The 144,179-nt window shown below is 46.1% G+C and overlaps 1 protein-coding gene, 1 long non-coding RNA gene and 1 pseudogene across 2 annotated transcripts; 1 reads left to right on the forward strand and 2 right to left on the reverse strand.

Moving 5' to 3' along the window:
- Positions 1-23,497: 23,497 nt before the first annotated feature.
- On the reverse strand, positions 23,498-25,004 carry Gm38494. Its single transcript, XR_382518.4, has 3 exons — positions 24,611-25,004; positions 23,946-24,149; positions 23,498-23,744 (listed from the first exon to the last, which is right to left on the reverse strand). It is a non-coding gene; the product is annotated as a predicted gene, 38494 (long non-coding RNA).
- On the forward strand, positions 24,716-24,907 carry Gm3131 (predicted gene 3131; annotated as a pseudogene).
- On the reverse strand, positions 31,834-89,404 carry Slc28a3 (solute carrier family 28 (sodium-coupled nucleoside transporter), member 3). The gene is made up of 18 exons (NM_022317.3): positions 89,224-89,404; positions 66,709-66,798; positions 61,141-61,226; positions 59,042-59,133; positions 56,932-57,121; positions 55,252-55,396; positions 52,768-52,881; positions 51,971-52,048; positions 51,084-51,164; positions 49,972-50,052; positions 47,804-47,929; positions 44,752-44,882; positions 42,544-42,712; positions 41,542-41,739; positions 37,736-37,817; positions 37,080-37,178; positions 36,736-36,847; positions 31,834-34,343 (listed from the first exon to the last, which is right to left on the reverse strand). The coding sequence occupies exons 1-18, from the start codon at positions 89,332-89,334 to the stop codon at positions 34,217-34,219; spliced, it is 2,112 nt and encodes a 703-aa protein (NP_071712.3). The 5' UTR covers positions 89,335-89,404; the 3' UTR covers positions 31,834-34,216.
- Between the last annotated feature and the right edge of the window lie 54,775 nt (positions 89,405-144,179).

Genomic DNA, 144,179 nt, shown 5'->3' on the forward strand with positions numbered 1-144,179 from the left:
TGCCCATGCACGGGGGAGCATCCTTAACAGGTAGAGTGCAGTAATTGAAAGCATCTATGTATAGAGGTGAATTTTGAAGGTCATGGTTGTCACCGTGTTCTCCCTAGGCTCTTTCCCTCCACCAACCTACCACAGATTATCTTATAATTTTTATATGTGTTTTATCAACATGTGTGTGTGAGGGTGTCGGATCCCCTGGAATTGGAGTTGCAGATGGTTGTGACCTATCATGTGGGTGATGGGAATTGGAATGGTGATTGGTCCTCTGGAAGAGCAGCCAATGCTTTTAACCACTGAGCCATCTCTCCAGCCCATGCTTATCTTTCGCCTATGGGCTTCTGCACCATTACACTGACCAGCTATTTCTCCACTTGGAGCACAGAGAACAGTATGTGTTTAGAAGATAAAAGAGAGGATTTGTCAGTTCGTTACCTGGTAGTTTGTGGTTATGAGCACATATCTACTCTGAAAGTGTTATTCAAATACTGACTGATGTGTGTTGGCTGGGAAATGAAGCACATGGTTTATAAACTTGGCAGGTTTGAATGCCAAGGTATAATGAGCGTGACTAAGTCAGGATTTAAAAAACGATCCTGGGTCTTGAATGTTTTTTTTTTTTTTTAAAGTTTGTGTGTGTGTCGGGGGTAGGGGTGGGGGGGAGATGTTGCCTCTGAACTTACCGGCACTTGTAGTTTTCCTATGCCTTTGGGGTCTTGTTTGTGTGTGTGTGTGTGTGTGTAGCTTCCAACAGTCTCTGAGAAGTTTCTGAGGGATGACATTGGTCTGATTAGTTGACATGGCTAACACCCCACTGCCCATAGTGATTTCCTTGTCTTGCAGAGTGTGTGGACGGGGAGGGAGCATCTCCCAGAAGCCAACATCCTCATCAGATTGGTAGAGATCGTCACTATTGGTGTTCCAAGGCAGGGTGGGAGCAGAAGAGGGAACCTTTCAAAGGCAGGGCTGACCACACTGGTAGAAGATAGTTACTTTACTCACACCACTCCCCAGATGTTGTGACAGTTGAGACAAGTCAGGTGAGCATGGGGTCAGTCTATGCCTCTGGTATCACAGCTGGAGACAGAAGTAGTTTGTCCATGATTGCTGGTAAGCAGAGCTTCTGTTTCTGTGACAATCTTGCTAGCATTGGGGACTGCTTTTGAGTTTCGGAAGTCCTAGAGGAAACCGCTATTGTCTCCGAGTGTACAACTCCCAAGAGGGTCTGTCCATCTCCGTCTCTGTGACTCATAAAACATCCCCAACTAGACTCAAAACTGCAAAGGACTTTTCTCTGGTCCGCGGCTGTGTGACTGTCTGCATACTACACCCCCGAGGGCAGCCACAGACTGAGGTATTTATGACTGACCTGCTGCCGTGGGTCCCTCAGGCAGTTTCTAAGCTTGTGTGGTACCCAGAGGTGGGCAGCACACTTAGGAGCTGCCGCACTGACCCTGGCCTCCAAGTGACTGTGACATGGAAAAAATACTAGTGCAAAGTCAGGTGATCCTGGGAGCCTAAGATGTCAGCTGGGCCTCCTCAGATTGGCCCCCTCCACTTGGAATTGGAGGAAACATCACTGGGGAGGTGCCATCAAGAAGGGCGTGGAGAAGCCCGAGGCTTGCTCAGAAAGCACTGGTGAGCTGTGGACCCAGGCAGGATGCATACAGACAAGCGAGAGAGCTGCAAACCCCGGCAAGGGGCTATTTAGGAGGGAGATGGAGAGATGGTGTCAGCGCCAGGGTGAAGGGCAGAGTTAGAAGGAGTAAGACGAAAGAAGCAGGGAGGATTTTCCTAAGGGGGCGGGCCACATGAGCAGTTCCTTAACACCCTGGGCAGGAAAGCTCTGTCGGAGAAGGGAGCCCTCTACCAGAAACCTGAGACCTGCACACGTGCTGCCAACTGATTCGCAATGAAAAGGGGTGGGCTGTGGCAGGGGCCAGGACACCCGGCACGTGCTTTTGATGGACATCTTGGTAAATTCGCCTCTTATCAGCTCTACCCTGCTTCCCAACGTTAAAGTCAGGTGAGAGTCGAGAGTGCACGAGAGGGTGAGGGGTGAGGAGCTCAGCCTCAGAGGGGTTGGGAGCTCTTTGCAGAGGAGAAAGAAGATCAGAGGGCCTGAGTGGGGAGGATCGGGGTTTGTGTCTATGCTGGGCGGCAGTAGACATAAGAGAGATTTAGCCCAGATCTAACCTCAGTCACCACTGCCCTATGGAGTGGGAACCCTGATGAACGTGAGTTTCAGAAAGTTAAAAAAGCTCCATTATTGGGTACGTTTGTGTTGAAATGCACAATATTTCTGATCCTGCACGCACAGTAGTCTTTTCCTGGGAGCTTATGGGCGGTTGTCCTATCTCGGTCTTTCCTTAGTCCTCCCACCCCCACCCCGTGCATGTGTTAATGAGACAAACTTAACAAACAGTGATAAGCTTGCTCTATTCCTCGTTGGCACATTAGTGAAGGGTGAGAAGCACAACACATTCCCAGCCTGAGGGACACAGAGTCTATCCTGTACGACCTAGCGACCTACTGGGAGGGATATGGCTGTTTAACTCCTCAGTGGTACTAAACAGAGAAGAGAGAGATTTAGCAGCCTTTCTTAGTCTCCAGTCACTAATCAAGGTGCTTCCAGTCTGAGACCTGAGTGTTCCATCTCTGCTCTCAGATAGCACAAAACAGAAGACAAAGACTCAGGCACTCGGATGAGGTTGCTCTGTGCTGGTGAGCTAGTCTGGTCTGGTCTGTGCTTTTGTCAACTCGACCTGAGCTAATGCCACCTGGGAAGAGGGGACCATCAACTAATGAACACCTCCATCAGACTGGGCTGTGTGTGTGTGTGTGTGTGTGGAGCTGCCAATAAGCCACATTCCTCCATGGCCTCTGGTTCACTTTCTGGCTGGAGTTTCTCAGTGATGAATTGTGACCTGGACCAATAAGCCGAAATAAACCTCCTCTCAAGGGTCTTCTGCTATCTTTGTTTCACAATTATTTTCCTTATCTAAGTTCTGGGGCAGGAGGTTAGGATCCAGCCATGATGTTGCAAAGAGGAGGGTCCGTCAGGGCCAAGCTCCCTGATGCCCAGCTGACCTTCTGATAGGGAGGCAGGAGAGCAGGATGGTCAGACCTAGGACTCGGAGAAGCATCATAAGTACCTGATGTCCCAACCTTCACATCTCTAGCCCTAGCAGCTCAGTGCTTCCTGCTCTTTTTCCAATTTTAAGATTTTATTTTTAATTATGTGTGTCTGCACGTGTGTACCTGTGTGCAGTGCCCACAGGGGCCAGAAGAGGGTGTACTATCCCCTGAAGCTGGAGTTACAGTTTGTTGTACCCACCACACTTAAGTACTGGAAACTAGCAGTGCATGGTCTTAACCACTGAGCTTTGAGCTTCCCATAAAGAAGTTACTTAGGGGCAATCAGCAACTTACAAGTGCAAATGAGCCTCCCGTTAAAAGACTTGTGATGTTGTAGAACATTTAATAACTCTGTTAGTTAATCTTATGACCTGGCCAGCCCTCAATAATTGAGGCAGCTTCTTATCAATTTATTTAACCAGCTTTAGCATGATTACTAGATGATTACCCCTGTGGTGGTTTGAATATGTGGTCCAGGGAATGGCACTATTAGAAGGTGTGGTAATGTTGAAGTAGGTGTAGCCTTGTTGGAGTAAGTGTGTCATTGTTGGGGAGGGCTTTGAGATCTTATTCTCAAGATCCACCCAATGCGGAAGAGAACCTTCTCCTTCTCGACGCCTCCAGATCAAGATGCAGGACTCTCAGCTCCATCTCCAGCACCATGTCTGCCTGGACATTACCATACTTGCCGCTATGATCATAGTGGACAGAACCTCTGACCTGTAAACCAGCCCCAATTAAATGTTGTCCTTTATAAGAGTTGCTTTGGGCCGAGAGGTAGTGGCACACACCTTTAATCCCAGCACTTGGGAGGCAGAGGCAGGAGGATTTCTGAGTTCGAGGCCAGCCTGGTCTACAAAGTGAGTTCCAGGACAGCCAGGGCTATTCAGAGAAACCCTGTCTCAAAAACAAACAAACAAACCAAAAACAAAAAACAAAAAAGAGTTGCTTTGGTCATAGTGTCTCTTCACAGCAATAAAAGTCTAACTAAGACAACCCCTAAACTATTTTTCTGCCACACTAGCCTGGCATCCAGGGTTTCCCAGGAAGGCAGCAGTGGGTGGCATTGGTGGTTGCAGGGGGGAAAGTTGTTTACTATTTGTAAATTTTCTCTTCCTTTAACTCTTTGCAACTCTAAGGCCAAAAGCCCCAACTTCTGGCGATTAACTCCTGCTGTTAGCAGCAGGGGATTAAGAAAAGAAGGCTTGATTGCTAGGGCTCTTTTCCCTCTGGCTCAGGAGCCCCTCACTGGCCAGGAGTTTGTTAACTCTTTGTGAACCATAGAGAAAAGAGAAGGAAAGAAAGTTAAGTCATGGACAACATGAACACCTGGTGAAGCAGGAATGGCTACACCAAAACTTTATTATTGCTTTCAGCCTTTTATAGCTTTTAGGCAAAAAGCTCTCTGCTAAGAAAGAATTACCTCATAGATAAAATGTTACACAAAAGGGGAGCCACAGAAGTATGTCAATAATAAGTTCAAAGCAGTGTCTCATTCTATAAGCTCATTATAAGTTCAAAGCAACAGTTTCACATGGCCTTGCTTTATCATAGTGCATACCTATGGTTTTATCCTTGGACCTGACCTAGAATGAACGTTTTCCTTGATCACAAATTTGTTCCAAGCTTGCTTTCTATCCTAGTGCAATTAGCCTGTGACATGTGAGGGTTTACAGGGCTCTATTTGTGGCTTTATTCTATAGGAGGCTTGAGATACTTGTAACAGTTTGAGTTCTATAAAAATCATTATCAGACATTGTGAAATCATCAGTTTGTCTATACAGCATTATGATCTGAGAATACATCTTCATGTTGATCTTCAGGAAATCTACCCAACAGGGTGAGGTGATGCCCAGGAATCGTTAGGAGATATAGTAGTGACAGAAGAAAAGATATATCAGCAGCAATCCTGGGATGAAGTCTCTGCTGACCTTGCGTCTCAGAGCTCACCCATCGTAGGACATGCAAACTGGTGGGCCATCTCCAGAAAACCCACTTGCTAGCCTTAGCCTCTCCTAGGTGGCCTCTGTCATTTTCTTCTCCACACTGGCTATTTTCCAGCTCTGATCCCCATGTTACCTGCTGCTTGAGTCTTTCTGCTCCATCAGTCTGGTCCATCTGGTCTGATGGAGACTGCCTACTCTCTCCCCTTCCTTCTTCTTCCCTCTCCCCTCTTTTCCTCTCCATCTCATAGTTCCCATCTGTGACCCCCAGGAACTGAAGCTCCACCTACCCCTATTCTCCCTAGTAATTGGCTGTCAGCTACTTTTTTTTTTTAAGGGTTTCTTTTTTTTTATTATTTTTAAGATTTATTTATGTATTATATGTAAGTACACTGTAGCTGTCTTCAGACACTCCAGAAGAGGGAGTCAGATCTTCTTACAGATGGTTGTGAGCCACCATGTGGTTGCTGGGATTTGAACTCCAGACCTTCGGAAGAGCAGTCGGGTGCTCTTACCCACTGAGCCATCTCACCAGCCCTGTCAGCTACTTTTACTTAACCAGTCAGAGAAGACTGGTGAGCAAAATTCATACATCATTTGGTATACGTGAGAGTGTGCGTGTTGGAACTGCAAGGAGATCTTGGCTCTTGGTGGCCAGTATTTAACATTTGATACATAGTGACACCAGACCAACCCACAACCGACCTGGACACACCCACACCCCCACTCCCCATAAACTGGCATCTGCCATAGAAATTGCATCCTTTCTCTCTCTCTCTCTCCCATCTTGAAACCCTGCTTAAATCCTCTTTAAAGAGTGTAGACAGCAGTGAGATGTAGAAATATATGTATTGTGCATACAGCTAAGATTCAGGTGGCTTTAAATTGAGACAAGCAGGTCTTGATCAGGTGGGTGAGAGGAGTCTCCGTGCTTCATCTGTGTTCTTTTGTGTAGCATTTTGCTTGGGGAAACAGCAGGCTTTATAAATGTTTGATGGATAATCGTCTACAATACAATAGAATTCCACTTTGCAGAGGCAGCAGGGCTGAGGGCAGGGGTGGTAGAAGGAGCTGGATTGAGCTGGGTGGGCCTGGGAAGCTGGGTACCTCACAGGCCTGCTGGTTACATACAGAGCAGAATGGCAGAGGAGCCAGATGCTAGGAGACTCGCCATTCATGTCCAGCTGCTGTAAGTCCCTGATGGGTGGGGGGAGGGGAGGTAATACTGGGGAATAGACACTGGCTTCCCACCAACTCAGGGAAGTGGTTCTCCAAATTCAGAAAGATTGTATTCAAGAGAGGTAATAAAGACCACGGTCACATTCACACCCAAATGCCACTCACACAGGGCCCAGGTACATGGATGGGTGCTCCCTCCTTTGGCAAGAGAGGTCACGTGGTGTTGTGGATAGCCCTGGAGCTAATTATATTTGCTGTTAATTCCATTCTCCTTTGAGAGGCTTCAAACTAGTCAGCACTCAGGTGATTTCCTGTAAACCTGCTTCCCTCCTTAATTTGTAAAGTAAAGGATAGCTGATGATTGGACAGATAAATGGGAAGGTGGAGCAGAAGCTTGGGAGAGAGAAGAAGGTGAAAATGGAAGAGAAAGAGGACACAGAGGAGGAGGAGGAGGAAGAAAAGCAGAGCAGAAGCACATGGCCTGGAGAAACTGCAAGTTCTAAGTGGTCTCATAGCTGTGGAAGATGGTAGTGTAGCAGTGGATCTGCCCAGTCTAGGTGCACAGCATATATTCATATTAATTGTGTTGTGTTTTCATGCTGGGGCATATTTGGGTTGGAGATTTACTGCAACAACCTGGAGTCTTTTGAGAGCTGGCCTGTATAGCATGATGTTCTGGCTGGTTTAGTGTGTTAGCTTGACACAAGCTGGAGTTATCACAGAGAAAGGAGCCTCCCTTGAGGAAATGCCTCCATGAGATCCAACTGTAAGGCATTTTCTCAATTAGTGATCAAGGGTGGTTGGTGCCATCCCTGGGCTGGTAGTCCTGGGTTCTATAAGAAAGCAAGCTGAGCAAGCCAGGGGAAACAAGCCAGTAACATCCTTCCATGGCCTTCGCATCAGCTCCTGCTTCCTGACCTGCTTGAGTTCCAGTCCTGACTTCCTTTGTTGATGAACAGCAATGTGGAAGTGTAAGCTGAGTAAACCCCTTTCTTCCCCAACGTGCTTCTTGGTTTTGTGCAGGAATAGAAACCCTGACTAAGACACCTGCCAATCTCAGAGGCAACAGAAGAGACTGACGGGCAGAGGCTCAGGTCACTCTGCTGGAGAGCAGGTTGTTCGGACACCCTAAAACCAATTCTGGGACTTTTGACCCAAGACATGTTCTCATCCAGGGCTTCAAGAGTCCGTGAGGTTCCTGTGTCTTAATCTGTCTTTCATCAGATTATCATTGATGGTCCCTCCTGCTCGAAGACTACAGCAGTGCTTCTCAACCTTCCTAATGCTGCGACCCTCTAATTCATGTTGTGGTGACCCTGTCCCCCAGCTATAAAATTATTTCATTGCTACCTCATAACGATAGTTTTGCTACTGTCAGTGCCTGTGTTTTCTGATGCTCTTTGGGGGTCGCAATCCACAGGTCGAGATCCACTGCACAGAGACTCTATTCCAGGCCTGGTCCAACTTCCCATTCTCTAGTTCAGCGAGCTCCAGGGATGTTCAAGGGGTCTGAGAGCGCCTTCCTCTATCTCAGGCAGCATCATGGTCCAAAGATACCCAGATTTCAGCAGCTGTTTTCGAAGTCTCGACTGACTTTGGACCATGCTGTTGAATGGTGGTTTGGGGAGTATCAGGAAGTTGTGATCCTGTCCAGGGCACTCGTTGGTGCTGGGTGTCTTTAAGCCACAGATACTGTTCTGAGAGTGGATTTCTTATACCTGTATGTGGGGGTTGGGCTGCAGCCTGTGTTCCTCCTGGCATTTCAGAGCTGTGATTCATGTAACATTTCATTTTGAGAAATGTCATTTTCTTAAAGCCCGTTGTAATGAGGCAGGGTGAGGCTGTTTCCTGTTGTTAAGCTCTCAGAGAGAGTTTAGAGGTCATCCCTGTCAAGTGTTGACAACCTGCAAGCATTTTTGTTGCTGGCATTCAAGTAAATTATAAGTAGGGAGAAAGGGTTCATTCAAGTCACCCCATGGTGTGAAATTCCCAGAGTCCTTTGGGGCAGCTGAGCTGGGCCCAAAAGGCAGAGTGAGAGTGTGTGAGGTCTCCAGGCCTCTGAGCACCAAGGACTGACTTCCATGGCTTCCCTCTTTGTCTTCTCAGAGTTAAACCTCGGAGAGGGCCAGTCCCATTTCTTCCCATTTTATGTTGCCATGTGGTTTCCCCCATCATACTGAGCAGTTTCCAGGCAACAGATTTCCAGTTTTCAGCCTGTTGGTTTTGAGCTACGTTTGAGAAGAGTCCCAGTACAAAAAAATTAGAAGGAATATATTCTTTTGAGATGGGTTATACCGGATTTTACTCACTTATTAAAAACAAACATTCTTATATGACATTGGGCTGTTTCCTTCTGTTCTATGTTTACATATATATATATATATATATATATATATATATATATATATATATATATATATATTTCTTCGTATTTTTAATCATGAGTACAGTGCCTGAACTGGCCAGAGGGATCCCTTGGAGCTGGAGGTGCAGGTGGCTGATGTGGGGGTCCTCTGTAAGAGCAGCACAGCGCAGTTGCCTCTGACCTAGTATGTAAAATCAATTCTCTTTTCAAGGCCTTCCTTTTAAATTAAAATTTCATTTTTTAATCAAAAAAAGTTGAGGGGTTAGAGAGATGGATCAGCAGTTAAAAACTATTATTTTGTTTCTAGGTGACCCAGGTTTGGCTCCCAGCACCCAGTGGCTGCTTACAACTGTTTTTAACTCCAGTTCCAGGGGACCCAGTATCCTCTTCTGACCTCTGCAGGCACTAGGTATATACATAGTATACAAACATACATGCAAGCAAATCACTCACACAGAAAATAAATATAAATAAATCATTTTTAAAAAGTAATTGAATCCAGTTTGAAAATCCAAATATATCACTAAGGTCTTAAATAGCTCATATTAACATTTTCTTATTATAAAAATATAATAATATAATTAATATATAATTTTGTTATAAAAATAAGAGGTCTAAAATTTTTTTAAACTTTATATGTGTTTTATAATCCACACATGACAACTTCTCTTCTGATTTTAAATACAAAAGGCCATAGGCTACGTGCATTTGGTTGTAGTTATTTTGTATAATATAGATATCCTAAATGAAATGGCTTTAATGGTTATATACATTTCAAGTTGTTTTGTTTGTTTGTATTTGAGACAGGGTCTCTCTTTGTAGTTCTGGCTATTTTGTAACTCTCTATGTAGACCAGGCTGGCCTTGAACTCACTGCGATTCTCCTGCCTCTGCCTCCTAAGTAACTGGGATTAAAGTTGTGTGCCACCACACCTGGCCATGTTTTAGGCTTTAAAAAAACATCACCATACTCAATATTTCAAGTCACATCTTGAATTTAAGTAACTTTAAAAAGAGATTTATTATTTTTAACTGTGTGTAGCTGTATGTGCTTGTGAGTGCAGAAGCCCATGGAGGCCCAGGAGGCCAAATCCTCCTGGTGCTGGGAACCAAACCCAGGTCCTCTGGAAGAGCAGCAAGAGTTCTTAACCACTGAGCCATCTCTCTATCCCTGCAGAAGTCGTTAGGGTTTCTGGATTTTTGAAACCTAAAGCAGATTGTCTCTCATGTTATCTGCAGTTGGTGGTTAGCTTCCGAACTTCTTGCTAGTCATCCTTTTCTTGTGCCTAATTGAAAAACTAATAAAACTTTATTTATATTAGTATAACTTAAAGAGTTGGATAATAATTAAAATTCCCACCCAAATCCACTTTCAAAAGGCAAATATTAAAAACATCTGTAAGTTATCCCACTGTTGGCTTGTCCTTTAGCTAAAGAATGCCTTAATAGAGCCGGGCGTGGTGGCGCACGCCTTTAATCCCAGCACTTGGGAGGCAGAGGCAGGCGGATTTCTGAGTTCCAGGCCAGCCTGGTCTACAAAGTGAGTTCCAGGACAGCCAGAGCTACACAGAGAACCCCTGTCTCAAAAAACCAAAAAAAAAAAAAAAAGAATGCCTTAATAGAATTCTTGGCTTGATTTTACACATTTTCAGTTGTCTTCTCATTTATCTTTAAATCCTGATGAGAATATACCTTATTTAATGCTATCTTCCTTCAGACCCCATTACATACAATAACGTCTATTCACAAAATTGACAATCAGTATTTTCATAATTATGCCCTAGTTATAGACAGACATATACACGTGACAATTTAGAAGTCAGGTTCCTCACCTCCTTCAAGCCCAGATTAGACAGCTGTGCTGAACAAACTGGACGGAGCTTGATGCCACCTTCCTAGTCTTCTTTCTTATCTCTTGTCTCCTCCTTATTCTTTAAAATATTTGTCTATTTATTTATTTTTATGTATTTATACATACATGCACATGTATGTCTGTGTACTGTGTGCATATTTGGCATCTGAAGAAGCCAGGAGAAGGTGAGTAGAAGGTGTCAGATTCCCCACAACTAAAGTTGCATACAGTTGAGAGCCACCATGTGGGTGCTAGGAACCGAACCTGAGTCCTCTGGAAGGGCAGCCAGTACTCTTACTAACTACACAATCTTTCTAGGCCCCCTTTTCTTTATTTTTAGCTTTATCCTGGTTTCCACCAGCCCTTGCTAAGATGTGATCAGAGCACCTGACGTTTCAGGCCCAATTTCACTGGGCAAATGGTGATAATAGCGGTGTTTACTTCCCAGGCCTGTGCAAAGACTAAACCAATGATTTGTATTTGTAAAGCACATCGGGCCAGGTCTGGTCCAGGAAGTGCTATGCACACACAGCTATCACAACTCGTCAGGACATACACACACACACACACACACACACACACACACACACATTACTTTCCCTGAAAGAGGTCGTGGAGTGAGGGTTTTAGAGAGCTGATTTAAAAGACGTATTCTCACCCTTGTCCTGGGTTGACCCTTTGATTAGGAAGCCATCTCGGGTGACGGTGGTTTTCTAACTGAAAATGCACGCAGTCAATGCTCTGTCTTCATTGGTGCTGCTCTGGTAACGTTCTCTTTACCCAGGGGTCACTGTTGCTTCTGGGAGCTGCCGGGGTCATGGTAAGATTCTGTTTGGATTTCTACTTGACTCTTCATATTCGTTGACTACACTGAGGGTCTTCAGTCTGACAGGTACCGTCCATGTCATCGAAATTATTTATAATTTCATCCTCTCCATTTTCCTACCTTTAAAAGATTTATGTTTGTCGTTTTGAATTATGCATAGGTGTGTGAGTGTCCGCATGTGGGTATGAATGCATAGGTGTGTGCGTGTCTGCATGTGGGTATGAATGCAGGCGTCAAAGGAGGCCGGAGGTGTGGGACCCCCTGGAGCTGGAGTTAGATGGTTGTGAGCTCTGACTTTGGTTAGAACCAAACTGAGGTCCCCTGAAGAGCAGCAGGTGCTCACCACTTCTGAGCCATCTCCTCAGCCTGTTTTTCTCTCCAAGCATCTCTCTGTTGGGTGTCTGACTTCATGGCTTGTCTCTCTGAAAGACCCACCTTTGTCCTTTATCTAATTTTCTCTTTTTAGTGCTGTGTGAAACTTTCGAGACTCAATATCTGAATATTTCTGATTGATTTTATTTTATACTTCAGTCTCCTTAGCTCAAGGAGCATTCTCTGGGTGGATGGAGCATCCTGCATGTTCCTTAGACAACCAATGGCTAGCTTTTTTTTTTTTTTTTTTTAAGTTTTTTTTCTTTTTCTTTTTTAAAGATTTATTTATTATTATATATAAGTACACTGTAGCTGTCTTCAGACAGCGCCAGAAGAGGGCATCAGGTCTCATTATGGGTGGTTGTGAGCCACCATGTGGTTGCTGGGATTTGAACTCAGGACCTTCAGAAGAGCAGTCAGTGCTCTTACCCGTTGAGCCATCTCACCAGCCCGGCTAGCTTTTTTATAACATCAAAGATCCATGAGAGATTTGCTCAAGTAGGCAACTGTTTTATCTGTTACTATTCTTGAAAAAAGAGATTTTACTTTTAAGTTGCAATTATGTCAGTATTAAGAATCATATGGCTGGGGCCTTGCAAATACAGAAGTGGATGCTCACAGTCAGCTATTGGATGGATCACAGGGCCCCCAATGGAGGAGCTAGAGAAAGTATCCAAGGAGCTAAAGGGATCTGCAACCCTATAGGTGGAACAACATTATGAACTAACCAGTACCCCGGAGCTCTTGACTCTAGCTGCATATGTATCAAAAGATGGCCTAGCCAGCCATCACTGGAAAGAGAGCCAGCCCTATTGGACTTGCAAACTTTATATGCCCCAGTACAGGGGAACTCCAGGGCCAAAAAGTGGGAGTGGGTGGGTAGGGAAGTGGGGAGGAGGGTATGGGGGACTTTTGGGATAGCATTGGAAATGTAAATGAGGAAAATACCTAATAAAAAAATTAAAAAAAAGAATCATATGTATGTTTTAGCTGGGCATGGTGGTACACACCTTTAATCTCTGCATTTGGGAGGCAGATGCAAGAGGATCTCTGTCTCAACCTTGTCTCAAACAAAACAAAAACACCCCCAAAGCAAAACCAAACAAATAAAAACAACAACAAAAAAACCCAAACCAAGCAACAAACCACTTACACACCTGGGACCCAGAAGAGCAGGTGACCTACTCGGTGGCAGGCAGAGGAGGGGATGGTTAGGTTACCAACCATTCCCCAAGGCTGACTCACAACTGACCTACTTGTACCTCTGCACCTCACTGTTTGCACCTCTACCAACCAGATGCGGCCATGGAGGGCTGGCGCTCACTCTTTAGGGCCCGCCTTCCCTTGGAGCTGCTTGCTGCTTTCTTGAGATCCCAGTACCACTCTGGACACAGTTTCCCAGGAAGGCTGGGTAATGCTACACCCCGCCTAGATAGAGCTGGAAAAGGGATCGCTGACTCCTCCTTGGGTCAGACTTTTAGGGAGGGGTTGAGTTTTCCTCTTGTTCTTAGACTGCTGTAAATACCACAATGAGTCAGAGGTAGCACTCTGGCAGCTAAGGAATCTACCAAGTAATGAGGAAGCAGGATTTATATGTAAGTCTGTTTGGGGGATGCCACTCCTAAAAGGCAGACAGAAACATGCAGCTCACTTTTCTGCCCTCTGTCGAAGCAAGACTCTCTCTTGATTAGGTCATACAGGATGCCCAGGACTCTCAGCAAATACATGTCTGTTAAATTTGTTGATGTATGAGAAGCAGCAAAGAGCAGTGTGTGCCTGTTCCCACTCCATATAAAGGCTGTTGATAATATTAGACATGCACAAAGACCACAAGATGCCCATGATGCTTGCGGAAGGGTGTGTCACTTCCAGAGCAAGCAGAGAAAACCTCCTTCCCTTCCCTCCCCTAACACCTCCCTTCCCTTCCCCTCCCCTCCCCTCTCCTCCTCTCCCTTCCCTAGCCCCTCCCCTCCCCTTCCCTGAAACCTACATGTTATTCACATCTGATTGGATTTCCTGGAGAAGCGGCCATTGCCCCTGAAACAATCTTCTTTCCACATGCTTTCCTAGGTCTTTCGTCTCTGGCATGTGTTGTTTGTCATCCTGATGAGATGATTTGAAAAGTGGAGAGAGATTGCATTTACCAATGCACTGTGCTTCTGTCATGGATGCTGTGAGACCCTGAGAAACATCTCAAGGTGTTAGCCTCTGGTTACTTAGTTGCACGGGGTCCTCTGATGTAGGAGAACAGGTCTGGCTGGGGTGAAGCAGGGTGTTGGAGATGGGACTGTTATCATTGCAAGAAATATTGATGGTTTTCCTTGGTCAGATAAGTCCTAGTCATTAGATGCTGTGGGGAACTTCACCAGAGAATGTTCTAATGATAAAGTGTGTGTGTGTGTGTGTGTGTGTGTGTGTGTGTGTGTGTGTGTGTGTGTTAGCAGCTGGAAAGGTAGGGCTGTTCTCCAAGGGATTAGCTTGTGCAACTGTGGCACATTCTCACTTAGCAGGCTTTTTCTCATAGTTTCTGTGATAATGAATACTGATTGTCAACGTGATAGGAGGGAGACAAACCCCTGGGCACATGTGTGAGAGCGTTACTGGACTAGGTCAGCTGAGGTGGACAACCACCCTGAGTTACCTAGGAAACACTTCTAGTGAGCTGGGGTTCTGGGCTAAATAAGAAGAGGAGAACAACACGAGCCCAGCAGTCCTCTCAGATTTTAGACTGTGGGTCTGATCAGCCGCCTCAGGCTCCCGTCTCACGCTCTTCTGCCATGATGGTCTGTACTCAGTCTAAATAAACCTGTCCTTCTGGAAGCTCTGACAGATGCTCTTGGTTGTCAAGTTGACTAAATCTGGAATGAACTGAAACCCAGTGGCTGAGCACAACTGTGTTTTTCTTAATTTAATCATTTAAGTGAGAAGACCCACTTTTAATCTGGCTCTTTGAAGTGGGGAGACTCGTCTTCTGCCGCAGCCTATCTAAGGACATGGAAGAAGGGAGCTTGCTCTGTCTGTGCTAGCTTGTTCTCGCTCTCTCCAGCAAGTCCATTTCTGCACCGGCATCGGAGCCTACTTCTTCAGGCTCCTGCTGTATACTGAAGATCAGCCAAGACATCCAGACTGAAGGACTACTGGATCCTTGGACTTTCTGTTGGTAGACAGCCATTACTGGATTAGCTGGACCACAGCCTATCACACACACACACACACACACACACACACACATCCCAAGGACCAGATACATTCCTCATGGGACTACCTCAACAAACATAATTTAATAGTTTAGCAGGACAAATGAATCATAACAAGGACACACACACACCTTTTCCATCTTGAGGGATAATTACCATCCATGATGGTAAAGTCTCCAGGTGAAAGCTCCTGTCCATTTTGTCATTTCTGGGGTCCCTGGAGGCAAGGTGTGAGCTCATGTTGGACATCTTATTCTGAGGAATAATGGGTGGAGCTGAGAGCTAGTGGGTGGAGCTGAGAGCTAGTGGGTGGAGCTGAGGGATAGTGGGTGGAGCTGAGGGACAGTGGATGGAGCTGAAGAATAGTTGGTGGAGCTCCAGGCTGGACTGGGCTAGTAGATCCTTACAGGAAGAGATCAGTGGATTTTCCTCCCTCTCATTTGCCAGGGACCAATGGTGCTACACACTTAAGGCAGCTTATGGCTACTCATGAGTCTGCTCAGATTTGGCTCCTCTGTGGTGGTTTGAATATGCTTAGCCCATGGGAAGTGGCACTATTAGGGGGTGTGGCCTCGTTGGAGGAAGTATGTCATTGTGTAGGCAGGCTTTGAGGGCTTCTAGGCTCAAGCTCCACCCAGTATGGAAAAGAGCCTTCTGGTGGCTGCCTGAGGATGGCAGTCTCCTCCTGTCTTCCTTCTGGTCAAGAAGTAGAACTCTTGGCTCCTCCAGCGTGAAGTCTGCTGCATATTGTCATGCTTCCCACCATGATGATAAGGGACAGAACCTCTGAAGCCAGCCCTAATTAAATCTTTGCCTTTGTAAGAGTTGCCTTGGTCATGGTGTCTCTTCACAGCAATAAAACCCTAACTCAGACACCCCCATCCAGGCACATGTCATGCTAACCTGTAAGTTTGCTGAGGGTAGGCCCCCTGAGGAATGTGTCTGGTCCTTGGGTGATGATATCCAAGGATTCGGTGCTACCCATAACAGGTACCTGGACACCATTTGTTAAATAAACAAATGAGCAGACACCGACCAAAATCCATGAGGATTAGCATTCTTGGAGCAGGCTGTGTTGAAGTTCATTCCAAGAACAGTTTACTTGGGATGAATCAAGAATGTGGAAGAAACCCAGAGGCAAGGACCCAGTCCTAGAATCTATGGAACTTTAAAAATAAGATCCCTAAGAAATCAGTCGCTGCCGGGCATGGTGGTGAATGCCTTTAATCCCAGCGCTTGGGAGGCAGAGGCAGGTGGATCTCTGAGTTTGAGGCTAGCTTGGTCTACAGAGTGAGTTCCAGGACAGCCAAGGCTACACAGAGAAACCCTGTCTTGAAAAAAAAAAAAAGAAAGAAAGAAAGAAATCAGTCGCTGAGAGTCTATAGACTCCTGAGATAGGCTCAACCCACTTGGAGCCAGACTCCCTTAAATTAACTGTCTAGAGAGTGAGGGCTGTGTCCTGCAAAGGTTTGGGTGTGTCTGTGGGAGTCTTGACACCCTGTGGAGTGCTGTCAGTCCTTCTGGGAGGTTCACAGGTCAGCTGAGAAGGATGAAATGCCTCCCTGGGGCCTCTTGGTAGCTTTCACAACCGACCAACTACCAACTGGCTGGCCTGCCTCAAAGCCCGAGTTGAGTCCGGGCTCACCCGCTTCCTTATCTCCTTTCTGGCTACTTGCTAACTTGTTCAGTTGAATCCCCAGCCCCATGCACACTCCGCCCACCACCATGTGACTCATCTGGGAAGGAGGAAGGCGCTCACCAGGGTGGAGCTCTGTAGGCACCATGCCCTTGAAGACCCCAAACTAGAGCAAGCCAAGACAGAAAGCTGTAGACCTGAGATGCCCTTGAAGACCCTCAACTCTAAGCTAAATAAGCATCCTTATTTTTTTTTAAATTCTTCTTTTTAAAACTGGTGTATGCTCAGTGTATACACTGCTGGGTTTCCTGAGGACATTTTTGTTTAATTTACTTTGGTAGTTCACTTTGACATGCCCTCTCATCTTACCCTCCTTTTCCGTTTGTCTCTCTTCGAGGATCTTCTTTTGAAGGTTTAGATGTAGAACGGAAAGGGAAGGATGCTGGAGAGACAAAGGGGGCTACTGGATAGGGAGCTGGTGAGTGAAAGGTAAATGGTAGAGGAAATGCCCCTTAGTTCCCTGCTTTTCCCCAGCCAGTCTGCTAACGAGGCTGTCAGACCTCATTGGCTCTCAGGCTATTGCACATTCCAGGCAAGCACTAAGCCCCTGCGCTACATTCCCAGGCCTGGCTGGATCTTTTACACAGAGTTTGTGGACTACTGTGTAGTTAAGGGCTATGTGTCTACCAGCTGTGCAGTAAGTCCCTTCTCTTCTGTTCAGCACTCAGAAGAGCTCTATCACTCCATGTTTCCCATGTGGGGCCTGGGAGGCTTCTTGATTCTCCTCTTTACCTGGTAGGGACAGGGGAAAGCTTTCAGAGGGCAGACAGCATTATGTTTTCTCTGTGCCTTTTTCATTCTGAAGAAGCGAACAATCTAATGTGAACTGTCATGGCTGACAAGATCACTGGATCATACTCTGGTGGCCCGATGGTGTGAATACTCAAAAGGGTCTCATTTGATGTCTCAGTGTCACCTGCAGGGAGTCCTTGTCACAGAGTCCTATGCCACCAGAGTGAGGAAAGATTGAATAGATGGACGGGAAGATGAGACCAAAGCGCTTGGTTGCGGTTTGGTTGGGCTGGCAATTTCCACCTTGCAACTGCAGCTCACACAGGTACTTAGATCAGGCTCCTCCAGGGAGGATCAAGTACATTCCAGTTTCTGAAGGATTTGCATGTGTAAGCCCGGCATTATCACTGTGGCTTGTGAGTATTAAAAGAGAAGGCAGAATCCTGGATCATCTCCCGTGAGGAGCTTTGCAGGATAGAGACTACAAAAGACTACATGATACCCAGGGCTGACTTTCCTAGCTCCGACTTCAGGTTTTATCTCACAGATACGGAATGCAGAGGCCCCTGGATGCTGTGCTGTTCTGACTGACCATGAGACGAGGCACGTCCCTGCGCATTGCCCTGCCTTTGGCTGTTGGGCTCATACTTACCGGTCTGCTTTGTGTTACTTACTTATGCTGTAGATTTTGAATCAGGATACTGGCCTAAACATTCAGAGTCTGGAGAATAATTTGTCAATTTGAAGTTATTTTCTATCCCTATAGAGCAGCCTGCCACCCCTCCTAGTTCAGCAGGCAATTTTAGCCTGACTAATGGGAACGACTAACTGTTCAGCGTCTCCTGATGTAGTCGTGATATGAAGCATAATACAATTTTTCCTGATGTACTCTAGTGAATACATATTATAATTTAATCCTTCAGGTATACTTTCCAGTGTGCAGATAATATGATAATGAGAGAATAAGCTTGATGGCAGAGCCTAGGGAGGCAAGGAGGCAAATAAAAGCCAAGGGCGGGCCTTCAGCTGGACTACTGGCATAGTCTCCTTTAAGGGCTACTGTTGTATGATAAAGGATCGCAGGTTGTATTTATATATTTGTGTATACTCACAAATGCATTTAGATGCATATATACACACATATATGTAGTGTATGCACATGCATAACATAATTATGTGTGCACCCATGTGTGTATCAATAATAATCAGAGGGAAGAAGAGGCTATTGCTTTGAGAATTGGGGCGGGGTGTCATGGAATGAGCTGAAGAGAGGAGACTTGAAAGGGGCCAAAGGGAGGAAATGGAAGTGATGTAATTATATTTTAATGACCATGTATAAAAATAAGGTGATAAATAGGAATGCTGTAGATGGAAGGCAACAGCTTTAAAGAGCACATTGTCCTGGACTGAACGCTGAGTTAGCTAAACTCGAAACTGAGGACAATGAGGAAGATGTGCAAGGTCTCAGCAGAAAATGAGCAGACATGAGAAGAGACGTCATCCCAGACACGGCTGTATGGCTGTGTGTAACCTAGTCATGTAGATAAATATGTACCGAGTAAGAGTGTGGAACCTTCCATGCAGGGATGTCATAGGGAACAAGACATCTTAATTTTTCTGTCTTACCAAAGGTCATTTTTCTTTTCTTTTTCTAAAGATGTATTTATTTATTTTATGTATATGAGTACACTGTAGCTGTCTTCAGACACACCAGAAAAAAAAGGCATTGGATCCCATTACGGATAGTTGTGAGTCACCATATGGTTGCTGGGATTTGAACTCAGGACTTCTGGAAGAGCAGCCAGTGCTCTTAACCACTGAACCATACAGAGGCCATCAGTGGGCAGCAGTGATGAAGGGAAGCCGTGACGCTAGCTCAGACCTGTGCTCACGCACACAGAGGACTGTGAACACGTCTGAGTGCACACCTCAGGAGGAGCCCCATGGAGACCCTGACCCATCAGCCGCACAGCCTCACTTCTTTCAATCTGAGTCCAGACGAGAGGAGTTTGGTGAGTGTTGTAATGGAACTGAATGGGCACCGGACTTCCTCCTGAGGCTGAAAAGGAGGGAGGGAGGCCAAGGATTCTCTGTTCAGGACATGCTGAACGCTCTGGGGAAGAGCTGAACTCGGGATCTTGATAGTGCTGCTGCTATCTGGTAAATCCCTTGGGCTAAGATTATGGAGTAAAGGATAAACAGACTACACATTTTTCCCTGGACACACCCAAACAGCAAATGAAATTTACACCTTGGCATAACTGCCAGAGAGTCCTGTGTTCTAGCCAGTGACTGCTGTACATGGATACATGTTTTTGTTTTTGTTTTGTGGTTTTTCAAGACAGGGTTTCTCTGTGTAGCCCTGGTGTCCTGAAACTCACTCTGTAGATCAGGCTGGCCTCAAACTCAGAAATCCACCTGCCTCTGCCTCCCGAGTGCTGGGATTAAAGGCATATGCCACCACTGCCCGGCACATATATACATGTACACACATGCACACACACATGCAGGAGTGCATGTGCCCACATACACACACACACATATGAGTGAACACACATGCATACAAACACACGCAGACATACACACATGAGTGCACACACATGCACACACATGACTCTGCAGGGAGGCACTTCTACTTGTCTCTTGTATGGTTGGTTGGCATCACATCCTCTGGTATTCAATACTGTTTATATTGACAATTTATCATGGTGATATTATGGCGACCTTTGTGTTGCCACTACATCAAGATGTTAAATGTATTAGTTTGCACCTCACAGGGTTTTTGTACGTCTGGTAAAGTCATTGGATTTGATCTGAGAAAAGTGGCTTTTTCTTCGGATAAATTTAGACAAGATCTGGGAAACCAAGGAGAAACCCGTCTGTATATGTAAAGGGTTAAGAGCAAGAGGTGGTGAGGTTTGGTGTCTGTCAATAATGAAAACATTGATTAAAAAAAACATTTCTTCTGGCTGACTCTGTAAAGAGTGAGTCTTTTCTACCAGATGGTGTGGTCTGATGTTTAAACCACATGGCATCGACTCAGTGACTCACTTTTATGCCCAGTACAATAATATGTCCCAGTGACAGACATATTCAGAAAAACGTAACACTAGATAATTCCACTGCTGTGCATCACATAGAGAACTCACACAGACCCCAGAGTGTCCTCTTGTCACAGTCGATCAGACATGGAGGGGCTGGCTACTGCCAACTGGGACACAGCTCCCTTTATTGCTTTTTAAAAACTGATCTGGGGCTGGAGAGATGGCTCAGTGGTTAAGAGCACTGACTACTCTTCCAGAGGTCTTGAGTTCAAATCCCAGCAACCACTTGGTGGCTCACAACCATCTGTAATGAGATCTGATACCTTCTTCTGGTGTGTCTGAAGACAGTTACAGTGAATTTATATATAATAAAATACATCTTTAAGAAAAGAAAATAAAAACTGTATGCGGTAGGAATGCAAACTGCGAAGATCCCCAGAGAAACCTCTCTCTTTGCACAGTGGCTTCCCCGGGGCTGCTCATTTAGAGGCCATGGGCTTGCTCCGTCGGGTAAGAGCTGTCTTACTTTATAGTCACGTGTTGGAGAGGAGCCCTCAGGGTGTCCAGAGTCTCTCATTACCCAGGTGAGGGCTGTGATCTGAGGCCCTTTTCTGCAGGGCTTAAAGCTGGATCACTTGGGGGCTTTTTTCTATGGTTTGAGTGTTTCTTCTGCTGAAGCCACAGCGCTCCTTGGACAGGGTGTCTGTCACACAGCCTCTCACAGAGGCAACAAACTGTCACGTAGCACAAGCTGCCACTGACATTTTTCCTTCCCCAACCCTGGTTTTCTGGCCTTTAGGGTAAAGAATTGTGACATGTTAAATAGACCACTGAAGTTCCCAAGAGACAAAAAAAAAAAAACAAAAAAAACTGAGCATCCATTCTGAACTAATTTGCTGAGTCATTTTAGGCACATTTATCTGCTCCGCTGTAACAGTTTCTTCTTTGGGGTGGGGGCTGCGGGGGTGGGGCTGGGGCGGGGACGACAACGACAGATAAGGCTACTATCTAACTATAGAGTAACTCACGGCTCTATAAGACTGTAGAAAGCTAAGAAGTTGTTTAAATTCCCTCATGTTTAAGTATTTGCCGTTGCGGAGAAAGAAATGGGGAAGGCAGCTCTGGGGCGAGGAGACTGGTAGGAACCAGAACGCATTTGGAGATATTTCCCCTCTTTATGAGGAAACATACATAATAAGAGAGTTCTGGGGATCTCAGAGAGTGGCTTGAAGCTTTCAGAGTTTCAGGATCCCTTCCTACACTGGAAAACTGGATTCATGCGGTTAGTCACTGGTGTTGGAATGAGACCATAGTCGAATGTGAAGGTTGGTAGTTGGGTTCCACTGTCTCGCATCTGAGCCAGGCAATTAGACAAAAGAATGGTGTTTACAGGATTTGGGGCATCAACTTGATTTGGGGCCCGATATTGGTTGGGGTGTTATTAATTTGTTATTTTGGGGGTCAGATGTCAGTCAGGCCTAAGACCAGGATAAAGGCGGTGCTCCCTGTGAAGTTATATGGCATGGCCCTCCCTGGGGTCAGTCTGCCCTCTTGTGGCCAGCTGTGGGCCTTGCCGCTGAGCACCATCTGTGCAGGCTCCTTGTTTCCGGTGGCCCTGGAGCTGGATGTGCCTGCTTTTTCCTTTCTACAGCTTAAACCTGACCTTTGTGAACGTCACCAAAGGTCTGTCAGCCATGAATCATGTTTTACCATGGTTCTCGGCGTCTGCCTGTGCCAGATCATTAGGCTTGGAAGCATTAAGTAACTTGCAATGAGGCTACTTAGTGGAACTGGGGTGCGAACCCTGGCCAGCGGACTCCTAGTGACCTTTCTACCCTTAGTACATGAAATGAAGAAGGAACACTTCCACCAAGCTCACAGGGCGCACCATCAGACTCAATATAATGATATAAGAGCAATTTCATAATGAGAGTATTTGCCCTCCCTCACCTAACTATAAATAAAATCACTATTTCAAAAATTACAGATTGCCCCCCCCCCCCGTCTGTCCTTCCTCGGCCCACAAAGCTGCTGACTTAGCAGATGGCTGGGGGATAACATTTCGACAAACACTGGGCTAGCAGTGCTAGCTAACTGCCCTAGGTCTAATATTTCAAAGTGCAGTTAGCTTGAGGACCGTATAGAAGCAGGTATTTGAAAAGATGGAGTTTTCTCTAAAGACTTGATTTTCCAGGCTGCGGAGTTGATCAGCGCCCTCTTTCTCTCCTCACCAATCTTTGTAAGGCCCTGGGACTGGATGCACACAACTAAGCATGAAGTTAAAGCGGGGTGATTCGATGAGGTGCTTTTAGCCTCTAAGTAGCTCTGGCCTCATGACATGCCCGGAACCAATGGGCATGGAGAGAACTTCCCTTCTCACCATAGCAACTGGTGCAAGCTAGTCTCCCTCTCTCTGTTTCCAGGCAGGGACTCTATACAGAGTCTATCTGTATCCTAGCAACGGGAGGATGCTACAGTTGGCTTTGGTTCCCAAATGCCCTGGAAACAAGGCTTTTCCTTCCAATCCCCCAACCCCTTTCCTTCTGTTGGTTCTCAGGTGCGGGAGCCCTTGAAGTCCTTAAAGAAGCAAGGTGGGAGGGGTTAGCCATGTTGGAGGCAGGTGTGAGGAAGTTCAGCCAGCAGGAAATGGGAAGTTTGAGCCTGGGGGAAGGGAGTGAACTGTATTCACAGAGGCAGCTTGGGAACTACTAAGTCAGGGGTGAACTGCAAGTTCTTTACTCTGTGGAATATCAGGATTTAACCCTACCTTGTCTGTGATTATAGAAGATGAAGAGTCATTGCTGCTGATCCCTGAAGTTTACTGGACAGACACATCTGTGAACCTAGTGTTCTGAATTCACTTAATCTTTAAGGCTAATTCTGTAAGGTAGAGAAATGACAGACAGACAGACAGACAGATGGGAGATAGTGAGATAGACTGACTGATAGATAAGCATCAGATGCTAATTAGGTCAGTAAAATAAAACTGAAAAGCCCACAAACTCTAACAAGTGGAACTTAATTATGTGCTAGAAGTGGCCTGTCTATCTAATGGAGGTGCGGATGAAGATTAGAGCTGAATGTTCTGGAAGATGAACTACAGATGGCTCATACACACACACAAAGACAGGGATGTATAACCTCACTTAACTAGAGAAGTTTAAATTAAAGCCACACCGCAGCACTTTTTCCTTTGTGTTAGTAAAATCTTGGCACTCGACTGAATCTTCATGGAGAGCATTGTCCTTTTGAAACAGCAAGTGACTGTGTCCTACGTTTCAGTAGCTCCATTTCCACAACGTCCCCAAAAGGTGTACTCACATGTGTGAAGTTGACAGCAGGGTGTGTGAAGGGTGCAGGAGGGTCCTCTAGACATCTATAGACAGGAGTCTGCTTGTGTGTTCCTTAGACAGGAGAGTGTGGGGAGTCAGATATTACAGAGCCCAGGGGCTGAGACAATGTCATCCCTGAGCCCAGATATCCAAAAAGGCAGAGAAGAGGCAAGCATGAGGCTGTGGATGTCATGAATCTCAGGAGTCACCTGACCAGGGGTACAGCTGGGGGTAACCAGGGGAACAAGCTGAGGATCTTGGATGATTAACTACCTTGTTGTTCTCTGTGTCAGATGAGGTGGTGAGGCCATTGCCCTAGAGTATCAGCTGGTCACCTCCTCACACGACGACGAGCTCACTACAGAAAGCACGACCTGGAGATTCAGTTTCTGTCTCCAGTCTTCACACTTGCACTGGGCCTCAGCGTGAGCTCTGCTGATCCACTGACAGGGTGACGTGTGCAGAGGCCGTTGGCTGCTGCTCCGTTTTGTGTTCATTTTGTGGAAATAAACCAAATAGACGAGTTATAAACAAATCATTAAAAAAGACAGATGCTGTGTTCAAAATCATGAAAAAGGTCTTTTTCACTACTGAAAGATAATGAAAGTTATCGTTAATTAGCAAAGAGCCCAGGATGTATCATTGAAGGATCCAGCAGGGTTGGAAGTTGCTGCCCTGCAGGACCAGCGGATCACCCTGCGTATGCGGTAAGCTGCAGGGCAGGGGTAGGACATAATGTTCTATATCTACTACGTGATGATGAAATTGCTAGCCCTCTCAAGGACCTGACTGCACACCACCCACCCTGTGGCTGCCATCACAGTGGTGAGGTCTGTGTGAACTAGGATCTTTCCCGCTGAGGGTGAGGAGTGGGGCCACTCAGACCAGAGGAAGATGCTAGAAAAGCCAGCGGTGACAGCTCTGAGCTCCGTGCTCACCTCCCAGCACAAGGCCTCCCTCGCCAACAGGGTGGATGCTGTGATGACGCTTAGCTGAGCTGCTAAAGCTTAACATGGTTTGCATCAAGAAGGTGCAGCCCTAGGGGTGGAGCCCTAGGGGAGTCTTAGCTGGTGGCTGGCGTCCTGGTCAGGAACACTTTCTCTTCTGCTAAGTTTGAGACGCGGCCCAAGGAGTCTAAGAACGCCAAGATTGCCCTCTTAAATGTTGAGCTGGAGCTGAAAGCAGAGAAAGATAATGCTGAAATCAGAGTCCACACAGTGGAGGATTACCAGGCAGTTGCTGAGCATCGCAGAACATTCTCTACGATGAAGTTAGAGCCAACGTCATCTTCTCTAGACTCCCTACTGGGGATGTGGCCACCCAGCGCTTTGCTGATGAGGACGTGTTCTGAACTGGCTTACAAAGTTGTTATGAAAACAGCCGAGCTTCTCCTCCAGCGCAGTTGTAGGAGCACAGCTCAAGGGCTTTAGGAAGTCCCCTCAGAGCCTGGTCCTCACAGACCCACTGGGGCTCGGTTTCTGTGAGGTAGCACCTGGCTGTTGTGTCTGGGTGGCATCTACACTACACACTGAGCAGGAATGTTTGCATAAACCCGTAACACAAGGCAAGTGGCCTTCTGTCAAATACCTGTATTGCTGATAAGGAGAAGGTGTTCAAGAAATTCATTTCCAGGGCTGGAGAGATGGCTCAGCGGTTAAGAGCACTGACTGCTCTTCCTAGAGGTCCTGAGTTCAATTCCCAGCAACCACATGGTGGCTCACAACCATCTGTAATGGAATCTGATGCCCTCTTCAGGTGTGTCTGAAGACAGCAACGGTGTACTCATATACATTAAATAAATGGATACATTTTTTAGAATTAAATTTTATTTTACTTTTTTACTTATTCACTTTACATCCCATTCACTGCCCCCTTCCTGGTCACCTCCCCACCTCCCCTTCTCTTGGCAGGTAGAGGTGACAGATCCCTGTGAGTGTGAGGCTAGGCGTGGTGTACATAGGAACTCCTTGGTGAAACTCAGAGAGAGAGAGAGAGAGAGAGAGAGAGAGAGAGAGAGAGAGAGAGAGAGCGCTTTCCAGTTGGTTCTTGACTCCTGGCATTCAGGAGTTAGAGGCGGGTGGATCATACTGAGTTCTAGGCCAGCCAGGGCTACATGGTAAGACCCTGTCTAAAACACAATTTAGGCTGGAGAGATGATCAATACTTAAGAGCCCTGGCTGCTATATTAAAAGAACTGGATTCACTTCCTAGCAACCATTTGTAACTACAGTCCCAGGGGACCCGATGCCTTCTTCTGATGTCTGTGGGTACTGTATGCAAATGGTGCTCCAATGTACATCCAGGAAAAAAAAACCATATAAAATTTAAGAATGTGAGAAAAAGATTAATTTCATCTTAATGTTGTCTAGAGGATCAGGAAAGGGCAGAGCGACCCCCACTCTTACTGGTTTAATAGGAGTCTGATTGGATTCTTTGTGAATACTTCAGCAGCAGCGTTTGAGTAAACAAATCCCTGAGTGAGTATCCAGCTGCAGCCTCCCTGAGCTCATAGCATCCTTCACCTCTCTCTACTTGGAGGACGCCATAGTCTGTTGCCATGGAAATAGTAGTCAAGTCACACTGCGACAAAAGATCTCTCCTGGGTCCTAAGGAACAAATTGTTTTCTTCTGTTTGGTTCGGTATCCATGGAAACGTGCACCTCCTGGACATTCTGCTTCCATGGCAGACTTTGATGAATAGACGATAGGAAAGTAAGTATCTCTCTGCCGTTTGAGATGTTCTTGTCAGGTAGGTATAGGGTAGGCATAGGGCTCTGGCTCTCTCTCTCTCTCTTTCTCTCTCTCTCTCCCTCTCCCTCCCTCCTCCCCCCTCCTTCTTTCTCTCTCACTCTTGCTGTCTCTGTCTCCCCTTTCTTACTGTGGAGTCTCACTGTATAGCCCAGGCTGACTTCCACAGCATGATCCTCCTGCCTCAGCCTTTCAATGGGGTCATAGGCTTGTAGGTTGTGTCTGACTGGATGCTTCCAACGAGACACACATGTTATAGAACTAGCCCATTTTCCAGATAAGCAGGAACCTTTTTCCCCCCTTTCACAATAACCGAATATCACAATTTTGAGCTGGCGGCACGCTGACACGCAGGCTGCGTGTGGGAGGAAGAGTAATCTGTTTGGGAGCAGAGCTCAGTGGGCATGCACTGCCGTTTCTATACTACATTCAAACATCTGGTTTTCACATTTCTTTCCCACATCCACTAATGTTCTTGTACCATAGCCATATAAAGTCAAAAGCCAAAGGATTTTGTTTCTCAGAGTTTATTATAAATTGTCATTAGGTGGGAGACAGTTTCCATGTCCCCTCCAGCCTGGAGGGACCTTGTGGCATTCTGTCTTGCTCTTTTTGGAGGCTCTTCATCACTGGTTGTCTTAATTTGCTTTCTGTTCCTGTGATAAACACTGACCAAAAGCAGTGTGGGGAGGAGGGGTTTATTTCAGCGTTCAGCTCACAGTCCATCATAGAGGGAAGCCAGAGCAAGGAGCTCAAGGAAGGAGCCTGGAAGCAGAGCCTGGGAGCTGAGGCAGAGATCATGGAGGAGTGCTGTTTGCTGGGTTGTGCCCCCAGGGGCTTGCTCAGTCTGCTTTCTTATGCAGGCCAGGCCTGCTACTTAGGGCTGGCATTGCAAACAGTGGGACAGGCACACTGACATCAATCCTTAGTCAAGAAAAATGCCCTGCCCACAAGGCTTTCCTTCAGGCCAATCAGATAGGAGCATTTTCTCAGCAGACTCCCTCTTCCCAGGTGTTTCAGTTTGTGTCCTGTTGATGAAAACCAATCAGGCCACAGACCTTTCTGTTTAAATCTCTGTGAAGGCAACAGGTAAGTAAAGAGGGTCCCCAAGTTTGAACCAACACCAGTTACTGTCTTCTTGTCTCCTGCTGTGGCTATGCTGGCTGGGAAGGTCACACACCCATCACTCTGGCTTATATTGACATGTCACAATTCATTATCAAAGGTGGTCAGGGCAGGAACTCAAACAGGGCAGGAACCTGGAGGCAGGAGCTGATGCAGAGGCTGTAGAAACCTATGCATATGGCTTGCACCTCATGCTCAACCTTTCTTGTAAAACCCAGGATCACCAGCCCAGGGAATGGAGCTACCCACAGTTGGTGGGCCCTCCCCGACCTTGATCATTAATGAAGAAAATGTCACATCATCTTGGCCACAGCTGGATCTTATGGAAGCATCTTCTCAACTGAAGTAACCTGTGTCCAGTTGACTTAAAAACCAGTCAGCACAAGTATTGTTTTCCATGTTTGCAAAACACATAATAGCTGAGAGGCGTTGACTTGATGTGAATCTATTTAGTTCCGGGAGCTTTTTGGAATGGAAACCCAGTACAGGCTACAATGAACAGGGTTGGAAGGATTCTACAGCTGGTATGTCGCCACATGGCTGGTGTGATGTCAAAGAGAATATAATAATCAGAAGCTTGTATAGTCTTTAGAGTAGGAAACGGAATGTAAACATGTTCATTTGCTTCAACTTAAAACAAAGTTAGTAACTGTCTTAGGGTTTTACTGCTGTGAACAGACACCATGACAAAGGGAACTCTTATAAGGACAAGATTTAATTGGGGCTGGTTTGCAGGTTCAGAGGTTCAGTTCAGTATTATCAAGGTGGGAACATGGCAGCATCCAGGTAGGCATAGTACAGGGGGAGCTGAGATTTCTACATCATAATCTGAAGGCTGCTAGCAGTATACTGACTTCCAGGCAGTTATGAGTATGGTCTTAAAGCCCACGCCCACAGAGACACACCTGCTCCAACAAGGCCATACCTCCAAGTAGTGCCATTCCCTGAGCCAAGCATATACAAACCATCCCAGTAACAGATTCTTAAAAAGTAGCCTTTCATCAGAGGTGGAGAGGCAGATGGCTCCATGGTTAAAAGCACTTGCTGTCCGTCCTGAGTTCAGTTCTCAGCACCCACATGGTGGCTCACAACTGCCTATAACTACAGTTACAGGGGATCCAGTGTCTTCCAGACACACATATGATACATGTACATACCTGTAGGAAAACACGTAAAACTTAAACTAAGTAAAGCTTTAAAAACGTATCAAGTGACCTCTCTCACTCACTGGCTCATCAGACCACACCGCTCACTAGAACTAGGTTACTCCTCCTCCGTTCCCATGCCCTGTCCAGCGGGCATTGTATCTATCCTGGTGAGCTGTGTCTTTGTTGGTTTCAATATCTTCTTCATACTTATGCCAGATAGAGTCATCTGGGATTTGGAAGTCAGCTCCACTGGGCAAGACACATCATTGCTATTTAGCATGCCCTAGCAGCCTAATTGCACTACAGAAATATAAAAGCAATTAGCTGGGAATATTTGCAAAATGAATGCATATTAGCACTCTGCATAGTTAGAGACCTGTCACTCAGGTGTGTGGATATGTTGATTTTACCAGCAGAGGCGAGGAACAAAGAAAATTATCTGCATTTCATGACTCTAGTCTATTCTTGGCTGAGATGCTGAGACATCCCCAGGGCTGGAGGGTTTATTTATAAAGTTAGGAAATCACTCACGTTTGGAACCGTAAGGCCGTGTGTGAAAAGGAGCTTTCAGATTAGTGGAGAATAAACCAATATAAAGTCAAATCTAGGAAGCCTAAGGGCTTCTAAAAATACATTTTAAAAATTAATTCTCTGAAAATATTATGCATTCACCTTATAAATTTTCATTATACCTCCCTCTCATGAGCCCTTTACTTCTGGGTTCATTACTATGGAGGCTCTGCCTTTACCAGTAGCCTTTCCTGGGGCCTCTCACCAGCCTGCATAGCTCCTTCTCTATGATGTCCCCTGAGCCTCGGGAAAAGGGTATGATATAAATTTCCCATTTAAGGCTGAGCATTCCACATCCAATTACTGTCTGCACCTTGATTAGTGCATTAACCACCGTCCAGTGCGCAAAGAAACATCTCTGATGAGGTTGAGAGATGCACTAATCTATGAGAGAGGAAGAGTATAGCCCTTGCTAAACTGGCTGTGCCCCAGTGGAAGGCCACACATTTAAGAATAATGGGGCAGTCAGTACAAATTGGTCTTGGCTTTAAAAAAAATCTCCACAACATTGTGTGGGATGGAAGTGGAGTGGATCTGGGAAGAGTTGGGGAAAGATGAACATAGTCAAAATATATTGAACAAAATTCTCAAGCAACATACATGAACGTGCGCGCGCGCGCACGCGTGTATGTGTGTGTGTGTGTGTGTGTGTGTGTGTGTGTGTAGAGAGAGCCAGGTATGGTGGTCACACTGTTAATCCTAGCACACGCAGGCAGAGGCTGACAGATCTCTGAATCTGAGGTCAGCCTGGTCTATGTACTGAGTTCTAGGTCAGGTAGGGCTGCATAGTGACAAGGTAGCCATTTTATCAGGTGATTGAACTTGGTTATGTCCCCAGTGGTCTGGGGACAATGGAAAGGAGGCAAGCAGAGAGAAAACAGGATGTGTCTGTGACAAACTACCGAACAAAATCAGCTTCAAGAAAGAAAGGTTTCTTTAGGCTCAGTCTTAGGCTTTCTGCGCATGGTGGCCTGGATTTGTAGTATTGAGTCTGTAGCAATGTAGGTAGGAGTAGGCAGTGGACATGACCTGTCCCTCTTCCCAGTGACTGGAATGTAGAGAAACGGGAAGGGGAGAGACTGGGATCCCAGGATCCTCCTCATATGCACACCACCAGTGACCTAACTGATCCCAGTGGGGCCTGCCTCTTTCCAGCAGCAACACAGGCTGCAGACCAAGCCTTCAATACACAGACCTTTGGGAAAATAGTCAAGTTTCAAACTATAGGGAATGCCTAACTTCTTCCCCTCTTTGGCATTATCTCATTTGTATAGTGCAATGCGTGTGTGTGTGTGTGTGTGTGTGTGTGTGTGTGTGTGTGTGTGTGTGCTGCGTGTGTGTATCCAGGCATAAAGAAAACGGAAAGCTAAAGCTAGAGCTATAGACAAAGGGGGATTTTCAAAGCATCTCACTAGCTGTGAAGAGGAAGTGAAAGGTAGTATGCAAATATTTGCTGTGTCTGTCATCACTGATCCCTTACATGCTCTTCTGTGTTTGTACAAACAGGAAGAAAGGCATGAGTACTGGTCAGTTACCAGTGAGTTCTCTGTTGGCGGAGAACTGGGGTGCTCAGAATGGGCAGAAAGATGTTTAGTTATGTTCGTGTAAAACTATTATATTTTAGATTTTCTTATTCCAGTTTAACAAACAGTGTTTTCATTGTGAACGTCTATTTTTTACAAACTAAAGAGAAAAAACTTTTTGACAAACAGTCATAATTGCTTTCCTTGAGGCAAGCTGACAGGCTCAGGAAAGAGTTAAACAAAGAAACATATTGACCAAAGACAAAATTTAAAAAAAAATTGATAGGCATTCTAGAAATAACAAAAAGGTTCTCTCAGGGATTCTCAGGAAGAATATATACAAATATATAAAAAAAAATCAGGAGGTTAAAAAGCATCAGAGAGAGCCGGGTGTGGTGGCACATGCCTTTAATCCCAGCACTTGGGAGGCAGAGGCAGGCGGATTTCTGAGTTCGAGGCCAGCCTGGTCTACAGAGTGAGTTCCAGGACAGCCAGAGCTACACAGAGAAACTCTGTCTCGAAAAACCAAAAAAAAAAAAAAAAACAAAAAACAAAAACAAAACAAAACAAAACAAAACAAAACAAAAACAACAACAACAAAAAAAGCATCAGAGAGAAGATAGTAGCTATAGAAGACAAGAGAGAACCAACATATGAATAATTGGCACTTCCGACGTTGTTCCGTAGGCTGTAATGAAACCTTAAGGCTTACAAGGACACACAAATGGCTTTTCCTAAAGTATAAAGACTGAGAAAGATTGATGAAAATAATAAAAAAAATTAGAAATACCGGGCCGGGTGTGGGGGCACACGACTTTAATCCCAGCACTCGGGAGGCAATGGCAGGCAGATTTCTGAGTTTGAAGCCAGCCTGGTCTACAAAGTGAGTTCCAGGACAGCCAGGGCTATACAGAGAAACCCTGTCTCGAAAAAAAAAATTAGAAATACCTTGATCTGTTTACTTCAGGGACAAAAAGTTCTTTGGACACACAAGCCCTCCTCCCACACCACCAAACATAAAGCAAAACCAACAAATAATCCCAACTATTTATGCATAGATTATTTTTTAATTGCTCTCGTGCATGGTCAGAAGGGGAAACAGAATACATCATCTAAGGTATTGCATAACCCTTTCCCCGCTGACACTCTTCCTTTTGAGTCGTCTTTGGCTCAGGTTTTCCTCAGTGTGTTCTCTGCACCGTCGATACTTATTTCGTTAAAGCGAGTTCTGCTGATAACCCCCAGGGAGCACTCATGATGCTGGTGTCTTGCTGATTGACAGGAGAGCCAGTGAAAGCCATCCCCACCTCAGTGGGCATTGAGTGTCCTTCATAGTTGGCCCTTACGTGGCTTTTTGACTGAGCACTAATGTTTTACAGTCTTAATCAGGAATGTAACAAAATTGCACATCAACAGGTCTATATACACAATCACAGAGACTTGGATGTCAGGCACCTTGGTAGTCTATTGACTTCTTCAAAGTGTTCACTGTTGTAGCCGGGCGTGGTGGCGCACGCCTTTAATCCCAGCACTCGGGAGGCAGAGGCAGGTGGATTTCTGAGTTCAAGGCCAGCCTGGTCTACAAAGTGAGTGCCAGGACAGCCAGGGCTACACAGAGAAACCCTGTCTCGAAAAACCAAAAAAAAAAAAAAAGTGTCCACTGTTTTCCTCTTGTGACAGGGATAGTTCATTTATGGCCTCAGACACCTCCTTGTCACAGAACTTCTCTGGCTCACAGCACAGAGTGGAAATGAAGAGTGTTATTACCTTGTATAAATTTTGCTGTTGCTGCTTGGAGACACACTCTTGCTATGTACCCTGTGCTGGTTTTGAGCTCATAATCTTCCTGTCTCAGCTTCCCAGAGCTGGAATACAGGAGTGTGCACCAAATCTGGCTCCTAGCAGCAAAGTTAAGAGCTATTACACTGTTTCTGCATGTTTCCCTAAGGTCAACCCATATAGGGACCACTTCTTTTAGCCAGGGTACTGAAAACAGACATGATTAAACCCCAGTTTAGCAATGCAGAGACTCATGGATGATAAATGTGAGAATACACAACTACAGAGTGCTCAGCTCCAACTGGAACATTTATAGCTACTTCCTTGCGGCACAGGGAATAGAGCTCAAGATGGGGAGGAAAGAATGTGAGAGCCAGGGGCTGGGGAAGAGCTGTGAGATGCTGTCTTCCGAACAGGACAGACTTTGCACTCATGAGCTCAAGGTAGAAATGGTCACTCCCACAAGATCAAGCCAACAGTGCCAGGCAACATTGTTGCAGGCAACCCTAGACTTAGTAAGTTACAGAAGAAATGGTCACTCCCACAAGATCAAGCCAACAGTGCCAGGCAACATTGTGGCAGGCAGCCCTAGACTCAGAAGGTTACAAAACATAGAGGAGAGGGCAAGAAGGTGAGGTGGAGACAAGCTGAGGGGTGTCTAGGAGGGTGGGGGCAGTGGGAATTAAGGGTAGGTATGATCAAAGTACATTATACACATGTGTAAAATTGCCAAAGAATAAAAGATATTCATTCAAAAAATACAATGTTAACTTTAAAAAGATGGAGGACGACTGCTTACAAGCCTCTGAGGCTGATGAGACTTAGAATCTTGAAGCCGAGCATTTCAAACATATCCGTAAAAGATTTGTAAGATGTTGAAGTTAGCGGGGAGTCTCTGCAGCATAGGTGGATGGAAGCTTGCTGCTTACAAGGCTCTATGTTTATGGACTCAAGTATTGGCTTTCGTATGGCCTGCGTGCTTTTCTGAAGGACTCTTGATCTATGAGAAACTTCTGGATGGTAGCGAATGAATGGGCCATTGCAGAATAGCCCTCCTTCACATGAGATTCAAGTTGAAGGTATTTCAGATGACCTTGAGTGAGGGTGGAATGACCTTGCCTGAGATGTGTTTAAATCATATTGGGAACTACCACACACACACACACACACACACACACATCTATCTATCTATCTATCTATCTATCTATCTATCTATCTATCTATCTATCTGGCCCAGTTGCTGGGAACTACCATATATATTGGTATATATATATTTATATAAATATATATGGTATGCATATATATACTATTACATGTGTATATATATACATATACACACAGACATATATATGTGTATATATTTGTTTATATACACATATTTTTTCATGAAATGCCTTGAAACTATAAAGTCAGAAAATATTGTTGGGGCTTAGGATCACACCTCAGCTAGGGACAACATCCTAGTTCTCCATGCAGAGATGGTGGGCTAAGGAGAGAAAGGAGAAGGGAGACACTGTAGCTCAGGAGGACTCACTCCTGACCTTGTTCCTCCTTTGCCATTAAGTCTGAGTCCATGACGGAGTTTTCTATCCCCTCCAGGGCAGGAACTCCAGCATCTGCATGCAGAATCCCACTGGACACATGGCTGAGATCACAATTTATTAGGGATCCAATTGCAGTTCAGCGTTGGTGGTTTCAGCAGGTTGCAGCAGCTCTTCAAAGCATAGAGGCTGAAGTTTCCTCCTGGGACGACGTCATTTGGTCCCTTGGCAACAGTGCTGGTGGAGGCAGAAGGAACTCATTAGCTGGGCCTTAGGTGGGAGCAGGAGGAGAGTAGACAAGGGCACACTGGAAATGGTACAGGACAGGAAGCGGATTCCCTTGTTTCCAGTCTAGATAGGTGGGTTTAAGAGAGACTCCTGAGGGTTGGTTTTGGTTCTCAGATTCTGGGTGGCCCTGAGAACTCCCACTGTTTCTTTCAGAATAGCAATGACAGGGTAGAACTAATTCTTACAAAAACAACAAACGAAAAATAAAAAGGTACCTGTACATGAACTGGACCCATGACTAGGCAGTTAAGAGCACACTGGCTGTCCTGGAGGACCCAGGTTCAATCCCCTTGACCCACAGAGCAGCCCACAACTGTCTGTAACTCCAATTCTGGGGCTTCTGGTGCCCTCTTCTGGCCTCAGTGGGCACTGCTTGCACTCAGCACACAGAAATACCTGCTTATACATACTTATAAAACAAACCCAAAATCTTAAAAAATATTAATTTGTATGTGAATAAAAATAAGTGGAGTGAAGGCACTGATTTTGCAAATAGAAAATAGAGGGTAGAGATGGCTGACAGGGATCACCTTCATTCTTTGAAAAATGATGTAGTTTAAAGAAAAAAAAAGGTAGGTAGCGAGTTAGAAAACAGCCATGATGAGGTTATCGAGGCTGGATTCCATCCCACAAAATCAGTCTCTACCCTACCTCCTTTGTCACAGAACAAGCTAATTTTGCAAGTGAAAATTAGTGACAGGCAAAGGAACGTGGCCTATCACAATTGCACCAGCTTAAATTTGAACATGCTGGGCGGGAGAGATGGCTCAGTGATTAAGAGCACTGTCTGCTCTTCCAGAGGTCCTGAGTTCAATTCCCAGCTGACAACCATCTGAAACAGATCTGATGCCCTCTTCTGGTGTCTGAAGACAGCTACAGTGTACTTATGTACATACAATAAATGCATCTTTAAAAAAATTGTTTTGAATATGCTGTACTAAAGGGGAGTTACAGATCAGACATGTCCGTAGGCTGGGGCAGCGGGGTCTGCTGCTATCAGACAAGAGACGGACAGAAGGCAATTCCTGGGGAAGCATGGCGGTGTTTACAGATTAGTTTTTCTTTTCTTTCTTCAGTTCTGTCTGCTTTGTTACACATTCTCTGTGGTCCTGACTGGGGTCTGAGTCCTCTCCCTGCCCCTGGGCACAGATGGGACATTGTAAACTGCCCAGAAGACCCTAATATTTTTATCTGCTAAAGGCTTTCTGTGAAGAACAAAGCTTTGTCCCGGATCTAAACAGGCCTGCCAATCACCTGGACAGGAAGACACCCCCTAGAAAAGGACTTTTAAACAATAGCACAAATACAAAGCTTGTCTAAAAATGTAGGTTGGCCATGGCCCACCGCTGTCCCTTGAGGCTGCTCCACTTTCCTCTGTGATAAATACTACACTACATATCTCATCCGAGGTCACTAGGACTGGGGATCCGAGGTGAGCCCAGAGTGAGATTCTAGCAGCGGTAACTAAGGATGTTGGCTTTGTGGATGGCCTTGAAGTTCTGGCCTTGATCATGCTGGGGCTAATATTACTTGAATAGACAGAGCCTCCTTAAGGCCTCATTGTGTCAAATGCAAAGGAGAACTAGGGTTGTGCTCAACTTACACGGGGATCTCAAGGTTTAAGTGAGCTTGTTCATCCCGAGCGTTACTGTAACGCAGAGGGGTTTGTACTATGCACTCATGAGCAGCCTGGGAAAGTGTTTTAGTTTCTGGTTATCCAGTAATATCTGACAAGGTAAGAAGCAAGGCTGTTAGAAACACCGTGAGTTTTCTCGCATGACAAACAGTTAAGGGGGTAATGAAAACAAATGGGTGTGGTCTTCATGCTGAGATTCCAGTAAGGCTGTTTGCTCCAGATACAACAGGAACACACTCTCTGCCTGTCTGCCCACCATCATGGAGCAGAGGTAGGCTTGGCCCGGTAGTCACGGCAACCAAATAAGTGAACGAATACCGTGGTAGCCAGGTTTATGGAAAAATGTTAAGGGGGTAATTAGCATTCTCTACAAGAAGAAGATGGGTGAGGAAGGTCGAGAGGCCTTACCTTGGGGTTATACCTACTGCTTCCTACCTCCCAACTGCATGCGACCTTGGAAGGGTCTAGAATATGCAGCAGATGCAAGATTAGCTGGAGGTGGGACTCTGTGACACAGCTTTGGCAAGTCATCAGTGTTGTGTGAGATTTTCCACTGATACACCCATTTGGGGGCTACTCATAGTCTCACTGGCTCACCGCTGTAAGGAACTGTTGGCTCCCTATCTGGGGTAAACACATAATTGTTCCCATCTCCCCCAGGAAAAGTACACAACAGATCTGACAATGACGTAGAGACCATAATACCTGTTGAACAGATTTTGGCAACAAGACACCACTTCGGTTGTGTTGCTGAGTACTCTGCCGTTCTCTAGAACGTGATGGCAGTTGATATCCACCGGGGTATCAGAGAGGATGCCTGGAAAGGAACAGAGTGCCGTTTGCTGTCATCATTTAACGAGATCCCAGAACTCCCCTTCTGTTCTCAGCTTCCCTATACCACCCCACACATCCTGCTCCACAGCCTGCTGAGCCCGGCTCTGACTCTCAGCTTTCTGCTGCAGCATATGCTGCGTGTGCAGCCTGGAAGCCTGTCTCCCTGGAGACTTCCATCCCGTGGGCACCCAGGACAGGAGGGGTGGACGCCGGACCTGCGATGCAGGCTGTCATGAAGCAGGCAATGGTGCCAGCAATCAGGGCTCTCATGGCTCCAGAGGCGATGTCTCGTTTTCTGGATGGTGCTATGGATGCTGGAGGAGAAAAGGGCATTTGAGATTAAGTTGGTTAGAGACCAAAATCTGTAGCTTCTGATAATTCTTTGGTGGCTGAACTCCCTTCCGGGCAGTTGAAGAGAGACAAGTCAAAAGATAAACCGAAGGGACCCGCAGAGCACAGAGAACACAGCAAAGCCAAAGGGTTACCAGGAAGAACCAATCAATGAGATGATGTCTAAAGTTAGCTGCCACCATCTATGTCTATACCCAAGGCAGACATTAGTAATCGATAGCATCTTCTATAGTGAATACCCATGGGTCCCAAGACCTCTCCTTCAGATGTCTGTTATAAATCTATGGGCATTAGTAACAAGTGGCTGATGTTATCATTTGCTTGAGAGAAATGTATGCTTGTATGTATTTGTCTTGAGTTCTTGAGTGTACATAGGAAAACTGCATTCCAGAGCAGGGATTAAACATGGACCCTAGAGGACTTAGCTACTGTTGAGGGGCCATTGTGAGACACAGCATTACAGAGCAGGAGGGACTGGCAGAAGTAGCGTCTGGTGTTGAGGAGTGTCCTTTTCACTTACTAAGTCCACCGATCACGATTCCTAGGGAACCAAAATTGGCAAAACCACAGAGGGCATAGGTTGCGATGGTCTCAGAGCGAATCTGCAAGCAAGCATCAAACACCGGTCTGCACACGATCTGACCCACCTTCAGTGATCCCAACCAGGCTTCGATTCACGACAGAATCGATGTCGACGAATAGACGCACACTGTCGACTCTCAGATAACCATTGGCAATTCCCCTCGTTCTTAGATTTTGAGGGAATGTAGATTTAAGGGACACTTCACAACAGACTAGGAGTTAGTCACCTTGATATCTAAAAATGCTACTTCCTGCTCATTAATCACTTCTAATATTGCATGGGACTTAACACCTGCTGTACTATAGCACGCATAGTACTAGTTTCTGGAGATAAGAAGTTGGTCCCAGAAAATAGTTACATGATGTTTGACTGACAAAGGACTTACTTAGCATATATAAAGAGCTGCTATAATTCAACAATTTGACTACTGCCCAAGTTTTAGATACATTGCTACAAAAGGTATACAAGTGGGCAATAAACATATGGAAAGATGTTCAACATTTGTACCAGGGAAGAGCCAACCGCTACACAGAGAGCCAAAATAAATCTTTCTTAAGTTGATTTATTTTAGGTATTTTGTCAGTTAACGAAAGAACTGAAATAAAAAAGGAACTGGCTGTATGCTATATATACTAAGTGTGTCTAGGATGTAAGGCATCCGGGATGCTTATGCATTGCTGTTGTGGATGATCCACGCTCCTGGTGAACCAGCAGAGTCAACACTGTTGTTGGAAAAGCTGCCGTGGGGAACCCTCCACAACAGTTCCCCGTGAATCTTTGATTTATCTCACGGATTTTGTTACAATAATGAAAATTGATTAATAATACATCTACAGTGGGAAAAAAAGATCATTAGTGGCCTATAGGCCTTTGGAGGGGGAACGTGAAGGAGGATGGAGGGCATTGTCTTTTCAGGGCCTCGAGGGAGCTTCCTTACAATCTGCTGTCCTGCATGCCTGCCTTTGTTCTTTAGCTGAGACACTCCATGAGAATGCGTGGGTGCCCATTTGGAAATGTAAGAGTGGCTGTCCTTTCTGAAGACATTAGTGAGTTAGTGAGGGGAGTGTGTGGCCATAGGGCTCTGCTCCTCCTTAAGGGGGCTACACAGGCTGCACAGCCTGATAAGTGACTAAAGGACTTAGTCTAGAAGTTTCTGCAGATTCAGTGGGCACATCCAGTCTGGCAAAGTTATGGCTGAGGTCAGGCTGAAGGCTGCTCTGAGTGGGTTTCCAGACTGACCCTCGTCCTGAGAGGCCCCTGGACATATCTGATTGAGGAAAAGATGAAGCACCAGACCCAGACCCCATAGGAGACACCTGACACTTCAATGGCTACAACCCACTAAGCTGTGATCTGACAGGGACCCGGGGGTTGTGGGGTGTGTGTGTATATGTGTGTGTGTGTGTGTGTGTGTGTGTGGTGTGCAGTCATGGCTGTGTACGGTTTTATCAGAAGTCGAAAGGGAGGCTGGGATGAAGCCACCTTCTTTTGCGCCCAGCGTGAGTGATTGTCAAGTGGAACAAGATGGGCTGAGCTAGGAAGACAACGGCCTCCTGTGTGTGAGCCAAGATGCTCCGAAATTTGGAGTAACTTGCTTTTCCCACTGAGACTCCACAACAGCAGAGGCTGCTGGATTGTTTCCACGTGTACCCTGTGTGCCTGCCTTCGGCTGGGATCGCTCCCAAACGGGGTCATCTCTACGGCTGGGGCTCCTCCTTCCCGACAGGCTTTTCAGAGAACCGGCTAGCATTGCCAGAACTGGCAGCTTGCTTCCCTCATTAACAAAAGCACACTTTCTCCTGGCAGTGGGGAGGCAGAAAACATGTCAGTTAATTTAGCCTATTGTTTGCTTTGGGCAGGGAAACAAACTGGTTTAGGTGGCATCCAAACAATGAAGATAGTTGGCCAAGTCCCACACTTATGTTCCATGAAAAATGAACAGCAAGGGCAGAAAACCCACAAAGTCTGTTCCTAGCACATCTGAGGGGCACAGTGCCCCTGACCACAAAATCATTCACGTGCAGATCCTCTTGGGGAGGTGGCCTCACTTATAATATCCATATGTTTGGTCTTTGAGAGTCCAGGAGGTTAAGTGGCGACCTTTGGATCGAGTACCTCAATACTGGGCAATGTGCTTCAAAGACGGGGTCATTGACTCCAAATGGGTCATTTCAGAGAGGGACAGGGATGGCTAGAAATATCCATTTCTTAGTTTCTTTATGAGACAGTTCTGATCTTTAGAGGGAAACGAATTGGTGCCTCGGCTACAAATATGTCTTCAGCCAAGTTAAGTTCCTTGGTCCATCAAAGCCTAAGGAGACATGAGTGCCTCTTTGCATGATTGCAGGGTGACTGCCCCAAGGTTCCAATCACAGACCTAAGTGTTTTATCTTCCCTCTTCCCTTACACAGTAGTAATTATGCCTTGTTATCTTTTGAGGATGTAGAGGCTCAGAGTGATATGCAATCAGTTTCTTAGAGCTCATGATGCTAGAAGAGGCCTTCATGATCAACTGTCAGCTCCAAAAAGGCAAGACCTGCCATATCGGGTCCCTGAATATCCTCCAAAGACTTCTCTCTCTATTGATGGTGGGAGGTGACAGAGTCTTCAGAAGGTGATGGCTAATCTTTTCAACTTGACATACCCTTACCTGGGAAAATGGGCCCTCAACTGAAGAATTGCCTATATCAGTTGGCCGGCAGCATGTATATTTTCTTCATTGCTAATTGATGTAGGAAGGCTCAGCCCACTATGGGCGGTACCATTCCTACGCAGGTGGGCCTGGGCTGTGTAAAAAATGGTAGCTGAATCTGAGCCTGTGAACAAGCTGATAAACAGTGTTCTTCCTTGGTCCCTGTCTCCACGTTCCTCCCCTTGGCTTCTCTCAGTGATGAACTAGCCTATAAGTATAAACTGAAATAAACATTTTCTTTCCTAAGTTGTTTTGGTTATGGTGTTTATCATAGCAACAGGAAAGCAAGCTAGGACAGGAAGTCAAGTGTAGGAAAGGAAGTTAGGACCACACTCTTGAGGGGACATTGGGACTCTGTCCCCTCCTCTTCCTTTCTACTCCCCAGCTGCTCTGTGGGGGATGATCCTACTCTGCTGTACGTATCCACTTGATGAACTGCTTTGCACAGAAAGCAACAGGACCAGTGAATCGTGAGCTGAAATCATGAGCCAAGATGAACCTTTCTCATCTTACATGGCTTACCTTGGATAACTAGCACAGAGCCTGTGATGGCCTCTGTGCTGTTGCCTTAGGCACAGAATATATCTCATAAAGCTTTGTGCACTGATGTCCTAGCTCATGTGACCCTAGGCCTGTGTCTACTTCAGTTTTTAAGTTTTCCCTACTCTCTCTCCCCTTTCTCTCTTTCTCCACACAAATATCACATGGTCAAGATAACGTGACTGAAGATTATGCTGTGCTCATCATGAGGACTACAAGACTCACTCAAGTTCCAGACAGTCAGAAGAACAAGTCACAGTGTAGCTATGTGATAAGAATTATACATATTGACATATTGCTGCATCTAAGTCACAGTGTATCTATGTGATAATTATACATACCAACAGATTGCTACACACCAAGTTACAGTGTATCTATAAGAATTACATGTACCGACAAATAGAATATAGACATGAAGAATTATACGTACCAACATATATTGTCATGGTGTATCTATCTGATGAATTAATTATACAACATATAGAATATAGACATAAAGAACTATACGTACTGACATATATTGCTGCACGCCATTCACAAATTTAGGTCCAGCCGCTTTCCTCAAATTGATTAATTTTGAGAGGTGGTCATAAGCCACAAATTCATTGAAGAATGTCTTGTAACCTATGAGTTTGGCGACCATAAAGCTGTCTTGCCAGTCGACTCCCATCATGAAAGAGAAGGGCATGAAGATGTAGGAACAAATGAGCTGCAAGGGACAGAAGTGGTGACACTCATTAAACAGTGATTGCCTCGAATTCTGCCACACCCCTCTTGGTGATAGGGTTGTCCCTGCTCTTCTGGGCACATTCAGTTGCCCATCTTTATGTATCAGGAGTGTACAGTTGGTCCTCAACAGATTGGTGTTAAGGCTTGATTTTTATGTGGTGATGTCAACAGACACAAGACTCTTAAAATCTATGAGTGTCTTTCGTGGGATATAGCATTAGTTCTCCGTGGAATGGACTAATTCGAGAGTGTTTAAAGAAGGTCAGCAGCTCGGTCCCCCCTTTCATTTTGAATGTGCCCTTTCCTCTTGTCTGTGATGCATGGGTCTGCATGTGATCCTTGCCACATATAATCTCCTGACTGGATTTGAAGCCTTCAGAGTGGCAGGTTAAATAAACCTTTACTGTTATAAGCTTCCCAGTCCAGTGTTCTGCATAGCCCAGGAAGCAGAGCAGGGCAGGAACTAGGTAGGAATTGGGCCCTTGGAAGTAGCTTATATTTTGGGGAAGAGAAAATGATTGCTTTGGAGGAAAGGGGGTGGCGACAGAAGACAGGACAGGAGTGGAACAATCAGGGCAGCGAATGAGATGTTTCTATTGTATATGAGAGAGCACAACATAGCTGACTAGGAAAGGCTCAATCTGTAGCCCATGCCAGCCTTGAAGTTATGGCAATCCTATCTCGGGCTCCTAAGAGATGGGATTAAAACGTGAGCTACCAAACCTGGATTCTTAACTTATTTTTAAACGAAGGTAGTCAGAAACCAAACAAGGCAGAATCATACCTCAAAACTCAGCTCTGGGTAGTTGAACATGCTTCCAAACCAAGACAGGGCAGAGTTCACAAAGGAGAGCAAGGCCAGGAAGGCGATCAGATTCGCAGCAATGTTTGCCACCAGAGGGATGGACGAGGATGCGCCCTGAGAGGCTGCCTCCAGGAGATTCCTTGAATCACTTCATCAAAAAATGGAAATTCTAGAATTACCAAGGCATATCTGTGGTGGTTTGTATATGCTAGGCCCAGGGAGTGGCACTATTTGGAGGTGTGGCCTTGTTGGAGTAGGTGTGTCACTGTGGGCATGGGCTTTAATAGTCTTAGCTGCCTGGAAAAGAGTCTTCCACTAGCAGCCTTCAGATGTAGATTGTAGATGTAGATGTAGATGTAGATGTAGATGTAGATGTAGATGTAGATGTAGATGTAGATGATGTAGATATAGAACCCTCAGCTCCTCCTAACCATGCCTGCCTGGATGCTGCCATGTTCCTGCCTTGATGATAATGGACTGAACCTGTAAGCCAGCCCTAGTGAAATGTTGTCCTTATAAGACTTGCCTTGGACATGGTGTCTGTTCACAGCAGTAAACCATAACTAAGACAGTATCTCTGGATCTATGGCACAGCAATGGCCTAATCATAGTTGTCCGGCATGAGGTGAACCCTTAGGTACTGAGTACTCAGTCTCTTACGGCCTCAAAATTTGATGGGCTTATGATTGTTGATGCTTGGCCGTGGGGATGTGGGAGCCCACTGCTGTGGTTTACTCTTGGTGAAGGTTGAATCCTGGGCTTTGGGTGCTAAGCATCCACTTCTACCTCTACTCCATTGGGTGCATTTATAATAATAAACCAAGAAGTGGCAAAATCATTTAAATACTATTTATCAAAAGTAGCTACCTACCAGGGACCGTTGATAAAATCTCCAGGTACTACCGACTAGCAGTTAAAAGGGAGCCCATATCACCGCCACTTCATTAAAGACTGAATCCCATGGTGTGCTCTTCTCTGATCTCCCATGAACCCCTCTCATCTGAGAGGTCTATCCCTAAAATCTAACTTCCCCCATCCCCCAATTTCTTTACTATTTCCCTACATGGCTGCATCCTTACGTAACATACCTGACATAACGCACCAAGCAAATCTTCATGGTTCTGGACTCTGTAAGTGGAACCTTCAGGATGCTATCTACCCCCTATCCCAGTCCTCTAGACCAAAAGTGTTTCCTAGTTTGGTGTTTGGAATGGGTTGCATAAACCACAACAAGACGCCTTGTGGGAGGAGGGATAAGGATTAAAATATAATGGTGATATTAGCTGATATTTCATATGTACACACAAAGCCTGAGATATAATTTTATACAATTCTTTAAATGTTCATTTATTTGCTGTTACTGTGTGCGTGAGCGTAATGTGTATGTATGTGATGAAGGCGAATGTGCTGGGGTCACAGGACAACTTTACGGAGTTTCTTCTCTTCCCCATCTTCATGTGGCCTCTAACGAAGGCGTCCAACCTTGCAGGGTGCGTGGCTTTAGCTGCTGAGCCCTCCCGTTACTCTAGGCAATATTTTAATAATCTGTGTATAGAACAGAGCTGAGTGCCCTGGATTGTTTTTATTTGTGGCATCGAGATGCAACTAAGAAATGTTTCAGGTTTCAGAACAATTTTGATTTTAGGTTTCTGAGTTTTGGGCGCCCGCCTTTCACCTCATTCCCTTGACAAGCTGTCTTCACCGGCACTTTCCCAGTTACGAGTATTTCCACGTAAATAAGGCCTAGAGCTAAGATGAGAGTTCATTACATTATGTGATATAATGAGATATTTATATTTCACATGTCTCAATCCTGCGGTCCCTCTGCAATTTTTAATTTCTTTTTCACAGAGCGGAAGAAAATGAAGCCACCTTTTTAGTCCATGAGTGATCTTGGAAACAGCCATTCTGTAACTTCCCAATAGTCTTAAAGCAGGGCTCAGTGAACACTGAGTGCATTTATCAAGAAGCACTTTATAAGAAAGGAGTGTTTGGAAAGGCTGTCATGAGTATTAACGGAGGAGTTTTGGTCTTGTTTCCAAAACACATTTAGGCAAAAATTTAAGAGCTCACTGGGAAATTAAATCTGATACATTCTAAGGCCACAACTGGCTGTGCCTTCTTCCTATTATCAAAGTGTGATTCTGGCATCCTGGCCTGTACGGTCATTAATTAGATAACACCTACCCATTTTCCATCTTCATGGCACTCTTGAGGGTTATTTTGGGTTTCTCTGTCTCAGGCCAAAAGAGTTTGGCCACAGCCAGGGCTGCAGGTGCGGACATGACCGAGGCAGTTAGCAAATGCGTGGACGACACCTGCAGTGGAGAAGGAAGGGGCTGATCGTGTGCCAGGCTTAAGAGGACATCATTCCTAGTGGCCCAGTAAGAGGACAAGACTCATGTCACCTGACCCCCCCCTTGGGAGAAGCACAAAGCCTAAGTCTGATTATCTGGGATGAGAGTTAATTCTGCATCGTAGGAACGTAAAGGTTTCTCAACCTTTCTGTTGTCTCTCTGAGCATCCAGCGGATCCCTACAACCCATACTTGTCACATCCTCAGTTCAGATGGGGGTATGGGAGGAGGAGCACGGCCTGCGTGCAGAGATGGACAGTCCCCATTCTTCCCAGCTTGGAACCCTTCCTGTCTTACTGTGCCTTTATCCTGTCAACTACTTTTACCCACTATTTCTTATCTACCCTCGTGTTTTGTATTATTCTGTATTTGTTTCCCTACGGTGATGGCTAATTTTGGTTGTCAACTCAACTGCATCAACTAAAACCCAAGTCCAGGGTGGTCCTGGGAGGGATTTCCTTAATCCGATTGTTTGAAACAGAATGGTTCACACTGTGGACCTCAGTTTCTAGTGGAGGCACAGTTACAATAACATGAAACAAGCCGGGCGGTGGAGGCGCGCGCCTTTAATCCCAGCACTTGGGAGGCAGAGAGGCAGAGAGGCAGAGAGGCAGAGAGGCAGAGAGGCAGTAGAGGCAGAGAAGCAGAGAGGCAGAGAGGCAGAGAGGCAGAGAGAGAGGCAGAGAGAGAGGCAGTAGAGGCAGTAGAGGCAGTAGAGGCAGAGAGGCAGAGAGGCAGAGAGGCAGAGAGGCAGAGAGGCAGAGAGGCAGAGGCAGAGGAGGCAGGAGGCAGGAGGCAGGAGGCAGGAGGCAGGAGGAGGCAGGAGGAAGAGAGGCAGAGGCGCAGAGGCAGGAGGCAGGAGGAGGCAGGAGGAAGAGAGGCAGAGGCGCAGAGTGGAGAGGCAGAGAGGCAGAGAGGCGCAGAGAGAGAGGCAGAGAGGCAGAGAGGCAGAGAGGCAGAGAGGCAGAGGCAGAGGCAGAGGAGGCAGAGAGGCAGAGGGGGCAGAGAGGCAGAGAGGCAGAGGCAGAGGCAGAGGCAGAGGGGCAGAGGCAGAGGGGCAGAGGCAGAGGCAGAGGCAGAGGCAGAGGCAGAGGCAGAGGCAGAGGCAGAGGCAGAGGCAGAGGCAGAGGCAGAGGCAGAGGCAGAGGCAGAGGCAGAGGCAGAGGCAGAGGCAGAGGAGGCGAGGCAGGCAGATTTCTGAGTTTGAGGCCAGCCTGGTCTACAGAGTGAGTTCCAGGACAGCCAGGACTACACAGAGAAACCCTGTCTTGAAAAAACAAAAACAAAAAACAATAACATGAAACAAACTTGGCTGTCTGCTTGCCCCCACTCTCAATGGCGAGTCCATTGCTGCTGTGCTGGCTCTCCATTGGTACTACAACCTACTTCATCTGGCTTCCAATGTAGACAGGAATCCAGCTGCTTGCCAGCAGTCCTCTAGGTCTTCAATATCAGATTCGGACTGATGAGACAGCCAGACCCAAGGACTGAACAACTACTGCGTTCATAGCCCCGTTAGTGTAAGACAGCCATTGTTGGGTTACTTAGACCATATTCTATCTTAGGGAATCCTGATTATATGTGTTCCCTGCCCCATTCTCATCACACCTAGATCACTGATGAAGGCAGCATCCCTACCTACAGTGGAGCAGGTGACCATCTGTGACAGCATCTTATCTACAGTGGGGCAGGTGACCATCTGTGACAGCATCTTATCTACAGTGGGGCAGGTGGCCATCTGTGACAGTATCCCTACCTACAATGGGGGCAGGTTCCCCATAGTGGGGACAGCATTCCCCAGCCTCCAAAACTGACCACTCTTAGAATTGGCTTTGCATTAGAATTTGGGTTTCTCAAAAATATTGATGGCAAGGTCTCATTCCATGAAATTCTTGTTTACGTGGTCGTGGGCCAGAAAACTTGGGCCTTTAACAAATTTCACATGAACCAAAACAACCCCTTTCCAGGTGACTCTCATGAGAAGGTTTGAGAACTCCTGCTCCGGGTCACAGCTCCTTTCCCAAGTGTCAGGTATTAGCTTGGTTGGCTGAACTATTCAACACACACAAGACAAAAACACGGGGTTGGCTAGTTCCTAACAAAGCCTTCTACAAAACCCCAGCAGGGTCTGGATCTGGCTCATTAGCCATAGTTTGCTGACCCTTGGCTTGGAACATCTTTACTCAGATCAATTATATAGGTTCTGGTTTTCCACACAGATTGAAGATTTTTAGGCAAAATAACCTTGTCATGGAACCTCACTGTGCCATGGTTAGATATAATTATATGAAGGGGGCAGGAATATGGACTCCAAGCTCTCAAATTTCCTGGGGTCACTACATTCAAATGCCAAAGCCACAGCGGGCTACTTTCATCATGCTTGAAAGGGTGGCATGTTCTCAGTGTCACTTCCAGTCAGCAACAAGAAAGAAAAAGAAAGCAAAAATAGGAAGTGGGGGGCCTAGCAAACACAGAAGTGGATGCTCACAGTCAGCTATTGGATGGATCACAGGGCCCCCAATGGAGGAGCTAGAGAAAGTACCCAAGGAGCTAAAGGGATCTGCAACCCTATAGGTGGAACAACATTATGAACTAACCAGTACCCCAGAGCCCTTGACTCTAGCTGCATATGTATCAAAAGATGGCCTAGTCGGCCATCACTGGAAAGAGAGGCCCAAACTTGCAAACTTTATATGCCCCAGTACAGGGGAATGCCAGGGCCAAAAAGTGGGAGTGGGTGGGTAGGGGAGTGGGGGGGGGAGGGTATGGGGGACTTTTGGGATAGCATTGGAAATGTAAATGAGGAAAATACCTAATAAAATATTAAAAAATTAGGAATTTGGAGATTGAATTCACGTTGACTTATGTTCCAAACCTTCTTACCCCAAAAGAGATATATGCGCCCAATACACTTCCAGCAATCGTGGCAAAGCCAGCTGTCATGATGGTATGGAGTTCCGACTTGGTGACGTGTGGTAAATATGGTTGGACCAGTAGTGGAGACTCTGTCTGGAGACAAACATTAAATGTTGTTACCTTTTAAATGCCTAACCTTGTGTCTCTAATGCAGTTGCTAGAGTGACTCTCAGATCTTGTCTGGCAGTCACAGGACCTCTGGAAACACAAAGTCTCCAAGTGGAATTGGAAATTCTAAAGGTGCCCCACTGTGTCCGTACTTTGATAGCTTTCTAGTTAGTTCTGGTACCCACTCCTTGGGGTTCCTGCATTCAAAATCAAAGTAAACTCTCTATCAGTGTGTGCAAATTTGTAATGTGTGAGGCTGTTCAAACAGTCCTCAACCTAGCTTTGGGCTGGATGCTAACAGAACTTGGAAGGCTCTCTTGAGGGTTAGCTGAGCATTGTCTGGCCTTATAGATGGGATTTCCAAACTGCTATGACTTTGCATCTTTCAAGCTGACCTTGACAGACACATACATGTTTTGTGGAAATAGAGACCATTATAGAACAAAGAATAGGAGAGGCACCCATAGGTCCTTTCATGTCAGCCAGGGTATAGTGGGAAAGGCTTGAGTTGCACTGGGGAGGGCGGGTGGCTCGAAACATGGGGCTCTCCACCGGTAATAGAAGCACTTTGGGCATATTAACTATCAAATCTAGTGCCACAGACACATGCGTGCAATCTTACAATTTTCTGCTCATTATTTCTAATTGTTCTGTGAGATTGAATGTGTTGAGCCTCAATTTATACACTGAATGGGAGCCCGGTATGTGAGACCTTTTACCCTGCAGGTACCAGCAATCATCTAGAGATGGTGCCTTAATTAGTCCTGAGAGATTTTATGATTATAATTATTATAATTTCAACTCCTAGGGAAGGCCGAATTACCACTGTACACACTAAAGACTGCTTTAGGCTGGTGAGCCAGCCTTACGGAGAAGGCTCAGCCTGCCTCCAGTAGTTGTAAGCCTGGGATTTGGGGTTGTGTATTTTTCTGTGGCATGAGTTTGTCTTTGAGTTGGGCAGCTTTTCTGGCAGCACTGCTCTGTGGCCTCATTGGGCAATTCCGTCTTCCCTGAAGCTATGTGTCCCCCAAGCTGTGTGGCTTATTGCATTCCTGACCTATGTGTTCCTTGGGGTTGCTCCAGTTTTGAGGGGTCATATTTCTTTGCTTGAACTGGGCCTCAAACAAAACGGTATGTAACCATCCCATGAGCTGGGGAAGTGACACAGTGACCTGAAAGCTTATGTATCACGGGTGGAAAAGCATCAGAAAGTGTTTGTGCAGGCTCAGGGGAGGGGGGGCAGCTGGATGAGGCTGGACAAGGCATGTGTCTGTGCCTGTAGGATTCTTGGTTGGGTGGCTTTTCTTTGTCTCCTTCATCATCACAGCGTTGCTATGAAGCATGTGAGGTACCCTACTCACTCTCTCCAGCGTGAGTACAGTGCACTCATTCGAGCTGAATAGCTGCTAGCCACAGCAGAGTTGACCGAAGGCCTCAATAATGGAGAGAAGGTTACTGGAGAATGTGTACATGAGATGCATTGTGACTTGGCAAAATAATGGTGTTCTTTCTCTGAGCTTTCAATAACTCAGTTCCATACTAAAATAACCTTCCTCCCCAACCTCATCCTCTTTTCCTGGACGGACACACACATGCACATACACACACATGTTCACATGTATGCACACATGCATGTACACACACTCATGTGCACACATTCACATATATGCACACATATCCATGCATGTACACACATGTGTGCACACATGAACATACACATACATGCATACATGGACACACACATGCTCACATGTATGCACACATGCATGTATACACACATATAGCCACAGGCATGCACATGCATACATTCACATTCGCAAGTATATACACACATACACACATGCTCACATGTATGCACATACATACATACATACATACAGAGTACTAAGGATTTCTTATTTTACACTCTTCACTCTACCCTAATGAGATAATGCATCCACAGGGACCTCATCACCAGTTTTGGAAAGAGAGCATCCCCATCTGCAGCAAGCAGTTTGCTTTGCTTGTCTTCTGTTATTACAACTTACTTGCCCAATAAATATGTTGCCAGCAGCAACTACAGACTCAATGGGAGATGACCCCATCGTGACAAGCATTAGCCACCCGACCTAAAAGGAAGAAAAGGATAAAGTCAGCAGAGAACCGTTTACATAACAAAGACTTAAAGGTCAGCTAAAAAAAAAAAACTAGCTCCTCTGCCTCAGTGTTACTAGGAGGTGGTGGCCTTTAAGGGGTGGAATCTAAAGGGAAGTCAGAAATGTTGCAAGGTGCCCTTGAAGAGGATCGGGTTTTGCTTTCTAGGCATGTGCTTTGCCTGATGCTCCTACCGTACTCTCTACTAAGGTGTGTGTGTGCTTTTGTGTGGCTGTAGGCCATGTGTATGGAGGTGTCTGCAAGGCCAGAAGAGGATGTCAGTGGAGTCGATTTCGAGGCACTGGTTGTGAGCAATGGGACCTGAATTCAGGTAGGGCAGAGGTGTTCTTAGCAGCTGAGCCATCTCTCTAGCCAATTTGAGCTACGATGACGGTGAGGACTCCATTGCAGGGGCAGCAAGACTATGCCTAACTTGCTTTTTAAAATATCTTATGCCTGAATAACGCGCTCCAGAGCAGAAGCAACCTCGTTTCTATTTCTGTACTACCTGTGAGGCTGGAGGACCTTGGGTACCCGCAGGAAGCTGTTACTACAGAGCAGTGTTGCTTCCCCCCGGCATCTGACCTTTGTCCCCTCACTGCAGAAGTAACTTGGTTGGCCAATCAAAGTCCCCTTGGAGGTTCCTGAGGTAACATTCTCACTATGGACACATGCAGGATCACCGGTTGGGATCTAAGGACTCAGATGAGAATCAGGGCTGGTGAGATGGCTCAGTGGGTAAGAGCACCCGACTGCTCTTCCAAAGGTCAGGAGTTCAAATCCCAGCAAACCACATGGTGGCTCACAACCATCCGTAACGAGATCTGACTCCCTCTTCTGGAGTGTCTGAGGACAGCTACAGTGTGTACAAAGGAAAAAGAAAAAAAAAAAAGAGAATCATTGTGGAGAGAGACAGGTGTGGTGTGAATGTCTGAATCACAGGTGTTAGGACTTTTGAGCCTGAATGAACTTTGCATGGTCCACAGAGAGCCTCACATCCCAGTACCTTTCTGATGATCCACTGCATCAGCCCCAGATAGTAAAGCATAGACATCACGGTGCTGAAGAAAACCACGATGGGCAGGATCTGTGGGCGGGGCACAAGTGCGGTCACCAGTCAGTGCGGACAGTACTGTGAGCTTCCTGTAAGCGTCCCCTCTGCCTTCTTTCTGCCCCTAGGAACATCATCATAGAAGCAAAGTCCTCTGTACAAGAAGACTGGGTCATCCAGCCAGCAGCTGCCCGCTGGACAGCCTCCGACTCTTAAGTTCTCTATTGCATTGGATTGAGTGTGTCTCCAGAAGTCCACATGGTGGATATTTTAATATCTCTCAAATGCCATGGTGACAGTGTCTGAAATATAGCCTTCGGAAGTAGTTATGGTTAGAGGAAGTCACAGGCTGGAGAGATGGCTCAGCAGTTAAGAGCACTTGCTGCTCTTGCATGGGACCTGGGTCAGTCCCCAGCGTCTACATTGCGGCTCACCACTGCCACAGTTACAACTGTAACTGCCTGTAACTCCAGTTTGATGAGAGTTAAAGCTCTCTTTTGGCCTCTGTGGCTATTGCATGCGTGTGATGCATATACATATATACAAAAAAATACTCATACCCATTAATTAAAATAAATCAAGGAAAAAGATTAGATGAAGTCATTGACATGGGATGCCCATAACTGACGTTACAGGTCCTTCCTCAGAGCCTGCCCCTGCCCTACCTCACCCTTCCCCACTATTGCCTAGCTAACTGGTCAGAGGCAACATGCCAGGACAATTTGTGCAAGGCCTAATTTAGAAAAATCTCTATTAATGATACCCTTAAAAGCACACTTTGTCTCAGCATCAGGGTTCTTTTCATTTTAATAGGCGGGCATAGAAAAGAAATCTGGACTTACCTTAAATGCAAAGAAGTGGTCTGTATACTTTTCCCCAAAGACAAACCTGGCTCCAGTATCAGTGTACCCCAGGAAAGTCTGAGCGAGAGAGAGAGAGAGAGAGAGAAAGAGAGAGAGAGAGAGAGAGCTCATTACACACACCATGAGCCACAGGAAGGAACCTGAGCCACCCTGAGAGATTGGGGAAGCTCTAGTAAATTCAGTAAGCAGACTTGGGAAGTTAGGAATACTGAGAATCTTGGTTTAAGTCATCCCTACAGGCAGACTTCCTGCCATTTCTGACATTCCGTCTGACCTGTACTGGCTGGGGTTGTTGGCTCCAATAAGCCATAGGCGCTATACAAGGATGAACCTAGTCACCACTACATGCAGAGAGAGGCTCTTTCTCTGTTTGGGGGAGCCATCTCAGAAGTGCAGCACCGCTTGGGCAGGATAATGGGGTAGGAAGGATAAAGATGTGGTCCAATGGACGACACAGCTAGTGGGCAGTGGCGAGCTTAATTGACTACAGAGATGAACATGTTTGACAGGCGCAGCAAAGCGGCAAGCCTAATTTGTGCCATGGAATTAAAATTAGGGTACAATATTACAGATAAACTACCCACATTTAAAATGTCCTGAGGGCTACATCCAAATGTTAAAAGTACAAAGAAAAGAAAAGCAAGAATTATTGTTATTGTTATTATTAATTATTATTATTTTGAGCCAAGGTCTCATGAGCCTCAGGTTGTAGCCAAGGCTGGTTTTGAATTCCTGACCTTCCTGTCACCTCACCAGCTCTCATCTGACCTGCTTACCTGAACTTGTCTCCCCATCCAATCAAAAGCAACAAATCCAGGCCTAGTTCTTAGAATTAAGAGCCCAAGAAGAAACTGTAGTCCAATTCCCCAAAAGACAGGCCTCCAGTAAACCTGTGGAGAAAGACGGAGACCATAAAATGTCACGCTAACTAGAACATTGGAATGCTGCTTAAATGAGCAAAATATACAGTAACGCTGGGTGCAGGGGGGCTAAGCTTTCAAAAATTGCAACAGACCCCTTTAGATTGTAGCTACCTTATTAGGAAGTTAATGGTGACCACAGACTTCCAAGGGGGCGTTTTCCCTTGGGAGCATTCTCACGTGTCCCTGAGGAAGCCCAAGCAGACAACCTCAGAGATTTTTTTTTCTAATTAATTAAATTTGTCCTTTGACAATTTCATACATGTATATATAATCACGCTGACTACTCTCCTTCTCTAGCCTTATTTCCCTCCCAGCCCTGCCTACCTTTCTTATTCTTACAAATCTCTTTCTCGGATTTCTGTTTGTTTTGCTTCATAAACAGGGTCCTCTGTGTACCTGGGGCTTTGGAGTCTGGTGGGTTTGGTAATGGGTGCACAATGGAAGCATAACAGAAGGCAATGACTCTGCCCCTCCTAGAATTTATCAGTAGCTGATCATAATCTAAGAGTAAGAGATAGGACCCTGTGGTTGTAGGTTTTAATCATGAACTTGACTCGCCAATAACTATCTGGGTCTCAGTGAAGGGTTATCGAGACCAGGCCGACCTGTGGTTGTATTTGTTAGGGATTATCTTTATTACATTAGTTGAAGTGGGATGGTTGTGGACTGTGGGTGGCACCATTCCCTACACGGCAGCTCCTGAACTGTGTAAGAGTTCAAACACAGATGCACAATTCATCGCTCTCTGCTCTAGACTGGGAATAACAGGCCTCCGTGAGTCACGCTTCCACCTCTTTAACTCACCCACGGTGATGGACTATACCCTAGAATCACAGACAAATGAGCCCTTTCTTCCTTAAGTTGGTTTTATCAGGGTATTTTAATCAAAGTAACAGGAAGTGAAAATAAGAGAGGCCCTATACAGGTAAACTCCACGCAGGGGTTGTATTCTGCCTTCTTCTTCTGCTTTTCCACGGTGCTCTCTGAGCCTTAAAGGAGATATTTTAAATATCTGATTTAGGGCTGGATCCTCAGCCATCACGCCTTGGGCAGCTGCAAGTCTCTGCCCACCCACCACCACTCACTCCAAAGAGAGGCATCAGAGAATATTTAGATAGACTCATACTGTTAAAAAAAAAAAACAAAAACAAAAAAAAAACCAGGGCTGCACTTACTCTTTATGAACCTGGGTGGAAAAGTTGAGAAAGTAAGGTAAACCAAAAATCCTGATGAATGACCGGGACTCAGAGAGTCGTCTCCAAAACACCTGGTCATATTGCAAATGTTGCGCATACAGCTATTTCTCCACTTGGAAAATGGAAAGGTTGTAATTGATTTTTCTGTGCTCAAAGGTTGTTTATCTGACAATTTATAAGTGAATTAGATGAGATTTGGCTCAGATGAGGGGCTCTTGTTCCACAATAAAGGGAGCCCATGACCTTGAGTGCAGACCTAAGATGATAGAAGAAATGTACTGTCATCTACGTTTAATCTCAAAGCAGAAAAGAATGGCTTAAAAACTCTGGGTTGGTAGAATGGAGATGTTGATCTGAGCAGGGCAAATAATCTCCATTGCATTAGGTCAAGTTGGTCCCTGATGAATGCTTTTTCTGTGGGTCACCCTCTTTGCCAGAAGGGACTGCTACAGCTTGCCGTCATGATTTGCAGATAACGGCTTCAGTCTCATAACTCATACCCATCTCATGGGCTGTAGGCTGATAAAAGGCAGGAGGTGGTGGGGGTTAGGGGGAGGAGAGAAAGAGAATTTGATGCTAAGGGGCAAGAGTGTAACAGGACAAATCTGAGAATAAAAAAGCCCAAATTAAAATAGAATTTTCATGAAACACAAAGTCGAAGGCTGGAGATGTGGCTCAGTGGAAGGCTTGGTTAGTGTGTGCAGATCCCTATGTCAATCCGCAGCCCCGCCCCCCCCCCCCCCCATTAACTGCACTTGCTTAGAATTCCAGCACTTAGGAAGCAGGAGGATTGGAAGTTCGAGGGCATCCCTGAGCGAGTTTGAGGCCAGCCTGGGATATATAAGCTCCTGTCTCAAAACTAAAACAGTGCAGGATTGGGTATAAGATACTAGTAATGGACCGTCTGGGAATATGAGTCAAAGGAATGAGCTTTCCCGTGTGTTTGTAATGGAACCCGGGGTGCACACGAGGGACGTGTTACTTGTGTAACTGGAAATCACTAAGAACAAAACAGCTCTAGACAAGCACCCTCACCCCTTGTGGACTCGCACGAGGTGGACATTTTGCATAGTTAGATTCTTTCACAGTGACTGTTTTGAAGTCTTGGTTTCCCTGCCTCCCACAGCCAGTCTGTACTTACTCTGGTGGGATGTTTGGAAAACAGAAATAACAGGATAAGGTACATGATGAGTCCGCCAAAGGATACCAAGTTTTGTTGGCCCAGTTTGGCAGTGTCAAGAGACAGCCAGAGAATAATCGCCAGGATCAATGAACTCCAGACCACCCTGTGAGGACAGAAGGAGGGAGCCGGGTCCTTTATTGTGCCAACTTGAATATCGTATCGAGGATGAAACACACAAAGGAAAACTGCTAATGAGGAGATGACATACCCCAGAACCAGGAAGCTGTGCTTCAGACAGCTTGGGACCTCTGTCCCTCTTACCTCCTAGCTCCCACCCTCAACAAGTCCAAGGCTACGCACATGAGCATCAGAGAGGAGAGAGGGTGTCTGTACAGGGATGCCTGGTCTCTGCTTAAAGGATCTTCAAGCCTTCCTCTCTGTCCTTTTTGGGATGGTATTACTTTCATGAGAGGATGTATTTCCTGTAATTGGGGGACCTTAGCAGAGTTAAATCAGACTTCGGGTCCTATCTTCCTGAGTCTAGTAGATGTGATAGGCTGATTCACGGCTTTGATGGCCAAGCTAGGGAGGCTGCTGTGTGGTGATTTCGCTATCCTGATGAACTGGACTGAACATGGGTGAAGTGTCCAGGGTAAACCGTGTGCTTCACAGCGGAGAGAACCAGCCCCTGGGACCATTCAATAGGACCATTTCTAAGGAGAGGAGAATCCACAGTGAGAGGCCAAAGAAAATCCCTGGGGGCCATTGTAAGATGTGGGTTCCTTCAAGGGGGAGTCAGGTTCCCAGGGAGCAGGTTCTATGAACAGGAAGCCCTTTCTCAAGTCAGGTCTATTCTTGCCCTCATCTTGGTGCTGGCTTTGAGGCAAATCTAGAGTCAATACATCAGGTGAAAGAAAAGGGGACATTTGGCTGGGTTTTCTCTAGCCAGGGATGGAAGGAACATCTCACACACTCACATATACACACACACAGTCACACATACACACACACAGACACAAACAACCCAAACAAAACTGAGGTGTCATTTCATCTTGGTCTTTATTTCCTGTTTGAAAAATATAAATAAGCAACTAATAATAAATAAGTGAAACAAAACATATTCAAGATCAAATATAATCCATGATTTCCATTTTGCAGATGAATTTAGTGAGATAATGCATGGCTATATAAAAAGAAAGAAGTTAGAAAAAAATGCAAGCTCACACTGTCAGCAACCTTTGCTGTCTTGTACTTATGAGCCAATCTTTAAGTCAGCACTGAAACCACATGGCATCTTGAGCTGTTCTCTGACCTGGGGCAGGACAGACATTACTAATTGATAATGATCTCCTTGCATCAACAAACCCTTGCTGCGTGACTAAAACACTACTTTATCCTATGTCTTGTCCTGTATGTAGGTATCTAGGTGTCTTTGTAACACAGATATGCAGATGAGCAGATTGTCTTTGGACTTTTACCAGCACCTCAGATAAGGGGCTTCTTGTGACACTTGAATAATTTTTAAGTGATTCATTATCTCATCCTGGTCTCATTCATAAAATGGAGGTACTATAATGGTACTATTGTGGTTATTGCACATATCAATATCCCATAAATGAGAATGGGATTTTAGAACACATTTTTGGAACAGTACAGAGAGCCAACATCCCACCCCTGCAGTAGGAGAAATGTATTTACCATTTCAGCCAGAACCAATGCCTGTCGAGAAGCCTTCTGCCAGGAGACAGGAAATCATCTATTCGCTGTTCATATTTGGCCATCAAGTGATCCCAGATGACAAAGAAGATGGTCACCAAGGTGATCACAAAAAGAGGAAGGGCTCTGTGGAAGTTTATCGCACAGGCTGCAATCACCAGGGCCAGGAAACCTGTCCAGGAGGCAAATTCAGATGCTCGGTATCCCCAAACCAGTGGATCTGGGCTTCCAGCCTGGTCTGACTCCGGCAAGGGGAGGCTTAGGCAGGCACGTGCTGGATGCAGGGGTGCTTGGTGTAGGTTCTAACTTCTCTAGCTTTTGCTTTTCTTTCAAAGAAGTCCCTAAGATTTCACCACGATGGAGAAAAAGATCCTTCCTTCCTTCCTTCCTTCCTTCCTTCCTTCCTTCCTTCCTTCCTTCCTTCCTCCCTCCCTCCTTCCCTCCCTCCCTCCCTCTCTCCCTCCCTCCCTTTCTTTTTTAGTATCATCTAAGTTCTGCATCCTCACACTTGGCTGCATTTAAAGAACACAATTTAAGATAAGAATACCAGGTATTAGTACATTTAATCCCAGCACTTAGGAGACAGAGATTGGCATATCTCTGTGAGTTCAAGGCCAGTCTGGTCTACATAGTGAGTTCGAGGATACCAGGAGCTATACAGTAAGACTCTGTCTCAAAAAGGGAAGGAAGGAAGGAAGGAAGGAAGGAAGGAAGGAAGGAAGGAAGGAAGGAAGGAAAGCTTCTTATTCTAAAAAGCCAGCAAACGGCCTGCAGGTTAGGTCTGGCCTATTACTAGGGGGTGGCAAGCTCATGGTGGTTTTTGTGTGTGTGTGTGCACTTGTATCCTCCAGTCAAGTAGAATTGCAATGCAGACACACCTTTCTACCCACATACTATCTGCGATTATATTTTTTTTACAATGTTGAAGGTCCAATATGGCCAGACCTAAGACTCTGTGGCCTACTAGAGGGAAGAAGGCCGAGCCTTGCTGTTGCTGTTCCAGCTGTTGAACATCAACACGATTCTTGGCTTTGGCAGTGCAGCCTTCTTATTCGAATGTCTATGGGCTTGAGAGGGAAGGTTCACATTTTACAGCCAATTTGTTTTGTTTTATTTTTGTTTTTGCTTTTTATTTTTTTACAATGTGCTTTGAAACCCTTTACTTTGAGAAAACAGAAAAAAAATCAGGGTACATTCTCATGTGACCGTAGGCTAAAGTTTGGGCCAGAAGGTCCTGAGTTTTGTCCTGTATTCGATCCCATATTAATGTTTGTTCATGTTTAACTTTGTATCATGAAGTCTGCCAGTTGCCCAAGTAGTCTGGATTTGCATTAGCCAAGGTGTTTTCTTTCATGAGCCCCCTCTGAAGCTCCTGTGTTGGAAACTTAATCCCCACATCCATATTATGATGGTAGCAGAGGTGGGCTTTGAGGAAGTAATTGCAATTGAATGAGGTCCTGAGGGTAGACGGCCACCATGATATTACTAGTGGCTTCAAAAACAGAGAAATAGAGACATGGGTTAGCCTGGGCTATCTAATGCTTCAAAGACACACACACACACCCTGCCCCTGTGATTTGATGGAGTAGAAGGCCCTCGATGAGGCTGGCACCTTGGTCTTAGACTTCCCTGTTCCAGGACCTGGATAAACATCTGTGATTGAGCCTGCAGTATTCAGTTATAGCAACAGAAAATGGACTAAGACAGTAAGTGACTTAAAAAAGAAATTACTGGTTGACCTCATAAACAAGGCAGGGTAGCAGGCTGTGTAGGCTTTCCCTCCAGGGTTTCTTTCTTTTTTTTTTCTTTTTTGAGACAGGGTTTCTCTGTATAGCCCTGACTGTCCTGGAATTTACTTTGTAGACCAGGCTGGCCCCGAACTCAGAAATCCGCCTGCCTCTGCCTCCCAAGTGCTGGGATTAAAGGCATGTGCCACCATCACCTGACCAGGGTTTCTTGATCCACTCCAGCTCTTCTCCGGGTAAGTGTGTGAGGCCCAGAGGAAGAGGAGATTTCTTTCTTTCCATAGAAAGTAACGTTTAAAAGACCCCAAGGAAAGACAATAGTCTTCCCACAGCCCTTTGGTATTTACCTGTCAGTAAAACGGCCCAGATGGTGCTTCGGAGAACAACTCTGTGCTTTCTACAAAACTCACAAATTGTATCATACTTCCTCTCCAAGAACCTGCAACATAAAAGCAAACAGGCCACAGAGGTGAACAGAATACCACAGCATGAAGTACCTGGCCTGTGAAGCCCGGGTTAGGTCCTGTAAAGAAGCCATGTTTGCTGTTGTTTCTGAAGCCAAAGCATAAATGGGATGTTCATTTTAGCTGGACACTGGTCATAACTTGGATTGGCCACTGAACGAGTGGCCTAGCTCTGAGGCGGATAGCAGTAACTAACTAATAAACCACAGGCAGGGTAGGGATTCTGAGAGGAGGGCCTCAGAGTGTATCACATATACAATACATTGTTACCATGGGACTCATTCACGACTAGAAGGATGAGTGAGGATGTGTACTGAGAATCTGAAACACTACCCTAGGAGATACTAGGAGAATCAGAGTGTGGTAAAGACTACGTTTCTTGGGGTCTAATTCAGGAAAAGAAAAGCCAATAACGAATTTTTCTCAGTTGAAGAGATACTGTTTTGTTGTGTTAGCAGCCATGATAAAGAGCCACTTTTAGCAGACCTTCATCTGCTGCGCATTGGCTTCTTCAGCTCTTATCTTATAGTGGCAGGGAAAGTGTGTATGTAATTCATTGCAGTAACCTGGCCCTATGAAGCAAAGTCACTGCATAGACTTGCTTTGTTTGGTTGTCCAGGCTGAACAAACTCAACCCACTGGTGATTGCTTCAGTGCCGTGACCATTAGTGAAGCCCCAGAGACACATGATGCCTCCAGAGACCTTCTCAACCCTGGGTCAGAGCCTCATAAAATAAATGAAGGATGCAGCCTGGCAAGAGTTCTTGATGGTATTCACATGTCAAGACCTCTAAGCCCCAATTCTGATTTTCGAGAGACATTATTCTGATGCCTAAGAATAAAAAGTTCCTCAGGGGCTGGGGATGGTCGGTGAGGAGCGCACAGCACTCCTGAAGAGGACCTAGGTGTGATTCCTGGCACCCGAGTGGTGGCTCACAACCATCTACAGTCCCAACTCCAGGGGATCCGATGGCTTCCTTTGGCCTCCACTGGCACCGGATTATATACATGGTGCACAGACATACATGCAGATAAAACACACTTACACTAAAAAAAATAGATAATTCTTTATAAACTTCTTTAGAGATATAGAAATTTAAGTAAAAATTTACATAGGAATTTAGAAAATGGACATGCGTATTATGATAAAGTATCAGAAATTCCAGACTCTTCACTTTCAAGTAGACTGCCTTTGCTTGTACTAACCCGAAATCAAGTTAGTGATATTGCTTCATCCACGTATGATGGCTCACACTTATAGCCCCAGCATTTGAGAGCAGGCAAGAGGGTGGTAAAGGCAAGTTAAAAGGGTCAGCCTGGGCTAGAGAGCAGACCCTGCCAAGCACACGCCTCCTGGCTCTTCTGTTTTAGCGACTGTAAAAACTTAGAATAAATCAAGGCCACAAGATAATAAAGGCAACAGTTTATAAAATTTTACCACATGTCCTTATTTTGTATGTATATGTGTGAACATGAGTGTTTGCAGAACAAATGGGGAAGTCCGAGGACAGCTTTCAGTAGTAGGTACTCTCCTCCGGCAGGTATGACCTGGGGATGGAAGTCAGATCAGCAGGCCTGGAATCAAGTGCCTTTATGGTCTGAGCCATCTCCTTGGTCCAGTTTTCTGAGATTTAATGTAGGTTTTGAGAAATCAATTGCCATTGATAGATATGGGGAAGATAAATTGACTCCTTATGTATGGATTGGAGCCATTAGTAGGTAATTTATACCTTTAATGAGAAGACTGTCCTGGGTGAATGTAAAAATAAATTCGAGGTTCTGAGAACAACATTGTTTCAAATTGACCACATTCATCACCCTAAAAGGCCATTACTTTTTTTCCAAGTGGCACTGGGTGGGTGGGTGGCACTGGAGGTGGTGACAGTTTCTAATGAAGCATAGTAAAATTTAAGAACAGAAGAGAATAAAGCAAAAAGACAAAACATAGGATAAACCACACGACGGGGTAGGTACCGCTGTACCCTTTCTGATGCTCATCTTCGCTATCATCCTCTGGGTCTTCTTTGTTTCCTAGAGGCTCCTGTTCAATCGTGATCTGCCTGTCGTCCTGCAGATCAAACATCGGAACAAAGACAATAATGAGAACCTGGGTGTTATGAACTCTGGAATCCACTGCTCAGGGTTCAAGCAAGCAACCAACGTTCAAAACTCTCTCTTAAATTATTATGCAAGAAACGGCTTCCTTTTTCTACTTCATGGACAATTTTTTCCTTTTATAATAGAAATCCGGGGCCACACTTGTGTTCTTTCTCCCAGAGAAGCCTTTGACATTCTCGATTGCCATCTTTTTGCATTGTTTTTTGAAAAGGCAATTTGTTTGCATTTCTGATTTTTGTTCCAGTTTCTGTTGCAACCGGTCAACACCAGACACCAGCTCTCTGCTTTTTTGGGAAGGGCTAAATGAAGTTCAAAGCAAGGGCTGTCTGATTCTCCCTTTACGTTGAACCAGCCCATTTCCAGAGCCTGAAACCAAACTGAGGCTTGGCTTACAGATATGAACACTTGCCTCATCCTTCAAGAGCTAACAGACTCCCTTGGGACTCACATCCTCTCAACTGGGAGCACTGCCCTTGCCCTGATGACTTAAGTGCCTGCATCAGAGTCACTTTTCATTGGCAATTTTCTTCTGGGACCAGTATGAGCTTTCTCCCAAATATCCATGACCTATCCTGTTTCCAGGCTAGCCCCCTCTCTCAATCCCACAATTTTTCAGCTAGTGAAGCTGCCATTGTATGTAGCTGGGAGTGTTTAGGTGCCCACTGGCTTTGAACACTCCTGGAGATCTACTGATGTTTTCTGCCATATGCAGAATGACCCCTGATCCTCTGCGCTTAAAACATTGGACCCCAAAAGATATCAAAGAGGACGTGTCCCATAGCACGCCAAAGACAGACACTATTCTTTCTGCCTTTGGTCATCTGTGTTTTTTAGACTGACCCTCAAGAACTAGGAAGGCATGAACCATAAGAAAAGAGGCTGAGTTCAAGGTCCAGATACCACAGTCAGGTTAGAGGTGAGTCTGCCACTTACATCTTCTTTTAAAAAGTTTTACTTATTTTTATTTTACTTTATCCATCTCTCCAGCTCCTTGTCCATATATATGCTGCTTGGCCAACAATTTGGTAAATATTTGATTTAAATGATTGTTCTCAATGCGCTCTTAACCACTGAGCCATCTCTCCAGCCCCATTTAATTCCTTCTTATCTTTTAAAATGGACACTGTCTTAGTCAGGGTTTCTATTCCTGCACAAACATCATGACCAAGAAGCAAGTTGGGGAGGAAAGGATTTATTCGGCTTACACTTCCATACTGCTGTTCATCACCAAGGAAGTCAGGACTGGAACTCAAGCAGGTCAGGAAGCAGGAGCCAATGCAGAGGCCATGGAGGGATGTTCTTTACTGGCTTCCCTCACCTGGCTTGCTCAGCTTGCTTTCTTATAGAACCCAAGACTACCAGCCCAGAGATGGTCCCACCCACAAGGGGCTTTTCCCCCTTGATCACTAATTGAGAAAATGCCTTACAGTTGTATCTCATGGAGGCATTTCCTCAACTGAAGCTCCTTTCTCTATGATAACTCCAGCTGTGTCAAGTTGACACAAAAATAGCCAGTACAATTGACCCCTTGTCAACTTGACACACAAAAACTTCACTAGTAAGCCTCAACCCTTACAATCTTATTCATCCCCAAGATCTAAATAACTTTAAAAGTCCCACAGTCTTTACATATTCTTAAATTTTCAATCTCTTTAAAATATCCATCTCTTTTAAAATTCAAAGTCTTTTTACAATTAAAAGTCTCAACTGTGGGCTCCCCTAAAACAGTTTCTTCCTTCAAGAGGGAAAATATCAGGGCACAGTCACAATCAAAAGCAAAAGTCAATCTCCAACCGTCCAATGTCTGGGATCCAACTCACGATCTTCTGGGCTCCTCCAAGGGCTTGGGTCACTTCTCCAGCCATGCCCTTTGTAGCACACACATCATCCTCTAGGCTCCAGATGCCTGTACTCCATTGCTGCTGCTGCTCTTGGTGGTCATCTCATGGTACTGGCATCTCCAAAACACTGCATGACCCCTTCAGTCCTGGGCCTTCATTTGCAACTGAGGCTGCACCCTCACCAATGGCCTTCCATGGCCTCTCACAGTGCCGAGCCTCAGCTGCTTTGCGTGACCCCTTCATGCCTTCAAAACCAGTACCACCTAGGTGACCCTTACATATTACCAAGTCCTGCTACAGCAGGAGTACAACCTTGGCCATCTCTGGAACACAGCCTCTTTGTGCTTTCAGAAAACACTTCCCAGAAGTTGTCACCTCAATGATGCTGGTCTCTTCTTAATCACCGCTAATTTCTTAGCTCCAGCTAACCAGCATCAATAGTCCCAGTAATGCAAATGTTTTGCTTTAGTAGTTCTGGTATCTTGTTAATCACAACTGATTCTTCAGTCCCAGCTAACCAGAACCACAGAATAATCAAACTCCAAAATAGCAATGTCCCTGAAAAGAGTCTTTAATTTTCCCTCTGAAACTTCACAAGCCAGGCCTCCATCTTCTGCACTGTTCTCAACATTATCTTCCAAGCTCCTACACAACATCTGACAGAGCTCTTAACAACGGATGGATCTTCAAGCCCAAAGTTCCAAAGTCCTTTCACAGTCCTCCCCAAAACATGGTCAGGTCGTCACAGGAATACCCCACTTCTGGTACCAATTTGTCTTAGTCAGGGTTTCTATTCCTGCACAAACATCATGACCAAGAAGCAAGTTGGGGAGGAAAGGGTTTATTCGGCTTACACTTCCATACTGCTGTTCATCACCAAGGAAGTCAGGACTGGAACTCAAGCAGGTCAGGAAGCAGGAGCCAATGCAGAGGCCATGGAGGGATGTTCTTTACTGGCTTGCCTCACCTGGCTTGCTCAGCCTGCTTTCTTATAGAACCCAAGACTACCAGCCCAGAGATGGTCTCACCCACAAGGGGCCTTTCCCCCTTGATCACTAATTGAGAAAATGCCTTACAGTTGTATCTCATGGAGGCATTTCCTCAACTGAAGCTCCTTTCTCTATGATAACTCCAGCTGTGTCAAGTTGACACAAAAATAGCCAGTACAGACACCCAAATCACCCTCAACTCTGTTATCATCTCCCAGTCAGTACGGGACTCTGTACATTTCCATTCCGCGCCACCACCTGCTCACCACCGCTGCCTGCTCAGCCCCCTGCACAGGCCTCTGTGTGCATTCCCGCTGAGTGTCCTCGTTCAGCATCGCCCAAACCCCATCGCTGCCAAAGCCACTGCTGATTGGCCTGCACACTCGTGTTACAGCTGTGAAATAGGAAGTTTTGCTTTGTTCTTTTGTCAAACAATTGAGAGCAACTGTAGCAAAAACAAGCTGTAAACATGGAGGCTTCCCATACATCCTCACACGGTCCATCCTTTGCTGCCCACATCCTCCACTTGTTACCTCAGATGAACCTACTACATTGATGACCACACAGGTCCCATCATTTCCCTCCATGGTTGTGACGTGTGCTCTTGACCATCAGCTTATTACATCTAGAAACCCAAGTGGCTCTGTCTACCATGAGGGATTTTTTTTTCTTCTTCTTAATTAAACTATTTGAAGTGGGAAGACCCAGTTTTAATCTGAATCTTTGGAAGTGGGAAGATCCACCTTAAGTCTGGGCCACACCTTCTGCTGGCAGCCAACTTAAAGGGCAAGGAAGAAGGAAGCTTGCTCTTTGCCTGCTTGCTCTGGCTCTCTCTAGCAAACCCATCCCTTCACTGGCCTTGAGCCTACTTCCTCAGGGTTCCAGTGTACACTGGAGACCAGCTGAGACATCCAGCTTCCGGGATTGAACAACTGCTGGATTCTTAGACTTTCCCTTGGTAGACAGCATCATTGGACTAGCTGGCCCAGAGCCTGTAACCCAGTCTAATACCGCTCCACCCCCATATATTCATTTTATAAGTTCTATCCCCATAGAGAACCCTAATAGAAAGGTCATTTTCTTTCTTTCTTTCTTTTTTTTTTTTTTTTTTTTTTTTTTTTTTTTTTGGTTTTTCGAGACAGGGTTTCTCTGTGTAGCCCTGGCTGTCCTGGAATTCACTTTGTAGTCCAGGCTGGCCTCGAACTCAGAAATCCGCCTGCCTCTGCCTCCCAAGTGCTGGGACTAAAGGCATGCGCCACCACGCCCGGCCCAAAGGTCGTTTTCTAGTGTGCTCAAATCTATGTTTGGATCTTCACCTCCATAGTGTTGTTCAGAGTGCTTACAGCGCCCTGAGAGTCCCGATGCTCACCCCAACTTCCTCTCTGAGCCCTGGAAACCACTATCTCTTCATCTCTCTAAGGTTTTGCCTTTTTCTCCTCAGGATGATGCTACTGGCATGGTACAGGGTTGCCCCCATCATAAACTGGATTCTTTCACTCCATAATATGCACGTGTGGTTCCTTGAGTCCTGTTTATGACCTTGTTGTTTGCTTCTTTCTAGCTCTGAAAAATATTGCCCTATCTGGTCTGATTGTGGTTTTTTTTTTTCAGTTTTACGGGTGGGTATCTCAGATGCTTCCAGAGTTTTCTGATTATGAATAAAAGCCACCGTAGGCACGGTTTTCATGTGGACTAGTTTGGTTGCCAGAGGACACCCGTTGCACAAACACTGCACAATATATCAAATGAGATAAACAGTAAAGCAAGATGAACAGTGTAATCCAACATGGATAGCACGAGACTGTGTCTGCATAAACACGGGCCATGCTCCAAGGTATAGCAAATTTCTCCTACTTCACCCCAACTTTCATCTTCCGGTTTTTGCTGCAATAATTTTCCTAGTTTTAGGTACTCTTTAGGACTGCTTTTCAAGAGGATGATCCACATGAGCAATTACTTGCTTTGTTTTTTCCAGCAGTGGAAGGAATTCCGCCTAAATCTAGGATACAAATGAAGCAGCATGGAGCTCCTTGCCAGACATGGTGGTCCACGTCTGTAATCCCACCACTTGGGATGCTGAAGCCAGGGCATCAGGAGTTCGAGGCCATCCTCTGCCGCATATTGAATATGATGTGAACTTGGGTCACATGAGACCCTGTTCCTTCCAAACAAACAATTAAAAAAAAAACAAAACTCTCCACCACCACCATCAAAAGCCCCCAAGACCTGTGCAAGCTAAGGATTTAGGTTCGATGGAACCAAGGGAGAGGCACCTCTCTTGCCTCTCTTGCCTCCCTCCCTTAGCATACCGGTGCTTTTTGTATTTGACAGGAAGTCTCACACCAGGCTAGACCTGACTCCTGTCTCTGCCTCTTAGTAACTGGGGCTACAAAGCTGAGGGTCCATGCTTGCCTAGGCCTTTTGCCTTGAGATGGCTTCCCTTTTTGGGGAAGTCTGTGGCTGGTCTGCAAAAGTGAAGTCTCATTGTTAGGGTGCGCGTGTTTTCTTTCTGGCTCTGCCCTAGACACACTAACCACACTCACAGGCAGTGCAGTTTTCTCCATGGTAACAGGTCCTTGATCATCCTCCACACCTGCCCTACCTGTTTGGCGTGTCCTTGTTCCCCGCTTTGTACAACTCTGTTCCTGACTGTGCTGTTTCCTGGAGTGTTCTGCCGTTCAAGGTCTTCATCCTAGGAAAAAGCAGAGTGAAAAACACCGTGTCAGAGCCCAACACAAGGGTCCTTCCCTTTCCGGGGGGAGTCCTGAAGAGTGGCAGAAGCCAGACTCCGTGTTTAGATGAGGCACCCGGTTCAAGGAAGTGCCAGGGAAAAAGGATGGGCCCAAGGAAAAAGGATGAACCTTGCTTTGTTTTGCTCTGATGGGACCGACCAATGTGCTGCACGTTGAGGAAGGACTGCAGCTTCCCACCTTAGGCCCTGATGCACGGCCTTTACCAGGTTGGGGTCCTAATGTTTCAGCTGGGCAGGTCAGTCACCCCTCAGGAAGGCAGATCGACCTTTAAACCATGCTCAATCGATAGAAGAAATAATTATCCCTTTAATGAGATAGCATACTCGTCAACCCCAGAATTCCTGGCCCTAGCGCGGGCGCATACAGAGCCCCAGCATCACGCCGCAGCTTCCTAAATCTGAATAAATTTGAGAAGCAAAACCTTGCTTTTTCTTTCCCTCTTTTTTGTGCTTCTGCCCATGATTTCCCTAACACTTCCCGCTTTCTCAGAAGTTCCCTTCTGGCAGAGTGGCTGCTTGCCCACATGCTGCTCCTGCGAAGTTGTCATGGCTGCGTCTCTCTCTTCCAGTAGACCGAGATTTACAGTTGGCTCTCATGGAGTTTTAATCTTAAACTCTAATAAAATCATCCTTATGGGTCTGTTCTTAAGTCTCCCTCCCTCCCTCCCTTCCTCCCTCCCTCCTTCTCTCTCTCTCTCTCTCTGTCTCTCTCTCTCTGTCTCTTCCTCCCTCCCTCCCTCTTTCCTTTCTTTCTCTCCTTTTCTGTCTTCCTCCTCCCTTTTCCTGCCCCTGCCTCCTCCTCCTCCTCTGTTATTTTGAAGCCTGGACTCACTATGTGGTCCCGGCTGGCCTTGAACTAACAGATATCTGACAGCCTCTGTCTCCTGAGTCCTGAGTCCTGGATTGAGCATTGCCACTCCCATCTTGAAATTCTTGCAAGGAGATTAAAACCACAAGAGGGCACCGCAATCTCCCTGTAACATGTGGCACCTCTGATGGGTCTCCCCAGAATTCCTGGTAGTGGGAGGAAATGTATGTTTATACAGAGAACGGAAAGAGGGCAGAGACGTGTAGCCCTGGGAACTCTACTTCTCTCCTGTGTTCATGAGTTCTTACACTTTCCTTAACGCTAAATTGAAAACAACAGGGCCTGGGATGCTGGATTACATGAGTGAATAAACCAGGGTCTCTAATTACACACGCGCGCCTCGGCAGGTCGTACCACCCTGAACTTCAGGCGTCTATTCACACAGCAGTGTGCTCTTTCTGGCTCTCTGCAGAACCCTGGGGTTTTCTCACTGGTGGAGCCAGCTTCATTTTCTCTCTTTTGTAGGCTGCAGCCTTCTGATGCCCCCTGCTGGCAGCACCTGAGATCTTTGCTGAAGGAATTGAGAATGGGGGTTTTAAGTCAATGAACATGGAGAGTGCTGTTGTATTTGGGGGTGGAGTGCTCCCTGTTCTGCACGCGCACAGAGGAACCCTGGGTGTGTTTCCCTTGTGTTCTCGATTGCTCTGTCCAGTGGTTTACAGCTTGGTCGTTGTATTTCCAGGAAGAAAATCATCGAGGATTTGAAACAGAAAAAGGAGTTATTGTGGGTGTAGGTGGGTGGGTGGTAAACAGCCAGCTTTTCTCTTTCTCTGTAAATTGGAACTGTGGGTCTGTAAAAGAAGCTAATAACCACCCATTAGCCAACATTTCGTTCTATTTATTAAGCAGATTACTGACGCCTCTGTACCTAACACCTATAAGAATGCCTGTCCTCAGGGCAAAACCTCGAAGTACGCCGGCTCAGTGGGGGAGTCGTGGGAACCACGTGTATGTTTCTAAGCAATGAAGCAGGGGCCTAAACCACTCATATGCATAAAATGAATAAAACTTTAAAAGATGTTAAAACATATTTCTGATAGAGTGTATATACACTATTAGCAGTTAAAAATAAAACACTGAGGTCGGGGAAAGTTAATACATTGTGGGAATCCTTTCTTCTTGGTCCCTGGGAGTGTAGTGAGCTGTGCTTTTCTCAAGCTCATGCTAGCCTTTAATCTCAGCACTCAGGAGGCAGAGGCAGACGGATTCCTGAGTTCGAGACCAGCCTGGTCTACAGAGTGAGTTCCAGGACAGCCGGGGCTGCAGAGAAACCCTGTCTCGAAAAACAAAAAACCAAAAAAGCAAAAAACAAACAAAACAAAAATAGCTTATGCTGAAGTCTTCCCTTCCCATCCCCTGCTTAATGAATCTATAAATTAAGAAATAGTTATTTAAGAAGTTTTCCAGGTGTGTTGCCTTACATGTTTAATCCCAGCCGGGAGGCAGAGACAGGTGGATCTCTGTGAGTTCAAGGCCAGCCTAGTCTACAAAGTAAGTTCCAGGACAGCCAGGGCTACATAGCTAAATCCTATCTCAAAAATCTATTTATTTGTTTATTATTTTATTTTAGGTGTGAGTGCTTCACACACACACACATCCGTAGTTTCCATGGAGGCCAGAAGAGGGCACCAGATCCACGGAACTGGAGGTGCTCAGAACCCAATGGTTCCTCTGCGGGAGCACCCAGCTCTCTTAACCTCTGAGCCATCTTTTTAGCCCCTTAAGGAACAATTTTAAGTGGACAAATTCGTGAGCATAGGAGCCCCTTCACCTTAGTTGCACATTGGGAAGTCTTGGGTTTGCCTCTGGAGCTGTCCATACTATAGTACGGAAGACTAGTGGAAGAGACCTAGGTGTCCAGGAGCCGAGGCTCCAGCCCTGTGCTGAGTAACATTGTTATCGTTTAGATTCTTAAACAAGAAGCAGGTGTGGACTGTCTGCTTAGCTGTCTATTTCAAGGTTTCTCTAACAGGGTTGCTTTTTCCCATAAGTCATAAGTCCTAGTTATATTAACATGAACGTCATGGCTTCCTACACCAGCGTGTTGCTGTGCAGCGTCCACTTTGGGGTTCCACTCCACCCGAGCTGTTGGGACAGCAGCTGAGGTGACCCTGCCTCCCCAGCTCCACTAGGCAGCTAGCCTGGCCTTAGTAGACTGCGCCCTCACCATGAAAGCTTTGGGTTCCAGCTTTCATGTACAAAATGTATAAAGATGGAGATCTCAGGGAAGCTCCTATCTTTGGTCAGAAGAATAGGATCTGGGAGCCAAAGAGATGGCTCAGTGCTTAAGAACACTGGCTGTTCTTGCAGAGAACTGGGTTCAATTCCCAACGTAAGATGAGAATGTCATATACTAACTGTGGTCCTGAAAAAAGCTAATCCAACTGCCTCACTAATCACCTTGCTGGAACACTCCGACGACGTATTTGAAACGTGTGCTGGTTTACCATTGTCTGCTTTGCTACTCTAAAAACTTCACGAAACTGTTTGGGGTAACCTAAATCTCTGTTCCTAGGCTGTGGCCACTCGTACTTGGCTCCAGAATAAATGTCCTCTTCCCTTTTGAGGGCTGGTTTGCTTGTCTGTGTTTGTCTCTCCCTTCCACCCGTCTGAGCTATTCCAAACGCCACTGCCACGGGAAACGAATACAAACAAGTGCTGCAGAATGTGGTAACTGCAAGAAAACAAAGAAACCTAACCAAGCCCTCTTGTGATAGCAGCTTGGCAGCTGGCACTGCCTAGGAGACGAGCTTCCAGGCACACAGGTGAAGGTGATGTTGGTCAGGTTAGCTGAGGTGGGAAGACCCACAGTAAGAGAGAGAGCAACAAGGCTCCCTGAACAGCAGGAGAGGAAGAAGCGAGACTCTGACCAGCATTCAAGTTCCTGATTATGGGTGCCATGTGATCACGTGACCACGTGCTTCGAGCCCTTGCTGCCTTGATGTCTCTCCCACTGGGAGTTCCAGGGTTAAGTCCTTTCTTTCCTAAACTGCTGAATTTTTGTTTGTTTGTTTGTTTGTTTAAGATTTTATTTTATGCCAGGCAGTGGTGGTGCACGCCTTTAATCTCAGCACTTGGGAGGCAGAGGCAGGCAGATTTCTGAGTTCGAGGCCAGCCTGGTCTACAAAGTGAGCTCCAGGACAGCCAGGGCTACACTGAGAAACCCTGTCTCGAAAAACCAACCAACCAAACAAACAAACAAACAAAAACAAACAAACAAACAAAAAAAACCAACCAAACAAACAAAAAAACCCTAAAATAAAAAATAAAAAAATTATTTTATATGTGTGAATATACTTTAGTTGTTTTCAGACACACCAGAAGAAGGCATCAGATCCCATTACAGATGTCTATGAGCCACCTTGTGATTACTGGGAATTGAACTCAGGACCTCTGGAAAAGCAGGCACTGTTCTTAACCACTGAGCCATCTCTCCAGCCCCCGTTTTTTGGTTTTTTGTTTGTTTTGTTTTGTTTTGTTTTGTTTTGTTTTGTTTGAGACAGGAGTCTCTATGTAGCTCTGACTGCTCTAGAACTGAACGTGTAGAGCAGACTGGCCTTGAACTCAGCCTCCACCTCCCTGTTGGGATTAAAGGCGTATGCCACCAACAGGCCCAAACACTTTTGTCAGTGTATTCTATCATAGTGACAGGAATTAGTGTAAAAGATATCTTGGGACTCTAGGGAAAAAAAAAAAAAAAGACCCCAAACAACCCACTTGTTGAACTGAGGCGTGCTGTTGCTTTTCTGGTGACTACGGAGAAATCAGTCACGCTTGTGAACCCAAAAGGAACTCCAGACTGACCGAGTAGGGCAAGGTTAGTCGTGATGGTTGCAGGCATGCACACGTATGGGCGGTAGTGAGGTTTCCAGCAAGTGGAAGCGGTTAACGACAAAGGCCAGACCCTGTAAGCCTTTGACCTTTCTCTCGACCTATGAGGAACGGTAGTCTCTCCGCACATTCTCCCACAGGAAGAGACTCAACCACCACTAACGTGACTTCTAAGAGCTGAGAGCGCAGAAGAGGCTGACTCCTGAACTCTTCAGAGCAGTTAGAGCTAACTTAACTCTAGTAAACCCTTTCACTGCCCCCTAGAGGTGGAGAGAAAGCTTCTCCGCCCAGAGCCTTGGGGGAAGGCAGCCAAGTCCCCTTGGCCAGAGGAGGAGCCTGGCTTAAGTAACTGCGGGTTAGCAAATACTCCTACCCTTTCCTGCTTTTTGCAATGTCCACACCTCTGACTGGGCCGGAACCTCTCCCTGTTACCTCATTCTTCCTCAGAAGGCCCACTCATCTCTGGAGAAACTGAAGCTAATTACAGAGGGAAATCTGTCCTCGCTGATTATCCTGGTATTAAGTGTCTTGCCTTGTTCTTTCTGGGAAGAAATAGCCAAAGCCCTCTCCTCTGACTGCTTCTTAGATGTTGTCTGGATGAGGCTGGAGGCTAAAGTCGTACGGATGCAGAATCCCCCATCCACTCACTGCGTAGACCACTAAATTGTCTTTCTTTCCCTCTTTCCTTCTTTCTTTCCTCCTTCCTTCCTTCCTTCCTCTCTCTTTTTCTTTCTTAGTTTCTTTCTTTCTTTCTTTCTCTCTTTCTTTCTTTCTTTCTTTCTTTCTTTCTTTCTTTCTTTCTTTCCCTTTCTCCCCCCCTCTGTCTCCCTCCCTCCCTCCCTCCCTTCCTTTTAATATAGGACAATTATAAAAGACAATAACCAAGATTCAGACAGTAGAATAGGGTAGGTATAAATTAAGAGGCATTCCACTTCAACAAGGAAAAGCAAAACATAACTAGCTGATCACTATTGTTATTTTTAAATTGGCAAATGTATATTGGTCACATTGGTTAGGGAGCAACAAGAGGTTTTTTGTTTGTTTGTTTGTTTTGAGACAGGTTTTCTCTGTGTAGCCCTGGCTGTTCTGGAACTCACTCTGTAGACCAGGTTGGCCTCGAACTCAGAAATCCCCCTGCCTCTGCCTCCTGAGTGCTGGGATTAAAGGCGTGTGCCACCACGTCTGGCACAACAAGAGTTTTTAACTTTCAGAAATAAAAGATCTGTACCGATGGCTTTGCTGCTGCTGTCTGTGACACTCAGACTATAATTTCAAACCCAAATAAATCTTCGCACAGAAACTCATGCATGAGTGCTGTATTAATATCCTAAGCAATATAGAATTATGCATGAGATACCACTTTGGACAAAGAGGAGACACACAAGGAGAATGTATTGCGTTCAGTTATGTCTAAAGCACACACAAATGTCATACCTCTGCTTGTTGATGGATACAGGAAGCCCTCTTTCCTATTACCTTAAAACTTGCTGTCGCTATTGCCATATAATGCATTGAATAATGCCCATTAGCAAATGATTTGCAACTTTTACTGGGTGTTAAGGATATATTTAATTCTCTTTCATTTAATTAGTGTATAAATGAGTCGTTTTAAAACTTAAGGACGCATACAGCAAGCCTTGAGGATTTTATCTACAGGTTCATATGTTCATGTTAGCCTGCTGCTTCTGCTTCAAGAATTAAAATAAGTGCTAGAAATGGCTCAGCAGTTAAGAGCAGTTAAGCGCTCATGCAGAAGACTTAAGCCAGGCCCCAGGACCCACATGATGGCTCATGGATGTCTGTAACATGGGTTCCAGCCTTTTTCTAGATTCCTCAGCTACTACATGCAACTGGTACACATACATGCAGGCAAAAAACACTCATGCACTCGAAATAAAAATAGATTTTAAAAACTTAAAAGAAATATTTTCAGAGAGGAATATGATATTGGTTTATAAATAACCATCTTATATTTTAAATCTGGCATGTTGTTAGAACATACTGAGATAAGGTAAGGACTACATTTTTTCCAAGTTAATATGTTGAGAACATAGAACCATAATTTTACAATAAATCAGTTTTTAAAAAAAAGCAAACAAGTGAGCTTTTTGGTTCACATGTACATTTATAAACAGGAAAATTTATAATGGAAACTTCACACATTAATACAACTTAATTGCTGGGCATGGTGACACATGCCTTTAATGCCAGGATTCAGGAAGCAAAAACAGGTAGAGGCCAGCTTAGTCTATATAGTGAGTTCCAGGACAGTCAGAGCTTCATAAATCAACCAACCAACCAACCAACCAACCAACCAACCAAAACCACAAAAAACAAACCAAGCAACCAACCAAAAACCAAAACCAAACAACACCAAATCTTAGGTATGAATCATGGCAGAGAGGGTCAGCGGTTCAGAGTGCTGTTGCTCTTGAAGATGCCCCAACTCCCATTCCAAGCAATCACACAGTGGCTCACAACCACCAGTAAGTAACTCAAGCTCTATGGGGCCTGATGTCCTCTTCTGGCCTCTGTGGGCACCTGCACTCATGTGGCATAGGCTTACACAAACACACATAATACATAGGGATAAAAATTTAAAACATAGCTAGCCCTGGTGGCACACATTTTTAATCCCAGTTCTTAGGAGGCAGAAACAGGTGCCTTCTTAGGCCATTCAGATCTATATAATGAGTTTCAGGTCAGTCAGGGCTATATGGTGAGACCTTGTCTTGAAAAATTTTTAAAAATTAATAAATAAAAGAACCAAGATTCACCTTAGCAGGTGTTGTAGTAAGAGTTACTATTGCTGTGCTGAAACACCATGACCGAAAACAACCTAGGGAGTTAAGGGTTATTTGGTTCACACTTCCACATCAGGAGAAGAATTCAAGCAGGGCAGGAACCTGAGGTCAGCGGCTGACACAGAGGCCACGGAGGGGTGCTGCTCGATAGTTTGCCCTCATGGTTTGCTCAACCTGCTTTCTTATGGAACCCAGAACCACCAGCCCAGGTGTGACTCCACTCACAATAGGCTTGGCTTAGACCCATCAATCACTAACTAAGAAAATGGCCTACGGCTCAGTCTTATGGAGGCAGTTTCTCAACTGAGGCTTCCTCCTCTTGAATGACTCTTGTTTGTGTCAAGTTGACATAGACTAGCCAGCACAGCAGGGTTGCCAAGAAAAGTGGCATTGTGTGGCAAAGTGTTGCCTGAACACCTTACCTTGTAGATTCATTGTTATTCTATAAAGTCTGATGTTACAGAAAGAGACAAAAACATTAGTCTGTTTCTTACATAGTGTGCTCATGACAACAGTCCCCTGCCTCCTTCTCTCAAGTGCTGAGACAACAGTAGGCATTGCCTTGCCTGGCGTGCCCATTCTTTTAAGGTTGGTTGACTTTTGCGTCCATAATTTGTGTTGGACCGTACATGATCATTTCTGCCTGATTCTAGTTTCCAGTATGATTTAGCCTGCCTTGTTTGATGTAAAGGAAGATATTCCCATGAGAACTTCTAAGATGCATTCTGAAAGGAGAGGACCAGAGAAGACTATAAGCACCAAGCCCCTGATTCTGAGAGCAAGTGTGTGGCCAGGCCTTTTTCCCCGATAGGCAAGCCACAGTGTGATTCTCCACGTGTAACTGCTGAACCTCTTTTCCGTGGTCTGAACATGTGCCCCAGGTTTGTTGTAGTCTGAATGTGTGCCTCAGAGTTCGTGTGCTGGAAACTTACTCCTCAATGAAAAGAGTTGAGAGCTGGGACCTTTGGGAGATAATCAGGGCTCCAGTAATAAATGGATTATGTCCTTATTTATTGCCAGAGTGGGTTCTTTACTGAGACAGTGGCTTGGTAATTATTATCATTTGCTCCCTGTCACTGTGATAAAACACTGAAAGCAACTTGGGGAGGAAAGGAACTTGGCTTATATGTCCTGATCGCAGTCCATCATGGAGGGAGGCGGAAGCTGAATCTCACTGCAAGAACTGATGCAGAGACCACAGAAGATCAATGCTTGCTTGTTGTGGCTTGCTCAGCCTACTTAGTCCACCTGCCCAGGGACAGTGCTCACTACAGTGCACTGGGCCCTCTGACTTCAGTCATTAGTGAAGGGAAATGCCCCACAGGCTTGCCTGCAGGGCAGCCTGACTCCTCAGCAAAGAGTGTCTCTTCCCAGGTGACTCTCGTTGATGTCAAGTGGACACAACCCCAACAAGCACAATCATAACTCTGAGGGGCGCTCTCTTGCTCTCTCCCCTACCCCGTCACAGAAGCCCAGGACGAATTTCCCACCTCCAGAACTGTGAGGAATTTCTTTCCCCTTTAGCCCGCTCCCTGTTACTTTATTATTTTAACCCAATCTCAGTTGTTTTGGTATAGCAGGAAATGGGCTTACAGTCTTCCTCCTGTGCACCTTCAATATTTTCAATATTTGCGCTGTTATTAATTCTTCTTATCCTGGGGCCAAGAATTCACAGGTAGGCACCTTTCCTCACCGAAGAAGCCAACCTTTTCTTTGCTCTGCTTCCTTGTCTTAGATTTACTCCCTACACGCCTGAGTTTCAATGTTTCCTATGTCCCTAAATCCAGCTTTTGTCACACAAGGCCGGAGTCTTCTTTAAAATGTCCTTGCCCTGGTCCCCTGTCCACCCGAGGGCTATCACAGTTCAAGTTCCTCCTGGATTCAGACTGCCGTCTTCCTCTTGCTGTGCTGAAGGGCTGTTCTCCTCAGCCCTGAATGTTCCAGAAGTATCCTGAATTCCCTCCTAAGCGTCCCCATTCATCCTCCAACAACCAATAACTGTGCACCGGTGGGAGAGGCACCTGTGGATGGGTGAAGGAATGGTGTATAAGGTTCCTGTGGCCGGGGAGTTCTGGCACCGTAAATTAGATAGCTGATTGCTTAACTATTGTTTCGATGGCAGCTATCAAGACACTCAAGGTGCCAGTTCACATCTTCCTTCCCCCTTTCCTCATGGTGCTGGGATCAAACCCAGGGCATTGCACTTGTGACACAAGTGCCCTGCCAGTGAGCTATACCCCCAACTTCAAGATGCCATGTCATAGGCTACTTTGAATGAACTTGGCTGTATCTATAATTTCAAAAATATAACTTGTTTATTATGTGAAACAGGCACCAACAAACCACCAGATGTCCGGGCAAGCGAAAGTAAAGGAGTGAGCGACTTCTGAGCGACTACAGTGGGTTTTCTTGTTTGCAGTTGTCCTTTTGGTCTGCCTCACCCAGTCATGGTGAGAAGTCTTTTCCCTTTAAAGGCTCCTGATAATGTTTGAGATTAGGAACGCTCAATGTTGTTTAATCCTGTCGTTCTCTCTCCTTTCTTTCTTTCTTTCTTTCTTTCTTTCTTTCTTTCTTTCTTTCTTTCTTTCTTTCCTTCCTTCCTTCCTTCCTTCCTTCCTTCCTTCCTTCCTTCCTTCCTTCCTTCTCTCTCGCTCTCTCCTTCCTTCCTTCCTTCCTTCCTTCCTTCTCTCTCTCTCTCTCTCTCTCTCTCTCTCTCTCTCTTTCTTTCTTTCTTTCTTTCGAAACAGTCTTATACCATAGCCCAGGGTTTTGACATTCAGTAGAGAAGATATCTTAAAGAGAGACACTTTGGCTGTCAGACTATCTAACAGAATGTAAAATATTCCAGGAATCTCATGCTGGGGACAGGGAAGCCCCAAGCTAGCCAGAGAAGCCCCAAGCTAGCCAGAGCAGGAAGAGATTTCACACAGTTCAGATGGCAGATCGTCACGCTTGACTGACTAGAGCAGACACACGGAAGGTCAAGGGTGAGTTATGGGTGGGACCTTATCTTGGCCAGCAGTGCTTAATTACACAACCCTCACCCTTTGCTTACGAATACCTACACCTCCTATGGATGGCCTTGAAGTTGACAGGTTCTTTCCTCTCTCCAATAAGTCTCCTTTCTCTGCTTATCACCATTTATCTTTGACTGGGGCACTGGGGACAGGTGGCTGAATCTAACTTGTTGGGCCTGGCAGAGTCCAGGCTAGACCCGAAAAATCTCCTGTAACAAACGCACCATTCCCCAATCTCTGCCTCCCAGGTGCTGGGGCTCCAGGTATGCATTGCCTGCACAATGCCTTAGTGAGTTGCCCCAGTGAGAGACGGGAATAAGACTTTGTGGGTGGGGGCTGGAGAGATGGCTCAGCGGTTAAGAGCAATGACTGTCCTTCCAAAGGTCCTGAGTTCAAATCCTGAGCAACCACATGGTGGCTCACTACCATCTGTAATGAGATCTGACGCCCTCTTCTGGGATGTCTGAAGACAGCAACAGTGCACCTTCATATAATAAGTAAACAAATCTTTAAAAAAAAAAGACACTGTGGGTGAAGTGTGTGTAGGTACAGGTGGTGCCAAGGGACAGTGGCAGTCATCACTGATGCTCTGAGCCTGTGACTTCCTCTTGGAACAGGCCATAAACCATGCAAATTAAGGTTGTGGTGATTAACAATTACAATTATCATAATTTGGTTTGAGGCCAGATTTGTCTATGTAGTCAGTTCAAGACCAGCTAGGGCTACATAGCGAGAGTTTCTTTGTCTCTGTCTGTCTGTCTGTCTGTCTGTCTCTGTCTCTCCTCTCTCTCCCTATTCTCCTTCCCTCCTCTTTCCAAAACAAATAACAAACACATAAGTTGAGGCCAACCTGCAATGCATGTCCAGTGAAACTGAGCTCAAATTACATCTGTGAGGGGTTTCTAAATTAACTTGGCCATCAAGTCCTTACACATAAAAGGGCTGCTGATTAAATAGATACGGACTAAACAGAAACACATGCAATACACTTACATACCAGAAAAAATTTTAAGGAAAACATTTGTCTAAATAATAAAGAGGTAGAAAGGAGCGTGCCATAGTTTGCTTCAGATGTCAACTTGATACACCTGGGAAAAGGGGGCTTCAGTAAAGAAAATGCCCCACAAACACGGCCACAAGCTAATCGGATGGAGGATTTCAGCCAGGGTTCCCTCTCCCTGGGTAGTGCCAGTTACTCAGAAGGCTGGGGCAGAAGGATTTGCACATTCAGGCCTGCACGGGCGCCTACCTCACTAAGGTCTGGTTTCACATAAAAAGGGAAAGGCTAAGGACAGATCTTAGTGGTAGAGAGTTTGTAAGAGCCTGGTCCCAAAGATCAGTATTGCCGGGAGTCACGTGGGCGGGTGGTGGTGCTGGGACAGCGTCTTTCCGGGCCTCACATCAGCAGACCCCAGTGTTTGATACAAGAGGTGCGTGACTTCATACTCAGACTTCTGACCTGCTTTCTTCTGAGCCCAAACAGCACGTACCAAGTGGTGTGAGATCACTGCTGAGGTCTGCGCTTTCCACCCACTGCCTAGGAGCACCGTTGCAAGGGGCGGGGCCTCCATTGCCCCAGGGGCTCCAGCTTTGGGGTTTTTGGTTCTTTATGGGACTATGATGTGGGGCATTCATTGACCTATTTAAAAAAAAAACTTTTAAAATTACTTTTTAAAAAACTAATTTTATGTTACGTATGAGTACTTTGCATGCATGTATGTTTGTGCACCATGTGTGTGCCTGGTGTCTGCAGAGGTCAGAGGAGGGCATCAGATACCCCGGAAGTGGACCGATGGATGTGAGTTACCATGTGGGTGCTGACAACTGAACACACATCTCCTGCAAAGAGCAGCAAGTGCTCTTAAGCACCGAGCCATCCTCCAGCCCTCACCTATTTTTCTTTAAGAGTTTATTTTTATTTTTAATTGCGTTTGTGTGTGGGTCTGCTTGTGTGGATGTGCATATCAGTGTGCATCAGAGGCCAGCAGCATTGGGGGTTAGTGTGACCCTGGTCCTCTTCCTCTGGTGGTTCCTGCTCATAACGGCTGAGAGTTCATTTGGATGAGAATCAAGTAGAGAAGTTGGGAAACTGTCAGTGGTGTGTATGTGTGTGTGTGTGTGTGTGTGTGTGTGCGTGCGTGTGTGCGTGTGTGCGTGTGTGTATTTGTGTACATGTGTATGTGTGTGTGAATGCTTATTTGTCTGTGTACATCTGTGTATATGCGTCTTGGGAGTGTGTGTATCTGTGTGTGTGTGTGTGTGTGTGTGTGTGTGTGCGTGTGCGTGCGCACTCTTGCATGTGTGTGTGTGTAGGGTACAGAGCCACATATCCTGACTCAAGTCTGCCTGCGTAACCTCTGCTTTTCCTGCCTCACTTAGAGTGTAGCTTTTCTCTTTCTCATCTGCGGTACCTCCTGTTCCAGACGTTTATCACTGTCTTCCCATTGGCAAGAGGCCACTTGTCATATCCAGCCAAGGTCTCTGCCACACTGAGTACAGTCAGTACCTGGGGCGCTGAAAGCAGGCTTCCCTGCCCCCTGGGCTGCCCTGGCTTTGCTCTCCCAGATCTGTCTTCCTCCTCTCTGACAGGAGGGCCTGTGCTTTGCTGGGGAATGGCCCAGGAAATGACCCCGTGGGCCAAGAGGAAGTGGCATATTTGGCGGCTCCCGTTCTTCCCTCTGGACCTGTTACAGTTCACCAAGCACCCCCTCCGTTGTCTCCTTTGCTCTACCTGCACAGGCCAGGGACTTGGTGAGAGTTTTTCCTTTCAAAGCTTCCTGGCCTTACTAACAAGGCCGGGGTTCCCTAACTTGCTCTTCTCAAGTGTTCCTGACACAATCAGATCTGATAGTAACTCTGAATTTGGGTTACTTTAATTAGAAAAGAAATGTTTAAGCTGGGTGTGGTGGTGCAAGCCTTTAAGTCTGGCAGGGTGTGGGGGTGGGTGGGGGTGGGGAGCATCTGGGAAACAGAGGCAGATCTCCGAGTTCAAGGCCAGTCTGGTTTACAGAGCTAGTTCTAGGAAAGCCAGGCCACACAGAGAAACCTTTGAAGTGTTGTGAAGCTCACAAAACTCTAAAATGACAAAGCCGAAAGAGGGGGACACTGAAGGAAGTTGGGGTGGGGGGCTACTGGGTCACAACTTCACTTTGCTAGTCTCCCAAAGGTGGAAAGGTAAGGCTAACACATCACAGATTTGCCCATCTTGGTCCTTTTGGGGGCTGTGGCTGACACTCTCTTGTGGCATGAAGAGCTTCCCTCACATTAGCAAGCTGCTTTCTGACCATACTTCCTGGAGAATTCATACCATTACTTCAGATCTAACTATCCCCAGGCTTGCTAGTCTATTCTCGAATGTTCTTGAGTGCACGGAGTACAGAAGCCCAATTTTAATTATTTCACGGATTTTAGAATTGTGGGGCCAGGATCTTGTCGTGAGCAGGCTGCCCTGAGATACGTCTGCAGACATGGGTTGTATCGCTGTCAATCTGCCTTTCTGTCCACGTCCGGTTTCTTGCTCCTTCCCATTCCAGCGCTGATTCTTCTTCATAAAACACGACATAGAAATTAGCTCGGGCAGTAGCATCCTGAGCTCAGTGTTTTCCTTCTGTCTAGCCTGGGATGGTTGCTCAGTACAGTTTGTGGATTGAATAAAAGATTAAAGTGGGGCTGGTGAGATGGCTCAGTGGTTAAGAGCACTGACTGTTCTTCCAAAGGTCCTGAGTTCAATTTCCCAGCAACCACATGGTGGCTCACAACCATCTGTAATGAGATCTGATGCCCTCTTCTGGTGTGTCTGGAGACAGCTACAGTGTACTTACATGTAATAAATAAATAAATAAATAAATACATAAATCTTTAAAAAAGAAAGAATTAAAGTGTATATAAAATGTTCACTTGGCACAGGTGGAAAGTGACTCCCTGATTTCCCAGGCAAGGTGAGGGCCCCTTCTATGCCAGGAACAGATTTTGCACACACTGAGTGGTACTAATTTGTCATTGTTGATGACAGTCGAACAGTGGCCTTCTGTTTGTGGCTCCCGGTCTAATGGCTGGCACAGAGTCAGGGCTCAATAACTTCTGCTGAATTTGTAGGTCACACTTTAAGTTAAACAGTTTTGACTCTCAGAAGCAAAGTAAAACAAAACCACAGGTTTGAGGGCTGGAGAGTGGCTCTGTGAGAGCAAGAACAGTTATTGTAGAGGCCTGGAGTTCCCTTCCTAGCATCCATGGGATGGGCCAGCCTGCCTCCATCTTAAAGGGGAAAATCAACTTTGTTATAAGGTCAGGATACGTTCTTTTCTGTTTGCTGCACAATTTAGGTTGAAGGCGCTTTAACGGTTTCTGGGATTTGACATGGCCCCTGCCTTGTGGAGTTTGATTCACACCTTGGATGTATTCTACCCTGATAAGGGTTTCTGCCAGGCAATCCCAAGATATCTTGAGACATTCTGACAAGAAGATCTGTCTGCTGTGTGCTTCTGTACAATCTGCTTGCTAAATCCTGTGTCACCAAATTCCCCAGTTTAGCTGGGCGTGGTGGTGCACGCCTTTAATCCCAGAACTTGGGAAGCAGAGGCAGGCAGATTTCTGAGTTCGAGGCCAGCCAGGTCTACAAAGTGAGTTCCAGGATAGTCAGGGCTACACAGAGAAACCTTGTCTCGAAAAACCAAAAAAAAAAAAAAAAAAAAAAAAAAAAAAAAAAAAAAGAGAGAGAGAGAGACTCCCTGAAATCTTGCCTTGGAGAGAGTCAGTTAAGACACAGGACAGTCTTGTGAAAACAGTCCCTCAGCCACAAAGAAAGGTGCCAGTCAAGCAGCCATGGAGGGTGTTCCCCCAGAAAAGTGCCACTATTTAATCTGTCCCTAAGTTTATTAATGGCTCCTGAGAATGAACTGTCCAAAAAGAACTTTGAAAGGTAGGTGTGTGTGTGTGTGTGTGTGGTGTGTGTGTGTGTGTGTGTGTGTGTGTGTGTGTGTGTGTGTGGTGGTGGTGGGGCACTCCTCCCCCTCTTCTCCTCCTTTGTGAACTGAAACCAGGATTTTAGGACTGAGCACCAGGCAAATGCTCTTCCAGTCCACAGGCTTCCAAGAGCCTCAGAAATCCTGGGACTATCACACATAGCACGTGACCAGGAAAACTGATTACAAAGAAATTATTTAGTTAAGTCATGAAAACCAGTAACAACAGAATGCCCAGGAGGCGGAAATAAGTTCATTGCAGGTTCAAGGCCTGCCAGAGTCACAAAGGAAGCCCCTGTCTCAAAGACAAAAACAAAATAAACAAAACCCTAAAGACAAGTGCGAAACTAATTTTTAGAAACTGCCACATTGTATTTTAGAAAGCTCAATTTTAAATAAAAACTTTTGAGACACACAGATAGATGATGTGATAGCTCATATCAGGGAAAGGAGTGGAGGGCAGAAAAGCCCAGAAGGACTCGATGTCAGACTTAGTCGGCAAATACACTATAGTATCTATTTTAAATGTGTTCAGAAAGCTGAAGGAAATCAAGCTTTTCAAAAGCCTGGACTCTTAACTAGAGAATATTGACAGAGAGGGGGCATATAGATCAGGTGGTAGAGTTTTCTTAGTAGTCCTTAGCCCTGGCTTCCAGTGTCAACATCACATAAACCGGGTGTGGCCACCACACCAGAAATTCCAGCATGGGGCAGGATTCAGGAATGGGGCTGAGACAGGAGGTTCAAAGCCACCCTCAGCTGCATAGCAAATTCAAAGCCAGCTTGGGCTACATGAGACCTTGTCTCAAAAAAGGGGGTAGGGAGAGGGAACTATCTAAAAATCTATGGCTGGCCATGATAACACATCCTTTAGTTCCAGTATTTAGAGGTGGAGGCAGGTGGGTTTCTGAGTTCAAGGCCAGTTTAATTCACATCATGAGTTTCAGACCCCTCAGAGCTACATAGTGACACCCTATCTGCTCTGGCTAGATTTATGTTAACTTGGCCAAGCTAGAGCCACTGGAGGGGAAAGGGCCTCAATTGACAAGATTCCTCAAAAAAAAAAAAAAAAAAAAGGCTTTGGTAAGCTTGTAGGACGTTTTCTTAATTAGTGATTGATGTGGGAGGGCCCAGCCCATTGTGGGTGGGGTCACCCCTGGGCTAGTGGTCCCAGGTTCTATCAGAAAGCAGGCTGGCTGAGCAAGGCATGAGAAAGAAGCAAGTGAGCAGCACCCTTCCACGGCCTCTGCAGCAGCTCCTGCCGCCAGGTTCCTGCACAGGTTGAGGTTCTGTTCAGATTTCCTTCTGATGATGAACGGTGATGTGGAAGTGTAAGCCAAACAAGCCCTCCCCAACTTACTTCTGTCCGTGATGTTTTATCATAGCAATAGCAACACTCAGTAAGACACTGTTTTAAAAGAAATTTAAAGCAAATACATACAACTTATAAGACAAAGACAAAGTAGTGGCTAGAAGGAAATTCAGAGTTGCTTGCATCACAAGGAAAAAAAGATCTTAAATCATGGCCTGGAGAGATGGCTCGGCAGTCGAAGAGCACTGTCTGCTCTTCCAGAGGACCAGGTTTGACTCCCAGTACCCACATGGCAACTACAATTCGAGGGAGTCTGACATTCTCTCCTGGTCTCAGAGCACAGCAGGTATGTGTGTGGTACCCAGACATGCATGCAAGCATACACATAAAATAAGTCATAAAAAGATCTTTAACCAATGACCTAGCCTTTCTAGGAAAAGAACTGAATTGGATGGACAAAGGATGCTTAGGAGGGTGAGGGCTGGAGTCTGCCGGTGATGCCTTACGCTTTCTAACACGTGCAAGGTCCTGGGTGACTCACAAGCAGAGGAATCCAAGAGCGGAACGAAGGCATGTGAGACAGAAGCTAGAACAACAGAGTACAGCAATGAAACCAAACGGTGGCATGTTCAAAAGATCAAAATCGGCAGCTGTCTAATAGTCTGACAAAGAAATATAAATATGAAGGGAAAAAAGAGGTACCTAACTTAGAAATGTAAGTGCGGGCGATGGCAGGACATAGAAGCATTGTGCCTAGGGAAGTGGTGACCAGTGGAGCCTGCTTTGTGTTCTCAGGGCCTAATTAATCCCTAAGGAGCAGGAGGCTCGCCTCTGAAGGAATCACTTCAGGAGTGTTTGAACCAAGGACTAAGCCTGAGAGCTCTTCCTGAGGGCGTCATGGATGTGACTCTGGTTTTAGTCCCATGGGCTCTTTCTGCCCAGATGTAAGTTAGAGTAGGCACACTCATGCCCACTTTAGCCATCAGCAGACACTTAAACAAACAAACAAACAAACAAACAAACAAAAAACCTTTCTTTACCCAAATAACTAAATAGCTGGAGAGGAAGGTGAGAGGGAACAGGCTGACATGTTGTAGAGGCCAGCCTGGTCTACAAATTGAGGTCTAGAAGGACAGCCAGGGCTACAGAGAGAAACCCCAACCTCGGAAAGACAAAGAAACAAGCAAACAAAGTGAAACAAACAAACAAACAAACAAACCAACCCAACCCAAACCAAACAAACAACAAAAGCAAATCACTATCCTGCCCTGCATTTTATGGAAAGGCAGCTCCAATGGAGCTTGTCCTGAGCTTTGAGAACCCAACCCCCTGAGGAGCCTGCATGAGACCCCTTAGGGTGATGCCCCTCCTGCCCAATCTCTGGGATTCCACCCAACCGTGAACTCATCTATACCAGCCTTTCAGCAGCCCTCATCCCTGACAGGACTTCTGTGACCTCTCCAGTGTGATCTCTGCTGAGCAGGCTTTCTAAACCTGCCTGGCTGGGTCCCCAGCCCATGCACTGAGTCACTCAGCCCGTGCTCTGTGTGCAGACTCAAGGTGAATTACCCGACTCTGGTCCTGCTCCAAGCCTTGCCTAAGTGGGTCCCACCCAACATTTTGTTTGTGTTTTGGCATTGTCTGAGGTGCTGGGCATGGAACTCTGTCCCTTGTGTGTGTCAGGCAAGCCTTCAACCATTGAACCGTAGGGCTGTCCATGTAGCCCAGGATGGCCTCAAACTCAATGATTCTCCTGCCTCAGCCTCTGAGTGTGGGACTGTGGACAGGTACAGCCACACCTAGCTCAGCTGACTTCAGAGAAATCATAGGATCTGAGGGTCACCTGTGTAGGACAGAGGACATCTAGCTAGAGTTCCTTTTCTTCTACCATGGATGGAACTCAGTCACTGTCACCAGGCTTGGCAGGAGCCATCTTTTCTGCTAAGCCATCTCTCTAGCCCCTCGACTGCACTTTCTGCTGTTAGGGTTAGATCTTTCAACTCACAAAGGGAGGCTGTCTACACTAGCAACTGGCATTTGTACTTGCTCATCGCACCTCACTTGAGTGAGTCCAGAGCCTGGTCTATACTGTGTAGGTCTGTGGAAAGAGGATTTTTGCACCACAACAAAATTGCCTAACAAACAACAATAACAACAACATAAAAAACTGGCCAGTGATCTGTGTTGATTGATAATTGTGGAAATGTGTTGGTCCACACTCACTAGACTGGCTGAACTTACAAAGTCATCTGAAAACTGATGAAGCTGGACAGGAAAAACAAGACCTCACACCCTTCTGATGGGTCTAAATTAGCATGAACATGTAGGAAGCCAGTTTGGCATTATTAGTGGACGTTGAAAGTATCTGGACTTGGTGGTGTGCTTGTTCTGCATGCATGAAGTCCTATCATTGACCCCGCATCGTTTAATTCAAGCATGGTGACCTCCACACCCCTCATCCCAGCATCTTCAAGTACATGGAGAGTCCGAAGCTAGCCTGGGCTACATGAGACCATGCCTCAAAACAAAACAAAACACCAGGGCAGCAACCACAAACAGCACAGCTATGTTTCAATGCCCCAGAGACTCCACTGCTATGCCCAACCTAGAGTAAGCTATTTCTGGTGTTCCAGGAGGGTGTATGAGTGTGCCCAATCCTACATGGGTTTTAGAAACTCCAAGAAAATCCCCAACCTGATAACACCACATCCATTCACATTAATATGTACGGGACAGAAACCTTATGTTGAAGCAACTGCGGGGAACTGAAGAGTCACCCCTAACATCACAGCTAAATCTTAGGACTGCTATGGAGGCCGGCACGAAGACTTCATCTTCATTCTGCCTAATTCTGTACGTTTGAAGAAAGGCGAAGGATGCGTTTTGTGCTTTTGGCTGTAAGGTTTAAAAGCAACACAGATGCTATATGGTATTCATAGCTGGAGGTTAAGGATAACCGCAAGCAGGACAGGGTTAGCCTGTGATCAGCTCTGTGGGCCGGCGAGGACTGTGGTGTCTTGTCCTCCCCACTTCTCTGCTTTTTGGCTTTGGTTGATGCTGTGGTTGTCTCCCATTCCCGATCCTGCCTGACTCTGCTCAGTGTTCTTGGTGGGTCACTCTCTCTGCTTCCTTCTCCCAGTCCTCTCTATCTTCCTCATTCTTTAAGCCTCGCTGGTGTAATTACACTTGATGGAGACACTTGGAATCCCAACCAACTGGCTTCAAGAGGAACTTACTCCTTACCTTGTGCCAGCCTTTCTCTTGGATGTCCTTGCTAGACAAGAGGAGTGTCTTCCAAGCTGACATCCTGGATTAGAAAACTTCACTTTCTGTAGCCAAGGCTACTGCACCTCAAGAGCACGTATGTGTGTCCTATACACACTTCTTTACAGAGTGGGAGATTCACACAGTGGATTTTCTCAACAGCCCTGACATAGAGAGCATTCTGATCCTATCTAACAGAGGAAAACCAGAAGTTCCGAGGGACCGTCTCTTACACCCTGTCCCCACCCTGACTCTTCACCCTGGAGCAAGTAGCTCATTCCCGGTCTCCACACACACTCATCCTTCAACAAGGTCATGAGAAGCACCTGTGATAACCTGGCAATGCAGACTTCCTCTTAAGCACATTAGCTCATATGGTTCACATTGTGTGGGGGGGGGCACCACTCTCCTCCTCACCCTGCACGCCTGCCCCACCCCCACTGCAGGCACGTCACTCTCTCTTATACCCCTAAGCCTATGAAGCCTACTGCCTCTCTTGCTCCACTGACCCCTCCTCTGCTCAGCAGGCAGCCCCACCTGAAGTCTCACTACACCACGGTACCCTCATGGCTCCCCAGTGGGTTCAGCTCCAACTCCACAGTGATCATCATTTTCTGCTGTATCTTCCTGTGGATTACTGCCCTGCTCTGTTTCTTGAGGGCAGAAGCTATGGCTGTCTCCTTGAACCGACCCCCATTCCCTCTTAGTGCGGGCCGTCATAGTAAGGGGGGCACCTAATGAGTCTGCCCAATAAATTCAAGTTTACAAAGCTCTGGTAAAACAAGAAAGAGTAGCTTGAACTCTGTTTGCCAGGATGGTGTCTGGGCAGTGGTAGACGGCTGGACTTGGCTTACCAGCTAAGAACACCGAAACCTGGCTATGTCCTGCTGGGATAGAGCAACAGGGTTTAAATAAATGGAATCCCGACTGCACATTCTGTCTGTGCGGCCAGTTGCTGGGTGACAAAGACCTCCTCAGATCCCCTTCGCCCCTAAACCACTTCCACTTTGACTGTTCACTTTGACTGTCTCCTACACCAACCCTGGCTCTCTTCTGAATGGCAGCTCTCAAGTCTGAGGTGCTCCCTCCCTTCCTCATGCTTATGAGGGGAGTCAGGCTACGTCAGATTCCAAGTAGGCCAGTGTCACATTAGAATGTGTTGAGCTGAAGACATTGAAGCGAAAGCAGCCTCCACCCTCCTGGTCTTCCTAATGAAGCCCACAGATTTCCCTTCCATCCTGCACTCAGGGAAGAGGTGTCAGCAGGCACGGTTCCGAGACAAGTCTGCACAAATAAACCTGGAGACAATGACCCTTGACTTCTACTAACTCTCCAAACATTCTAATCATTTTGCATTCATTTATTGGGACCCTAAAGCCCCAGCCTCTTGTCTTGGCTCTCTTGGCTCTCCACACTACACATAAACGGTACTGTGCACACTACACATAAACGGTACCGTGTATATGCCCTGGAGTTGACTCCTGTGGACACGCTGCCTCTTTTTTTTCTGAGACACAATGCATGTGAAATTTAAAACGCTGGTAGAGATTACACGCTCCCCCACCCCCTTCCCATCAACTTGTCTTTTATCAGTTTAATTTCCTTATACCTATAAACTATGGGCTGGGCACCGTTGTGACTAAAGGCCAGTAGTGGGGGAGGAGACGAGGTTTATGCAGGCACTTTTGCCTGCCACTTGTGTTATTATTTAAAAATTATGTTCTGCCCATTAAGTGCCCAGGAAACCCAAGGGTAACTGAGCCTTCCCTGTCTTTTCAAAACTCTCGTGTTGCATGTCAAATAAGGAGCAACTCAAATCCAGGTTCCTGGCAGGCGGGGTATTACAGCTCAGGGACCGGCCTCCCTCACGGGCCACCTGTGGCACCCAGCCCCGATACTAGGCAGTCGTGGCTGACGATATGCTTTGCATAAGTAGGCCATCCTGGCTCCATTCCACCTGGGCTGAGGTGCCTGCTCTCCCCTGCCCAGGTCTTGGAGAAGGAACCTGAGGATAAATCCTGAAACTTGTTTGTGAGTCCAGGGGCAAGGAAGGGAGAGGAAGGCAGCTTGTTTCCGGAGTGAGGAGGGCAGTCCAGATCAAGACTAGACTTTGAAAGAGACTTTTCAGGTTTACCAACCCAGACGAGTCCAAGTTGGAAGAAAAAAAAAAGGGCTTAAAGCGTACCCATAAAAGAATTAACATTCTTGCTGCACCGCAGGGAGCCCACGGCTCTGCTAGGCTCTCTTAACTACTCTCCTTACTTCTCTCACAACAGCGGGTTATTTGGTCCCCTTTAGCCCTGCTCACCTGAAAGGCTTCATTGCTGCGGCCCAGGTCGCTGGGGGCTGTTGGCCTCAGCTCCAGGCTCATCTTGCTCTCACTGGGCTCGGAATTCTTTCCCGGGTCTGCCCTGGACATCCTCTGCTCAGAGACAGAGAGAGAGCAAGCACCACCTCTGCTATGTCAGAGGGCCACCTGCTGCTACCTCAGTTTGGAAACCTTTCCAATAACCTTTTAAATGACTTGGGCTGGAACCTGGTTGAGGTGGAGCAGGAGGGGCGGGCAGAAGGGCGGGGTGAGGCCTCTTTTTGAGCACGCCCACCCCATTCCTCTTTCCAGGGATGCTCAGCATAGATTTCTCATCACAAACGGGAACCCGCCGTTTTCTCTGTAGTCCTTTGCAAAATCGCCTACTTCCTGTGGACGGTGTTGGGGGCTAGGCAGGTGTTGCTGCATCTACGCCAGACATGTGGAAGATACAGTATGCATGACTTCGTATTCCGCCTGGGGAAACTTGAGATACGGGGAAAGACAATAAAAGGATGAGAATCAGGTGCAGGTCTGGCCTGCAGAGCTTTTCACTGCCCCCCCCCCCACTTTACCCCGAGGATCTCCAAACCCCAAGAACAGAATTGCAGAGATGGGCTGGCCACGCGTGGAAGGAGACTGTTCACTCCCTTATGTATACTTCTTAGTATTTTAAATGAACCACACACTCACTGTATAGCTCCTTCTTCGTCTTGTTCTCCTCACTCCTCCTCCTCCTCACTCTTCCTCTTCCTCTTCCTCCTCCTCCTCCTCCTCCTCCTCCTCCTCCTCCTCCTCCTCCTCCTCCTTCTTCTTCTTGTTCTTCTTCTTCTTCTCCTTCTTCATTATGGTCATGTAGCTTCTCATTAGTGAAGAACTAGAATGATAAAGTTTGATACTGGGAGACAATAGACATGAAAGTAGGGGAACCCCTCTTCCTACAGGCCTTATCTGGGTGATGATTTTATGAATAGTTGCTAAAGTGACCATTGTTTTTTGCTGATTTCTTAATGAAGCTCATGGCCTTTATTTTCACTACTAGACCCCGGATAACACAGACTTATCAGAACCTATCGTGTGGGTTCAAATAGGGTTTACCCTGTTCCAAGTCATCAAACTACAACATACAAGCTTAATCCAACCCACTACCCATTTTTATATGGCTTGAGTGTGTTTTAGGTTATTGGATAAATTAAAAAAAAATAAAGGGAAGAATACTTCATTTTTAAAAAAACATTAAATTAATGTTTTCAGACCGTAATACAAAAGTGATGGGCTTTACCATGGCATCTTCATATGCATTTGTCCTAGCGTGTTCTGGTTGATTCCCCTCCCCCACAGCCTCGTTGCCCTCCCACCTCCAGCTGATTCTCATTCTTCCTCCTCCAGTTAGCTTTCCCTTGTACTTTCTATTGCACACAGGGAAGGATATTTTCTGTCACATGAAAGTCACATGAAATTCCAATTTAAGGCTGGGTGTGGCAATGGCGCGCTCAGAGGCAGAGACAGGGCTGCAACAAGCTTGAGACCAGCGTGGTCTAGATGGTGAGTCTCAGCTAGCCAGGGCCAATGATAAGACTCTGACTTAGGAAAAAAAAAAATCAGGTTGGGAAGCAAGCCTGAAGGCCCAAGTTTTGTGTTGAGAATGGTGGAAGGAGAGAATCAACCCCTGACCTTTGGCACTGTAGCACTAGGATACCCCCACACACACATGTAATGATGAAGTCTTTTTTAATGTCAAATTCTAGTGTCGGAAATAATTCGACTGTTATACAAGCATGCCCGTTTGCTTATGCATTGCTTCTGGTTGCTTTACTGTAATTACAGAAACTTGACTGACAGCTCACATTCTTGCAGCTGCCAGTAAATGCTACAGTCTTGGAGCTAGCAACAGACCCTGCTTCAATCCCCAGCCTGGGACAGTAAGCCATAACCCAGTGTGTTTTCTACCCATTGGCTAAAGATACAGTACGTGGTTATTTTTGAGCCTATCACCTGGGAACGGAGAGGACTCTAAGGTCTGATTATAAGATATGGTGTGGGGCTGGAGAGATGGCTCAGAGGTTAAGAGCACTGGCTGCTCTTTCAGAGGTCCTGAGTTCAATTCCCAGCAAACCACAACCATATATAATGAGATCTGGTGCCCTCTTCTGGTGTGTAGGCATACATGTAAGCAGAACACTGTATACATAGTAAATAAATAAATCTTTAAAGATATGGTATGCTAGATATGATGGGGTACACCTCAGAGAGAGTAGAGGATTGTGAATTCAACTCAGACTCCATCTCACCTCTCTCCACCCCCACACAAAGATACACACAGTAATTACTCTTTCCCATTCTCCAACCTCACCATAAAAACTTGATACCCGAGGCAGCTGCACATATAACTTTGACCCTAAGATGCCCCAGATGGTCACATCCAGACTACAGGTTGATCTTATATGAAACCTGCAGCCTGTGGAGATAAAGCTCTCAGAACCAATGGGAGTCCAGCTTGTTATGAAACACCAGAGCTGACTGGAGTTATGGGTCTATCAGAAACGATGGTGGTCCCTTGCTATGAACTACATGTGGCTTATCGCTCTCAATCTGGAAACAAGCCATTCAATCAGAAAAAAGAGGTGAAAATTCTTTCCTCTTTCCCAGGACTGGATTTTATATCATCTAGAGTGATTTCAAGTCCTGATTTGTTAGAAGTAGCTGTGTCTCCCAACTCCTCTGGGCCGTTTTCTTCTTGGAGTCCCCAAATCTCATTTTTGTTTGTTTGTTTGTTTGTTTTTTTCAACACAGGGTTTCTCTGTGTAGCCCTGGCTGTCCTGGAACTCACTATGTAGACCAGGCTGGCCTCCAACTCAGAGATCTGACTGCCTCTGTGTTGGGACTCAAGGTGTACATACACTCCCCCTGCCCCCAGCAGCCTCAGTCTCATTTTTGAACCTTAAAAGCACCATGTAAACACCAAAGCAATGGGCATTTTACTAAGCTGGTAACTATACCCTTCGCCTCAGATGGCTGAGTGTTCATTGTTCAGATCCCTGTGTATTCATTGAAATCAATGTTTGTACTCGCTGAAAGTGCAAGAGCAAAACTATGAAAGCACACACCTCCTCCTGCCCTGTGCATGCCATACTGGGCTTTTTGTACAATGACATTTTTTTTTTTTTGGTTGTTTTCAAGATAGGGCTTTTCTCTATAACCCTGGATGTCCTGGAACTCAGTCTGTAGAGCAGGCTGGTTTCAAACACAGAAATCTGCCTGCCTCTGCCTCCCAAGTGCTAGGATTAAAGGCGTGCGCCACCACTGCCCTGCATTTTGAAAGGGAGAAGACGTAAATTAAGGCTGCTGTGTGCAATGCATGTACAGTGATGCTGTCAGGTGCTATCCTGGAGCTCTTGCTACCTCTGCCGCCCTCTGGAGAGACTCTTAGTCCGTCACACATTATCGTCTGTGTGCTTGCAAGATAAAATAACATTACTACCAATACTGTCAATATTAAAATTAAAAGAAAATGTACCAGGTGTGTTGGTATATACCTGGGATTCCCCACATTCGAGGGGTTGAGGTAGGAGGATGGTCAGTTCTGAAACCAAACTGGGAGGCACGGTATAAATAAATAAATAAATAAATAAAGTAATCCTACATGGTTTATAAATCACTAAACCCAGAAAACAGTCGATCTACTTTAATCCTTAAGATCACCTAGAGTCGGGCATGGTGGCACACCCCTTTAATCCCAGCACTCAGGAGGTAGAGGCAGGCGAATTTCGGAGTTCGAGGCCAGCCTGGTCTACAAACAGCCAGGGCTACTCAGAGAAACCCTGTCTCGGAAAAAAAAAAAATCACCTAGAAGCAGAGAAGTTGGTGTTGGGGGATAAAGGTGAATGGAAGTGGGAGGGGATGTGTCAGCATATGTGGGCCCTCCCTTCAGCCTCTGGCCAAACAAATAACAAAACCAAATGAATAAGGAAATGTATCTTCAACACTGGGGAGTCCCCAGCCTTGCTTGAGAGCACATGGAAGCAGTTGCCCGATCCTTTTCCTTGTTCGTGGTGTCACCAGGAGCCAGGATGGCTGTAGAGGCCGCCTACACCTTTGGCACTGCACCGAGGCCTGTCTGCGTGGCTTATTTGGCTGGTCGCTTCAGTTAAGAGTTCTAAGAAGGACAATTTTGGAGGCACGGAAGGGAGGAATATGACCACGTCAGCACACCGGATGCCGTTAGGCGTTTGTGTTCTTCCCACGTCAATGCTCAGGATACGTCTTTTTTCCTCCAACCTAAGAAGACAAAGTGAGTTTCCCAAGGCCAACAAATCACAAAGCCAAAAGGTGGGCTCACGTCTCTGACGTCTACTTAAGCTCCACAAAGCAGTAATGCCTACGGGATGCACGAGAGAGTTAACGTCCCACGCTCTCCCTGTTATAGGAAGCAAGCTACACACAGGGTGAAGAATGAACAAAGGTAAACAAAAAACCAAGAAACGTTTGGCCTGCCAGAGAGTCAGAATCTAACTTATGTATACACTCGAAATGTTTGGTCAAAGCTCCAGAAATGAGCGCTCGGAGCTGTGAGCTACCGAGCACAGAGGGCAGAGATGGCTGCCCTGAGTTACTGCTGTATCCGCAGTGCTTTGCAGAGTTCTAGAAAAGGGTAGGCTCTATGGTAAAGGGTAAAGAACTTACTCGTTGATCAAAGGTGAATGGAGGGCGGAACTTGGAACTCTGGGGACTGAGAAAGAAGTTCAATGGTGGGGGTCCCTTTGTCCTGCCTTCCTTACGGTCTAATCTCCCTTTCTTGTTCGTTGAGCCGGGCGGTGGTGGCGCACGCCTTTAATCCCAGCACTTGGGAGGCAGAGACAGGCGGATTTCTGAGTTCGAGGCCAGCCTGGTCTACAAAGTGAGTTCCAGGACAGCCAGGACTACAGAGAAACCCTGTCTCGAAAAACCAAAAAAAAAAAAAAAAAAAAAAAAAAAAAAAAAAAAAGATATAATTCTTGTTCGTTGAGACAGAGTCTCACTATGTAGCACTGACTGGCTTGACATTTGTTATATAACCCAAAGTCGCCGCAAATTCCCGACAATCCTCCTGCCTCGAGCTCCCGAGTTCTGGGCTTATAGGTATGCACCACCATGTTCAGCTAGTAGAATTCAGTCATTATTCTGTTTGATTTTTTTTTTCCTTTTTGTGTTTTTGAGACAAAGTCTCTATATGTACCTCTGGCTGACTTGGAACTTTCTATGTTAGACCAGGTTGGCCCTGGAGCCACAGATACCCCACAGAGCTCCAGAGCTCCTGCTTCTGCCTCCTGGGGGCTGAGATCAGAGGCCTGTCCCAGAGCACTTTCTCATCATGTACTGCACTAGTTTGACATCTACTGCTGCAAACACTGCCCTGCCCTGCCCTGAAGCGTTTACCTCCCTTGTGTCCTAAGGACAAGGTGTGAGTTTCAGAATGAATGATTAGGGAGCAAGCTTGTACCAGCCAGTTCTCCCCTGGAGCCTGAGGGGGGAAGTAGCTGAAGAGCCTATGGTGCAAAATACCTTGTGTGTGTGTTGTGTGTGTGTGTGTGTGTGTGTGTGTATAGACAGTCACTCTCATGGTCATGCTGACATGAACTGTACCTGGCTTTCTGCTAGGGAGGCACCTTGCTGAGAGCAATAGGTCTAACCTGCTTACCACACAGGCTTTCCCTCTGTGCTAAACCACTGAAGGCAAGCTCATTCCCATTAGCCCCTAGCCATTGGTAGTTGTAAAATGAGCAGTAGTTACACTGTCTTCCGGGTCTGTGATTAAGTCAGGGTAGGGTTGCTCCCTATTCTTAGTTAGCACCATGATATTTGTCCACACACAAAGGACTGCAGGCTAACCTGCCAATGGTGGCCTTTCTGCTGAGTCCTTGATGAGGTATGGACTGCTTCCCACCTTGGATGTGTCTAGAAGAATGGGAACATTGCACCTAGGCAGATAAGGTTGTCAGAGGTAGGAGAGGACAAACAGGGACTTGTCCTGACTTCCCTTAGCCTCAACAGTAACCCTCTGTGTCAATAAGGACCTTCCAGGAAACCCATTCTGAGAAAGGTGTGCCGAGATAGCTTTTCCTCTTACTAGTATTATCGATTGTCTGTAACATTCAGAGGATGGCTTACTCTGTGAGTGGGCAGCAGACCCACCTTAGTTCACACTTGCGTTGGATAGAATTCTCTCTATCTGTAAAAATCGCTGTTAGCAATAGTGCCGGTCCCATTCCTCTGGAGCAATGGATTGGTATGACAATTGTGTGTAATTTAAAGCTCTATGGACCCAGGTCAAAGTACGTGCATGCTTGTGTGTGCGTGTGTGCGTGTAGGTATCTATGTGTGTGTACGTGCAAGTCGTGTGTTTCTGTGCATGTGCAAGTACACACACATGTATGATGTGTGAGTGTGGCGGCCAGGAGTTGATGTCATGTAGGTAGCATTCTCAATCCCTTTCCACCTTACTTTTATAAATATTTTTATATTTATTTTATGTATATGAGCACACTGTACTGTACAGTTGGTTGTGAGCCTTCATGTGGTTGCTGGGAACTGAATTTAGGACCTCTGATCGCTCCGGCTCAAAGATTTATTTATTATTATATGTAAGTACACTGTAGCTGTCTTCAGACGCACCAGAAGAGGGTGTCAGACCTCTTTATGGATGGTTGTGAGCCACCATGTTGTTGCTGGGATTTGAACTCAGAACCTTCAGAAGAGCAGTCTTAATTGCTGAGCCATCTCTCTAGCCCTCCACCTTACTTTTAGAGTCACAAAAGCTGGGGTTTGCCACTTTGGCTAGGATGGCTAGCTAGCAAGCCCCAGGAACCCTCCTGCTTCTGTTTCCCCAACTTTGCAATTACAGGCATGTACTACCATGCCTGGCTTTTTGTGTTGGTGCTGGGGACCTGAACTCATACTCGTGTGGAAAGCACTTTATCAACTTAGCTGTTTCCCTAGCCCCCCACCCCCACCCCACCCCCAAAGCTGTTTTATTTTTAGTGTTGTTATTTTGGACAGGGCATCTCTATGCTTCTGAAGTTAGAGTGGAAGCAGCTCAGGCTGCCCTCAAACCGTCTGCAATGTTCCTGTGTCAGCATCTTGAATATTGGATCACACGCATACAGGGTCACACTTGGCTCCCAAACCAAGCTTTAAATACATTAGGCTTGGTCTGCAGAGTTGCCGTCCTGACATTCCATTGGGAGAAACACCCTGCTCCTTCTCAGAGTTTTTACATGGTTGGCTGTTCTGAGGGGGGAAATCATCTTTGGAAGAAGTAAATTTTGTCAACTATCTTACAACTATCATAGCAAGAATTCCGAGCGGGTGCTAACACTCGTGGCTGGAACTTTATGACAAGAGCATGTGCAGAGATGCTGAGAACCTTCTCCTAAGTGACACACTTGCTCCTAATCGAAGTAAGGAGAGCGGACATTTTATGGGCAAACCCAGAAGATACCACTGGAATCAAATATCACTCAAAAGAGGACCAAGGAAGATGCTGCTCCTTCAGACAGGACATGCTGAGGACATAGCATATCCTCTGATACTTCTTCCAACAGGACACCCTGAGTGTAATCACAGAGAAAGACTGAGCCCAGTTGAGGGACATCTGCCTGGACTTATGTCCTTCCTGTGTAAGATCATTAAAGACAAAGAAGGCAGATGGACGCTTCCAGCTCAGAGGACAGTAACCAGATATGATACATAGATGTAATGCCCCCTCCTTGTGGGGGTCCTAGAGCAAAGAAAATAACTGTTAGACAACGTGGAACTGGTGAGGTGGCTCAGAGTTCCTTCGCATGCTGTGACTGGAACCTGAAGCAGAAACTCTGTCTCCAGGCCTTCCAGGCACCACCCTTTCCTGAGGCTCTAAGCTTGCAGGCACATTCCTGGCACTGTGAGCCCCGCTCTGAACCTCGAGTGTCAAATACCCGTGCACGTGCTGCGTTTGCTTCTGCTTCTCTGAAGAACTCTGATGTCGGCTTGAACAATCTCATTTTACAGAAGAGAAAACCGGAACTTGAGTGATTTGGGGTTTGTTGCTCTAAATAAGGGGAAAAGGAAAAACCAAAAAAACCCCCCAAAAAACCAAACCCTAGATTCTAACTGTGAAAGCCATGTGCTCTCTAAGGGCCTGCACAGTTTCTCAAAAGGTAAGCTGGGAACACCGATACTTCCAGCCCTGTGGAGGAGGCAGGTGGATTTCCGTGAGTTCAAGGCCATACTGGTCTACAGAAGGAGTTACCCATCATCCTAACTCTGTCTCAAAAACAAACAAAATGCAAATGGACAGGGCATAGGCTCACAATTATGATCTCACACCTGGGGAGCATCTATAATGAATTCAAGGCATCCGGGGTTATTTAGAGAGGTTTTTGCCTCAACAAAACAAAACAAAACAAAACACCCAAACCCAAACCCAACCAACTAAAAAACCAAAAACCCCAGGGGGACTATAGTGTAAGGACAGCTGACCAAATCTGAATTTTGGATTTTGTTAATGTAACTATGTTAAACACCCTGACCTTGAGAGTTGTACTTGTTTAGATGGTCTTAGGAAATACAAACTGGAGTGTTTGTAAATAATCAATAAGAATTTGTTCATCAAAACAGCAGCCATAGCAACCCCTGGAGTCAAGGTTAGCTCATGAGCGTCTTTCAAAGCAGTCATTCTAGAACACTTCCAACCAGTCACTCAACAAACCTTATAGCAAGTAAGAGAAATGGTTATATTTTCCAGCTTCCTCTAGTGACCATGGTGGTTGGTGTCTCTGCTTTCTGTGGTGAGCGGCTTGGGGTCACACTTAGTTCTCACTTCCCTGCTTTCTGTGACAGAGGTACTCGGGGTCACATGTGGCTCTCACCTCTTCATCTGTTTTCTTTTCCTTGCTGGCAAATCTTCCAGGCCCTTAGGACTCTGCTCTGGCCTCCGGTTTCACTTGAACTTGCACCAGCCCCTGGAAGACTATCCTAACGTCTACCACCTCACCTCTGGACAAGGACACGTGGGCACCACACGTTCTCCCAAGTCAGATACAGAGCCTGGCATAGAAGCAGCTCAGGGATCTAAGATCTCCGAGCAACTAGTGCTTGCCTCCTAAATATCCCTACTCTCAGGGCCTGCACCAGGCTCTTTGTGCCAGAAACAAGAGGGATTTTTGTTTTTTGTTTTCTCTTTTTAAAAAGTTGCCTGCCATAGTTTCTAAAAGATGTAAGTGAGCTCTGGGGAAGAACTGTCATTATAATGTATTGAAACATGTCAGAGCTTTGGACATTCAGAAGTTCATAAGAAGAATGGTCATTATAATGTACTAAAACACATCAGAACTGCAGACATTCAGAAGTTTGTAAGAATGCTTACAAAGACCCCTGTAACTCCACTTAAGTGGTTAATTGTTACACTAATAAACGCTTGAAATAAACATTTTATTTGATTTTGGAATATGTGTGTGTGTGTATTTGTGTATGAGTGTATATGTGTGTGCATGTGTGTGTAAGTATGTATGTATATGATTGTGTATGTGTATATATGATCGTGTGTGTGTGTGTGTGTGTGTGTGTGTGTGTGTGTACACACCAAGTTGGCCACAACTTGCAGCCTTATTCCTGATTCTGCATCCTGACTCCTGGGATCACAGGCGTGCTCCACCATATTCTTAGAAGACAAAAAGAAAAACAATGCTAGAAAAAAAAAACCTAGCAGGGAAAAGTGAGCATTTGTAAGAAGTTAAACCTTATGTAGCAAAGGGAGGATGGCAGAATTTATGAAGCATGGTTTGGAGGCCCCTTTAGCAAGGGTTAGCAGTTGGTGTCAAGTCAAAGGTTGGGTGGTTGGTGGGGTACTGTCAGAGTCATCGTCAGCATCCTGGCACTGGGGACAGTGACACAGCAGGACCTAGATATCAGATAGTCACAATATGAGGGGTCATTCGCTTCAAGTGGGCCCACTAGATGAAGTGAGCTCTAGTTTGGAACCATGCAAGGTCCACACTGTCACCTCTGCTTCTGTGTGTTTGCTTCTTAATAAGGACTCCTAAGATCAAAGCTGTCTCTGGACATTTGTGCCTCTACTCTCAGCTTTTAGGGAGGGGGTGGGGACAGAAGAATCAAGGGTTCAAGCTCAACCCTGTCTGGCTACTTGGGGAGTCTGAGGACAGTCAGAGACTGCTTGTTTGGCTTCTCAGACATGTAGGTTGGGATCTTGAGTCATTCTGTAACCTGTTGGAGTCTTTGGAGTCATGGATCTAATGAGACTCCTACTTGAAGCATTGCTAGAGTAGAACCTAGTATTTGCAACCCAGTCAGCTATTGTTGCAAATGTTGATTATTTCTAGAATAATCATATGACTTTGTGAAAGTCATAATATGCTGTACTGGCTGGCTTTGTGTGTCAATTTGATACAAGCTAGATTCATCACAGAGAAAGGAGCCTCAGTTGAGGAAATGCCTCCATGAGATCCAGGTGTAAGGTATTTTCTCAATTGGCAATCAAGGGGGAGGGCCCATTGTGGGTGGTGCCATCCCTGGGCTGGTAGTCCTGAGTTCTATAAGAAAGCAAGCTGAGCAAACCAGGGGAAGCAAGCCAGTAAGCAGCATCCCTCCATGGCCTCTGCATCAGCTCCTGCCTCCAGGTTCCTGACCTGTGTGAGTTCCAGTCCTGACTTCCTTTGGTGATGAACAGCAATGTGGAAGTGTGAGCTGAATAAACCCTTTCCTCCCCAACTTGCTTCTTGGTCATGGTGTTTCATTGCAGCAATAGAAACCCTGACTAAACCCTGTGTATATTGTTGTGGTCATACAAAGATAAAGAACTATTAAGATATGTTCTGGCGGGGTGTGGGGAAAGGGATGTCTTGGCAGGCCCATGCCAAGGCACCCCTTCCCCCTGAGGGACCAGTCACATGATGGTATAGCATGGAATTGAGTTTATTTAGGGCATGAGGAGGGGAGTTAAGAGAGTAGTAGAGACAGAGAAAAGCAGAAAGTAGGAAAGAGTAGAGAAGTAGAGGCTGGCCATGACCATGTGGAGAGAGGGAGAGCAAGGGGCAAGAGAAGCAGGAGAATAAGAGAGAGAGGAGGGGCCAAGCAGCCCCTTTTATAGTGGGCCAGGCCTACCTTGCTGTTGCAGGTAATTGTGGGGAGGAGCATACCTGGCTGCTGTCAGGTAACTGTGAGGATGGAGTCCAGACAGAATACCAACATGTATAGATATCACTATCTCTTCCTCAGCCCATGTTGGCCCAGGACACAGGATTTTAGGTTTCTAGCAGGTACCAGGATTTATACTCTAGGCTCTCTGGCCAGAAAGCCATCTGCAGGACTTGTGTAAACCAACCAAGGGACTAGAAGACAGGTGTTCAGAGGTGGACAGGACCTGAAAGGTGTGACACATGGGAAGAAAGGGGATACAGGCATGCACACACCTGCACACACCTGCACACATGCACCTGTACACAGGGTCAGGAAGGTTCCCAGAGTGCCTGTGCTTCCGGCATCTGGAAATCCTATATAAGGAAACGTGATGGTTGCCCTCCTGAGAAGGGAGAAGAAGAAAGGCTGTGTCTATTTGCTTGGTTGATCTTCCAGTCTCCCTTGCTAGACTGTGGGCCGCATGTAGGTAGGGCTTCTTAATTCACTGAACTCTGAGCCTCTGCAATCATCCTGGTGCACAGTAGGTATTTGAAGATGATCAGGGTCTCCTTGTTTGTTTTGCTTGTGATGCCGGAGGAGGAACCTGGGCCTGGTGAACACTGGGCAAAGGTTTTAACCTCTGAGATGTAAGGGTTTTGAGAGACTGAACCCTGCCAGAACCATCTAACAGGACCAGTCAGGACGACATACATGCTCTAGCCCAGATCTTAATTCAATTGCTCCAAGCTGGTAACTGGTTCACTGAGTGTGGAGAAAGCGCTTATGTTGATCTCACAGTCCAAAGAGGACAAAGTAAACATGTGGCTTTGGTTTGCTGTGTACAGAATGGCTGTATTTACATGCCTCCACCCAAGAGTTAAGTCATGAAAACGTCAGAGCTGGGTCTTGGGAGAGAGACCCAGGATGAGCTGTGGTGATATGTGTCACCTACACAGCAAGGCTGGAGTTCCCCACGCTGCTCCCTCTGCCTAGTTTCAGGAAGTGAGTCGGAAGCAGACTCCCCAGTCCCGCCTCTTTCTTCTTTGATCTTACCAGGGTGTGGCTGTTCATAAGGGAGACGAAGAACCTTAAGTTCTTTGCAGCCCGGTGGAGAAGGTGTCAGGAAGTGGAGTCTGAGATTAGGTTACGGCTCTGGTCAGAGAGAGCAGACGGGCAATGTTGTCTATTAATATGGGTACCACACTCAGCCGATCAACCACGGATCACTGAGCCTAGAGAAGAAGCCCAGGAGGCTCAGAAGTCAAACCTCACCTCAGAAAGCCACAGTGACAGCTCTCCAAGCCGAGGTCTGTGATCTGACAGACAGTGTAGAGGACAGGAGAGGAGCTGATGTCACAAAGGAATGCTCTGAGCTCCTGGCCCTCTGGAGGAGGTGTTGCTTCCTCTGCCAGTCTCAACACCTGTAGGGACACATCTCAATCCCTGGTCCAGGGGGCTGGATGTGATAGAGGGGAAAGGTTACAGTGTAGAATCTTAAATAGGGTATAAACAACAGCCAGAAATTATAAAAGGGGTCAGAGAACTTCCATATAGTTTAGAAGGGACTAGAAGAATTCTCATTGATTCTTTGTAGCAGCAAATGCCCCTGGCTCAGCAGGGAAGGCTGCGCCAGAATCCAAGAGCTGCCTGGCCACAGTTGTTGGCTCGCATGCCTTATTGGAAGTTGGAATTTATTAAGATTTGTTTTTGGACATGTAATCTAATCCTAACTGTCCTCAACCTTGCTGTTGTATCTGGGTCCTCCTGCCTTCACCCCCCCACCCACCCCCACCCCCCACACCCCCGCTCAGGCTCCTGCTACTTTTTGTTTGAGACAAAAATCTCTCACTGTCCCAGAACTTTGAGGCCAGGCTAGCGGGTCTTCAGGTTCCAGGAGCCACTTGTCTCTCCGTTGCTGGGATTGAAGAAGTGTGCTGCGCTGTCCCTCCTGCCCACTTTAGAGGACATCTCACTCTGTGTATCCTGCCAGGTTTGTTCTCTCCTAGGATAGACTTGAGAAGAACAGGCAACATGGATGTATGAGTACCCATCACCAGGAGAAACCAAAAAACAAAACCGGAAACCAGTGTGTTTTAGTTATGAAGAGGATTTCTGATTTGAAAATTTGCTACTGGGGCAAATAGTAAGCTAACCTAGGCTTCCTTCACTTAGAAGATTGGGGGTGACCTTTCTGGGCATGACTTGAGTTCTAATATTCTGTGTGCTCCTTCCTGAGGACGCGGAGTGAAGGGGGAATAATGAGAGGAGCTCCGCCCTTCAGTTACAGCTGTAAGGACAGAGGCTGTGTGAGGAGGAGATGGGAAGGGGCAAGTTATGGAGAGACACTGGGCTGCTCTCATGATGCTGATGCTAAGACAGAGTTCATGATGATAACCTGGGCTCCCAGGGCATCAAGTGCCATCCACTCAACTGAGTCTGATGAGCGAGCCAGAGCTCAGGCAGTGCTGAGAAAAACTTAGGGCTTCTTATACTTTAAGTCAAGGGAGCCGGGCGTAGTGGCGCACACCTTTAATCCCAGCACTTGGGAGGCAGAGGCAGGCGGATTTCTGAGTTCCAGGCCAGCCTGGTCTACAAAGTGAGTACCAGGACATCCAGGGCTACACAAAGAAACTCTGTCTCAAGAAATCAAAATTAAAAAAAAAAAAGTCAAGGGAGACTGTGTCTTTATGCTATGTACCCCATGGCCATCTGGGGGAAGCTACACAGTGATGTTCTTCAAGGTTTACATGAACCGGGTACTCCTGAAAAGCAGGCTGGGGCTGAAAGAGACTAGACGGCGAGAAAAGAATGAGGCCAAGACAAAATTTTCTCTGATCAAGGCCCACGAGTTTACTAAGAGACTGTGCTTATAAAGGGGGGAGGCCCATCCCCAGCCAATCCATTCTTGGTGCCTGGAGCCAGCCTATAGGCAACTTGCAGGATAGGATGTGCCTCCAGAGTGTCTCAAGGGTCTCTCAGCAGGTAGCAGAGTCTCAGAGAAGAGCAGTCTCGGAGAAGAGCAGCAGTAGTTGATATAACAATATAGCCATCTAAGTCGGAAGGCTACACCCCAGGTGATCTCATATTCAGTGGCAGCAAAGTCTGAATCAGCCTGCTTCAAGGCTGAGGGAGGCTACAACATAACACATGTAAGAAGACAAAGGAAAATCAGTCTTCAATTGTAATAGGAATTTAAAACATGTGATACCAAGGTGAAGCCTCTGGTAAGTTGCCACACTCTTATCAACAATATAAGAGTCAATGAGTCACTAAAAAATAAACACCAAAGGAGAGTATGGATTTACAGGGGAGATGGGATAAGAGTTGGGATGAAAATGATCAAGGTACTCACACACACACATGTAAACACATACACATATATATACATACATATATACACACATACACACATGCATATACAAACATACACATACACACATTGAAACACATACACACATACGTATACACACATACATATACACACATACACACTTATACACACATACACATATACATACATATACACACATGCAAACACAAATATACATACATATACACACATACAAACACACATATCCACACATCCACACACATACATACACACATACAAACACATACACACTTACACACACATACAAACACACACACTTACACATACATGTATACGAACACACATATACACACATACACATACATACATATGCAAGCACAGATACATAAATGCATACACACATACAAACACATACACATATATGTACATGCATATACACATACATACACATACATACATACATATAGAAATACATACAGACACACACACACATACATATATGAATGAAATTGTTTACAAATATGTGATACCATGCCAGGATGGTGGTCACATCTGTAATTCTGCTACTTGGGAGGCCAGAGGCAGTGGTGTTAGCACAGGTTTGAAGCTAGCATGGTCTGTATAGCAAGTTCCAGGTCAATCAGGGCTACATAGTAAGACTCTGTCTTAAAACCCACAAAGCCAACCAAGACAACACAAGATTTCAAATAGCAAAGATGGAAATAATGTAATAAACAGCCTCAGAAAACCAACAAGCAAAAAAACCAAACCCCAAACCCAAACATATGCATGGATTGCGTTCTCTCCACAGGTGTATTGTGTTCCAAATTCCGGTCTTCTCCCGCAGTTTGTCCGTCCACCCATTCACCCAGCTGCTAACAGTTTTGCCCCAACAATACTCCAGGCGGAGTGTCCTAGAGATGGGAGCACAGGGATACTGCCTACCTGTTCTGTAGACATCCTTACTGACTTCACCCCTCACTCCTTCTTATATTGCTGTCTCTGCCATGCAGTGAGTGTAATCAGCAAAATTTGCTTTTGTGTTAATGCAATAAACAACACACTAGATACTCATGTATCTAGCAATTAACATAACTTCAATGTAGGAAAAGGCACATGCTTTTAGATATTTGGAGTAACTCATAATCTCCCATGTTTTATCCTCTTGTGCTCAGAGAGGTTGTTTTCATAGTCTGGGTTGCTCCTCTTGGAAATTCCCCAGCTGTAGCCTTCACTCAGAACCAAGCACGATAGATATTCGCTTGGACTATTATGTCTAAACTACTAAAGAAACTGGGAAAAAAGGCAGACACCCTGCAGCACCTCCCCCTCCTCTGCTTATGGGCTCACTATGGTGTTTTCCTTATATAAGCTGACCCGGGGCAATGTTCACGGTGACAGCGCCCAGCTCCTGAGTCTGGGCTGTGTCCCTGATCGATCAGTCTTGGGGGGTGCATTCAATAAATCATCCCAGTCTGACTGAGATCTGTGTTCACGTGGTTTGTGGGGGCAACTCCTGGACCCCCCTAACAATTTCTATTATAATTTTCATTTCAAATTATATTTACTTTAAATTAATTAACTTAGATTGAACATGTTTATGGCATGCATGTGCAGCCCCCTTGGAGGATAAAGTAGGGTACCAGATCCCCTGGAGTAGAGTTATGGGTGGTGTGGGCCACCATGTGGGGGATAAGAATTAATTAAAGCTGGGTCCTCTGGAAGAGCAGCTAGTGTTCTTAACCTCTGAGCCCTATTTTGTATTTTGAAAACAAATTTCTTACATTATATCCCAGGCTGGCCACGAACTCCAGATTCCCTTTCTCAGCTCTCACCAGGTAGTAGATTATAGATCTCCAGTGTCATGCCCCGTTTTCCATGTCAGTGTTTGATAATTCCAACAACCACGGGTGTTTGTTTAGTTTTGATATTTGCCCACTCAAAATAATTTTTCTCTTCACTTATATTTTTATATTTTACTAATAAGTGTGGTACACCGTGATATGAAGTACATTGATTGAATAAGCAGGGCTTTGATAATGTGTGATGAAGGCCTGTGTGTATGTGTGTGTATTATGTATGAGTGTGTGATGTATGTGAGAATGTGTGTGGGTGTATTTTGAGTGTGTGTATGTGTGGTATGTGTGTCGGTAATTGTGTCGGTAAGTGTATGAGTATGTGAGTATATGTGTTTAAGAATGAGTGTGAGTTGTGTGAGTGTGTGTGGGTGTAGTGTGTGTTAGTGTGTGTATGTATGTGTGAGTGTGTGAATGTGTGTGGTATGTTTGTGTGTGAGTGTGTGAATATGTGAGTGTATGAGTGTGTATAGTGTGTGAGTTGTGTGTGTGCGTGGTGTGTTAGTGTGTATAAGTATGTGTATGTGAGTGTATGAGTGTGTGAGGAGCGTGTGTGTGGTATGTGTTAGTGTGTGTGAGTGTGTGTACATGAGTGTGGAATGTTTGTGTATGTGTATGAGTGTGCATTTGTGTGAGATAGTTTCTTACTCGTGTCTCAGGGGGGCCAGGTTGGTCTGAATGGGCTGCGTTTGGTACTGTTTTCCTGGCAGGCTGTCAATGATATCCCAGGCCCTGGCATCCTGAGGAGTGCTCACCACTGCTGTACCTAAACTCATTGTGGGGTTGCTGAATAGCAACTCCTTTTTGAATTCCTGGTAACTTGAGAACAGAGGCTAAGTCGCCTTGCCACTTCCTCATTACCTCATCACTTCTTTCCTGGTACCCAGAGCTGTGCCTGGTGCGGAGAGACAAAAGTTCGTTGTTGACCAGAGCCAGGCACATCAGCAGCAGGCACTAAGAGGTCTGATGGCAGAATTCCTGTAAGGCTCCTTGCGCATGTGAAGGTGACCTCACTTGGGCCTGCTCACATATGGTGCAACCTGGTAGGTGGGAAGACAGTGAAGAATGCGGAGTCAGGAGAGACGCCATTTGGAGAGGAATCCCAGGAGACTCTGGGAGAAGAAGGACTGCCTTGGTGGGGGACGATGGCACGTGGAGACCTGCAGATGCTGAAGTAACGTGGATACCTGTGGATGCAGAAGTAACAGAGGGCACCAGTGCAGGATGCATGGTCTGAGCTCAGTACGTAGGCACGGATGGTCTGAAGTCAGAGCCTGCTATAGCAATCACCTGTCAGACCTCAGTTTTTCTATTTATAAAATGGGTATGTTTGCTTATACCCTTATGGTATTTGTAGAGACTGGTGAATTTTTAAGATTAAGAGTTCAGTAACTTAGAGCTGGAGAGGAAGCTCAGCAGTTACGGGTACTGGCTGCTTTTCCAGAGGGCCTTGGTTCAATTCCTAGCACCCACATGGCAGCTCACAACCATCTGTAATTTCAGTTTCAGGGGATCCTAAGACCCCTCTTTTGGCCTCCTTGGGCACTGCACACACCCGGTGCATAGACATACATTCAGGTGAACACCTATACACATAAAATAAAACTAAGTAAAATCTCAAAAAATTAAAAATATTTCATTAACTAGCCAGGCATTGGAAGAAAAGGAAGAAAAAAAAAGTCAATAACTCGCCAGGTGAAGTGACCCACACGTGAGGTCTTCCTCGAACACAGGTGCACTGAGCAGGAAACTCCAGTGAGATATTGTAATGATTCTCAGAAGGTGAGGCTCCTTCCTTGGGAACCTGAGAGAATATCACAATGTACTGTCATCGTGATGTCCCCAGCTGTGAAGGACAGAGCACGTTAGCCCCAGTGCGCACCCACACCCATTATGTAACCTCTGGGCAAGGCACTCACGTTTTTAGCTCAGAGTTCTTTACCTGTAAGATGAAGGGACAACCCTGGAGCTGCTCCCAAAGGTGACATTAATGACACCTAAGGGGTATAAGGAAGTGTGAACGGTCATTTAAAGTCCTAAGGCCAGGATTGTTATCAAAAACGGGGTCTGAGATCACAGAATTATCAGGGCCCTGGAGGGAAGTGGAGAATCCCAGTGGTGTCTTCAGAGACCACAGACAGTTCACTCCCTCAACGTCATCCTTCTAGTTACAAGGGTTCTCTTGGTCTGAGCTGGGAGAGCCCACCCCCACCCCAGGAGAAGTCTGTGTCTAGCCTCCTCTGAAGGGATTTGCTGAGTGGCTTATGCTCTTCACAGTCGGTGGCGTCTAGGAATGGACTCTCCTTTAACTTCATTGTCCTTTGACACGCAGTGTCAAAGGTGTCCTGTATACTCTGAGATGGAGAAGAGTCTGGGAAGTAGGCTTAGCGCTGTAAGATTCTGAGGAGCAGCAGGAAAGGAGAGCAGCCTTTAAATGGGAAGACAGCAGAGCTCCGAGCCAGTAAAGTGCAGAAGGACAGGCTGAAGGCAGCCACAGGACAGGGATGGGGTGGGGGCCGCCACAGCAGGGAGGGCGGGGCAGCCACAGGAGGAAGTGGCAGTGAGAGTCAAGTATGTGTGAACGCATTGTCCGGGTTAGGATGACTTCACTGAAGAAACACCATGACCAAAAGCAACGAGGGGAGAAGGGGCTTATTCAGTTACATGTCCATAATGCTGTTTATCATCAAAAGAAGTCAGGACAGGAACTCAAACAGGGCTGGAACCTGGAAGCACGAGCTGATGCAGAGACCTCGGAGTGGAGCTGCTTATTGGCTTGCTCAGATTGCTTGCTTACTGAGCCCAGGACCACCAACCCAGGGCTACCAACCCAGGGCTGGCCCCGCCCACAATGGGCTGGGCCCTCTCCCATCAATCACTGATTAAGAAAATGCTCTATAGGCTTGGCTGCAGCCTGATCTTCTGGGGGCATTTTCTCTCTTTTTTAATTTAATGTTTGCTGGTTTGTCTATTTATTCATTCACTTATTACTATTAGTGTGTTGCGTGCGTGTGCGTGTGTGCAGTCAAGGACAACTTTTGGAAGTCAGTTCTCTCCCTCTGCCAAAATCTCCAAGAATCAAATAGGAGGTCATGTTCTTGGTGAGCCATGTGCATTGCACTGGGCATCATAAGTAATCTAGAGGTGGCCTAGAATGTAAGAGGACGTGCAGGCTACACACAACATATCCCAATATCTTACACACCAATGCAGTCGTATACAGGAGGTGTGAGCGTGTGTGGGTTTTGGTATTCCTGAGGGCCCCGGGGCTCGTCCCATGGGTGCGAGGCTGAAGGAGTCAGTGTGGCGCTGATCCTTTGGGTGTAGGAGGGGCCTGTCACTCACAGCTCAAAGTTCATCTGGTCGCAGCATCCTCATTCCCCACTGAGGGCTAGCTCATTTTTATGACAAACTTGTGCAATGTTTTCCACCAAGGCTAAAGGTCTGTGACTTAGCCAAATCCACAGAATGGCTCCAGGAGTTAGTTCTAAGTGGTTTACAGTTAGTTATCTTTGCGTTTAAAATAGTTGCGTCGGCTGATGCATACCTATCATCCTAGTTGCCTGTAATACCTCGGGGTGGCTGAGACAGGAGGACAGAGGTTCAAGACTGTTCTGAAGCAACATGGTGACACTGTGTCTCATAAATAAATAAATAAGAAAAAAATTGCTTCATTAGATCTAGTTTAGGGGGAAAAAATCCAGGCATCGGTTTGTTGGTTTCCGGTCGGGCTAAGCTCTGGCAGACAAGAGTGTCATGAATCACATGAATCCTTCCTAGGTAAACAGAATGGGGAGGAGCCTGCGCATCGGTCTGAATGCTGTGTGTACAAAGCAGGCCAGCCTCGTACCTGTGTCTGGGGATTCAGAGCTGTCCCTGTGACACATCCTCTGCTGGTTTGTGTTTGTAACTTGACCCAAACTAGAGTCACGTGGGAAGAGGAAATAAGGATTGACTGAGAGGGTCCAGCCCATTGTGGGCGGTGCTAAAGCTGGACCGGTGGTCCTGGGTTGAAAGCAGGCTGAGCAAGCCAGCAAACAGAGTTTGCCATACATTTTCTCTGGTTGTACTTAGGGAGGACACTCTTCCGCTGTGGGAGATCCAACGTCAACCTATTCCTTGATGTGGGAATGTGACCGGAAGGGCTTGGCAGGCGAGTAGGACGAGGCCTATCTCAAAGTGACCTCAATTGTGGTGGTGTGTGCCTGGCACTCAGAGGGAGAGGCGGAGGCAGGCACAGGTAGATCTCCATGAGCCGGATGACACCCTGGTATACACAGCGAGTTCTGGGCAAGCCAGAGTCATGTTGGAGACACCCTGTCTCAAAAATAAAATAAAATTGAATTGAATGGAATTGTATAGAGGCCACACCTGGCTCTGAGGCCTGTGGCAGCCACCTGGGTTGCAGGGCCGCAGGAAGCAGGAAGGCCACTCTCAGGCCTGGCCTTACCAGGCCTCCACAGAGACTGACTTTACTCCCCCTCACCCCCTTTCTTTCCTTGGTGTAGCCTGGCAGAGCAGCTCCTTTCCCGAGCCCTTGTGCCCTTCAGTTGACCTGATGCTTAGCTTAGCAAAACTTTGGGATTTCCAGGATGAATCATTGATTGAGTCACAACTTGTCTGAAAAATTTTTGGTTTTTATCTTGTTTTTGAGATATTTATTTAATGTCTGGTTGAGACACCTGCCTGGCTTTTCTTTCCTAAGCTTTGGACATTAAGAGACTGCTCATCTCTGGAAACAGAACATAGAGAAGAGAGGAGGGGAGACCACAGCTCACATCTTTCCTTCCGGGCTACCCTGGACTCATTCCTGCCTTCCCACATATTCCCAAGCAAATGAGTACCCGGAACAACAGTCTTTGTGCCACTGTCACAGGCTCTACAGGGTCAGGGGAATTCAGCATGGCTTCCTGTTCTTTGCATCTAGGGAATCCAGTAATCTAGAATGAGCACACATTTCCTCCTTCAGGGAGGCTCTCACTGTGTAGCCCAATTAGCCTGAAACTCACTGTGTTAGATCAGGCTGGCCTTGGACTCATAGATCTTCATGGCTCTTCAAAGATGTGCGTTCCCCAAATGCATTGGCAGGAGTGAACCCCAATCTGCAACACTATCCCCTCTGCACCCCATGACAGCTTTATTGGGGAAAAGCTCACTCCCTCAAGGTCAAATGAGAGGACGAGGTTCAGCTTAGAATCCCTCCTCAGCCATATCAGCCTGTTGGAAATACATGGTCTTGAAAGGCGGTATGGAGAAAGACTAATTACTGTACTTGGTTTGTGGCCCGTGCAGGGCACAGAGTGCAAACAGACAATGGAGTGTATTTTACTGTTGACATCTCATGGGTGGGAAGTGACTGGGGGGAAAAGTCTCACAGTGTTCCTTTGGCGACAGTAATACCAAAGATGTCAGACCTCATCCCTCTGTCATCCCTCCCTCTAGGAACGCACCAATTCCAGTACAAATTTTTTTTTTTTTTTTTTTTTTGGGTTTTTTGGTTTTTTGAGACAGGGTTTCTCTGTATAGCCCTGGCTGTCCTGGAGCTCACTTTGTAGACCAGGCTGGCCTCGAACTCAGAAATCCGCCTGCCTCTGCCTCCCGAGTGCTGGGATTAAAGGCGTGCGCCACCACGCCCGGCTTCCAGTACAAATTTTTGAACATGAACTGCTGCTGCCTGCTGTTGCAAGCTTAGCCACTCTCCATGAGGCTTCCCACTGCGGGGGGTGTGGTGGGGGGCAGCAACCAAGATTCTACAGGTTTATAGCCTTGAACTAGCTCTCAGGGTGTCATTACTTCTATAATGAGGGGCCAGGAGGGACGCAAAGCCATCTGTAAGGGAGGGGTTTGGCTTGGGGGATGCATGGAGCATCAAGTTAGCTTGCCTGGATGCAGGGAAACTCTCAGTGGTCAGGGGACAAGGACTCAGCTGTATGCTGCAGCCTTTAGCAGGACTTCCCCTAATCTTTTAGGGACTTGGACTCAGACCCAAACCAGAGTCTGAAGCTTCAATCCTGGAAAGAATTCTAGGAATCAGTTTATGAAGCAGAACTGAGATTTTGTTGAAGATATTTTAGTATAGGCTTAAGTAATGGGGGTGGGTGGGACAGAGAGAGACAGAGAGAGAGAGAGAGAGAGAGAGAGAGAGAGAGAGAGACTGACTGAATATGAAGGTCCTCCTTTTGTATGTTTTGTTGGTGATTGTAGTTAGGGTTTTGGAATCCTTTTGGAATTTCTGGGTACCCTGCCCCCTCTTTCCCTCTGTTTTATTGGTATTACAGGTTGACTCTGGAGACACCTTGAATGGAATTGCAATGTCACAGGCTAAAACCAGATGCCACTAAGGTTGCTCAAGAAGTTTAGTATGCGTCCTTTCCCTAAAATGGACTGCCGAGATCTCTAGATGATTACAGATTTACAACCGGAAGAGATAGGTGCTGCAAGCCTTTATCAGGTGCTGGAATTCTGGCTTCTCGCCTACCCAGCACTCTTTTCCCCTCCCCTCACACCCAGCCTTCCCTGCCCTTCTGTTTTCCCTCAGAATGCGGCAGCCCTGGGGCTTGCTTGTCTGTCCGCTCACCGGGAAGTCGGTGGGTTTATGGATTCAGGCTAAATTCTAACCTGGCAGGGGTGAAACCTGCCCGCAGTAGCTTTGTTGCGGGTGAGGGTTGAGCTGGCCAGTTGGGAGATGCTCTGTAGACCAGAGGACACAGGTGGTTTCCACACACTGTGGAAACTCAAGGGACACCGCACAGGATCGGGGCGTGGCTTCTCTTTCGTGGAAACATGGGTTTATGATTGCAGATGAGCGGACACTCTGAAGTGTTGAGTTCTGATTCAGGGCCCTCCGATAATAGAAGAGGTTAGTCTCCACAGACGCAGTACAGAGCATGCTCTGTAGGGGGCTCTAGGGAAGGCGACACAGGATGTCTCCCAGGACTGGGGGAGGGAGGCCCTTGACAGACATCTCAAGCCTTGTTGGCTTTTATATTTTGGAAGAAAGTGTTCTTTTAGGTATGTACACTTGAAAGGAGGTCCTGGGATTCACAGCTTGGGGGCAGAAGTGCCTTTTGCTTAGAGCAGAGGTCAGCACCTTTCAGTAAAGGCCTGTAACCAGGACTTGCGGTCAAGTTCAATCTCTCCCCTGCTGTGAGGCTCCCCTGCTGTGCGCTATGCAACTTAGAGGGCTGCTGAGATTTCCCTATGGATCTGTCTGTCTCTCTGTCTCTGTCTCTCTGATAAATCCTGACAAAGTCTGACATTCATTCTCTGTGTTTTTTTTTTTTTTTTTTAAATTTTGAGTCATGATTCAATTACAATGTTTTCCCCTTCCCTTTCCTCCAGACAAACTCTCCCAGATATCCCTCCCTGTGCTTGAAAGTCATGGCCTCCTCTGTTTGTAATTGCACAATGCATATGTGTGTATATACAAAAATGTATATTTCTTTTTTCTTTTCTTTTTTTTTTTTTAAATATACTGACTTATTTATTTATTTTATGTATTCACCAGTGCTCTCTTCAGACTCACCAGAAGAGGGCATCAGATCCCATTACAAATGGTTGTGAGCCACCATGTGGTTGCTGGGAATTAAACTCAGGACCTCTGGAAGAGCAGTCAGTGTGCTTAACCACTGAGCCATCTCTCCAGCCCTATATATATATTTCTAAATATAACATCTATGTGTTCATGTCATTGAAAACGACATCATAATTCTTTGAAGGAGTTCAACTTGGTCCATATTTGACAAAAGGGTTAAAACCTACCGTGTAACTGATTTGTCCTGCCCACAATTAAGGAAAAGCAGCCACTTTCTTCATGAAGTAGAAACTTAAATATTTTGTCTGATAATATTCACGTTACAATTGGGCTAACAGAATTGTGAAGAATTCTGAAGCAGTGCAGATGGCTCACCAGCACAGCCATGTAATGTGCACGTGTCATAGGGGTCACAGTAGAGCACGGGTGGTCAATGCAGGTCAGGTGCCGTGCAGCTCCTGTGTCTGCTAGCATTTACGTTGTTACAGCGGTGTGATCATTACCCATAACACTCTTTATAGTCGGGTTAAACCTAAGAGTGATATCTCCACAGGACCTCCTGTTAGCTCTCAGGGCTGCCATTGCAAGTTTCTGTTCATTTTGCCCATTTGATGGTTTTCTTAGGACGTGGCAGCCTGAAATTCTCACTTGGTAGGTGTCATGAACAGAAACAGACATGCTTATGTCTCTCCATAATGTCAGAATTTATTGACTAATAATACATTCACAGCTCTACTCACTTTGTTGGCTGAAGTGTGACACAAAGTCCTGGTTTCCCTTGATAGCTGCTGAGGCAAACACGGATTCTCTTATTCTAGTCTTAATCACTCATGTTAGCTCTCAGGTCACAAATTACACAGCTCACAGTAAGTCTATCTGTCCTCTGTCTGTCTATGTATGTATGTATGTATGCATGCATGCATGCATGCATGTATGTATTCATCCATCTATCATCTATCCATCTATTATCTATCATCTATTTATCTATCCATCCATCTATTACATCTATCTATCTATCTATCTATCTATCTATCTATCTATCTATCTATCTATCTACCCATCCATCCATCCATCCATCCATCCATCCATCCATCCATCATCTATCTATATCTATGTATGTATCTATCATCTTAGATCATTCCTCTTTATTCTATGTATCTATGTATCTATCTATGTATCTATCTATGTATCTATCTATGTATCTATGTATCTATCTATCTATCTATCTATCTATCTATCTATCCATCCACTCACCCAATTACAAAATGGCCACAGGAGTTAGGGGACATCAGAGCTCAAGGAATACTGCAGAGGAAGAGTGGAAGAGAGCAGAAGGCTGCTAAGGATGCAGAGGGAGTCTGCGGGGATTAGAGGTTCTGCCTTCCAGGTTAGACTTCAGGGTCAGAGCTAAACTTAGAAGTGTGTGTTACAGGACCACTGTAGATGCTGTAGAGACAAAACACAGGATTTGGTCCAGATGATGAATGGCCAGATGATGGATAGCAACGTAGGTAGGTCATCCCACTACTGAGGGCTAGGACTGAGCAGACCTGAAGCTTCTGGGGCAGGCAGGAGTTCTCAGCCTGTGATGCACACAAGGCAGAGTCAGAGGACAGGCCAGTGAAGACCATCGCTATCACAGGTTAGGCCCCCCTCTTTACAGGTCTAGGTGAGGGTGCTGTACCCATCACTGTCTGGTTGTTTTGGGAGTTTTTGGGCTTGGATTTCTTCATACGCTTTTTACATACCCATGTGCTCATACACTCCCATTTTGTTCCAGTAAATTCATAAGATAGCTCCTTTCTTTTACTTCCAATGAGTTATTTATCACTCTGACTTGTGTGTGTGTACCGCCCACAGATGTATTGTTTATGCAAACAGCAAGGGGCCAGGCCATCCTGCTCCTGAGTTTGCGCTTAAGATGGAACCATACACTGTGCGTACAGTGGAGCCTCACAGCAAGGCACGGGGAAATCTCCAGGGTGAGGACATCCATGTCCTTTGAACAACTGAAGCCACTTCAGTGATGTTTCATCCTGTGGGCAGTGTTCAGGGCTTTTCAAACCCAAGGGCCTTGGGGGCGTTTCAGAACTCAGTCTCAGACCTTGGTTGTGGCCGAGTCTGGTTTGTAGAGAATGCTAAGGTGACACAGAACTCTGAGCCCTTTAAGACTAGGGACAGGAGAGCACGCTGGGGAAAGCCCAGGCATGGGGCTAAAGACCTGATGCAGGCTTTTAGTTAGCATCAGCAGCACGCAGAGCTCTGCAGACAGAGATCAAAGGGATCTCTACCGAGTGCTCTTTCTACCTTCCTCCTCTCCCTCCCTCTTCTACCCCCTCTCTCCCCCTATTCCTTTCCCCTCAGTTTTCTGTGTGTATGTGAAGGTAAATATGGCATGTATTTGTGTGTAGAGGCCAGAGGATAACCTTGGGTCTCATTCCCCAGGAGCCATCCGCCACAGAGTGTCTCAGTGTTCTGGGGCTGAGCATGCAAGACTGGCCCGGCTATTGAGCCCCAAGGAGCTGCCTATCTCTCCCTTCCCAGCGTTGGGATATACACTACCATACCTGGCTTTACAAAATGAAACGAAACAAAACAAAACAAAGCACAAGGGTTTAGGAATGGAATGAGCTATTAATGTTTACAAGTCGAGCACTGAGAATATATGTCTATGAATATAAATAAGAAAGAAGGGAAGGGCTTTGTTTATCCCAACTGATCTTTCAAATTCTTTTTTTTTTTTTTTTTTTTTTTTTTTTGAGACAGGGTTTCTCTTTATAGCTCTGGCTATCTTGGAGCTCACTTTGTAGACCAGGTTGGCCTCGAACTCAGAAATCCGCCTGCCTCTGCCTCCCGAGTGATGGGCGTGCACCACCACGCCCGGCTTTTCAAATTCTATCTTTTCCTGGAGGAGGCAGGTGCCTCCGGAAGGGAAGAAGCCTGACCTGTGATGACTCGAAAAGACCACTTGGTGGCAGTGTTTCACTTTGTTTGACGCAGGGCGCCGGACTCCACTACAGTGAAACCTCTTCTGGGAATGTTTTTGGACCATCCCTCAAGTTTCAATTTATGGATATTAGACAAAGATGCAAAATAAGACCCTGAGTGGAAAATAATGGCTGTAACTGATACCTTCTGGCTCCTGATTGTCTTCTTTCCTCCTTACAGTCAAGAGTCAGAGGGAGAAGCCGGGCTCTTGGGGACTGCATACTATGTGAAAGCCCAGGAGGGAAAAGCAAAATTGTATCAACAGGGCAAGCATGCTCAGAAAGGGCGTGAGGCCCCAGAGCCCAAGCAAGTAACCTGCACTGTGGACAGCTGGGGGGATTAATCATAGCCACCTGAATGAGGCTCTGATCTTTTGCAGGTAGCTCCCCAAGGGCAGTTATGAATACAGTCACAAATAACAAACTTACTTTAAATGTTAATGAGATTTTATTTATTTATTTATTTATTTATTTATTTATTTATTATAACTTGATTGTGTGGTTCTCAAGTGTGAATTTCTCAATGATAATGCTATGTGGTTATGCAGTCTCAGAGACAAGACCAGCCACCCAGCCAGGAGTGGTGGTGCACACTTTTAATTCCAATACTCTGGAGGCAGATGTAGGAGGATCTTTGTGAATACCAGATCAGCCAGAGATACACAGGGAGAAGAACATGTCTCCAAAGGAGAAAAAAAGTGTATATATAAAAAGTATATATCTTTAGGATACATATGTGTGTGTGTATATATATATATTTTTTTCTTTAAATGAATTTTGTGTGCCCCTGAGCCACATTCCCAAGATACACATGATGTATATGCAAACATTCTAAACGCAGAAAGGAAGAAAGAAAGAAAGAAAGAAAGAAAGAAAGAAAGGAAGGAAGGAAGAAAGAAAGGAAGAAAAGCATGCTGGTCCCAAAAACTTCAGATAAAGGTTACTCCACCCTCTGGAGTCTGGGTGGAGATCTCTAAGCTCATGTCTCCCCAGTCCTGGGCAGGATAAAGATGGCTGTGTGTGGTTTCCTTAGACTGAGCTGTGGTACCCAAGCTGACTGGAAACTGGAAATAGAGGCTTGTCACCATCTACCTATTGCTCATGCTCACATTTCTCCAGGCTTGTCTCAAAGATGTCTTTTTATGTTTTGTTTTATGTCTAGACTTTGATGTCATTTCCTGATTTCTCCCAATGCAGGCAGCTGCAGAAGTGTCCTGATGGGATTGGGCATTTAAACATAGCAGGAGACAGGTTTCTCTCTTTTTAAAGCACCAAACAAATACCAAGCCTGAGAAGCAGAACAATAGAAATCCTTATAGATCTTGAGCTGGAGAGTCCTGAAGGATACTTAGTTACTGTTTCCAGTAATGAACAAGACAATTATACCGTTTCCGCAGACTCTGCTGTGGTCCCCTAGGGAGGCTGCAGATTGAGACTAAATGTTCATTAGTTCTCTGGTGCTTGGGCTTAGGCCAGGGTCCTCCAGCAATGAAAAGCAGAAAGGAGTTCTTGTGGACCCAGTTCCACTACTGTCTCTGCAGCCCTATTCACTGTGTCCATGTCGTGGGCTGCTCATGGATGCTCCAGCAGATGGCGCATACTTATGAACAGTCCAATTTTCTTCCTAATGGGCTCATGCCAGCTCTGCTTGCTGACACGGCACACAATTTAACAGAGCATTAGAGATGGAGTTATTGGACTGGTGAGATTGCCACCTGGCCTGATGACCTGAATTCTACCCCTGAGACGCACATGATAGAATAAAAGCACTGACCCTGACAGTTGTCCCTTGACCTCCACAGATGTGCCACGTCATCCACGCACACACTCACACGCTCATGTGTGTGTGCACATACACACTCATAACAAATTAATGTAAAAATGAATGGTGCCACATTCACTATTTTTAGAAAGGATTTATTTTTATTTTATGTGTATGAATGCTTTGCCTGCCTGTATCTGTAGCTCATGCATGCAGTACCCATGTATACCAGAAAAGGGCATCAGATACAACCCTGAAGTTGCAGATGGTTGCCTGCCAGCTGCGGCGTGGGTGCTCAGAACCCTGTAGGAGCAGTCAGCGTCTCAGATTATAGAGTTGATGTCTTTCCCCCTTTGTTGCTTCTCTGTAGCAGGGGAGGGTTCACAAGCACGGAGTCCATCATTTGGGTGACGTCTAGATTGAAGGTCAAATTGTAAAAAGCCAGGCATTAGCAGTGCGCAGGTAGGCTCCTTCTAGAATGAAGTTCAAAGGTGCTTTCGATTAGAAAGTACAGTGCCTGGGGCTGGCGAGATGGCTTAGCAAGTAAGAGCACTGACTGCTCTTCCAAAGGTTCCGAGTTCAAATCCCAGCAGCCACGTGGGGGCTCACAACTATGGTCCATCAGTTGTAATTTCTGAAACTGCTGATAATTCTGGGGGGGGGGTCTTCGTTGAAATGTGCGTATAGGGTGTGTGAATGTATATTGGGGTATATGGCACATTTATGTGCTTTTTCTTTCTTCTCCCTTCCTTCCTTCCTTCCTTCCTTCCTTCCTTCCTTCCTTCCTTCCTTCCTTCCTTCCTTCCTTCCTTGTTTATTTATTATATGGAAGTATACTGTAGCTGTCTTCAGATACCCCAGAAGAGGGCGTTAGATCTCATTACAGATGGTCGTGAGTCACAATGCCGGTGCTGGGATTTGAACTCAGGACCTCTGAAAGAGCAGCCAGTGCTCTTAACCACTGAGCCATCTCTCCAGCCCTGGTTCCTTTCTTTATAGATCTGTGAACGTTTTGAGATGTTTTAAACATAAAGGAGAGGTTTTAAAAACTTGCAGTCTGCATGCCTCCTCTCTCCAGTTTAGTGTTCTCTTTAGAATAATTCTGAGCTTTCATTTTGAGAGAGAGAGAGAGAGAGAGAGAGAGAGAGAGAGAGAATCTTAAATGTTGTTGGCAGCGCTGCAGCTGCCGGTGGCCACTGGAGGGCGCAGTTGAACACAAATTGTTTTCCATCCCCCCCCACCCAACTGTGGCCTCAACCCGGGCCACAGGCTAGTCTACCTACACAGCAGCAGCCTGACAAAGGAAGGTCTCTGGGTCTCACTCGGTAAAGGGAGGTCCTGGGTGGGTTCTTGGGAGTATTTCTCGGATGTTCTCCTTCAGGTTGGCCCCAACAGTGGCTCAGGAGTCTCCATTAAATCTCTTGCTCTTGAGGTCCGTAAGCACAGATCTCTCTCGTCTCTCTCATCTCTCTCTCTTGTCTCTCTGATATCTCTCTCTCCTTCCCTAACCCCTTCCTCCCTCCTACACACACACACACACACACACACACACACACACACACACACACACACATTATCTTTCTCTGATACTATGGGACACGCAGGTGTGTTAACATCATAATTTTGTCGCGTTGGTTCTCTTTACCTCTATGTGGTGTCTGGGGACCTGACTCAGGTCTATGGGTTTACGCAGCAAGCACCTTTTACACGAGGAGCCAACTTGGCGGCCCACACCCTCTTCTTGAAGTAGTATTGTGAGCATTCTTCCTGGTGGATTCTTTTTTGTTCTAAAGTGAAAGTTTGATTGCTTCCTAAGGGAGAGACAGGCACATGTTCCTGTGTGGAGTTACCCACCACCATCCGGTCCTGTCTGTGTAGAATGGATGTTAGTAGTAGCAGGAAGGTAGAGACAATATGTCGGGGAAGATGTTTAAACCTTAATGTATGAGATGTCATTTCTCAGAAGCTATCAGTAGACTTATGTGTATTCTTAAGTCAGTGGGCTATGGGGCGATCTTTGCAGCTCTCCGAACATCTAGTCTCCTGAGCAGTCTTACAGGGAGCGGTATTGTGGCTACTTCACAGAGAAGAGAGGCCACAAAATGACCAGAAATAGCTCAGAAACTGGGACCGTTGGGATATGAGGTCTTGCTTGGCCTGCCAAGCACAGCCCATCCACCTCCCTCCAGGCTTAGCCCAATCTTATCCCTGACTTCTCCCGACATCATTCGGCCCTCGGAGGGCACCATGGAGAGATCACAGGAGGGGGTCAATGAGATTTTTATGAACTGAGAGCTTCAAAAATAACTTGCCCTTCCCAAGGAACTGCTGATTTGATTCTTGAAGTAGTCCATCCCATTAATCCAATTAGCTAATGGGAATGGGAGCATCGTAATACACTCGCTCTGGCAGGGGCATCAACAGTCTCGAGTGCTTGACTTGTTTATCAAAGGGAGGTACAGGAGCTCGTGTGAGCTAGGCAGCACTGGCTGGCAGAGTGAAGTGGCCTTGCATCCTGCGGCCAGGGCTTGATTCAGGATGTCTGTTGATGACATCTGCTTAGAGCTTTGTGTTGTTTTTACAGCAATGAAGATTACTGATGAAGTAAAACACACAGGTCTCTCATTTCTGGCCAAGACAGGGTAGCAAGTTAAACTTTCTATCACGAGCAGCTAAAAGACTCAGAAAAAGATTTGCCCACTCTTTGTAGGGTTTTCACAGTAGATGTTACTGCTTGTGGTGCTTGAGGGAGGGAAGAGCAGAGGGCAATGCACGTTTATAATCCTAACTATATGAAGAGAAGCTCTAGCAGAGTGCTCCCAGTGGAAGAGAGAATATTCAATAGAGTGCTCCCAGTGGGGAAGAGAGGTTTCAGCAGAGTGCTCCCAGTGGGGAAGAGGGGTTTCAGCAGAGTGCTCCCAGTGGGGAAGAGGGCTTCAGTAGAGTGCTCCCAGTGGGGAAGAGGGCTTCAGTAGAGTGCTCCCAGAGGGGAAGAGGGGCTTCAGTAGAGTGCTCCAAGTAGGGAAAAGGGGCTTCAGGGGAGTGCTCCCAAAGGGGAAGAGAGGCTTCTGGAGAGTGCTCCTAATGGGGAAGAGGGGCTTCAGCAGAGTGCTCCCAGTGGGGAAGAGGGCTTCAGTAGAGTGCTCCCAGTGGGGAAGAGGAGCTTCAGCAGAGTGCTCCCAGTGGGGAAGAGGGGCTTCAGGAGAGTGCTCCCAGTGGGGAAGAGGGGCTTCAGGGGAGTGCTCCCAAAGGGGAAGAGAGGCTTCTGGAGAGTGCTCCCAGTGGGGAAGAGGAGCTTCAGTAGAGTGTTCCCAGTGGGGAAGAGGGGCTTCAGTAGAGTGCTCCCAGTGGGGAAGAGGGGCTTCAGGAGAGTGCTCCCAGTGGGGAAGAGGAGCTTCAGCAGAGTGCTCCCAGTGGGGAAGAGGGGCTTCAGGAGAGTGCTCTGAGTCTTGCTGGTGGGGGAAAGGGAAACAAAGAGAAAACAGAGGGTGCTAAGGCTGCCCGTGGGTTCGGTGTGCAAGGGGAAGCATTTCAGTAGACAGCAATCTGGGAATTTCCTTCAGGCCTCGGACGTATCTTTAGCGGCATATCTATTGACAAAGGTCTAAGAAAGTGGATGAGATGGTATCTATGGAGCCTAGGAAGGGAAAAGGAGTTCTTGACTCTGCTACTGGGATGTCAGAGTTGCAATCCTGTCTTAGTGAAAACTGTAACAAGACCCGTTGCAGAGAGACTCTCTTGTGTGCTGTGTGGAAGACTCACCTGTCAATAAAGAGCTGATGGCCTACTAGCTCAGGCAGGAAATAGGAGGTGGGACTTCTGGGTGGGGAGAGAACTCTGGGATAGAGTCAGGAAGGGGGGTGGGGGGGAGACTTGGCCAGAACTCTGAGGAGACAGAGGCATGAAACTGAGAAGAGGCAGCCAGCCATGTGACCCTTATAGAATAGACTAAACAATATAATTAAATTATGAGCTAGTTAGTGAACAAGATCTAGCTTATGGCCTAGGCATCTATTCAGAAATAACAAGTCTCAGAGTCATTATTTCAGGAACTAGGACGTGGGTGGAAAAGCCCTCAGATAAAACCCACTGTGAGAAGAAGGACCGGCCATGTTCCTTGAGTGAGGACGGGAGCCTCAGGGCTAAAACAAAGACAACGTAGCTCTCCATCTTAGAACCCAATTCTCCAAAGTTGAAAGGATCACGATAATGGCGTGTTACATAACTCAGCTGTTAAGCAGCAGAAAATACCACCTTGTGCATTTTCCTCCCCAAAGCACCTGCTGTAATATTTTCACACTGGGTCAGGGCCCATGGGTCAGGTTCCAAGCTCTGGCATGTGGGGTTTGAGGGCTTCACATATTTATGGCATGGCAAGGTACAATAAAAAATTGTAGATATATAAAGAATGGAATTAAACCAGTAGGCTTTCTTCATAATTTGAAATACCCAAGGCTCTTTCCATCTGGGCCTTTTGCCGTTGGGTATTTTGGCTTGTCTGTGCTGATTAGTGGAACATGGTATTTTTGGGCTTCACCGGTGGGTTTCTGATCTAGAATCACAAGTTGGTTGTTTCTGAATTGTTCTTAGTGCCCTGATTCACCTTCCTCTGCTAGTAACAGTGTGTGTCTGTGGGAGGCAGGGTTCCTTACCTGACTCAGTGCTTAACTGGGGGACTCTGCTCAGAAACATGTCCAAGGGTCCTCCCTCCCTTCTCTCCCCTCCCTCCCTTCTCTCCCTTCCCTTCTCCCCTCCCTCCTTTTCCCTCTCCCTCCCTCCCTTCTCTCTCCTCCCTCCTCCTCTCCCTCCCCCTTCTCTCCCTTCCTCCCTTCTCTCCCCTCCCTTCTCCCCTCTCCTCCATTCTTTTTCTTTCTTTTTCTCAGAAGAGATTTTGTGGAGTTTAGTTAGGTATTGGGGGAACATCCAGAATTTATTACGTGCACTGGGTGAATATTCTAGATTTCACTGAACATCTGGACAGCTGAAGAAGACGAAAGAACCCTATCTTTAGAGGAAAACTTGAAAACCTCAGGAGAATATCTTTCAGCACTTTTGGATTCCTGGTATGAATTCGAAGCCGTTTTCCCATACAACTTTAATTTGTATTCAGTTACTTTCATGCTTACCTTCCTATGAGTTTACTGTGAAACATCTCTCCAAAGCGCGTGTGTCTGGTCATCAGCTGGGGGACCCAGTCACTGAGAGATGGTTGTATCCTGAGGTCTCCGATGCGCTTCATGAACTTCTCTTACAGCCACCGTAAACACGCTCCTCCTTTACAATGGTTTCTTTGTCACAGGGGTAGAAAAATCAACTATCACACATATGTTAAAATTTATTCTTAAATTTATTGATTGTGGAAGAGACCTGCTGAGGTTTTGGTACCTCGGCCTTCACTGGGGCTCTGTGGAGGTGCCTTAGGGAAACTATTTCTCTAGATAAGTCGGAGACTTAACACTTTGAGCTACCCTAATTGGGTGGGTCCATCTTTTGGCCAAGGGGGTGACCCTCAGGTGGGAGAATTCCTGTTAAGCCATTTGAGAGAGATGGACAGAGTCATTAAATGAGATAATATATTCTCCTTCCTTGTGCCTCCATCTCTGCGCCGTTGAGCGACCACAGAGCTTCCTGCACGTGTGCAAGGATAACTTCACCTTTATTTCCTCTTCTCTAAGCATGGCTTCCTACAACTTGGGCTCCACACTTTCTCTACAGCGCCCTGCCTTCTGCCTGCTTGTCCACCCTGTGTCTACCTTCCATGCTTAGCCCAAATGGCGCGGCTTTCTCTCTCCCTCTGCTCTGTCTTGCTCTCCAGGCAGCTGCTGGGGTCACAGCATGTCTGCTTCGGAGCTTTTCTTCTAAACTCTAATATAATTGTCATTGAGCTTCCTTTTGAGTCTTTGCTTAAATTCTTTTATTAATGAGACTGAGACCCTCGTGACAGTATGAAGAAACAGCGTCTGTAGGCCTCCGGCTTGTGATATAGTCGGAGCACGGGTGAGCATTTCTAGTAAAAGCAATCCCTCATTATAGATTTTTATTTTCCACTCGCTCAAAAGTAAAATTGCTTTTTAATCAGAAAGGAAGCCGAAGGTTTCAGTTAAAAATCTTTTTATTGTGATTACTATTGGATTTGGGTAGATTTGCTGTTCTTGAAGTAAGTAAATTTATTCAATGAGGGAATAAAAATCAAGATTATTAATTATTTTAAGGCAGAAAACATGTTGAACCTGAAAATTCTTAATTCATGAGTCTTAATCATCCTCCCGTTTGAAATAGCAAATGGCTGCCCTCGTGGTTCAGGCTTCTGTGCTCTTGGAACGCTACGTAATTCGTTAATAATTCATTTATGTTGAGAGAAGAGCAACATGGAACAGGGCAGGGGTGGGTGTTAATCCCACGCTGGGATAGCCTCGGCAGCTGACACGGTCAGGGGTAGCCTTGGCGACTGACAATGTCTGGAATAACCTTGGCGGCTGACACTGTCAGGCAGATTTTCTTGGTATAAAGGATGAGACCCTGAGCCCAAAGAGCAGAGGCTCAGAAGCAGGAGTCACACCTGGTGCCCTGTCACATCCTCAGCTCGACAAAGTCTCTCTCAGGTGGACCAGAAAGGATTTCCAGACGCAGTGTCCTTTGCGTAGTGGAGGCTGTAAGGTTCAATGATCCAGATCTCCACAGAAGGCCTCTACCCCGGACCAGAAATGTTAACGTGCAGAGCAGAGGAGGACGTGGAGACAGGAGCTTGCCCTTGCTTCTCTTCCTCCTGATTCCTGACCTATTTAAATAAGTAAATAAGTTTGTTTGCTTTGTTTTAATGAATTGTATGGATATCTGCTGAAGGTTCCCATGTTACCAGATGCTAAATGGAAGTATTTGACCAAAACCTCCACCACACCTGGCTCTTTTTGGCAAGCTCCTGACAAACTAGACTGCTAGGAGCTGCCTTCAGTTTGTGTCTCCACAGAGGCACCAGCTTTCCAAACGGCAGCCATTGTTCTGGAAGGGAATGAAGTTCTAGGTAAGCCAGAAAGTCACGGCCTTTCCCCCCAAACTAACTACGGCATTGAAATACAAGAGCGGTGGTGGTGATCACTATAAATTTTAGAACAGGGTTTACTGCCTTATCAAAAGTTACAGTAATTACCAGAAATGTTAGAAAACTCTAACAAATAAACAGGAAATGTTAGAACCAAACGACCTCTACTTGGAGTCTCACTCCTGCCTGCAGGGCTCAGTAAACTTTTGTTCCAAGTGTAGATACAGTGAAGATTTTAGCCTCTTCAGACAGTTGCAGTAACTGAATGCAACTTAGTTCCTATGCCGAGAGAATGGACAAGGCTTCTGGCAGACAAAGGAGACATTTAATTAATTAATTAATTAATTTTATTGCTTTTAAAAGATTTATTTATTAATTTTATATATGTAAGTACACTGTAGCTATCTTCAGACATATCAGAAGAGGGCATCGGATCCCATTACCGATGGTTGTGAGCCACCATGTGGTTGCTGGGAATTGAACTCAGGACCTTTGGAAGAGCAGTCAGTGCTCTTAACCTCTGAGCCATCTCTCCGGCCCAGTTCTTTTATTTTTTTGAGACTGTAATTAAGCCATTTCCCCCTTCCCTTTCCTCCCTCCAAGTCCTCCCATGTACCCCTTATTGCTGTCTTTTAAGTTCATGGCCTCCCTTTTCATTAATTTGTTATATGCACACACACACACACACACGCACGCACACACACACACACACACACACACACACACACACACATTCCTAAATATAGCATGTTCAGTCTGAGTAATGTTACTTCTATGTCCATTTTCAGGGCAGACCATTTGGTACTAGATGCCCAGTACCTGGGGAAGACTTTTCTTCCACGCTCAGCGTTCCTTAGCTGCCCGTAGTTCTTTGTAGGGCTTAAGACTGGTCTGTCCAGTTTGGCATGTTCAGTAGCATCGTCCTTGTCCAGCTCACGATTGGACAGTCACGTGGTGAGACTTCATGAATGTAGTGTCTGAAATCTATCCAAGACCCAACCACACAGCAAACTGCAAACCTCTGCCTCTTAGGATCTTTCCAGCCCTGAGCTATGGGTGCTGGAGGCAGGTGGTAGACTCATCCCTTGCGAATGCCTTGCACACAACTGTGCACTTTGCCTGCCTGTGGTTTTCTGTAGTGGCCCCCAGGAGTCATTTTACAGTGTAAGGAGGGGCATCTGTACCCCTCCCTTCAGCCACCGCAGACACCAGACTGTGTCATCTCTCCTTTCATGTGTAAAATGAATGAGTTGAGCAAGCAATTGGGAGTCCAGGCTTAAGGGGACCCTCAGAGAAAAAGCTATAAAAGGCCCCCCTCCATGTCCCCTTTTGTTCTGCAGCAAAATTTGCTCATTTTCTACACTACACTTTGCGTATCTCCCCTGAATTCTTTTGATGACAGTTACAAGTGAAGGACCAGGGAGAAGGAAGGACAGAGGAACACAGGGAGAAAGCCACCTAGGTCACCACAGGCTTTTATGTGGGGACACTGCAGAGGGTGTCTCTGTAAAATCCAGAGCCTGCCGTCTGTCTCTGTGTTGAGCTGTAGGGCTGAAGGGGGTACAGGGGAGGAGATTTGAATTTTCATTTTAAGATTTTTTTTTTGTACTTGAGATTGGCCATTGCTAGGGGCAACCGTGGTGCATAGTCAGTTAAAGATATTCTATAACCAACAAGCATCCTGCCTGGCAGCCATTGCTGGGGGTGGCAGGGAGGGAGGGGCACAGGGGCAGGGAGTCAGGAATCTAAGGGAAGAAGTTAATTTACTTCTTGATACTTAATTATTGCTAGAGTTCTCACAGTTTAACCAAAATGGAGGAACTTTGGAAAATAAGTGGCCCTGGTTAACAAAAGAGACGCAGGTCAATGGGGTGGGGTGTGGTGGCAGCTGAGAGAAGTCCAGAGAGAAACTGTTGCAGTGTGAAATCGGTCACAGGCAGAATGTAAATACATGTGTCCTAATAAAACTTTATTGAGGGCTAGATTTGACCTGTAGGTTACAGCCTGTCAACTTCTGAACTCACCCTCGTTATGTTAAATGCACGCTATCCCTAAATAGTTAAATTTTACTCTCCTCATATCGCTGTTGGTGTATTGATTTAGAAAAATAAAAGGAAAATAAATTTTCTATGAGTAAAGGCATTTCAATTAATTAATTAGTTTACTGTTGCAGCACTGGCCAGTGCTCTATCACAGACCTCCCCACGCACAGAAAGCTTTCATAAAACCGAAAGCTGTATTTAGACATATTTTAAACTCAGCTTTGCTTAAGTTTAGCAGAAGAGAATGAGCAGAAACGAGCCTGCGGTATCTGCTGAGGTTCACGCTGTATTTCTTCACCACTCTGGGTGTTATTCCTAAAATATTTCTTGGGAGCGAAGGCAAAGAACGGTGATGGAAAAGGCTGGAATATCTCCTACTTTTCAAAATTCTAGCTTTCAATTTTGGATAGGGGCAACTGGTTGGCAAAAGTAAAAAAATATGTGTTCACCATTTCTAGGGCTGCTGAATACGCATTGCTGCCTAATTGTCTTTAAATGTTCTATTTTCACAGCAAGACAAGCACGATAAGGAAGTATATCTGTCTGCAGGACGTGAGTGACAGAGGGCGTGAGGTCACGGTGTGGGCGGTTGGTCAGGAGAGGTAACCACTGACGCTACCAGTTTCCTGCTCCTCCCCCTGATTGGTTCAGTCCACTTTTAGGGTGGGTCTTCCTTCCCTATTTAACCCTCTCTGGAAATGCGCTCATGACACATCCAGAAGTGTGTCTCCTAGGTGATTCTAAACGTCCATCTAGGTTGATGTTGAATGTCAGCCATCAAAATCCCACCCCTTGGCACCCAACACATCACTGTTTTTGTCTTTGTTTTTGTTTTAAGACAGAATCTCACCGTGTACAATAGACTGGCCAGGTACTCACCAGGCTGGCCTCGAACATGGAGGTTCTGTCTCAGCCTCCTGAGTCTTGGGATTTACAGGTGTGAGCCACTGTGCTGGCTAAACTCAATGTGTGTGTGTGTGTGTGTGTGTGTGTGTGTGTGTGTGTGTGTGTATGCACACCTGTGTACTACATGGCTGCGGGTGCCCACAAAGGCCAGAAGAGGGCATTGGGTCCTCTGGAACAGGAGTGACAGGAATTTGTGGGCTGCCTGCTGTGGGTGCTAGGAATTGAACCGTACCCTGTGCATGAGCAGCAGCAAGTGCTGATTCGTCTCTACAGTCCTAGAGACACGTCACATTTAAACCATCACATCCCACCCCTGGCTCACGGGCATCTCATAATGCAAAATACATTCAGCTTACTTTCAAACGCTCTCATCTCCTAACAGTTCCAACACTGTTCCAATGTCCGAAAATCACCTTCCTCAGCCCCCAGGATTCAAGACCATCGGCACTTGTGAGCCATTACAAACAAAAGGTTACACACTTCCGATGTTCAATGGTACCAAATAAACATTCCATCGGGAGGCAGAGGCAGGTGGATTTCTGAGTTCGAGGCCAGCCTGGTCTACAAAGTGAGTTCCAGGACAGCCAGGGCTACACAGAGAAACCCTATCTCGAAAAAAAACCAAAACCAAAACCAACCAAACCAACCAACCAAACACCCCCCATCTCCCAGTGGAATGGAGATATATCGAGGAAAAACTAGACAAAAACAGAAGCGGCAAACACCAAATGCTAGGACTTTTAAGTCGGGTGTCTGGGCTTCACGTGCGCCCTAACACCGATGAGAACATTCTGGAACCTCTGTGGCCCACAGCTCCAAACCATCCCTGGGGACCAGTTCCAAACATCTGTGAAAGAAACATTGTCAGATTTAACACAGCGCCCCACTCCTTTATAGTAGTTTTCTCTGTTGGTTGGTTTCTTATTTCTGGGATAATATACCAAGGAACACACTGGAGGAGGGGTTGACGTCGGCTGGTGGTTTCAGGGAATCCAGTTTGTTATTGCAGGTACGGGACATCAGTAGGAGTCTAAGGTAAACCACCATGTGTCAGTATACAGGAAGCAGAGAGAAGAATACTCATATCCACCAGGCTGTTTCTTCAGTCGGAGCACCCAGCCTGTATCTAGGGTTTTTCCTGTTCGTTTGATCTCTCCAGAAATGTCCAAACAGAAACACACACCCAGAGGTGTGCTTCCCAGGTGATTCTAAAGTCCAGTCAGGTGACAATAAGAGCTAGCCAGCACAGAGGGTTAAGTCCCACCTCTACTTCTTTTTATTAAGTATTCTTTTTAAAAGATTTATTATATATATATGAGTACACTGTAACTGTACAGATAGTCGTGAGCCTTCATCTGGTTGTTGGGGATTGAATTTAGGACCTCTGCTCATTCTGGTTGGCCCCTCTCGCTCCAGTCGCTATTAAGTATTTTTTTAAAAAAGATTTATTTATTTATTTTATGTATATGAGTACACCATCGGTCTCTTCAGACACACCAGGAGAGGGCATCAGATCCCATTACAGATGGTTGTGAGCTACCACGTGGTTGCTGGGAATTGAACTCAGGACCTCTGGAAGAGCAGTTGGTGCTCTTAACCGCTGAGCCATTTCTCCAGCTTGTTACTAAGTATTCTTAATCAATGTTTGTGTGTGTGTGTGTGTGTGTGTGTGTGTGTGTGTGTGTGTGCACAAGTTGATAGAGGAAACAGTGTTTCATTGACTAGTAACTTTTTTTTAGTTGAATGTTGGGAGACCAAATTATGCTTTGAGCATCCAAGCAAGCAGTATACCACCAAGCCACAGTGAGTTTTTACACTGGGGTATTTTATTCTCCATCTGGTCTGTCTCTTAGCTCCATACAAGATAAGCACAGCTTGTCTTACCATAAACTTCTCTGTCAAGTGCTTTGCCATTTTAAATCTGAACTTTTCTATAGACTTTCTTCTTTCCTCCTTTCTTTTATGGTTTTTCTAGACAGGGCTTCTTTATTGAGTAGCTCTGGCTATTCTAAAACTTGATCTGTAGACCAGGATGGCCTTGAACTCAGAGATCCACCTGCCTCTGCCTCCAGAGTGCTGGGATTAAATGTGTGTGCCACAACTACAAACTGGTTTTTTGTTGACCTTTCTATTGACAATGTTGTGTGGCTAAGAATCCCTCCATGAGTGTTAACGGATAGGTGAAGATTTCAAGGAGGAGGGATAGGTTTGATCAAACCATAGTGTGTACCTGACAAAAATTCTCAAACACATAAAAATAAACCCAAACCAAGAGAATCCCTTCTCGCTATCCACGATGTGTGTGGAGCTGGCTTCTTTGGGTGTTTTCTGTTGGAAAAAGCCCAGCTTTGTATTTCCTAGGGCGGTCACTAGGCAGTGGATGGCTGACTTGGTTGTTTCTCTTCAGAACCTTGTGGGCCTTGCTCCCATGCCTCATTTCATGTTGCTTTTGGTAGCTTGAACAGGACTTAACTTTCATCTCCTGGAGATCTTTTTTTTTCTCTCTTTCTCCTGGATCTTCCCCAAATCCTTTACCATTAGAATTTCAAAGATTGTTTCTTGGTTTCATGGGGGATTTCTCTCATGACCCTGAGAATAACAGATCTATGACTTTTCAAGTCTCGGTATAGAAACTACTCACCACCTCACAAATTCGTCTCAGTCTTTGCATTCCTTATCATACTTAATACAGATTAAATATTCTCCCAATAGCTATTGTATTTAGACATGAAAGAAGGAGTGATTGTTCAGTAGGAATGTGACCATGCAGGTTCAACTGCACAGAACATGCTCTGAGATTGGTTGATATCTGGATGTGGGTTCATGAGGCACGGTACGTTCTTGAGAATGGGTCACACGGCATTGTCCATTTGAAGTCAGGTCGTGCCTGCTGTGCTGCAAGGCTTGGGTGTCTCCCAAGGCCCAGTGCTCCAGGCTTTGGTTTTAGTTAGTGGTGCTCTGGTGAGGTGGGCAGTGAGGTCTGTCTGGTGGAGGGTGTTAGGTCATTTGTGGCCCCAGAGGAGCTTGCTTCTACAAAGTGAGGCATTTATCCGCCTGATGTTCTGCCTCACAAAGGCACAAAAAGATGGGGGTATCTGACTTCAGCCTGAAGCCCCAGAAACCAAGGCTTATAAAACATTTCTTCATTTCTTCTCCTTGTAAGTCACTTAAGCACGTCATCACAGTTGAGACATGGATGCATGTGAGGCACAGTCATTCCCAGGAGACTGAGAGGTGATGGGACCTTCACTTCTGCCATGTTTTTCTGTGATTTTTTTTTTTTTTCAATGACCAGAGAGACAGAAGGAGTGGAACACTTTTCTTTCAGAATTCACTGGTGGGGCACCAGGGCCTAGTATGGCCAGCTCTAGAAGGGTATTGAGGCAGCTTCTCTTGGCTAACAGTCCTTCCCACAAATGCCTCCAATAATAGCTCTGGATGGCTAATCCCCACAACATACTTTGTGGGTGGTGTGGTCTCATTAGTTTGATTTTATAGTCAATAGCCACACCACCAAATCACTTGATAATCATGATTATTCTCCCACTGGGAACAAGTGAGACTGTATGTTGTTTGTTTGTTTCTGTTAAGCAGGCAAGAATTTAGAAGAAAATGTCCTTTCCTAAGACATTTTCAGAGGACTGAAGCATTTAGATCCAAGTATTTAGAAACACAAGATTGTTTGGAAAAAAAATGCTTGGAAATAGGATTATACTTTAACTTTTGACTTTATACCTTTACTTGGGGTTTACATTTCTAAAATTTAGAATCCAATCCCAACCCAAGTCCAAGAAAATTACCACCTCTGCATGCAACACCTTGCGATGTAAACTTTCCCCTGTGGCCAAGTCAGCACCCGTTCCAAACCCAGTGTTGGCTGAAAATCACGTAGCCAGGCAGTTTGTTTAAATTATAAGTCAGTTTGAAAATAGAGGCAATAATATTAGTTATAGCAATAACTGTTAGCTTACAGGGATTCTACTTGGCTCCTCCCAGGGACCTAGCAACAGCTTACATCATCACCTGCCACCTTTGCCAGGTGTTCCATGTGTGCTGGGTATAAAAGGACTACTTGCCACACCAGCTCCCTCCCTCCCCCTCTCTGCCTTCTCTCTCTCTCTCTTTCCCCTTCTCTTTCTCTCCCTCTCTCTCCCTCCCTCTCCCTCCGTCTCCCTCCTCCCTCTCTCCCCCCTTCCCCTTTCTGTCCTTCTCTGAACCCTTCCCTTCTCTGCTCTCATGGCTCTGCCCCCATCTGTCTGCCTGTCTACACCTCCACTCATCTGCCTCACCCCTTCTCCGGTCGTCACCTCTCTTCCTTCCTCTCTCTGCCCTCCTGGCCCACTCCTCCACCTCTACCCCTTCCCAGGCTCTCACTCCTGTCCCTTCCTCCAATAGTGCCCCCTCACACTGGATCTGTTGCATGGCATAATTTCTCTGGGGGACATCTTGAGATGGGACTACCAGGTACTACTCACCACATATTTCATAACAATAACTACAGGACTTCAAAGTCCCTCCCCTGTGAAATATTAAGTGATAAAATGTGATATGCACTGTGAGATTCCTCGTTCACGATGGGTGAGCCAGGAGCCCCCTGCTCTGGCTCAATCAGCTGTGGTAGAACACAATGATTGTGGGTGCACAGAGCTTGGCTCAGGAAGCTGTGGAGATCTTCCAAGCACAGAACCTCAGTCCCAGGCCAGGTTAGCAGGTAGAAACTGGGGCAGGAGTTGAGTCAGTGTGTCCCATGTGAGTGTGTCCTGTGCTGAGTCAGTGTGTCCCCTGGTGTGTCAGTGTGTCACATGGTGAGTCATTGTGTCACATGGTGTGTCAGTGTTTCCTGTGGTGTGTCAGTGTGTCCTGTGGTGTGTCAGAGTGTCCTGTGGTGAGTCAGTGTGTCCCCTGGTGTGTCAGTGTGTCCTGTGGTGAGTCAGTGTGCCCCCTGGTGAGTCACTGTGTGACATGGTGAATCACTATGTCCTGTGGTGAGTCAGTGTGTCCCCTGGTGAGTCAATGTGTCCCCTGGTGAGTCAGTGTGTCCCCTGGTGTGTCAGTGTGTCCTGTGGTGTGTCAGTGTGTCCCCTGGTGAGTCAGTGTGTCCCCTGGTGAGTCAGTGTGTCCTGTGGTGAGCCAGTGTGCCCTTTGGTGAGTCACTGTGCACCCTGGTGAGTTAGTGTGTCCCCTGGTGTGTCAGTGTGTCCTGTGGTGAGTCAGTGTGTCCCCTGGTGAGTCACTGTGTGACATGGTGAATCACTATGTCCTGTGGTGAGTCAGTGTGTCCTGTGGTGAGTCAGTGTGTCCTGTGGTGAGTCAGTGTGTCCCTTGGTGTGTCAGTGTGTCCTGTGGTGTGTCAGTGTGTCCTGTGGTGAGTCAGTGTGTCTTGTGGTATGTCAGTGTGTCCTATGGTGAGTCACTGTGTGTCCTGGTGTGTCAGTGTGTCCTGTGGTGAGTCAGTGTGTCCTGTGGTGAGTCAGTGTGCCCTGTGGTGAGTCACTGTGTGCCCTGGTGTGTCAGTGTGTCCCCTGGTGAGTCAGTGTGTCCTGTGGTATGTCAGTGTGTCCTGTGGTGAGTCACTGTGTGTCCTGGTGTGTCAGTGTGTCCTGTGGTGAGTCAGTGTGTCACATGGTGAGTCAGTGTTCCTTGTGGTGAGTCACTGTGTGCCCTGGTGTGTCAGTGTGTCACCCAGGGTGTGCATAGCAGAACAAAGCTTCACATCTCCTGGCTGGGAGTGATGTGTGAGGGAGGGATGGCTGACGTCCTACTCTATGCTCCAGCTCCTGATGCCTGGGAGACCCTATTATGGGATATATTTTTGTAATTGTTCTATTTTTGTTATTTAATTGTTTATTATGTCTGACTTGTAAATTAAACTGTATCATAGGGACGCATGCATAACAGACAACATAGTGCACATTCACAATTACCAATGGCTTCACATCATCACCGAGTTGCTTCTAAAATAAACCCCAGATAAAGGGGAGCCCTGTAGCCGTGAGGCAGAGTTTCTTCCAGAAAACCTTATGTTTTGATCTTAAAGCCTTAACCTGCTTACATGAGGCCCACCCACACCCGTCGCCAATGCTGATGACCGACAGAAAAGTTTAACCACAGGACACCAAGACTAGTGTTTCACTGAAGTGTAAGTACCGTGGATTCGTCAAGCTGAGACTGAAAGAAACTGTGACCATCATGGTTGGTGAAACTCGAATGTTTCCAGTCAGGCATCCAGAGAATCAGGAGAAATGGCTGAAAAGCAGGATGCTTGGAACGAGTGTGTACATCAACTCAAGATGTCTAAAAAGGTTTTATCTTAAAAATAAATTCTGGGTCTGGAGCGATGGCTCTAAGAACACTGGCTGCTCTTCCAGAGGACATGAGTTTGATTCCCAGCAACCACATGGTAGCTCACAACCACGGTTACTCGAGTCCAGGGGAATCCAGTGCCCTCTTCTGGCAGCCATGGGTACTGCATGGCACCCGTGCACTTAAGTATGCTGGCAAAACGCGAAATGCACTAACAAAGAAAACCTTTGGGATTTCTCCAAGACTAAGGCAGACAGTATTTTGGGGAAGAGAGTGGCCGCACCTCCGGGCTGTGAAGTCTGTGTGGTGGGGTGTGTTTGAATGGAAGCCGAAGGGAGGAGAAGCTGCGAGTGCTCAGAGCCCACAGCGTCCTTCCGCAATCTGAAGGTATTGTAAGAAATATCAGCGTGGAGCCAGGGAACGGGACACGGAGATGAACTGCCCAGAGACCATCATCGCCAACACAAGGTGTGTAAACACACCACCGGCCACAGCCAAAAGAGTATTGCCGTGTCTTAGAATAAACTTAGTAAACTCTCACCCTCGTTGACTCTCTTTCACACGCACAATAATAATAATAAGAAAATTCAAAACATAATCCTACTCAGGGCCCTTTTCCCTCAGCCCCGCCTTTCTCAAGATGTCTCACTGTTCCACAGCTGGGCGTTCTACCAGGGAAGATTCTCAAGAGTCCAAGCATCTGGATTTGGGAGGGATTCTGTTCCGAGCTTCCTATTGTACCAGCAGGAACAAGTGCTTCATCATGGTGGAGAATGTTGCTGAGAGACCACGTCTGACGGCTCACTGGGAAGGATTAATGGTTCAGTTATTAATGTGTTAGCAGTTCTCGTGTATTTAACAAAATTCATTTCCTGTTGGTGAATGCTGACAGTAAGCCTGAACAGTATGGTGGTTACTCAGTATCGCAGGGTCCGTCCTCATGTGTCTGAGTCTGTATTTTTCCTTTCCAGTTGCTTTTGATTGGATTGGCTCCTTGTCTAAGAAAACCAGAATATTTTCTTGCTTCATCTCTCCTATAGTACTCCCTGACAATGGCCTGTAAGTTAGAAAACATTACAACCCTGGCTGTAGACGATCCCTAAGCAATTCATTCTGTAGTTGTTGGGGGCGCAGTGCTGGCAGCCACCCCCCCCCCCACTCCCTACCCGCTCCCCGAGTAAGAACTCAATGCCTTGCTAAACCGTCTCAACCTCTGCCTTACTGTTACCCAGGCATGTGCTTTTTGTAAACTTCAATTCTGCTTAAAAATTTAAAAGGATCTACTTGTACTGCCCTTAGAATTCATTTAAGTTGTATCAGGCCCCTGCAATTATCACTGAGATGATATTAAAATTATATGAGTCATAAAACACCTCCAACCAGGAAGGTTTCAGAGGATTGGTGTGGCCTGGGCGAGTCTCTCTTTGTAGAAGGTCTTGGGGCGGGGTTGGGGGTGGCTGTATCCAGTAGGCACAGGCAATTAAGTGCCACTAAAAATCGTATAATGTGGACCCTCATTTGTTTTCACCCTTATTAGGAGTAAAGACTGTGGGACATTTTCTGGGTTGTAAGTGGCAACAGAACACAATGTAACAATGTTCCTAGGAAACCACCTTGGGCCATTTTGTTTATAGGTGGTATTTACCAGGGCTCAAGTTTTACAAGGTTGGTTTTATTGGTGAAAGTAAAGACACTAAGAACCCAGAGCTACGTAAGAAAATATACGGGGTGCGGGAGACAGCTTTGGGTTTAGGAGCAACACAATCTGAGGTTTAAAAACAAGTCAATTATTTCAAGTTATCATAGGATGCAATGGGTTTTGACATGATGTCTTCATGCCTACCTACTGTTGTATCTGCTCTTGTTGGTCCCAGTAGTGTCCCTCTTTCTGGCTGCATCCCTCTTCCAGGGAGCTCTGCTTCAGTTTTCTTGTCATATACATATATGATGTGAATGCAGGCACATACACATGCATGTACATACACACATGCAAGCACGCAGATGCACACATACGTGTGCTGGTGTGTGCATGCATACACAGACATATATGCACTTACACGAACACACACAGACACACAGGCACACACAGACATACAGGCACACACACACACACACACACACACACACACACCACCAACTGATATTGTTTAACCCCTGGGCACGTCATTGTCTTACGGGGACTCTACACTATCATGATCTAGATTAGAGCCCAGGGAACATTTCTCATGGAGTGACTCCAGGAATGCTGAGTTCTGTCTCACAACAACTTGTACCGTGAAACTGAACACAAAGGATTTTCCTGGAACTTATGGTGAGCAGTGGTTTGGCTTCCTCTTCCTGATTGGCTGTTACATGATTCACCTTGTTTTCCTTTTTGGTTTGACTTCCAGGAAGCTCAGTCTCTGCCTCAAAACCCAATTATTGCATCTATAAAGAACCAGAAGGCTGCATACCGGCTTATTCACAGAGGCATTAAGATTTGCCTTCATTTTAATTCTTTGTTCCTTTAGTTTACTGCTGTTGAACTGTGTGAATTCCTTTGTGGAGCAGTGTCGAGTGAAACACGAGTTCCTGTCATTGTCGTGGAAAGAGGCGCTGACATAAAGAGCTCCGGATTAGTCACAGCCCAAACATCTGTCAGTGAGGGGATTCATAATCATGGCGCTCCTGGGATGTCTGCTTAGCTAAGAGCTCTTGCTACTCTTGCAGAGGACCCGGGCTACTTCCCAACAACCACGCAGATGCTCACAGTTGCATGTAGCCCAGGTTCCAGAGGATCTGGTGCCCTCTTGCATGCACGTGGCGTTACATGCCCGTGCGGGCTTACACATATGCACGTAAAAAGAGAGTGGTGAAATTTTGATGAGCTTCTTACATAGCAACAAGAGATCAAACAACAGATATATTTACAACAAAACTCACCAACTTTTGCTGACTGAAAAAGCCAGGCATGAAAGCACGTAAGCTACGTTATTCACCTTCACCCATCCCAAGGACAGCTTTAGTGAATTAATGTGGTAGCAGTCAGAGGTAGGGAGGCTGTGGTGGTTTGAAAGAGAAATGTCACCCATAGGCTTGGGTGTTTGAACACTTGGCTACCTGGCGGTGCTGTTCGGGGAGGTGGTGCAGCTCTGCAGAGGGAAGTAGGTGTGGGGCATGGCTTCCAAGGTGCTCTCTCTGCTTCCTGCTCTGCCACTCAATGCCATGCCTCGCTGGCCATTAGGGACACTCTCTGTCACTCTCTGTCTCTCTCTGTCTCTCTGTCTCTCTCTCCTCTCTCTCTGTCTCTCTCTGTCTTTCTCTCTCTCTCTGTCTCTCTCTGTCTCTGTCTGTCTCTGTCTGTCTCTGTCTGTCTCTGTCTCTCTCTCTCCTCTCTCGGTCTCTGTCTCTCTCTCCTCTCTGTCACTCTGTCTCTCTCTGTCTCTCTCTCCTCTCTCTCTGTCTCTCTCTGTCTCTCTGTCTCTCTCTGTCTCTCTCTGTCTCTCTGTCTCTGTCTCTCTCCTCTCTTTCTCTGGAATTGTAAGCTAAAAAAACTCTTCCACAAGTTGCTTCTGGCCATAGGTTCTTTATCACAGCAATGGCAAAGCATCTGATACAACAGCCACGGGAGACAGTGATCTCCTAAGGAGTCTCAAGAACTTTCTCCACGAGATGGATGTTTGAAATTGCCACACCCTATGTATCAAAAGATGGCCTAGTCGGCCATCACTGCAAAGAGAGGCCCATTGGACTTGCAAACTTTATATGTCCCAGTACAGGGGAACGCCAGGGCCAAAAAGGGGGAGTAGGTGGGTAGGGGATTGGGGGGGTGGGTATGGGGGACCTTTGGGATAGCATTGAAAATGTAAACGAGGAAAATACCTAATAATAAAAAAAATAAAAAAATAATTGTTATGTCTCAATTCTGAAGAAAAAAAAAGAATATAATTTATTTATGTCGGACAGTGGTGGTACATGCCTTTAATTCCAGCACTCAGGGGGTAGAGACAAGAAAAAAAAAAAAGAAATTGCCACACCCTGTCTCGAAACACAATTGAGTGTACGAAGGTAAAACTCACTGAAAAGCAATCAGGGATGCTATGTTGGTTTTGTTTGTTTTGTTTTTTAAATTTACTTTGCCGGATGTTTTTGTTAGCTGCGTTTCTGTTATTGTAACAAAATACATAAGATCGTGCCAACTTATAAGCTAAGTGAGCCAAGCATGATGGCATGTACCTTAAATCCTAGAATTTACAAGGCCAAAGGAGAAAGATCAGAAGTTCAGACTGGTCTGAGCTCTATAGTGAGTCCTAGGCCAGCCTGAGCTACATAGCAAGACTTTATCCTAGCTCTTTCCTACCCCCTTCATATGCCCCCTCCAAAGAAGAATGTTCTTCGAGCGTGGCAAGTCTCCCCACCCCCCACATGGCTTGCTGTTGTTTTGGGGCCCTGTGGCTGTTCAGCATATCCTACAGAAATACTCAACAGAGGAAGCCACACGCTTAAATGGCTCCCAGGAGTCAGCTGCAGGGGGTGAGGCTCCACCGCCCCTTTTGAGGAGATGCGTTCCTTTTCCTCTCTTTAGGTCCCACCCATAAAGGTTCTATCATCTCCTGATAGCGCCATGGAGGGGCTGAACCAAGCATCTCTCCCTCTCCCCACCCCGAAAGAGGACTACAGAAAAGACAGCTTCTTCCTGGTTCTGTATGACCCAGTGTCTCTTGAAAAAGAACTTATAACTGGTGATCTCAAAAATACATAACGTTTAATGTTCTCAGGTTAGTCCCCATTGTCCACCCTTACTACATCACTTCCTTTAAATGCATAGCTGGAAATATCTGTAGAGGAAAACCCCCAACCACAGAGGAAGAGCTAATGTTGATCCTGTGTCCACCTGAGCCTACCTATGCCTACCTATGTCCACCTGTGTCCACCTGAGCCTACCTATGCCTACTTGTGCCCACCTGCACCCACCTATGCCTACCTGTGCCCACCTGTGTCCACCTGCACCCACCTGTGCTCACTTGCACTCACCTGTGCCCAACTGTACCACCTGTATATACCTGCGCCTACCTGTGCCCACATGTGCCTACTTGCACCCACCTGAGCCCACCTGCACCCACTTGTGACCACCTACACCCACCTGTATCTGTCTGTGCCCACCTGTACACACCTATGCCCACCTCTGCCTACCTGCACCCACCTGAGCCCACCTGTGCCCACCTGCACCCATCTGCATCCACCTGTGTGAATGGTAAAAATCACCCTTTCTAACCTGCACTTAGAGGTGTACAAAGTTGGCATGCAGAGTTTGATATTAATTTTGGGGTGTAGAGCACATTTGGTGAGTATTGGTGTAACAGCCAGTCTGTAGTTGGGTCTTGGTAACATAAGGAACACGTCACAAAACAGAGCGGGGAGAATCAATACCGATCCACATCCTTATCTCCACAGCAATTACTGATGCTCGGAACGCAACCTAGGGTTGGCCTACTAATGGCTTAATGGGGCAGAGCCATTTGGAGCTTGGGAAAGGATGCTTCTGGCTGACCTGAGAGACCCACACTTTTAGCTGGGGCCCGTAGGAAAGGCTGAGCTCATCTGACTTTCAAGGAGGTCAGGGTGGCTTCCACTCAGCAGAGATCACAAGACGGACCGAGGTGTGCAAAGGAAGCATCTAATGGAATCTGTCCTATCGAAGCACCGACATCCGGGAAGGAAAGTGATGCGAAACCCCAAAGCAGACTTAATCCAAAGGACACTCAGCATCTTTGTAGATAAAAGTTCCAGGTCACGCCTTTAGCCAGATAGTCTGTCAGGTTCGGCCTCTTCCCCAGATCTGTAAAACTCAAGCCAGACTAGGGCACTGGACGCATGTTCCTTTGTTGCATTGGTATACGATGCATTTCAATTAGATGAGGTGCAAGTTTACTTAATTCTGACAGGATGGCACATCTAGAATAAGAAGGGAAAGCCTTCTAACTGATGTTCAGGTGTCTAACTAATGAGCATTTGTATCACTATGACTTTTAGGCCAAAAAGGACCTCATATCCATTTTGAGTACTTCAGATATAGCTGAGAAACATTTTCATTTAAACAGATGCAGGCACTTGGAGAAAGTCTACGTTATCCTAAAATGATAGAGAAAACAAGTCTCTCCTAAAAATTCCAGTGTCAGCCTGGCCTGGTGACAAACACCTTTGATCTCAGCACTCAGACAGCAGAGACAGGAGGATCTCTGTGAGTTCGAGACCAGTCTGGTCTACATAGTAAGGCCCTGTCTTAAAACAGAACAAAACACCCATGAAAAGAAAATTGTAGGTATTAGAATCTCTAGATATCAGGACAGACAGGGTAACCAGGGTCCTAGTAGCTTTCCTCTTCTGGAACATACCCTTGGATTTGTTGATTGGTTAACTTGCCTTTAGTTGAGAGTAAAAGGGAATTCTCAACCAAATTGGCAGCAGCAGAAAATTAATTTGCTGACAGGATCCTGGCAATGAAGTTTGGATAACAGCTCCAGATTTCCAAGAGGCACACCGACTGTCTTGGCCTAGCTTCCATGCCCAGAGCCCTTAGCTGTGTCTGGGTGGCATTATGGGGATGACATGTGGAGGTGCCCCGCAGGGGCAGAGACAGGCAAGTGAGGCAGACACTTCCTGATCATTGGCCACGGCAGAGGTCTCGTTCCCTCTTCACAGCGAGGAGTAAGCAATGCTGAGAGCAGTTCTGGGCGGGGCTAGGGCTTCCATGTTTCTTCGTTTGTCTTCATTGTGAATCTCATCCATTCATGTTGCTATCCTGAGGTAAGCGGTCACCGTGTTGGCGACAGTGGCCAGTCCCCGCTGGAAACCTATTTGATTTCCAGAAACATTGCCTTTTGCTCCCCTAGGCCTCTCTTTATCTGAAAATAGGTTCCCCTTAAATTTTAAGTTTTGTAAGCAATGTCGTGACTTTAAACTTACACCTACATTTCATCTTGGGAGCCCAGGAATTAGAAATGATGTTTATTTATGAAGGGGGTGTTGGCCTAGTTCTTCTTGATGACTGCTTGGTACCCATGATACCATTTATTTATTTATTTATTTATTTATTTATTTATTTATTTATTTATTGTGGTTTAGCTCATTTTGTGTTTTACTTTGTTTTTCTCACCCCAGAAGTTCAAAGGCTTTGTTCAACCTTGATGTCTACTTTTAGATCTTAGAATGGACTTTAAATTTCTACAGCACCTTTACTTGTTTTGGACAGTTTTGCTTCTGCCACACAGCTGGCAGCATTTTGAGTTAGCCTGCATGTTTAGCCAGGTATAGAACCGGAAGAAATCATGAGTAAGAAGTCATTGGTCTTAAGTGATTGATGTGGAGTGTCATGACAAAATGTGGAGATGAGGCCGTTGAAAACCAATAGGAATCGATTTCTCGTTGTTTATTGAGACGTCCACAATCAAGGTGTCAGCTGGTATGGAGTCTGGCAAGGACTGCTGTCTGCCTGCAGCCATTGCTTTCTGACTGTCCCCCCTCTCTGAGGGGAAGGGTGAGAGCCAGCCCCGACTCCAGGGTCTCTTTGATAAGGGCATGGATTCTGTTCAGGACAGTTTGACGTCATGAGCTATGGATTCCTAGAGACTTCACACGATAATTGCATCTCAGCATATGCATTTGGTGTTGGGGGATGCGCATGCACTGTCAGATTATATCACCTGCCCTACACAGTAAGATCTCCATGGCAGAGCTTTGAGGACCTGCACCACCTTTCTCTTTTCAATATCCACCCAGACAACTGCCAGCAAGGCTCCCAGCTGCCCCTTCTTTATCTCCTGAGCATGTGAGCCTTTGGTCCTGGAAAATGTCCTTTGGGGATTATTGCTAAGAGTCTTTTCTGATATTGAGGTTCAGAGATCAGAGCCAGAGGAATGCTCCGCTGTCCATGGTGCTGGCCAAGGAAGCCCAAGGCACCTGGGACTTTGAGTTTGAACAGTGTGGCATGGGTTCCTGAGTACACAAATTAAAACAACTGCCCACAAGACAACACCTTTGGAAACTTGGAACAGGCCTGTAAGGAGTCTTCCTCAGCTCTAAGGATCCGGGCAGTACGGTTTTCTGTCGGATCCCACTTGGTTCAAAGATCCCAGAACCAATTCTAGCAGCCCCAGGCTTCCAGGCATCACCTGCATCTGTGGGCAGAGGGCAGGGAGGGAGGAGCAGTCTTCTGAGTTGAGTCAGTCCTGGGGTGTTGCTGGCAAAACTCCAGGTCTTGCATTTAGGGAGGAGCAAATGGCGACAGCAAAGATGTGCTGAAGTGAAAGGCCACTTAGCTCAGGCCCCATGGAGGTTGTTCTAGGCACCTCTTACCCTGATTTGAGCCTTAAGTATGGAGAGTAATGAAAGCATTTATACTTTTATTTTTTTTATCCAAGCCTACACTCCACCCATCAGCATAAGAAAACCCCACCTTGGCCATTGACACTGAGTCCAGAGATGGTTTCACAGATTTTGGGTAAATGGAGTCAGTAAGTGAGAGGTCAAGGTGAGTCTAAAGTGTTGAGCCCAGAGCTTAGAACACCAGGCTTTGGACGTAGCTCAGTGGTGGAACTTTTTTTTTTTTTCTAATATGTGCAAGGCTCTGGGTCCAACTCCCAGGACCCTAACCCCTGATCAAACATGGTAATGATTGTCTTCACACTGGCAAACAAAATCTGACAACTGCCTAACAGGGCACACCCCAAGTGTGTGTCATAGACCTATACCAGTAGGTGGACTGTTTGGGGAGGGGTCATTTCTAACTCTGATAACTACAGAATAATTTTATAACTATTAGATCTAGTGAGAATATAGTTGTGTCTTGTGTTTGTTTATATTTGTGCCTTTAAATTTTTCTCATGTGTGTGGTATGTATGTATGTATGTATGTATATATGTATGTATTTATGTTTGAATAGTATTATAAGATTCTCGAGTCTGCAATAGTTTGGAAATATGAGAAAGACACCCTTTCCTATAGGAAGGCTTCAGGCACTGCCTAGTTCATTTATTCTTCAGGATTTAGATTGCTGAAACTCACCCCCAACCCCTCAAGTGTCCATGGGTCCTGACAAGTCCTTGTCCTGGTCAGATTGTTGGAGTGGCAGTGTCTCTGCAACCTTCATGGGCATCAGGGAGACGAGCTGTGGTAGGCAAAAAAGTGATTTGGTGCAGTAGCCGATATTGGTTCAAATTGTGGGAGTCTGCCCCCAAATCGTTCCTTTTAGGTGCATTTAGACACAGCACAGTCTGATGAAGACTCTCATGATGATTACCTTTATCCCAAGCACTCGACAGAGGATCCCCGAATCTCTTTGAGGAACAAAGTAAGCTAAATACAGATCTGATGTGACTACATCAAAACCCTTCGTAAAGTCATGTGACCCCTTCCAAAAAAGATAGAGTCTAAGAGAAACCAAGTTTATGAGAGGGATCTGAAGGAGGGTCTGGTATCAGAAAGTCTTTGACCACATAGATTGAGAAAAGGTCACCAGGCTGGAAAGCTCCAGCTTTCTGGGCAGAAAACAGACTTTACATTCCTTCCCTTGAAGGAACAACCCCTTGTCCTAACATTCCAGTTCCCTAGCAAGTGTCTGAGCACAAGGACCCCCCAAGTCTACTATAAAGGCTGTACCTGCCTCTGCTCCATACAGTTCTTAGGCTTGGGACTCTGCGATGTGCTTTGTCTCTCTCATGACATAGCTCCCAAGATGAAACATTTAGTTCATTAGTTATAACCACCTTCCTCTTGGGACAGGGGACAAGGTTTCTAGACCTTGCACAGCAAGTAATTTGAACACCAACACACTGTGTAGGACTTGTTAACCTCCTCTAGGCTTGAATATTTGCCCTTTCCTCCTTGGAACATTTTCCTCGCCGTTTTGACCATCATGTTCTGCACTGACTGAGCAGTGGTCATGTATCCCCAGCCCCTGCTGGAAGAGCCTTGATTCTGTCCTCAGGTTACCAGACTTAGTATAAAGGGAGAGATTTGTCCTCTGATCCCAGACCACCATGCCCTACCTCCGCTGTGTGCATAAGGG

The sequence above is a fragment of the Mus musculus genome, chromosome 13 (assembly GCF_000001635.26).
Source record: "Mus musculus strain C57BL/6J chromosome 13, GRCm38.p6 C57BL/6J".
Classification (NCBI taxonomy): Eukaryota; Metazoa; Chordata; class Mammalia; order Rodentia; family Muridae; genus Mus; species Mus musculus.

What these genes read in the sequence shown, in the direction of transcription:
- Slc28a3 (NM_022317.3), bottom strand. Translation starts at nt 89,334, where the DNA reads ATGTCCAGGGCAGACCCGGGAAAGAATTCCGAGCCCAGTGAGAGCAAG. An exon ending in AACAAGGACACGCCAAACAG is followed by an intron (nt 61,227 to 66,708) that starts GTAGGGCAGGTG and finishes TTTGATCTGCAG; the next exon opens with GACGACAGGCAGATCACGAT. An exon ending in GCGTGCAGCAATATATGTCA is followed by an intron (nt 37,818 to 41,541) that starts GTACGTATAGTT and finishes GCTTGCTTGCAG; the next exon opens with ATTCGCTCTGAGACCATCGC.